A 116,702-nucleotide genomic window follows, 5' to 3' on the forward strand; every position below is an offset into this window, starting at 1 on the left:
TATTTCCCTCTTGTTCATTTTATCACTGTGTAAATAATAAAGTTATATTCTAATTAACAAAGTACATTAACTTAAATAGTCAGAGCAAAACCTCACATACTTTAATAGAAATGTTTCCTTTAGCACTAGTTTACAGACATAAAATGGAAAGTACTACAAGTACTATGTGACAGGAATCCCATCTGATTCTGTTGCTGAAGAGTTTTGCCGCTCATACAAGTCGCTTCAGAAGCAACATGTCTGAGCAACAGAGAATCGCATGCACTTAACTATTATAGCTGTAGTCAATGTCCTTGTTGTAATATTATTGCACTGCAACTGAACCATTGAAATTGATCTTTATTGATAAGAACAACTACAGTGTTAATATATCTAGATACAATTACAGTTCTTATTTTAATTTAGTTTGAATTTTTATAAGTTCTGTTTTCATTTCAATTTTAGTTATTTCAGTACATCAAGGTAAACAAAAACAAAATGAAAAAAGCTGCCTCAGCAACAAGCTGAAATTTTACATAAACTACCATTTATAGTTCATTCTGATTCTATTTAAACTTTTTAGTTAAATAGTTGCTTTCAGCCTGGCTCAAAACAAATAGCAAGGAAAGTGCAGATTTCCAAAGGATGTCCTTTGATTAAAGGTTGAAGCTAATGCCATAACATCAATATAGTGTATAAAAAATTAAAAAAACACAGTCAGAAAACATTTTTAAAGAACATTCTTTCTGCTTGATCAGACACATGGCCATAGCAAATAGCAAGTTTTGTAAGCTGTCCGCATTATCTCTGCAGAGACACTGCCACCAGCACATGAACATAAGGTTTTCTTCTATCTCTCCCTGTCTGCTTTCCCTTCACACTGTTAAAGAGCAATAGTGATTTTGCAAGAGACTTTTTACTCACACTTTAGCTGTAAATCCTTCTAATAATATTTAAGATCAGTTGTGATTTATTTTAAAAGCTGGCCCACTTTTACCTTCGACCCTAAATTACCACATGCAGCATTTCACAGCAACAGGTAGGGGCCACTAGGACATCTAAGGCAATATGATTTGAGTTAATAATGCTGTTCGCTGGTATCAAGCCCGAGGGATAAACTGCAGGTCAATGGGTTTAGAGGGAATGAGCAGGGTTCTGGTTTTGGGCTGTATGGATGGGGCTCCTTCCTCCGTTCTGACTTCATAATGCTGCATCAGCTGTGGGGTAAAAGTGTGAAGGGTTACATGAACGAGAGCGAGAGAAATAACAATAGTGAGGTAACAAGTTTAAACATCAACTTCAAATGAGATATTAAGCGAGAAGTTTGGACACACGTTACTAAATGTATTTCTTTCATTAAATCATTAAAACTTTTTGATTTAAAGGTTTCTTTAAAGTTAAAGAAATCTGGTATTAGAGACAAATCCAAATTTTGCCAACATGAATTTCTTTATCAAATCTAAATTGCCATTTTTAAATATTAAATTTCATTAGTTTAAATGTATTCATCAATACATAACTCCCATACTTTCATTTTGTGATATTTCATATTTTTAATGACTTTTATTCTAAAATGTGTAAAATATTAATAATAAAGAATGAGTAGGAGTGTCCATACTTTTAACTGGTTAAATGCAGACTAGGAAAGAACAAAGAAAGCTAAATCAACAGGCCTGGGTAATTACACAGATCTTACAAATCGATTAGAATCCAATTTACAAGCTTCTAATTAGATTTTGATTCAGATTCTATATAGAATCATTTGTAATTTTATTTATTTTTTCTAAGATAAACAATCTCAACTAATGCTGTAAATTATACAAGGAACCCTGTAAGTTGGTACATTACTATAAAATTAACGGTTCAACAAATTAACAGAGTCCAAATTCAACTGCTGTTTATTTTTAGATATAATAATCAACACTCAAATAAACAGTCAACACTCAAAACCGAGTTGTAATCAAACATTTAAAGTGTACATAAGGAGTTTTTATATGAACCTTTTAGTTATGTGTTTCTACTAATCTTATCTTTTTAAACATTTAAATGGTGGCTGTTATAAAAACTAGTTTTGATGTCAAATGTTTTCAAATATACAATAAATAAGACCATTTTATTTTTTTTCATTGAATGGCTTTCCTGAGATAAATGTCATGTTACATGGCATTGTTTACACTGACGTCTTTCCGCTGTTGAAACACTGATTGAGCAATTATGTGAAACATGACCCAATTTAGTGCGTTGTACTGTATCTTTCAACATACTGTACCTTCTTGTTTTCATTCATGTTTATTTAATACTAAAACTAGTACTAAAGAGGAAGTACTAAACTGACTTTTCTTATATTTCTTATTGTGATTATTGGATAGCAGTTGAACTACAAATAGTTTAGTGAAGTACTGTTCACCCACAGACTGAAAGGTCGATTTTGGAATCTGGGGATCAAAATGACAATTGATTAAAAATGACTAATCAATATTGTCACCCAGGAAACTAATGTGAGATTGATTTTTTTTTTCTTTTGGTTTTGTTCTTGGTCTAAGAGAATATTTAGACTAACGGGTGTGAAACTGAACTTGCAGATAGTGTGGAAGCGTCATACTTACTCTACTTAGGGCAAAGTACATCTCCAGCTCTGCGACCCTCTTCCCCACACAGGCCCGAACACCAACCCCAAACGGGACAGAACTGTAGGGGTGATGCTGAGAGCGAGACGGGCTGTCTCTCAACCAGCGGTCTGGAACGAAACGCTCCGGTTCAGGGAAATTACGCTCATCGTGACTAACAGCATAATGACAGAGATGGAACTGTGTCTGTGAAGAGAGAGTGAAAACTGGAAGTTAGGCTAATAGATGTTTAATTACTTTATTAGATGTTTCAACAGAATATTTTGAGCTGTGTCTTTGTGGTTACCTTCTTAGGGAACCAATAATTATCCACAATTACTTCCGAATCCACAGACAGGCGTCCATTACCAGGAACAACAGGATACATCCTACCATTAAAAAGCAGCATATTGTGAGAAAATGTATTTTAATTTATCGTGAACTTTTAAAGTGCAGTCAAAGGTACCAAAGAAACAGATCTTGAAATATGTAACCGGAGTCTCTAAACACAGTGGATCACTTTTATGAATAATATTTTTAAATATGTGTTTCAAAATAATGATTAAGATGTTAACTGTCACAAATTGTACTGCTCACCAAGCAGAACCAGTTTTTAAATTTTGCTTTTGGGGCAAATGGGAAGACAAATATAACATTTGTTTATTCCATTCACCACATTGACTTCCACTTCTGAGAAAACCGCGGAAATGTGAAACGGGTCTATTATTGACGTTGGCTGTGACTGTCCCATAGACAGCCAAGTAATTAACAGTGTCAAGGTCCAGAAAAGGTATGAAAGTCGTCGTCTGAATACTCCATCTGCCATCAGACATGCAATCTGGGTTATATGAAGCAAAGGGAACACTTTTTGTAAGCGAAGAAAACAAAAATAACGACTTTATTCAACAATTCATTTGAAAGCAATCTCCTCTGTATCTCTCCACATCACTGTATGCTGTGTATGCTCTTCTGTATCATCCGCGCCACAAGGATGCACTGTTTTTACGTGTATTTAGCTTTGATTCGAAAGAAAACAGCGCATCCTTGTGGCGCGGATGACACAGAAGAGCATACACAGCATACTGTACAGTGATATGGAGAGACACAAAGGAGACCGTTGACAAAGGAATTGTTGAATTGAGTCATTATTTTAGTTTTTTTCGCTTACAAAAAGTGTTCCCGTCACTTCATATAACCCAGATTGCATGTCTGATGGCAGATGGAGTATTCTGACAATGACTTTTATACCTTTTATGGACCTTGACACTGTTATTTACTTGGGAGTCTATGGGACGGTCACAAGCTTCCCGGTTTTCATCCAAAATATCTTAAATTGTGTTCCAAAGACAAACAAAGCTTTTACAGGTTTGGAACGACATGGGGGTAAGTGAATAATGACAAAATTTTCATTTTGGGGTGGAGTATCCCTTTAAGACTGTTACAATACTTTATTTGCGATTTCAGGTACAAACCAAAACAGAACAGAATTTCACTTCAAGTTCATTGTTTCTCCAGAAGAAATCTGCAAGTTTAATCACTGTAGAGGATGTCATTGATGTGAGTTGGTGTGTTTAAATAAGCACTGTGCAAAGTTTATTGTGCACAGCCTAAAATGAGTGAGGTTTGGCCACTCCTGCACAATGTGGGAAACCCATTTCAAGATACAATAGCACTGTTTTCCCTTAAAAAAAAATGGTTGTTTGGGGGTTGGACTAGAGCAAAAGTGTTTGGGGGTTGGACTAGAATGGATTTCCCTCACCTGAGAGTTTCTTTGATGACAGCCTTCATGTAGGGCATCATTGCCAGGTGTTCTGTGGTCGGCAGCTCTTTACTGGGACACACAGATGTGATCTCAATATAGAGGCGGTTCTGGACTTCTGCATCTCGTGCAAGGTGGTACAGGGTCCACGATAATGTGTTGGACGTCTTTCAAGGACAAAGAAAATAGAAAGACTGTCAAATATCTTATCACAAAATGCATTTACAGATCTCAGCTGATGTCATCATACAGACACTTGAGTATGATGACATCAGTTAAGTTAACAGTTATGTGTTGCAGAAACAGGTTAAGACATTAGTAAAAAATGCTGTTATGCAGGTCATCGGCCCTGTGTGTTGCTAAATGCGGGACATGATTTTAGCCAAACGCTCTGGAGATCTGATAAACGGCGGCCTTGACAGACTTTTACACAGAGATTAGGAACATAGTACAGCATGTTAAAGGTTACTATAGTATCAGTTAGGGATGGATCAGCACGTTCTGTCTGTGAAACAATATCGGGACATGTTTAAAGTTAATGTGATGAATTACATCAGTGGTTATCCCGCTAGGACACCTGTGTAAATTCTCCTTGACCACAGCTGATTAAAAGTAACTACTAGGAAGGGTCAGAAAGTGAAGGTTGTGTTTGCGGATGCCACTTGTTGCAATAACATTTTCTAATACAATACGATCGCATTTTTAGTTATGACTACAGTTGCCAAAAGTGACCAAATACTTTTTGGGGTCACTGTATATATATGTAGTCTATTTATTAGTGAAATATCTGTTCACATCTGTACACAAGACAACATGCTTTTGGCCATTAAAATTTTAGCAAAGAGAAATTTTGGTCATGATCATTCCATTTTTATAAAGGTGTGTCAAATTAGAAACCGTTAAGTAAGGTTAGGGGTTTAACGGGTTCAATGGTTTCAAATTGTTTGAATGTGTAAACTGGCAATACAAAACAAATGCAAATGATAAACTTTCACTTTATGAGGTTTAAATTTTTCAATGAATCTACAAACCACATGCATTCCAAACCATGGGGCTTGGTCCATATGGATCACGGATCAACTACGATCTGCTGGTAACATTACTAAATAGTTTCAAAAAATAAAGAAATTTTCAAATTTGCGGTTGTGTGTTCCTTCCTTTCACAGGAACTCACAGGAATTTATGCAGGTACATTTAGAAAACACCCACTTGTCAAAACAACTGAACCAGTGGTGCAGGATATGCTTAATGGAACATGTTTAATTTCTTACTAACAGCAAATCATATTGCTTAACCTACTTCCTCTTCGACTGGTTCCAGATGAAAACAAACATGTTCTTACCGTATCCACACCTCCCAGCAGAAGTTCAGTCAGGCTGATGTACACCTCTCCTAAGCTGAGTTTATTGCTGGACAGCAGGTAGGTGAGATACATGCCCTCCACCTGCTCTCCACGCTCAGCCTGATCATGTATCTGCTTCACCTTCCTATCAATCAGATGACGGGCTGGACAATACAGACACAGACAGAAAGGACAATCAGTTATACTGATGATGTTTCACAACTAGATTTATAGCCAGCAACTCTATGACTATGTGTGCCGACATTGAAATTATATATAGACAGATAAATAAGATACTCAGTCAAAAGTTTGGAATAATCAGTATTTTTTTTTTTCTGAAGGAAGTTTCTTATGCTTACCAAGGCTTCATTTATTTGATAAAGAATACAATAAAATCATGAAAAAAAACAGTAATATTATGAATTAAAAAAAAAAAAATCTCTTTGAATATATTTTAAAATGTAATTTATTCCTGATGCAAAGCTGATTTTTCAGCATCATTACTCCAGACTTCAGTGTTACCTTCTCCTTCAGAAAACTTTCTAATATTCTGATTTGCTGCTTTTTTGCATTATTGACACACTGTTTTCCTAATTAATGTTGTTCAGTTGCTTTGACACAATCTGTTTTGTTTAAAGCGCTATATAAATAAAGGTGTCTCAAAAACATTTATTACTATTATCACAACAATAATAAAACTTAAAAATATATATTTTTTTTTAATTGTGGAAAACGTGATGCTCTACCATTTAAAAGTTTGGGATGTTTTATAGAAATGTATATTTTAATTCCACAAAGGATGCATTAAATTGATAAAAGGTGACAGTAAAAACATTTATAATATTTAAAAATATATTTCATATACATGTTGTTCTTTTGAACTTTCCATTCACCAAAGAAATTCTGAAAAAATGTATCATGGTTTCCACAAAAATATCAAGCAGAATTTTTTTCAAAATTTATAATAAGAACAGTTGAGCACCAAATCTGCAAATAAGAATGGTTTCTTATAGGATCATGAGACACTGATAATCAGCTTTGCATCACAAGAATAAATTGCATGTTAAAATATATTAATATAGAAAACAGTTTTTTAAATTGCAATAATATTGCAAAATTGTACTGTTTTACTGTATTTGTTTATCAAATAAATGATGCTTTAGTGAGCATAAGAATCTGTTTTAACAAACATTAAAAAATGTAATTATTCAAAATAAAATCCAATGATAAATAAATAAAAAAATCACTAATAACCAATATGGTAATGATATATTGTGTGTCCCTAATGCAGACACTGAACTTTATCATACCTACGTCATACAAGTCATCCCACGCCTGGACAAAGCGTTTCCAGAACGGGAAGATGTGACGCGTCCAGCGTGGGAAAAAAAGAACAGTCTCTGACAGCGCCAACATGTCATTAACGGCAGATATGAACCGCAGAGTGTCTGTTGGAATTTCCTCCTGTAAACACCCTAAACGTGTTTCGAACAGGATTGATGAGATTCCTGAACAGCGGGAAAGCAAAATCACTGTCAAAATAAATCTACTAGACTACAAAAGAGTATGTATATGTTCAAACATCACTGCAAATAGCTCCAGGATATTTTAACCATTCTGTATCCATACACACCCTCAAAGCCAAATTTGTAGAGCTCAGAGGTGAGGTCATTGACGGTGGCCTGGTCTTGACTGCGCAGACGCAGGAGTTCCACACGCTGTAGGAGATCAGACACAACCTCGTGAATGATGGGTGCATATGCTGCTGCTTCCTTTAGTTTAAGCATCTTAGGGTTCAGAGCACTGCGGATGCGATACCACTCAGGGCCTGTACTGCAAAAAGCAGAAAAAAAATAGACTAAATTGATTTTATCAAAAATTGGCATTAGCATCCAAATGTTTGGTGTCGGTACAATTTTTCAAAGTTTTTAAATGAAGTCTCTTACTCTCACCAAGGTTGTATTTATTTGTTTGGTGCGGAGGAAATTGTATTTTTATCCGAAATATTAATATTATTATTAGTATTTGTTTCACTGTACTAAAGAGTGTTCTTTAGATTGTCTCTAAGTGCTTCTTCAGTATGCTTGAGTTTTCAATGAGCTGAGAGATAACAGAAAATCTACTGGTGTGTGTGTGTGTGTGTGTGTGTGTGTGTGTGTGTGTGTGTGTGTGTGTGTGTGTGTGTGTGTGTGTGTGTGAGACAAGTGTGAGACGGAAATGTTATTTTAGTTTCTCAGACGTCCTTGCTACTTAGCAAATGATTTGCATTAAATTCTTAGAAACTCATCTGGAGGACATAGTTAGGCACCTTAAATGGACATACAGTATATGTTGAATATGCATTATGATTAGGTGAGATCAAGCATCCGCATTTGATGAAGGTATAACTGTTGAGTTGGGGTGTTTCCATTTCATTTCCACATTTCAGTTGTAAAAGTGCATCTAGCATCCGATGACCCCTTTTAATGTTACCATTTCATCATTTCATCAACAATACAATTAAATTGGTAATACTGTGAAATATTATTACAATTTAAAATAACTATTTTCTATTTTAATGTAATAAAAAATAAAAAATCACACCAAAAACACATGACACCTTTTCTTCCATCAAACAACAAAAAAGAACAACAACTTCCCAAAAAATACACCACTAACATATCAGTATGTACATTAAGGAAAGGACTGGGGCTGTCAAACTCCAAAATGACAATCAGTCAATCAAACCAAAATTCTGTTAACCTTGAGATCCACCATTAATAAAGATTATCAGGGGATATTTTCTTACGTTTTGTACTGTTTAGCACAAAGAGCTATTGTATTGCTTGGATAATGTGGTGTAAATAGTTATTAAGGCTGCTTTTATCATACTTGTTTTTTCGCATACTCTTGAAGATTAAAAGCTCTGGTTTCTTTTTGTGTTACATGGAAAAAATGAAGTCTAACAGGTTTGGCACGACAGACTATGTGAAGGAGGGAAGTGCTTACTCTACATGAAGTCCATATGCCTGTCCTCTCATGTCTCTGTATTCTTTCCAGTGAGGCAGATCAGTGCGTACCGGATACCGACCCTCCTGTCGCATCACCTGTGCAATCAGTTCAGCCGTCGCCACATTTACCACATCAAACGGCCCAAAGCGTGACCGCCAGATCGGACCATACAGGCGCTTATGCTCCACCTGCATAGATGTGAGGGGAAAAAAATCATTGTATGTGTACTGTCAATTATTTAGCTAATTTACAATTAAGAAAATAAAGGGACTCTCCTCCCTGGAGTAATCTACAGTTAAATATGAGTTGTGTCAATGTGTAAAATGTTTGAATGCCATCTCCCATTTTTAATTACATGACATTCAATGGAGGGACAGAAACCTCTCAGGTTTCATTAAATCAATCTCAATTTGTGTTTCAAAGATTACCTAAAGTCTTATGTTTGGAACGACATAAGGGTAAGCAAATGACAACAGAATTAAAATTACTGGGTGAACTATCCCTTTAAAGCTGATTTATACATCATTAGCAGCACCAAATGGAAATTGGTTTCACAAGCACTCCCCCATCATCTTCCACTGGGTGGACAAACTGCCCTAAATAACACCATTAGTTAAACCTGCCCTTACCAAAAAGTAGTATACTTCAAGATTATTTTATTAAGTATACTTAAGTAAAGTTGAAGTATATTTAGACTTTTTGTAAGTATAAGTCAAGTATACTTAAATGAGGAGTACATAAAGCCCATTTCTGAGAAGTACATAAAAAGTAAACTAAAAGCATACTTTCCTATTTTTAGTTTAAAAGAAGTATACTAATAGCACACTTGAATAAACTTCTTTTTCGTAAGGGTGAACTTGGCATGTCAAGTCCCTCAAGCAAACAAAAGTGCTATTATGACAGAAGAGCCTCCAAGTTTTCTGACTGGCCAAATTGTGTGGGCCGCATTCAAATTCTTTTGCTGTTTACAGGGTGTGACACAGAGATAAGTGTGATTTGTATCTGGCAGTAGGGTCATTTTATCATTGGTAGCATTCCATAAACAATATTTTACAGCAACTTTAAGTGCCCTGTTTTTTGACACAATGGTAATTCAGATTCTGTCATCCCAGTGCCTACAACCTTTAGAATACAGGCCACTTGACAAAACGTGGCCTATAAAAATACTAAATCTTTAGGACAGCTGTGGCCTAATGGTTAGAGAGTTGGACTTGTAACCTGAAGATCGCAGGTTCAAGTCTCTGTGCTGGCAGGAGTTGTAGGTGGGAGGGAGTGAAAATGCAGAGCACCAATTCCGAGTATGGGTTACCATACTTGGCAAATGTCATGGCTTTCACATGTGCTCAAATATCCGACCTACAAAATTCAATAAATATGGCAAGCCATTTTAACCTTTATTCCCAAAAACTAACTACCAATTTTATGTTACTACTACCTTTTTTCATTCCTACCAAGTAATGCCTTTATACCTGCCAGTAACTATAGTTTTTAATATATATCCCTGCTTTCCTAGAACTAAAGTAATAGACATTAGTATGAATTTATTAGACACTGGTTTGTATAAATTTTACTAACGCTTTATAAATTACTAGTAAGGTTTTTAGCAAAACTGTATAGAAGCCATAGAAATCTATTTTAATATATATATTAAAAACAATTGTAGATAGCAGAGAGACATGCTATAAGTAACAATTTGGATATATGCTAATGTCTCAAAATTAGGTAATTAATATTTAACATCTAATTTCTAGTATGGCATGAATAAATACTAGTAAGTATTGGAATAGTTACAATTAACTAAGAAATAAATACTAGTACCTAATAATTATTTATTAGTACAACTAGGAAAGTTTACAGAAACACCTGGAATGCACTTTCATCTAAATGAATGGGCCTAGCTGATATCCAAACCACAGAAGGCCATAAAATGATAAAGTACTAGGACTGTTGGAATAATTACTTGCATCTGACAGATAGTTACTAGAGAAACTGGAAAAGATACAATACAAGTCATATTTGGATTAGTATTTAGATATTAGTCAGATTTAAGGTATACATAATAAAAGGGCTTTTCATATTGCATTCACATTTCAGAGATATCAGATGCCAGCATCAGACAGGATTTCCTGAGTCTCTACATAGGCCTATATTATGCTTGTTGATTAGAAAAATCATAGCAGTGTTCCTTAAATCATTTGCTCTTGTGCGAGTAGTTTGCAAAGTCTCAGCGGTTCAATCTTCAACTGGCTGGCAGGAGCCGCCACTGACAGGTCATGTGACCTGCCAGTGGCTGGTGGCAGCAGCCAGTCTGATTCTGGCAGGTCGCGTGACCTGCCAGTGGCTGCCTGGCAGCTGGCAGTACACTATCGATAACCATATCAGGACTGAGCGGCCAGTGGAAGCGACAATCAGCTGCCAGTTGGGATCACGGCCATTTTGACACATTATTTGGGTTAAACATCCCTAAAATATTGATCATGTAAAAGAACAGACCCATAAGAATAAATTCATAATCATGAAATAATATATGTCCTTGAGAGTGGTAGAGAACGCATTAAACTCAGAGCGCTCTTGCGGCTGTCTGATTGAACAGCCAGTGGAAGTGACAATAATAGGGTGACCAAACGTGCCATTTTCCCAGGACACGTCCTGGCCAGGATTTCTATATTGCCTAAAACATCCACGTTTTGTCTTTGTTTGCGTTGTGCAGACGAATTGTTGTATGACAAAGTCCTGTGATACTTTGATGTCATACACCAATCGGTTTGCTCAGTGCTTCTTCAAGTCAAACACTAATATGTACACATATTTGCATCGCTTTGACCATTCTCTGTAGATCCCACCTTCTCACGCACCACGATTGGTCGATTACGTACAATATCTGCATGTTATTGGTCAAACGATCATTACCTTCATTAAGTATGAAAACAGGAAACCAAAGCCAAAACCTGGGTATTTTAGGCAATATAGAAATCCTGGCCAGGACGTATCCTGGGAAAATGGCACGTTTGGTCACCCTAGACAATAACCAACCAGTCACAGTCAGTCTAAAACTTCAATCGTGTTAAAATCCTCTAAAACATAAACCATGTGAAAGTAAAGAACTGTACAGGTTCACAATAAGAAATTAAGCACAAAACACAAAATCTGGCAAAAATTTATGGTTGCTAAAACTTGTTAAAGGGGTCCTATTATGCTCTTTTACAAGGTCTTGATTTTGTTTTGAGGGTGTACTACAGGCTCTCATACTAGGTTGTTCGAAAAACTGATTATTTTTCACATATTTTACATTATTACAACACCTCTCCCCCCAGTCTGGCATGAACGGCTGGAATAGTTCCTGTATCAAATGAAGGCCCGCCTTCTGAATGGCAAGCTGTGCCATTATGGGTTAGCTGGGCCAGTCTGTGTTGTGATTGGCAGCACTCAGCACCTGGTAAGGAAATGTCATGCCCCTTACCATAACCGCCTGCTGTGAGCTTCAGTGTAAATATTGCTAGCGTGTCTCCGACATAGTAATAACACTCATTGCCTTCTCTAGTGCAGCCCAACCAGGTCTCGTCCCATTCGTCAATCTTTGTGATATCACAAATCCCAGAAAATATGTGTTGTAGTCCAAACGAGTCGTACGTTGTAGTTTTTGAAAAGTGATTTCTGTTAAATAAAATATCTCCTTTTGAACTGGACTTTGAGCTTTGTAACTTTGCAGATCTTTTTTATGCTCAAACAGCAACATTACAGACTACCTAAAGTTGAAAAAGTGAAGCATAATAGCACCCCTTTAAGGCATACTGCCAGTATGCTTTAAGCCGTTCCATAGTTTAATGTGAAGTAGAGATAAATATTTAAGTCAAATAAAGTCTTCTCCCCGCTGCTGTCATCCTCCATTCAGCATTCAAACTGTATGTCGTGTTTGGTTACTACAGTCAAAACGATGAAACCCATTTCAAGAGTGCACAATAACTGAGGTTTAAAACTGTTAAAAAGGCTCAATATAATATTGCACAGATATAATACACAACGCATGATATCTCTTCACTTTTTTATGCAGAGCGCTGTGACTCTGTGTTGCTTCAAGTGCATCACTCTGCGCACAGGATGTGCATAAGCTCTTTGCGCCACTCTGTATTGGAGCCATACCCTTTTGTATTATACTTTCGCGCAATGAAGGATTGAGTCTTTTTTGTTCTGTTCATTACTGTGCTATGCATTTAAAAGAAATGTCTTTTAATTTTATAGTACAAACCCGATTCCAAAAAAGTTGGGACACTGTACAAATTGTGAATAAAAACAGAATGCAATGATGTGGAAGTTTCAAATTTCAATATTTTATTCAGAATACAACATAGATGACATTTCAAATGTTTAAACTGAGAAAATGCATCATTTTAAGGGAAAAATAAGTTGATTTTAAATTTCATGGCATCAACACATCTCAAAAAAAGTTGGGACAAGGCCATGTTTACCACTGTGTGGCATCCACTCTTCTTTTTATAAACAGTCTGCAAATGTCTGGGGACTGAGGAGACAAGTTGCTCAAGTTTAGGAATAGGAATGTTGTCCCATTCTTGTCTAATACAGGCATCTAGTTGCTCAACTGTCTCAGGTCTTCTTTGTCACATCTTCCTCTTTATGATGCACCAAATGTTTTCTATGGGTGAAAGATCTGGACTGCAGGCTGGTCATTTCAGTACTCGGATCCTTCTTCTACGCAGCCATGATGTTGTAATTGGTGCAGTATGTGGTCTGGCATTGTCATGTTGGAAAATGCAAGGTCTTCCCTGAAAGAGACGACATCTGGATGGGAGCATATGTTATTCTAGAACTTGGATACCTTTCAGCATTGATGGTGCCTTTCCAGATGTGTAAGCTGCCCATGCCACATGCACTCATGCAACCCCATACCATCAAAGATGCGGGCTTCTGAACTGAGCGCTGATAACAACTTGGGTTGTCCTTGTCCTGTTTAGTCCGGTTGGCATGGCGTCCCAGTTTTCCAAAAAGAACTTCAAATTTTGATTCGTCTGACCATAGAACAGTTTTCCACTTTGCCACAGTCCATTTTAAATGAGCCTTGGCCCAGAGAAAACGCCTGCGCTTCTGGATCATGTTTAGATATGGCTTCTTTTTTGACCTATAGAGTTTTAGCCGGCAATGGCAAATGGCACGGTGGACTGTGTTCACCAACAAGGTTTTCTGGAAGTATTCCTGAGCCCATGTTGTGATTTCCATTACAGCAGCATTCCTGTATGTGATGCAGTGCCGTCTAAGGGCCAGAAGATCACGGGCATCCAGTATGGTTTTCCGGCCTGCCCACAGAGATTGTTCCAGATTCTCTGAATCTTTGGATGATATTATGCACTGTAGATGATGATAACTTCAAACTCTATTAAATTTTTCTCTGAGAAACTCCTTTCTAATATTGCTCCACTATTTTTCGCGCAGCATTGGGGGAATTGGTGATCCTCTGCCCATCTTGACTTCTGAGAGACACTGCCACTCTGAGAGGCTCTTTTTATACCCAGTCATGTTGCCAATTGACCTAATAAGTTGCAAATTGGTCCTCCAACTTTTCTGGCCTCTTATTGCTACCTGTCCCAACATTTTTGGAATGTGTAGCTCTCATGAAATCCAAAATGAGCCAATATTTGGCATGACATTTAAAAATGTCTCACTTTCAACATTTGATATGTTATCTATATTCTATTATGAATAAAATATAAGTTTATGAGATTTGTAAATTATTCCATTCCTTTTTTATTCACAATTTGTACAGCGTCCCAACTTTTTTGGAATCAGGTTTGTATATATATATATACACAATATATATATATATATATATATATATATATATATACACAATATTTATTTTCAACGTTTTAAATTATTTCCTTCATTTTTATTGACGTCAAATGCCTTTCCGATACGATATGAGATTTGAAAAGGGAGAAAAAATATTTGGCAAAAGGCAGATGCGAACTCGGGTCAGTTGCGTCAAAAAGCACACGCTTAAACCGCAAATACACTGAAACTTGTGCTGACTTAACGTCATTTTTCAGTCTTGACTGTCCTAATCACATGTTGGTGGGCAGATAGCATAAAAAAGGCGGGCTATTTGCACTTAGTGTAAATAGACACTCCGATTCTTTTAAACATAATATCAAATGTTGCAACAGCTGACATGAGGCTTATACATGTGTTCATTTGTAAATAAAACCTAACAAAATTTAATCCACAGGACATACGTCTCAACATTACAATATAAAACAGGACAAAAATTTAAGTCCTCTCTGTATAGCCTACTACTGTTACACATGCTCCAGCTACATTCCTATTTTCATACTTTTGAATTACTTCTGTATAAAACAGTTTATAATCACCCAAAGACACAGTACCTTTATTATACAACTCTTAGACAAAATTGCTGATGACAACAGTTTCCAAGCTAGGATTGGTTAAATAAAATGTTGAAGGTGGGGCTCAACAAAAAGGTGTATTTGCATTCACATTGTAGATATCTATAAACGTATTTTGACTAGTCAATTTTTTAATTCCAGCAATTACTGGAATTGCAATTACATTGCAATTACGCCTAGTCACAAAGCTAAATGCAGATATCTCCAAATATAGTTCTTCCTAGTCAAAAATCTGATTGGGATATCCATAATTAAATTGCAGATATCTTTAAATGGGTTTTTGACTAGACATAATTCCAATTCAAGAAATCTTTAAATATGATTTGCCTAGACAAAATTCCAGTTCAAGATATCTACAACTGTAATTTGACTAGTCATAAATTAATTGCAGATATCTACAAATGTATTTTGGATATTTTAATTTTTTTTTAATTAAATTGTATTTTGAATAGTCAAATAAAATTTAAAGATATCTTGAATTGGGATTACGACTAGTCAAAACTAATTTGAAGATATCTCTAATTGAATTATCACTAGTTAAATTGTAATTTGAGATATCTCTAATTAGAATTTTGACTAGGCAAATCATATTTAAAGATATCTTGAATTGGAATTACGACTAGTCAAAACTAATTTGAAGATATCTGAAAATATTTGTCAATGGAAGTCAATAGAAGATTATGACTAGTCAAAATGACATTGTAGATATCTTCTAGGGGTGTAAATCGGATGGTTCATCACGATACGATACAATATCGATTCTCATACCCAGCGATACGATATTTGCGATACCTCAAAAAATTCTACGATACGATTACGATTCGATGCAGAAGTATATCGATCTATATATCGATATTTTGATATTATACATCTATTTTAAACAACCATCTACATTTTTATTAACTCACAAATGCAACCCAAATATATAACATGAACATTTATCTGAAATTTTCATATTGTGTACCTCAATTGGGACATTCACAACAAAAATAAATTGGCCTACACATTTTTTTATATATATAATACAGAAAATAAACAATTGGAAAAACAATTCTGGCTGCTACTTATGGGCTCAGTGCTAAAAATCTTTTCTACAGGTAACCAAATTATGAGCAATAGCAGAAAATAAATACATCAAAGACACTAGTTCAATAAACTTTAAAACAGTTAAATAAACTGCTTTTCAGGTTTTCAGCTCAGTCTAAAATAAATTTTAAGGTATGGTACAGTAATGTTGCAATCAATTCACTGTATAAATTAAATATAGATTAATCAATTTTGATTTTACAAAGGTTATTTAGTCAACAGCAGTGAGCACTTGTATTTTTCTTTGACAGCATTAGATTTATTATTAGTTTGCTTTCACTTTAAGAACCAAGCACGGATTTAATATAGCCTACACATGCCTTTTCTTTCTGAACTGTTTACGTTAAGACATATGACTAACCGACTGTGTTTACTAGGAAATTCACCAAAACGTGCATTTTGATGTAATTTTGTCTGTATTTATTCATCCATGCACAAAAAAAGTGGAAGAGTGATCAATTTAGTATTCGCACGGTGTGGCTGTCTGTGTGCGCGCGCTTCAGATGTGTGCGCTGAAAACTTCTCACACAGCGATCGACTGTTCCACAAAAAATCCAGAACATCTTGTGCCTTTGAGCAGTCCTTATACCGAGTCCTGATCCCTGAGTTTGAACGAGAATGCACCCCTTGGCGGTAATGCATAGACGGACATTATGTGAAAATGTGGAAAGTGACAAATAAGGTGCCTATTTATATTACAGATATCGATATATTACGTGTGGCATTGATGCATCGTATCGTCAGACATCGTATCGATGAATCAAGCCATATCGATGAATCATTACACCCCTAATATCTTCAATTCATATTATGACTGGTCATAATCACATTGTAGATATCTTAATTCCAATTACGACGAGTCATAATTGCAATAGATATCTGGAATTACAATTGTGACTATCCGAAATTATATTTATGGATAGTCAAATCCAAGTTTTAAATGGTAAAACGGCTTGCCATAGTGTTTGTGTGTGTGTTTCACTCACTTTCCTGATGAGCGTCACTGACGCGCTGCAAACAGAGAGCTGTATGTCTCATTTCTGTTTGCCTTCAGTGTCTTTTAGAGCATTTGCAGCACATTCGTAAGACAGACGTAAGTGCCCTTGGTCGCCGTGATTTTGCCAAGACATGTTCCTGGATCAACATCTTTTGATGATCTTGGATCAACATTATTGTCCAAAAATATAGACTAAACCCAATCTCTACCCCTAAACCTAACCCTACCCATAATTTATTCCTAAAATCAGTGTGAAATGATAGCTGATTAACAAGGTTGTATAGAAGCACCTAACCCTGATTGTAAGCCTAAAACAGATATTTCCTTAAAAGTTATATCAAAATTCTGATTGGCACCCTAAAACACTCCCAATGAAACATTTATTCATGTTACGCAGCAGTTTGAGCATATAGACTATTTGTAACAGCATTAAAAAAAATTATAATAATAAATAAAGTTTTACCTGCATTGCATGACTTTTATCCGCGTATCCTTTGACGAAGAGCCAGTACACAGTTGTGGTCAAACTGGGTCCCGGTAGATCAACTATGGTTTTGTATTTTCCCGTGATCGATGTAGCGCTGTGAAAATCTACATCGCCTGTTTGAGACTTAAGGGTTCGCGCTATGAATTCATAAAATGGTGCATATTTTTTACCCACATGAACTGCGAGGCGATCAGCTTTCACTAGAGCAGAAGACAGCATGATGCTTGGCGTCCGTCGCATGGAGTATCTGATTCTCTGGAGGATCGCATTCTAGATGATGTTTTGTGTCAAACTCTGGGCGGGATTCATCGTGTCTCAAAACCTAATGAGCTGCCTACATAGACACCATTGCAACCAATCACACACAATTCTGTTGAGCTTAGAAATGCAGTGGCCAATCAGAAGCGTTCAGATGAGTCATCGCTGAAACTCATCAGTTTTGTTGAGAGCGCGCGCGTTCGCTGACTGAATTCTGGACTCTTGAATTCTCTCATCATGAACAACAAAGCGCAGATGTATGTTACGGTGGCAAAGAAGTGCAAAACAGATTACAATTCTGCAAACAAAATAAATTACAAACGCAAATTCAAATCTAAAAAACAAAATAATTCAGAAAACACAACAACAACTCAGAAAACACATTCTTGCCTAAAAAGATGGGTTTATGATGTTTAATACATTTGGCATGCTTTTAGCCTTACCCTGGAGTTGGTTCACCCTCATATGTGAAGGCGTTATTGTTTAATCGACCGTATAAAGGTGTATAGGTTTTTTTATTTTATTTATTTTATTTTTTTTACGGCTAAATACACTATCATCAAAAGTTTGGGGTCAGAAATATTAATAATAATAATTATAATAATAATAATACTTTTATTCTGCAAAAATGCATTAAATTGATCAAAAGTGACAGTAAAGACATTTATAATGTTAAAAGATTCAAAATATCTACATTTCAAACAAATGCTATTCCTTCGAACTTTATTCATCAACGAATCCTGAATAACATGCATCACAGTTCCCACAAAAATATTAAGCAGCACTACTGTTTTCAACATTGATAACCATAAAAAAAAGTTTCTTAATCACTAAATCAGCATATTAGAATGATTTCTGAAAGATCATGTGACACTAAAGGCTGGAGTAATGATGGTTAAAACATTTTAGGAATAAATTACATTTTAAAATGCATTCAAATAAAAAGTTATTTTAAGTTGTAATAATATTTTAAAAATATTACTGTTTTTACTGTATTTTTAATCAAATAAATAAAAACTGGGTATCAGAGACTTCTTTCAAAAACCATTTAAAAAACCCTCACCAACCACAAACTTTTGCATGCTATGGCTACATTATATATAGAGTTATTTCTAACTGTAAAAATACTTAAACATGACACATGACTGTAAGATGTACTACATTTCCAAGACTTTTACTAGCCTTTTCCCTGATAATTTTAAGCTTTTCATGAGAATTAGCCATTGCTGATAAATGTACTGCAGCATAATCTTGAAATCAATCAATCAATCAACATATCATCATGAAATGTGAAATAAATATCTTTTATTATTTATTTTCATCATCATTAGTAACACTTTACAAAGTGCCAGCCGTCATGGACAATCTCATGATGTCATCCTGCAAATAGGCCGATCAGTACTGCCATCAGCGGACCACAGAGCCCCAGTGGGCCTTTATGATACCAATCATGCTTAGAATTTTGAGTAAAAAAAAAAAAAAAAAAGAGTGAAAAATAAAAATATATATATATTTAAAAAAAATATGCGTACCACTGATATACAGATTTGATATAAACAGGCTTATTGGTCACAAACCAAATTGAATTATAAACATGGCTTTTCTCATACAATAGACAAAGAGGACAAACAACAGATATAAGTTCTGTACCAGATACTGTCTAAAAAAACGTACATTTCATTTCAGAGTTCTAAACTTCTTTTGTTTTTGTCTTGTTTTTTACTTTTCTGTCATCAGTTGTACAGGACGCAAGGCATTAAGTGAGCTGGCAATAATCTCACTCAACCAGAAAACAGAAAAGAAGTCTCTTTGAAACAGACAAACACACTCAGACAACAACACACTCACACAAACAAATACAAAGTGCATTCACGACCCTGGAGTGGCAGCAAAGGCGATTCACTGAATCCAGCCTGTTTGAATTAAGAGAGATCTTCCTGTAATTACTTTCATAAATAAACAATGCATTCTGCAGCTATGGAAAAAAATGTATATACAGGCAAATAGTTGAATGATGCCACCTAATGGTAAAAACAAAAAAAAAAAAAAATTCTGACATTACATTCCAGTAGGAAGATTCTCAATTTGCTTTACAACAACCTCCGGCCAGGATACCAGTCATGTTGGTCCAAGTCAGTTTCTTTGGCACCAGTCAGCATTTAGACGTTCAGCTCCTTATTTTCTAACTCTGAACTTCAAAAACCAACCATAATTTGTCTGTGAATTTCGCAAGTGTGTTTGTTTGAGGAACGAGTTGCAGCATAACAGTGGCAATGTTTACCACAGACATAAGAAGACTTTACATCAGTGAGTGACCATGTGACCAACCTAACCAACAAAGCTGGTAACCAGGGAAACCATTTTATCTCATATCCACATGAACAGAAAACAAGCATTCACACGCCACTTACAAACACACACAAAATGACTGACGAACACTGGCAAAAGTATTAAAATCAGTGTAAAAATCATGGTCTCAAAATGTGCAAACATTTCAGCATCAAAAGAAAATTTTAACAGTACATACATTACAAACATACACTGCCTACTTTTTGTGTAGTATGTCTGTACACCATCTGAACAAATAATGCTTAAATGAAAATAAATGTGGCTTTAGTTCTACGAACTGGCACTTTAAACCTCTACAGACCAGAAAAGTTTGCTCGTTATACTGGGTGCTGAGAAATTTCTTCAAATACTGCCACAGAAACCCAGGTTTGGCAACGGCGGGCCAAGATCACATGGCATCATAAAAGACAGACATTAAAAATTTTCCAAAGAGCTCCAAATGCAGTCTCATTGCTAAAGATACCCATACTAACAACAAAAAGCTAGTTCTTCCATGTTAACACAATCTATCGGCCTGGGGTAGTTTACGCTGCTACAGTTACAGTGTTCACACAGGACGTGTTCTTACACTGAAAAGCTAGACAGATCACATTTGAAAAGAATGTTTATAGATGTGTTCATTGTTTTATAATTAACAATGAGAGGCAAGCACATGGGTCAATCATGGCAAATAATATCATTCATGATTCTTAAAAATGCACTTTTTGTATTCATGTTGGTTTCATGAGTTAAAGTTTAATTACTCTAAAAAATGATGTAACCAATAGCATTCCTTGAATACATGTGAGTGTACATTTTAATCATGGTTATATATGTATTAATTATATATATTATTTAATTGTAAAAAATTAAATACATTTTTCAAGTAAAAAAAGATTTTATTAAATTCATTATTTTTTAATTACATTTTTATTTATTCAACATCATGTTTTTTTGGGATACTAACACCACAAGCCACTTTACAACCTAAATTAATTAACCTGTCATAAAAATAGATATCGTCATAAATTTTCTAATATTTTAAGAGAGAGGATCTGAAGGGGCCCTGTATATAATATTTTTTTTTTAAAAATCATTTCCTGATTTAAGGTTTTTTTTCTTGTATCTTTCAGCATGGTTTTTTTTTTTTTAGCACAGCTTTGATTTAACAAACAACCGTGAAGAAGTTTTGTTTAAAAAAAAATGTATAAAATAATAAAAGAATAAACCTTTACTTAAGATATACACACACACACACATACGTGTGTGTGTGTGTGTGTATATATTATATACATATTAATGCAGCTTTTTTCCTCATTATATCAGGACAGTTGTATCACCTTAACATATTTTATTTTATGCTAAACAAATCTAAATTAATTTTAAATTCAGATATTAATACATTTATTTTAATTAAAAAAAAAGGATGTCATTAATGTCAATGTAATGTTATTGACCCACATGTGTAAAATAAACCAACAATTTAGATTGCGCAGACAAAACATAAGAACGTGTCCTGTGTGAACGGACCTTAAGTATGAAGCTTATTTTTATTCTCAGGTCACTACAAGTAAGCAATATGAAATCACTGCTTAAATTTTAATTGTGTTTCCATTCTATCATTATTAAATTAACATATGCGTATGCTAACTCACTAGTACTATACTCTGATATTTATGAGAAGGAAAAATAAATAGCTTTCTAATTAAGAATGGCAGATTGTAACACAAGGAATAAAGAAAAGAAACCTAATGGATTAAGGAAGGAGCAAGGGTAACCCCGAAAGGTACACAAGCACAACATCTGAAGGCAGGCACTGCAGCACAACGTGGAGGAAAGATCTCTGAATGAGTATTGAACAGCAACATGACCACTCACTAAATTACTCAGGAGTGTTCACTAGCAGGGAGTCTGTAACCAAGTGCTGACAGAGTGTGAACGGGTGAAACGTCCTGTCCCAAGGCATCGTGGGATAGCGAGGTTCAGTTATAGGCAAACCATTAAGTACTATCAAGTGCTAAGTATTGTTACGATTTGTGAAATTCTACATATTCTGAAACCTACGGATATACATTAGAGTGAGAACTTCTGAAGTGAACAACTGGAACATCAGACGTCTGGTATGGAAAATATCAGCAGAGAGGTTCCAGGTTGTGTAGTCTTCACTAGAAGTGCACTTACAGTGTCAACTTTCATACTGAGAGCAATCCATTCTATATTCAAAACGCTCTATGTTCTTGAGATTTATACTGGAATTAGAGCAATTCTTACTGTAAAATGTCCAGGCACTAAACCCTGGCTGTGGGGTCTGGGTTTTTTTTTTTCTCGGCTTTGGTGAGTGAGTGTGTATTCAACCTGCCTACCTGATCAGATTGAAGTGTACGGCACTGTGTTAAGAGAATGCACAGGTGAACCTGACCCAAGATCAGTTTGCCAGCAAAGGGACCAAAGGGGGAAAAGGCAGAGGCTGCTTATGCTGACCTAGAAACAGTATGAAGAGCCAAACTGTCCTAAATAATTCCAGTACAGACCAAAGTCAGAACAACTTGTGAGTAGCTGTGCATTAAACTTATAAAATTCTACAAAAATGAATGAACACACAATAAAAAAACAGAATAAAAAAAAAAAAAGGAAGAAGAAGAAGTAAAAAAAAAACAAAACAAAAAAAACAAAAATAAAGCAGAAACAGGTACAAGATCCTGACGAATTCTAGAGCTAGACAGAGCGAATACACTCCAGTGTGTGGTTGCCATCAGAATGTGAGAGAGAGTTCAGCAAACGTAAATGTTTGTACAGCATAGTGAGTAAATATTCTACAGTAAGATTTTTAATCAGAGTTCACATACGTGTGTGTGTGTGTGTGTGTGTATGTTCTAAGAGGACTGTGCAAGAAAATGAGAACTTTTAGAAGCCATGACAGCCTGGCTGGAGAGTCCCTTGCATCCTGTCATCTACTCTGTCTCGTTTCCTTTTTTCCTTTTACCCTTTAGCAGCGTATTGGTGTACCTGCCTTGCTCTGGGGTTGACATTCCAAGATCTTTCTGCATTAACCCAGTGCATCCAGAACCCAATCAGACTCCCCAGATCAAAGCATTAAAAATGAATAAAAGAAAGCCTTTAAAAGACAACATCCTCTAGTTTTTTGGGGGGTACCGATATCCGTTAGTCTTTAGGGGTACTTACCCGAGTGAAATTAAGGTGCAATGTTTTCATACAGAATCAAGCTGCTCCAAATCACCCTCTTGCCTCAGCAGAGGTGTGAGATTAGGCCAGCGCCCTCTTCCCTATACGCTCCAGTCCATAAGGGGCTCATAGGCCTGCTGGGAGGAGTCTCAAAAGGGAGTGGTCCTACAGACACTTATGGAAGTCTCTGAGTGGTCAGAGATGGAAGGGGGAGTGGCTAGTGGACAAAAGTGTGCCGTAATAGGTCCTCAGCAGCGGGACGCTGTTTTGTCTCCACAAAAATCCTTTTAAGGAAATCGCGGCAGTGGTCCGACACGTGAGGCGGCAGAGTGGGGTTGGTGGGCTGTGTGGCGATTTTAAAAATGGCTGCCATTGCTTCGTACTCCGCCCAGGGCGGCCGCTGAGTCAACATCTCCACAACAGTACAGCCTATGCTCCTGGAATCAGGGTGGTATTACCATCATTGTTAATGTGAGACATACAAAAACATATACATATCTTTGCTAATAGTGTTCTTTCAATGTGCTAGAAACAGGACAGAGTCTTTTATGCTGACCCTGGGCCATCAGATTAAGCTTATTTCAGCTTAAAAGGTTTAAATTCGAACTGAAATGGAAGTAGCATTTTTCTGCCATGTCGTGATGTACATTTAAATTAAACAAAGTATCAGAATAACAGAACTTGGTTTTACACATTGTTTATTGTTGACTGAATGGAGACAGATGTAAACATATACATGCAAAGAATTGTAAGAAAGGGATTGGTTTATCTATATTAAATGATTGGAGCAGTTCGGTATATGTCACCAGAGAGAAGTCATTTTGCCATCGAATTAAGACATTTCAATTAAAAATTAGGAGGTAAAAACTTATTTTTTAAAAATGAAACATGCATGGATGAGTAGTTCGCAATCAAATGCACTTACTAAAAAAATGTGGGTGAAATTTTATTTCATGCAGACTTTACAGGCTTACCAGATATCAGCTTTCCTGCCGTACCCCTCTCCGCTGATGACCTCTGGGCTCATCCAGTAAGGTGTACCTGTCACTGACTTGATGCCCGTTCCGGACAAGCAGATGGTCTGGAGCCGCCGACTCGCTCCAAAGTCACCCAGCTTCACATTACCTGCAGAGTCCCGAAGGATATTGGCACCTATATGGATGAAAGAACAGGACATGTACATGCAGAAGCATTCAAAGTTAGAGACATTTAAAGGACAGTTACAAAAGGAGTTTGAGTGCTACATGTATTGCATCTATATATCTATATATATATATATATATATATATATATATATATATATATATATATATATATATATATATATATATATATATATATATATTTATATATAAAAAATTATTCAGTTCATAATAACTGACAACATCACATGCAGTTGGTTCACCTTTGATATCTCTGTGGACGATCATGTTACTGTGAAGGTAGCACACGCCTTCTAGAATCTGCCGTGTATATTTACGTGTGACATTCTCCGTCAGAGCACCATAAGACTTCAGCTGGTCTTTAATGGAGCCCTATAGAACATAAAATGTACATTTCGAATGAAAGACAGTTTCTAGACAAGTCCTGACTGGAACTAGGTTCTCTCAAAAAAAAAACTAAAATATTTAAAGGGATAAATAAATAAGATATTTGTTGCACAATCCTTCAGTAAATGAACTCAGTGCATCCACTAGGGCAGTTTTTAAATTAATGTCTAATTAATGTTATGTTTATTTACTGTTTGTGAGATTAACATCAATGTACTTACCACAACAATGTACTTAAACATACACATTCAGATATTTGTGTAATATATTTTTAATTTTAAAAATACTATTGATTATTTTAGGACACAGGCTTTTTAGTGCTTCAACTAGGGCTGCTTGATTATAGCAAAAATCAGAAAAAATAATTTTGGTCAATATTGTAATCAAGATGATGAGTCGGCCACATGACCAAAACTATATATATATATATATATATATATATATATATATATATATATATATATATATATATATATATATATATATATATATTTAAAAAATAATAATAATAAAAGGCCTCAAAAATGATTGAAATTAAACTGTCACTAAAAACAAAAGCAAAGGACAAATACAATAGAAAAGAAAAGATAAAAATGAAACTAACAGTGTTTGTCTAAGTCTAACGCCTAAAGTCTTTTACAGCCTACTACAGAAATTGAATAATCTAATGTAAAATAAAACAACATAGTCTTCACTGTAAGAATCAAATTTCCTTTGTTTCTTATTAAATCTACAAAAGTCCTTCAGTCAAGAGCAGTGAGTGATTTTCTCTTTGTCTTTTGTTGTTTGATTTTAATTTTAAGCACAAAGTCAGCAGCAGGAAAATAGCCTGCTGTCACTTTAAGAGCTGCACGAATGCAATTTACTGTTACACACGTATTTTTATTCTCAACCGTTTACATTCGCTTATTACATAACCAATGAGGGTTTACAGAAATAATCACCAAGCGGCACAGACCTTAAGCTAAAAGTTGACTTTACATGTCCTTGTCTGTTCTGAGCACATGCACAGAAATCCTCCTGAGGAACAGTGCAAGTTCACTTTCGCGCTTTTAAAAACATTAATAAATCTAATCGACTTTAATAAATCAAGCGCGTCCCATTTTGCAAGTCACGTTACATTATTCTACAGATTTGCACGTGAAACCAGGCTTTTACTGAGGATGCAAGTGCACAACTGGAAAGGGAACGGAATGGGGTGCTATAATCATTTTCCGCCGATTATTATATTTATTATAACTGTTGGAGGCCGAAATCGAAATCAAAACTCTATTTCATTTAATTGCACAGCTCTCCAACACTGCAAAACCTTTAGAAAAAAAAATTAAGCATACAGGAACGTGTTCAAGTGAATTAACACATACTTACCCCAGGCATGTACTCCATAAAGATAGAAAGAGTTCTTTCATGCGTGTCCCGCAAGCAACCGTAGTACTGAACAATGCGCTCATGGAATAGATTTTTCAGCAGTTGAATCTCACATTCCAGAGCACTCACCTCCTGAACACACATACAAACCACAATAAGTGCAAAGGTTCACACAGACACCACATCAACCTTACAAAGTCTGAAAAACGCTGTTCACCTTGCTGGTTTCTGGGCTATCCGGATCAAACTGCACCTGTTTAACAGCCAGTTCTCTTCCAGTGTCTGCGTCGTAGCATAGAAACACTCGCCCGAACGCTCCTTGCCCCAAAAGCTTCCCTAGACGCCAGTTTGTAGGAGCCCGAGGAGCTATACGCAAGCGAAGAGAGGATTTCACAGAGAACAACAGCAGTTTCCCCTCTGCTTTTTGAGCAATTCATTTAAATACATTTTCTAGTCCATCATGTTTTGCTAGATTTATAATCTATTAAAGATTTCTATTTATAACATTTCTATTTTAATGGCTTTTAACAAAGCTGCAATTTTCAGTAGACTTCCAGTCTTCAATGTTACATGATTCTTCAGAAAACTGTCTCATATGCTGATTTGGTGCTCAATTAACATTTCTTATTATCCCAGTTAAAAAAAAAAAAAAAAAAAAAAACGGTATGCTGCTTCATTTTTGATTTGATTAGAAAGCTTAAAAGAACAACAGACTGGAACAACAGATGATATTCTCCTCTAAACCTAAATCCACTCACAGCGGCTTGGAGGGCTGGTGTCCATGACTGTGAGAGTGGGGTTAGAGCTGGGCTCTATGTCGCTGCCACGGCGTCTGCGCCCCGGTTCCTCTAGCTCAGGAGTGAAGATGCTGCTTCCACTGCTAGTGCTGGGGCTCTGCTGCTCAGTTGGACTGAAACTTACCGGAGAACGAAAACCATGAGCTTGTGTCCGCCGCGCCCTCGGAAAGGTCTTTCGCCCTGAGTGGAGAAAGATGATCCAATTTAGGAACAGCGTGATTTTGCTTTTTAGAAAAATTACCAAAGTTTCTGTTTATGGCCACGGTCCAGTATAACCTCACCATCGCTGTAGTCGTGGAGACCAAACGAGATGGGATATCGCCGAGGATATGTTCCTCCCTTCCCTGTTTTTTCAAACACTGGTATATCATACTCTGTGAAACATAGTAGAAACAATCAAGATAGACTTGCAAACTAATGTATTTATGTGACATCAAAGCAGAAAAATCAGCAACAGCTTACCAGGGAACTCTTGATGGTTATCAGGGTAGCTCAGGGCTCGAGGCATACGGGATTTGGGATAGGTATCACTGTAAGAGATCCATGAGAGAAAAAAAAAACACTCAGTATTAGAATTTAACTACAAGCATGAACTGTACATTACTGCTCAAAATTTTGGGGTCAGACAGATTTTAAAGAAGTCTCTCATGCTCACCAAGGCAGCATTCATTTGATCAAAAAAAAAAAAAAAAAAATATATTTTTTTTTTTAAGATTTACCATTTAATACTACTAATATAGTGAAATATTATTACAATTTCAAATAAAGCTTTTTCTATTTTAATACATTTTCAAAAGCAATTTATTCCTGTGATGCAAAGCTCAATTTTCAGCAGCCATTACTGCAGTCTTCACTATTACATGATCCCTAGAAATCATTCTAATATGCTGATTTGTTGCTCAAGAAACATTGTTGATTATTAACAGCTGTGCTGCGTAATACCTTTCCTGAAGTTCAGTCTATGGGAAAGGCACTGTCTTCTATAATAGTTTGATTGTGGCTGCATGTGTGTGTGGGGAAGTTGTTCACCTGTCAAGTGGACTGTCCAGTGAAGGACAGCTGCCCGATGCTGAATTCTCAGGACTGCTCATAGACAAAGGGTCCAGCATCTATAGAGAGAAAGACAGGAACAGATAAATGAGCCATCAGGACACAGGCTGATTATGCTACAGATTAGTACACCCACATCAGCTCAACCAGATATGTTAGACTGCGTACCTGGTCCATGCTCTCTGGTATGAACTCGCCCTCACTGTTGATGCTTGTGAAAGAGCCGTTTCTGGCCACCTGCTGCAGAGCATCAGGAATATAGCCTGGAGGAGGAGAGCTACGATCGGTTGACTGAGAACCTGCAGAAGCAGCAAGAGAGCAATAAACACCTTACGCACTTTTATAATTTGAATAGAATAGAGCCAGGTAGATCAAGATGTGGGATTGAAAAGTAAAATGATGTCACATCGACCCAAATGGAAAATCATTTCAGAAGTTACTATATTTTGCTAAAACACTATGAAGATATTTTTTTCTTTCAAAGAATGTGCATTAAGGAAGCAAATAGGGTTAATTTCGATTTAATTTTGACTTATGTCAAGGACGCAATTCAAAAACACTGAATGCAACCCACCTATGAGTGCCAGCATATTCTTTTTATCTGCAACACTAAAGTCTGTGTTGTCCAAGTTCTCATGAGCTGGCAGCAGGTCCTTACTGGAGACAGAGTTCTGAAAGCACAAGAACATTTGAAACATTTAGCTTTTAGATTAGGTCACTGGTTTCAGACTAGCACTTTTTCTCTGAACGTGGTTTATAATGCCCACTGACTTGAGTACAGGAGGGGAGCACCAGCAGGATTTTTAGGCTCTTCATATGCACCGAGCGATCCAGCAGCTCCACAGCTTTATCCAGATCGTCCTGAGTACTCAACGGAATCACAAGCTACAGGACAGAGAAAAAGAAAATAAGGAAAACAGGCATATATGAAAACATTCAAATAAATATATCATAAATATGAAAAAGCTGTAGCACCCTTTACCTCATTATTGGTGTAATGCAAGTCCATACTCTGCCCAAATGCTACTTTAGCTTTGGTGCTCAGATCTTCCAGACTGACAGGTCGAGGGAACTGCAGGATCTTAAGTAACGCATAATAAATCATAAACCACACCATCATCTGCTACTTTGACAGAATCAAGCAAATGGTTCTTCCAAATGCATTCGCTAATTAAAATAATTAAATAATTCGGTTTGTATTAAAGCTTTCTAAGCTATAGGAAACGCAAGTGTTGGGGAAAGCTACTTTTAAAAGTAATGCATTATGATATTGCACTACTCCATAAAAAAGTAACTAATTGCATTACTTAATTACTTTTTATGGAAAGTAATGCATTACATTACTTTTGTGTTACTTTTTGACACCTGGGGTAATAACAAAAAACCCCAAAGTTATATTTTTGGCAACTGTAAATGCATTTTTAAACCAGTAGTGAAATTAATAAGCTTCAGGCTGAAGTAAGTAGCTCTGCACCTCACTCCCAATTTCTCTTAACCTCTTGACAGGAGAGGTATCAGTGAATAAATGGGAAAATAAAGGAACTTGTATTACTTATTTGAAAAAGTAACTTTGATATTTAATTGTAAATTTAAAAGTAACGTGTCACTTTACTAGTTAATAATGAATAGATAAATAAAAATCATTCATTCATATTCCGACATGGAGTCTATTCTAGCAGTGGTTGGTTCTTAGTCTTTGCATACACACCCAGATGCACACAAATGACTACACCCCAACATCCATTACACAGCGTCTACAGGGCTCTGTCAGACAGGTTTAATTAAGAGAAACCTCTAGAGAGAAGTGCTAAAAATAGGAAGTGATGTGGAGCAGAAGCAGGAATTGTGGTCACTACCTCTTCTCTCCTCTGTACTCAAACTTCACCCTTACATCATTCTGTGGACAAGAAAGCACAGTTTTACCCATCTATCAATGCACGCCATTTCTAATTCACAACAGTATGAAACAGCACTGGGCAACACAGACAATATTCAATATAAATTTATATTCACAACAATATTTGTGTGCACTAGAAAATAAGCAACAATGTGAATATTGCAATGATTTTAGTACACTTTTTAATTTGCCTGTGACTGTGTTGATAGATTATTTTCATCCATCCTTGCCTCAAAGTTCTGTTAATACAGAGTGCCTCTTTTTGAAAATTCTATGGGGGGGGGGGGCATTAAAGGGGTAGTTCACCCAAAAAAAAAAAATATAACAGATATTCACTGTCATTATAAATCTGGGAAGAGCCAGGACATGTTTTAATAAAACTCCAATTGTATTCGTCATATACAATATATATACATATACACCAAGGATGGCTTGAGGGTGAGTAAATCAGGGGGTAATTTTCATTTTTGGGTGGACTACCCATTTAAAGCTGATAATTTCCAAAAATGAGTTTCTAACTTTCTATTTTAAGAAATTTATTCAATGAATGCAGCATCACTGGTGATCATTGAAGTAAAATATATTTAGATAAACTGCTTTTTATTACTATATAGGCTATATATTTATTAATAAGCATACATTTATAAATATATAATGATTAAAACAAAGAAAATGTAGGTTACTTTCACCAGATTGTTTCAGTATTTTACATCTTGCATTTCACATATTGCATCTACTTACGCTGTTCAACACAAGCTCTTTGGTTTAAATGAAAGGTTCCTCAGACTAAAGATTAGTACATAAATATTAAAAAAAAAAGTTGCATATTTTAAAAAAAGCTGAAAAATATCAAGACATTTTTAACTACATAAGCCTCTAGTATGAAGGCCTGTGTACAGCTAAATGATGTCATCCCCCTTATTTAACTGTGGTCACATTTACAGTGTTCACCTTAGTTTTCAACATGGAAGTAAGCCGTTTTCTGTGAATGTGAACTTATTCTACATTGAGATAACAGTTTTGTTCTTAAAAATTAATAGCTGGTGCTGATGTGAATAACAAAAGAGTTAAAGCAGACCTGGTTCTTGGGAGAGGAGGCCTTGGGTTTGCCCAGGTCAGACAGAACAGGTGGTCGACTGGAACGATGCAGCACCACCAGGTCTTGCATGATGGAATTCAGGGCCTCCTGCTCATCTACAAGGTATTTTTATTACAAATTCGCATTATAATTGTGGATTCTCAATAATAACAAAGAATGCATCCTTTGTGCTTCTAACAGATGAAAATTCTTTCAGTATTTTGACAATTTTTTAAAAAACTGAGCACTTACCCATTTCCACAGATCACCGGTTCACCCAGGAGTAAAGGAAAGAGGATTCTCCCATGAAATGGGATCCTTTCTCCTGCACAAGAAAACAATCTTTTATTACACAAATAATAGCATTATTTATTAATAAGATTAACATGAAATATTTGTGCTAAGAGACAATAAACCATTCAAAATCTATAAAGACTACAGTGAAATCAATGCCACTAAATAGTTCTCGGTTACCACAGGACAGCAAAAAGTTAGAAAAATTTCAGCAAATTTTCATTTTTGGGTGAACTGTTCCTTTAAAAGTCCCAACTACTGTACTTCAGCTGGCAAAATCTGTCAAAATCATGAGCTAGACACAGCAGCATCTAGTTTGACTGATAAACACACATAAGTATTTGATTTAAACATCAAAAGCACAAGTAAATGTCAAATTACAGATAAATAGCTTGCTTATCAGGTGTCCTAAGTTCCTTAGACAGTGTTCAACCACATTCATAACCATGTGTGACAGTTAGAGTAAAATATAGTAATAACTTACAAAATTAATCACATAATATGACAAACAGTAAAAGAATATTTCGGTTAATGTATAGATAAACTCTAACGGCAGGCAAAGCTAATAACCAAGCTACGTTAACTGGTTAGCTCGTGAGCACCTGTCAAAACTCTGGCAGGTCAAAGTAACCCAAATGTGATTACATACTAATATTTTACTAATTTCACAATGGCATTCAGTATTCGGTTCAGTCTCGTCTGCACCAAGACACAATGCTAAATATTACTACGGCCCAAAATCATATTTATAAACACACTGTTAGCCGCTTAGCTCTCTAGGCCAAAATTAGCATTGAGGCAAGATGCTAACGAGTTTTAACAGCTAACAGAGTGATTCTGATGGGCTTATGTAACTAAAATCTCTTTACTATGCAATCTCCTTATAAAACGGATAAAACAAAAAGCATTTGATCACCTGGGTGAGCTCGGTCCGTTCACTTCCTCATCCACAGATATGAGGCCTCGAGACGAATCTGACACTCTGACAGACTCAATTAAACGACATCAACTTTAGTCCAAGGCCTGACTACACGGCCAAATCATCTCCCGCTGACTCCAACGCACTTTACAAGTTCGTGAAAGCTGCTGCAGTGATTCCAGGCGAGTTTGTGGATGAAAACCCCTAATCATCAACAGCTAACCGGGGTTTGTTTACATTAGATTCAACGCGCTCGACCTGACGAATATCAACTGCTGTCAATTAAGACAGAGTAGAATATTAAGATTCACGATCTAAAACGATAGCTATGCGCAAGCGTGAGAAGGTCTGGTCAGAAAATGAATTCGAAAGAGCGTACGACAAATTTAGCAAAAGATGTTAGATATTAAGTACACTTAAAAACACACGCAGACACACACCACTTTAGAACAGCACCGCTGTGCTTTGACTCAAACAACTCACGTGACTCTACAGCGCCATCTGTCGACCGTCACCTAACGACTGCCGCGGACCATAGATGTGTATACGTAGATACCTCATTAGCGACTGTTTCTATGAGAAGGGTCTGTCTGCAGACTGCAAGACAGGGGCGTAACTTGAAGTGGGCGTAACTTGAGGTTGTCCAAATCACACAGAACCACGCGAGATGTCAAAACGAGATTTTGTCCGGCTGCGTTCGAAACCGCATACCCTTTAATTAGGCACTTAATTTCAATAAGAACTAATTTAAAGAGCGATAAAAGAGTACATACTCTACAGCCTGAATGCGTATTTGTGTATGAAGCATTAATGCGGATATCATCATCCGCTATGTTGATCATGTGACCTACAAAGTTAAAATGAGCGTAAAAACTTAAAAGATATGAGTGACAGGTTTAATAAATGTATTTGTATCTTGACAATGAAGATTGTAGCATAGCCAATACTGTTAATTTAAGTTTTTATATTTTTAAGAATATTTTTTCAATTATTTTATGTGAATTTTTTTCTTGTATACTATCTCATACTATGATGAACACGTTAAATTTTTATGTACTGTTTTATGCCGTTATGATTGTTATTGTTAGATACAACCCTCTTACCATGATCTTTTATGTAAAAAGTTTGGCAATAATAATAAAAAAGAGCGTCAGGTGCACTACCACCTCACAGCATCACTAACTCAACAGTCCAGTACAGTTTCTCTCAGCGACAATATCTGCACAAACGAAACGTCGAACAGCTGCTCGAAGATCTTGCCTTTGGAGAAGATTGTTGATTTTATATTCTAAAAATGTAAGTATTACTACTCAAAAATTAACATTACCCCATAATGAATTGCATCTTTTGCACACCCCAACACTTACATGCAATAATAATGATAAATGCCAACCAATAGTTATATACCTTTTTTTCCTTAAAATTACATTTTAGTAAAAGAAGCAAAATGTATTTTCTGTCGTGACATAGCTATACATGAATATACACTAATGCAGTTGATGTGAATACATCAGTTTTCAGTCAAGCAATTAATACATTAATAGATCAAATATTTATATTTTATTTACTGACAACAAGAAACATGTCTAAATGATTAAAATAATGTATAACTGTTGGCATCACAATAAATGCATACATGTACAAGTAAACAACACATGAAACAAAGCTTCATTCAAACTTACTGTTCTAACAATCATGTATTTACAGACAGTGAACCCAACATCTTACTATCATCTCAACACAGCTGAGACAGTTCTGCTGCTGCTGCGCTTCACAATCTCACTCTTCTCAACGGGGATGTCGTTGAGCAACAGGTAAGGAAGACCATGATGTCGGCTCTTACCACACAACCTTGAAGCGAGAGCAGAAGAACACATGCAGGACAATCTGACTGCTGCTGTGTCTGCTCCAAACAATCGTGTGCTGCTCTCCATGAGCACCACTACCTGTAAAACATTTACACAGAGTTTACAAGTACATACATTGATTTATTACTTTTGTAGTGTGCTAAACCACTGAACTGGTTCAAAAACTGTGCTTGAGCACGGCTCTTTTCTCCAGCTTGATCAGAGGATTGTAGGCCCCTGTAATAAGAGCACTGTCAATCACTTCAGATAAAAGCTCCATCACATTTTTTGATGATGCTTTTGAAAGTCAGCCTTCATCGTATTAACAGAAACCAGCAGAACAAACTTTACCAAAATCAAATCCTCAGTGTCTTTTGGTCTTTCTCTAGATGCTCTGGCTGCTGGGGTCACTGAGGATGAAGAGACCACAGCAGCATCTGGTCCTGATGAGACAGTAAGAGCTGGAGTGATGGAGCATCTCATCCGTGTCTCTGGACCATTTTCAGATGCTGCAGTGGACTTCTCCATCCTCAGTGCACACACCAGTCTGCAGAGATTTTCATAACCTACAGAAATCCACACACACAATACAAAAAGTCATTACTTTATTCCTTTTGTTTCAGGTTTTTCCTTTTTTTTTCCCCTTTCCTTGCAGGTCCTGCTCCACCACAAAAGATCTGCAGCAAATGCACAGAAATCAACAATAAGAAAAGTGCTGTAATAAATAACTGTTTGAAATTACACTAATTCAAATGTTTTATTTATTTTTGTAGTGTACTTTACACAAATCCTTTGATGGCAGCATTCCTTCTTCAGTCACTTCTACAGCAGACAAATATAATCTGTTCCTGTAACATCCAGACAAGAGTCAAGTAACCTCTGTGATTTATCTGTGATATACTGCATCTGCATGTTGAGTTAGTAACTGATGTAACTCGCTTTTTAATCCAACACAAATGTTCCTAAAATTATCAATATTGCAAATGGACAAATAAAATAGATAACTAGTGTTTAGTTACAGTATGTAGATTTGTTTGTTTACATGACTTACACTCATCTAAAGCAGTGTTGTGACAGTGAATTCTACATAATAGCACACACACATCACTCAGATGTCTGTTTTCATGTCTGTTAGATGTGCTTATCTGCAATACTTATCAAAGATTATGCTGTCAGATGACAAATAGACATTTAGTAATCGTCTTCAAGATGTATATATGGTTTATGTAAATCCACTTTAAAAGAAGTGTACTTAATGGAGCTCCCCTGTTAGTTATTCATTATAAAACGTGTTTTTACAGCACAATCACAAATATGCTATATTTATGTAATTAACAAACAGGGTTTAGATTAAGCCAGGATCAGGCCATAGCTCAATTAGTCTTGTCTGTGAAACCGGAGGATAGCGTCTTTACACCTTTTGCTTATATGTTGCTGACTTTACACCTTAGTTTTAATAGATTATTAACTCCAAAATCAATACCACTGTATGAAAATAACTTGTACTCTTAAATTTAAATAATTATTTAGTGAAAAAATATATTCTCACCATTGTAACTCATTGTAACTTCTTTTCCAGTTTAACGGCGGTTGGCATCCAGCTTATTGGTGCAATACCGCCCTCTTCTGTCCCGGAGTGTGGATCAGATAATAGGTTTTCCCCCTACTAAATGTACACATCACTCACATTCTCCCCTAACATTAATATCTACACACACCTTATGCATCAAATCCTGCCTAAAAACCTCTGCTTCCCTTAAAAAACGTAATCAACAACTTATCGTTTTGACATCTCGCGTGATTCTGTGAGATTTCGACAACTTCAAGTTTCGCCTCCTACTTCAAGTTACGCCTCTTTCAAGTTACGCCCCTGTCTTGCAGTCTGCAGACGTACACGCTTGCGCCGCTATACGTAAGCCGTCCGTTGGAAGGGTCAATTTGACGTCATTCGCCCGCGGTCAATCTTATGGTTCCGACCATCTCTCGTATTCTCGCCTGTGAAAGGTTATCTCGTTTCTTCGGGAATTTAAATCCCGGCGGTTTTACAACCATCGGCTGCCCGTACTCCTAGAATATTCAAATATTGTTATGGTGAATGACGTCAAGTTGGCCGTAGTAGATGTAGGAAACTTCTACGAGCTTGGAGCTGTCGAATGAGGGATCTGCTTCTACATTCTATGCCTCGGATGGCCAGAGAATTCTAGCCATTCAGAGAACGTGGTTCGTTTCCTCTCGACCAATCAGAACATGGGCTTCTTGCTAAATAAAGGAGTTCACGCCGTATCGGAATTCCCGTAATTACGAGATTCCAACTTGTAAAAAGCGTTCACGTCCTCGTAGAACTGGTAATTACAACTTGAGAACAGGGAGTTTTCTGAGAGCTACGACTTGTACTACGTGACCACCGTAGGTTCTGTTTAGGCGTTGATGGTGTTGCCATAGAAAAGCTCACGTCACGTGTTGTCATCTCGAAATTACATTAATAACGATATGGCGTGTGAATGCAGCATATTTGACATATTTCGTTTGGTCCAATAGGGTGACCAAACGTGCCATTTTCCCAGGACACGTCCTGGCCAGGATTTAGGATGCCTAAAATATCCAAGTATTGGCTTTGTTTGCGCTGCGCAAAGTACCGTGAGCGCTCTAGAGCAGGGGTTTTCAACCTGTGGGGCCATCAGTTAATTCAGAGACATTACCTCGAGGATTTATGAATTTGAGTTAGCAAATCTTTAGCCATACACTGGGGGCAATATGACTCCCACTGCTAGTCGACACAGTTAGAGCAGAGTTGGCTCGAGTATCAGTCACGCTACAGTGTAAGATGATTTACGGTTAGCCGTGTCGGCATGTTGTTATCTCAGAAACACGCTCAGCCATCGCACTGAATCAGGTAAACTGGTTATACATTTATGTTTCAGTATAATTACGCACGCTATACCAGGGGCGCTTCTAAATCCTTTTTAGGTGGGTTTCAGCCCCCCATCTGTCACTTTAGCCCCCCAAAACTATCTTAATAATCAGGCCAGTGCTGCTTCCTTAAGAAAGTTTTTCATTCTCATGTGTTTTAAGTCTTGTAAGTTTAAACACTAAAGTAATTTTAAGCTATTTAAGCCTAAGACATCTCAATGCGGTAACTTACTCACGCGCTGTGATAAAGCATTTCTATGCGCACACATGTGACGTGCACAAACAGATAGCCTTCTCAGACAGCATGTGAATACCAATGGTTGTCTTGACAAGTATCTTATAAGCACAGTCGGTTGTTTTAAGTGAACGTAAACAGTAAAGAAAATATCAAATTTACCTCTGTATAACGAATCCGTGCCTTTCTTGTGTAAATAATGTTAATCAAAAAGAGCAAAAGAAAAATTGTTCGCTGCTTTAATGGATGTTTTGCGTTTATGTTAATAAAGTGTGGGGGGGTCATGGTACTTTGATGTCATACACCGATAGGTATGCTCAGTGCTGCTTCAAGTCCAACACTAATACAGGTGCATCTCAATAAATTAGAATGTCGTGGAAAAGTTCATTTCAGTAATTCAACTCAAATTGTGAAACTCGTGTCTTAAATTCAGTGCACAGACTGAAGTAGTTTAAGTCTTTGGTTCTTTTAATTGTGATGATTTTGGCTCACATTTAACAAAAAAAAAAAACACCAATTCACTATCTCAACAAATGTATTTATTACATTTATTGAGATGCACCTGTATGAACACGTATTTGCATCGCTTTGACCATTCTCTGTAGATCCCACCTTCTCACGCACCACGATTGGTCGATTACGTACAATGTCTGCATGTTACTGGTCAAACAATCATTACCTTCATTAAGTATGAAAACAGGAAACCAAAGCCAAAACCTGGATATTTTAGGCAATATAGAAATCCTGGCCAGGATGTGTCCTGGGAAAATGGCACGTTTGGTCACCCTACTTTTGGTTATTTGCAGGGATGACACTGCGGGTGTGCTAAGGGGGCTAAAGCCCCGAATGTTTTCAGTAAAGCCCCGAATGTCTTTACATACTATGCCCTGTAACTTATGCATTATCACTGAGTCTTCATGTGCATTAAAATCATTTCTATTAGAACCGCAGATTTGCTCTCTGCACATCCAATAGAGCAGTGGTTTTCAAACCAGTCCTGCAAGCACCCCTAGCACCTCACATTTTGTATGTCTCCCTATATCTGACACACCCATTTCAGGTCTTGCAGTCTCTACTAATGAGCTGATGAGCTGAATCAGGTGTGATAGATGAGGGAGACACAGAAAATGTGCAGTGCAATAGAGTCTACTTCCGCTGTCATTCACTCCTGACAAGAACCGCCCACTGAGGCTCTACTTCTGACCTACATGTAATCTAGAACCCTGCATTAGGCCGATAAGGCCTATACTTGGTTTAAATAAATAAATAAAGCCACTTAGCCTATGCAAATTTTAAACTCGCACGCGCGCACACACACACACATACACACACACACACACACACACACACACACACACACACACACACACATATATATATATATATATATATAAAACCACCCTATTTGTAATTTAGATAATTCATCTAATGGCAAATGAGACATTTACGATTGAGTCTTTTAGAATATTTGGTAATTATTTGTCCTCCTCTCTCCCGTTCGTCAAACCATTCTGCCATCTGGTGGATAAAGATAGGGATTTCATAGAGATAATAAATGCATTTACTTTTAAAAAATATATAATTATTGTTATTTTTAATATAGTATTATTTTATTATTATTATTTTGCATTTACTTTTATTTTGTCTGAAGAGTCATGTCTCATCAGTCTATCAAAGTTTAATAAATAATTGCATTTTTAAATTACAGTTAGAAGGTCAGTCTTTATTGAGTTACATACAGCATTTTAGTGTGTAAAAGTTCTGAGAGGCAATTTTTTAATTCATTTTCATGTAGTTCAGGTAAGTGTGACAAAGACAATAATTATTTTTTCCTCTTAAATAGTGTTTAAACAGACAACATATTAATAACTCAGCAGGTCTTCAAAGTGTAATTTATTCATACAAAATTCTGTAACTTACACATTTCCACATATCCAACACTTCCAAATACAATACTGAGTAATTTCACAACTCTCAGAAACAACATTCATTTTTACCTAAAAAACAGTTCATTTTCACCATTTCCCATTAACCATCTGTTGCCTAAAAGGCTAGTGCACTAAAAAAAAAAAAGGAGGCACAGTTTTGCTTTTCACATTAAAATGTTTTCCACTAAAGAGTTTTAGTGGAATCACCACAAAATCATTGTTGAATAATTAATGAAATAAGATAATTATAGCCACACTGAAATCAAGATGGACAATGCTGTGTTGTTTTCTTTACACAATATTTATCTTAATATTAGTGTCCACAGGACAGGGTTTTAGCACAATCTTCTAAAGTAGCTTTGTAGTTGTAATAGGATTTTCTCACTCGTGTTTGTTTAAGGAATTTTCTGCTCGTAAGCTAGAAGTCTTTAAGCTTATATATAAGTGTACCATGTAAAATAAATAATGAGCTTAGCACTAAAGCTAATTTAATAGTAAAACATCTACATACAAGGTCTTCTTGACCATATTTCACACTCATTTTTAAGGCTGATGCGAGATAAAATTACACTGCTAGTATGATGTAAATGAATTCTGTAAATGAAAAATATAACACAATTTTTAAAACGCAATTCTCAAAGTAATTCGCGTTGATTCAACTATATAAAATAGTGCCTGTTCAAAATATGTGGTCTTCTGATTGGCTATAAACATTCACACAAGCAAACTATTAAAAAAATCTTAGAGGCACTTCACACATAAACAAAAGTAACATTCTTTGCTGGATAAAAGCTGGAAGAGGCACTATAATACACAACGATGCTAACAGTCTTTGGACTTCAAAAGCACAGTATGGATTATGGTTTAAATTCACACAGAGTATAATGGCAGATTACTTTCGGTCCACAAATTTAAGGTTGATGGGAGCCCCCGGACAGAGCAGGCCATGAGTCTTAGCACGCACATCAGCGGTCTGGGGAGACACCTCAATGTGGAACTTCTGCAGGAGCTGTGACCGAGACGAACATCAATACACCATTAGACAAGGGAATTAGAATCCACATACAAGTTATATGTCTTTATAATAGCTGCTTAATAATAGCACCACTATGGTTTAGATCTTTGCTTGATGCTGAGTTTTGAGACACATATCCAAACACGCACCTGTGTGAGAGCCAGATGCATCTCAAGCTCGGCTATTCTCCTCCCGATGCAGCTGCGGATGCCGTAGCCAAACGGGATGGAGCCGAAGTTATCGACACGGTCAGAGGCATCCTTGCGAATCCAGCGGTCTGGGCGGAACTCTCCGGGACGGGGGAAGTTCTCCTCATCCATAGAGGTGGAGTAATGACACAGAGCAAGTTGAGTCTGTGAACACAGGAAATTGTTTTCATGATATTGGGGGGATTTTTTTAACATAATTAATGCTGTGACAATACAAGTCAACTGTGTTTTTTTCTAGGGACAAAATATATACACTTATATCCAGGTCAAGGTAATTTATAAATCTATAACTGCAGGAAAGACAAGCATTAAACAATGCTTCTAATTAGCAGGGGCAGGTTTTGACATGTGTTTATGAGACAAGTATACCCCTTTAGGGATGAAGTAACCTCCGATGATCAGATCATCTTGTGTAACGCGTCCATTTCCAGGAAGAACAGGGAAAAGCCTATATGCATTACAGAGACAGAGGGATGTGTTATTGCAACAACACTAGGCATTGTGCGGATCTCAATTAATACTGTGCAATTTTAGAATTATCACTGTATTTCTGTGATAAGCTCAATAAATTTTGCAATAAATAATGGGAATTTTCTGAGTGGTGGGGCGGAGCTTACCTGAGTGTCTCTTTGACAAGCCCTCTAATAAGGGGCAAATGAGCAACATCCTCTCCGGTTGGGATACGTCCACCCAGCACTCGGTCTAATTCCTCAAAAATCTCCTGCTGTATTATAGGATGTCTTGCCAGAAGGTATGTGCTCCATGACAGTGTGAAAGAGGTCTGCAGAGAGAAGAAAATGTGAAGACTTATTAGAGATTAGTAACATCTACACCAATTCCTCTGCTTTGTGCAAAATCCAAGCAAAATTAATAAATATCCCCCCAGAATTCATGATATGGGGGAAATTTTACATGATATAGTCATTTCATATTTCTTTATTTTAACATTGTTTATTGCAGAGTAAATGCATTCATACCGCCTCTGAGCTGCATCTAGAGATGTATATACTGTACAATTAAAAGCAGCTTCAAATGCAGCTTCTGTGCCATTTTTGATAGTGCAAAGATGGAATTTTTTTAATACTGATTTCATCTGAGCAATCACAATAATAAGTCACAGTGTCAGTATGTCTAATGTATTGATTAAATGTAAAAAATCTTCATAAATGATGCTGTATACATTTAATGCAGTTACAAAAATTGCACTTATAAAGGTTTTGAAATTAAATATTGCCCCTTAATGGTAAAGATCACTTCTGTCCCTGCTCTACTATACTTTACAGCTATACATAAGAAGTTTCATTACATAACCACTGACTCACTCCCATGGACTGATTCTCCCAAACCTGTCCACCCCCAAATACTGCTTTTTCAGCCTCCTTTCAAAGATTGTCCAGTCAACATCATTCACTTTACCGCTTGTTAGGACCTCTCTCTACACTCCTTCATCCTGTAATGAAAGACCTGCCATGCTTCCCTCCATTCATCATTACTTTGATCTCAGATTAATCTAGGCCTAAAACTGCTGCTGTCATGTGCGTTCAGCTCCAGTGATCACAACGTTCACCTTTTTCTTTTTGGGTGACTAATTCCTTTTTGGAGCAAGAACCCAAAACAGGCCCCCTGCCTCATAGAGGTGAAGGGAAAGCAAGACAGAGAGACAGACAGGCGGAGAGAGAAAGATTACATGACAGGCTTTGGTTCACAATGGCGTGATCCTACGGCTGGAAGAAAAAGAGAGGGAAAGATCATAGAGAAAAGGATGCCAGCAGACACATCAGTGAAATGGAGGAGTCTTGGCAGGTCTTGTTTAATGTGGGTGAGACGTATGGAGAGAGGTCAGCGTTAGGTCAGGTAAACACAGAGGTCGCCATGGAGACCTCGGACACCCGTTACGATCTGACCATTTGAAAAGAGTTCACAGGAAGAGAAAGAGGCGCCTGAGATGCTGTCCCGATGAGAAGATTTGTTTATCATCACCATTAGACGCAACTATTTTTCCAGCTGTCTTAATACACAACGTGTTCTGGCTTCTTAAATCGCCACACATGCATTCACTGCTTGAAAATATATTGCAGCATAACTTCATTCATCCAGGCATGAGCAACCTTGTATCACTCGATTCATTTGGGTTACCGCTGAATTTGTGCCAAATTAGGAGTCATGAACAACAAGTTTAGAAGCAATATCTCCTTCCCAGCAGCCCTTGGACCAGTTCTTACCGTGTCAACCCCAGCCAGAAGCATTTCTGTCATGTTCGCATAGATCTCCTCCAGATTCATCTCTCTGGTGACCAGCATGTGAGTCAGCAACCCTCCTTTAATCTCTTCGCCTTTCTTCATCTTCTTTTTGATCTCTGAAAGCCTCTTGTCCACGTGGATCTGGCCTAAAACACACATTTATACAAACTTTTAACAAGAAACTGCAGTAGTTGTAAAAGACCAATTGTCTCATAGCGACACTGAACCCACACCATAGTTCCCTCTGCTCTTACTGAATTTGAAAAGGCCATCCCATGAGCTGCAGAATTCCTCCCAGGGTTTGGGAATGATGGGGCGCAGCCATTTGGGAATGGCCCCTGCGTACATGGTGGTCTTGAAAGAGCTGAACATGAGGTGCAGTGCAGCAATGTACTCCTGACTCATCTTGGGAATTTCATTTTCCAAGCAGCCCAGGCGGGTTTCATACAAAATGGTTGCAACACCTAGGAAAGAGTTCAACATTGTGTTTTTCATGTCATATTGCTTCACGTTTACCATATTGACTCACTGAACTGAACTGAGCTGATTGTTGACACTATTGTCTTCTATAGGCCTGCTTTATAGTTAAACTTGCAGTTGTTTCATCACTGGTGATCTTTGCAGCATTGACACTGTTATTGAATTCAACCAAATTAATATTGAACTGAATGAACTGAGCTGATTAATGACACTAAACTTAAGTTCTTTAATCACTGATGAACATCAGTCACTTTTATTTTCCTGTTTATTACTGTGAAGCAGCTTTAAAATTATCTGTTTTGTATAAAGTGCTATAGAAGTATGTAAAAAGGTGACAAAACAACACTATATTAAAAAACTCCAAAAACAAATCCACCCAAAAATGTCTGTGGAACATCTGATTCACACCCAGACTCAGACTCCCTAAATAGCTGGGTCAGATTTCATTTATACAAAGCCCTCATATTCCTTTCCAGAAAGACCACTATGCTACCTAATTCTTCTCTTTTAATAAAATAAATAAATAAATCCCCACAGCATTGGTGGAGGAAATTAAACCACTATGAAAGGAAAACTCTGAGTCACATTGGCTGACGGCCAAATCCTGTCCTGTGATCAAAGCATACAACTTAATATATCAGACCACTCCACCTTTAATACCCAACTACAATTAACCACAAAAATGCACACTGTGCCCTCAGGCTCACCTTCCATGGCATATTTGAAGAACAGGTCATTAATGTTAAGGACAGACTGTCTGTCGTCCTGCTGGCTACGCAGTGTCTTCACTCTCTCCACCAGGTCGGCCACCACAGCGTTGACTTCAGAGGAGAAAACAGTCACATCTCTGGGCCGCATAACCAGCTGGCGAAGAACACTGCGCATCTTCAGCCATTCATCACCCTCGCTGATCAAAAATACAGTAAAAACAGCAATTTAAAATAACAGTTTTCTATTTGAACATTTTAAAATATAATTTATTCCTGTGATGTAAATCTGTATTTTCAGAAGCAATTACTCCAGTCACTCCTTCAGAAATCATTCTAATCTGCTTAAGAAACATTGTCACTATTATAAGTGTTGAAAACAGTTGTGCTGCTTTCTATTTCTGTGTAAACTGTGATGTTATTTAGGACTCTTAGATGAAGGAACAGCATTTATTTGAACTGTAATCAATCGTTTATAACCACTTTTGATCAATAAAAGTATCAAAAAATTGTACTTACTCCAAACTATTTAACAACAGCATACCATTTTAATCTGAAGTGACAAACCTACAACAGTTACCTGCGCAGATTTTAACCACTAGACCACAGCACCCCTCAAGAAAGCACATCGGCATGTACTTACGCCGAGATGAGTCCAGTAGATCTTCCCCTCATATCTCTGTACTCCTTCCAGGACTCCATGTTGCCTCTCTGGGGAGTCACACCTTCAGACCTGAGAACATGTGCCACCATGTCTCTGTCAGCGATGGACACCACCAGCTGAGGTCCAAATCGAGATTTGAAGATCTTCCCATACTTCTGAGAATGCTCCAACTACAAAAAGATTTGTAAACCTGATCAGTGTGGATCTCAGAAAGGCACTTGAACCATTTGTTTTGTTCTTGTTTTTGCTAATCTACATTACAGCCATTTGATTAGATCAGCTTACTGATGTAGTGTATGTGCTGTAATGTTGGCTTTCCTTCAAACTGTAAGTGCTCTATTGAAATAAGAATGGAAACAACATATCAGTGATACAACAATCAAATATATGTGCCCATATCACACCACTCATTTCCTGACTGACGATATATATGTCTCCCCAAAGACCACATGACTGTTAGTCAACTGCTCAGTATGCATAGGAAGACATTTCCCAGCATAAATGGCCCATTTGCAAATACTGCCCTCGCTGTGATCTTGCCCAATTTCATCCCCCTTCTCAAGTCGTTTGTACCATTCATGCTATGACACCACAAAGGCACCTCTGCGTCTCCTCAGCCAAAAAAATCCTAGAAGACATTTTCATCTTTAACAGTCCTAAAACGACTTCTTTGCACAACATAACTGAAACCTAATTTACACATGTAATCCAATGCCAGCCATCACTGGCCATTTTAGATTAGTAATGGGCAGTTTTTGGCTCTGTTTCAATGCATTAATTAGAATTTCACTGGCCACCTTCAACAGGATGTTGAATTGGAATGACATGAAGAGGAACTTCAAGAGGAAGCGAAAATCAAGATACACATAATTTCATCTTTAATTACAACTGATTATACATATTTACTCCTTGGAAGAATTGATTAAATAATTGTCTATAGTATAAATGCAATTGTTATCTTAAAGATATATATTTCACCCGATTTAACCCATATAATATTTTGTTTTGATAAAAAAAAACAAATTATATTATTAAAAAAAAATATTTACTACAATAAAAAAACAAGTTGTTATAACTTATAGATGTTAACATTTGAGGTTACAATTTTTCAGTTTGTATTCGGTAGCCCTGTGTAGCCTATATACAATGTAAATCATTTCTGAGTGGCGCAAATCTCTGTCATTCTCGAGGTGTTTGGCAGAGACACTGTATTGCATGCTATATGTTTCGAGTTTGATACTTCATGCTGCGCCTGGGATAAAATAAGTTTTGCGACTGTCCCTCGCGATGGGGTGGAGACTGTACCTTCCGGTTTATGCAACTCCAAAAGTAATTCAACACCTCACGTGTCCGCACTGCACATTACTTAGCCAAATCTTGATTGATCTTTTTTGAAGTTTATTTATCGTTTGTGCAACAGCAATTGCTGACACTGGTAATTTCTGGCACTTTTTTCTGCCAGATCGTAACATAAAAAGTTACAGAGATAAAGTTACTGTGAACTGGTTACAGGGCACATATAAAACTTAAATATGTGACTTTTGTATTCAATGAAACCATATGATTGAGTACCGTCTTTTCCATTGAACGTGTGCGCTTGAAGAAACATTGAAATGCAAACACAAAAGTTAACGCTTAACGGTGGTACCGTTTGTCCGCTGTCAACTCACCTGGATCTCGTGGATGCGGCTGAATCCATCCCGGTAGAAGAATTCAGTGAGGTTCGCGATAGTGCTGGGTCCGGGCATCTCATGGAGAGTCTTCACTCTCGCCACCTTCTGCTCCTCAGCGGCGGGGCGCACCATGTTCTCCTCCTTCAGATCCTCCTGACTGTGCGCCGCGATCTCCAGAGAGCTGCTCGCCTCGGATTTGTGCAGCCCGAGGGTTTGGAAGAAAAACGGCTTGCATGACTCCTGGAGTAGACTCTTGCGGGCCAAGTGCAGAATGCTGCTTTGAAGAGCCATTTCAAAGACTGTATAACTTGCTGCCAAGTTAAAGTCAGGAGTGTGTTGTAGATGTGAAGGTGCTCGCCGACTGGAGCGAATGCGCACTGATGAGTGGTGCGCAGCGGCTTTTTAAAGGTCCACGGGAGAGGTTAGGAATCAGCGAAGGGGATTGGACACTAGAATTTGGCCCTGGCATGAGCAGAGGTCCTCACGCATCCCCCACGAGGCAGTAGACGTGTGAGATGAAAAGCTGAAGTGAAGGATTTTCTTTGGTTGCAAAATAAAGTGGCGATTACATAAATCCATTGTTGCTTGCAGCTCTTGAGTTGACCCGAATTAGCCGCAAGACACTTTAGTCTAGTTGTCAGCAACTGGAAAAAATAAAGTACCGACGGTGTGCCTAATTTCGACCCCCTGCCAAATTATTACCCCCCTCGTTTAAGTCGCTACCTGATTGCCTAATCATAACTCCTCCCTAGATCTACTCCTACCAGTACCAACCGGTCCAGTACTCCCCCTAGGCTTGGGGGAGAGTGTACAAATATTGAATAGTTCTGGGTTGAGTTTCCCAAAAGCTTCGTAAGCCTAAGAAGTTCGTAAAAACGATCGTACGACTGATCTTAATATTACGGTCTGTTTCCTAAAAAGCATCGTAATTTAAGTAGCACTTGAAAATCATCGTTGATGTACGAGTGCTCTGGAGTAATCGTAAAGCCCTAAGTGCATCGTAAGAAGACAGATTTATGCGGTCACCTGCAGGACAATCGGCCGATTACAACTTAACTTTATTCAAGGGCAATATGATTATAATATAAGGATTTGATTGTACTTTATTGTACATTTTATTACTCGTTTTTTTTGTTTGTTGTTGTTTTAAATGAATTTATAAATGAAAAATAATTAAAAAGGGCAGAAAAAATAGAAAAATATAGTTCAAAGACTGGTGGGGGGGGGACCCAGAAATAACAAATAAATAATAAAATAAACATCAAAAACATTATTATTATTATTTGGGGCATAATCTGTCAATGACTTGCACGAAAACCAGCAACTTATTGGACCCAAAAATAACGTCTATATATACAAAGGATAGATTTCTGGAATTTTTTTTAAATAAAAGATCAAAAGGATTAACAATGCAGATGAATTTTCACAGCCTTCTTTGATCATATTTACCAAGGGTGCCAATATTTTTGGCAAAAATATTGGCACCCTTGGTAAATATGATCAAAGAAGGCTGAAATCTATCCTTTCATTGGATAATAAGAATTTAAAATATGGGGAAATATCATTATGAAATAAATGGTTTTGTCAAATACATGTTGGACACAATTATTGGCACCCCTAGAAATTCTTATGAGTAAAATATCTTTGAAGTATATATTCCCATTCATATTGACAATTTTGAGCACTCCAGCATGATTATGAACATGAAATTATACATCCATGGCTTCCTGTTTCACAAAAATATAAAGACGAGGGATAACAAAGCCCAAATGCCCTTAATCATCCATCACAATGAGAAAAACCAAAGAATATATTTCTGATGTGCAGCTAAAGAATATTGAGCATCACAAATTAGTGAACTGGCTTTAAGAAAAGAGCTAGAGCAGTGAAAATTCCCATTTCCACCATCTATGCAATAATTAAGAATTTCCAATCAACAGAAAATGTTATGAAACTGCCTGGAAGAGGACGTGTGTCTATATCGTCCTAATTCACAGTGAGAAGAAAAGTTTGAGTGGCTTAAGACTCTACAAGGACCACAGCTGGAGAATTGCAGAAAATAGTTGAGTCTCGGGGTCAGAAAACCTTAAAAAAAATTGTCAAACAGTCTACATCACCACATGTTGTTTGGGAGGGTTCTCCTAGCTCATCCAAAAACAAACTCCAGCATATTCAGTTATCAGACACAACTGGAACTTTAAATGGGACTGGCTTCTATGGTCAGATGAAACTAAAAAATGAGCTTTTTAGCAGCAAACACTCAAGATGGGTTTGGTGAAAACAGGGATAAAAAAAGTACCCCATGTGTACAATGAAATATACTGCTGTATTTTTGATGTTGTGGGCCTATATTTCTGCTGGAGGTCCTGGACATCTTGTTTAGATACATGTCATCATCGATTCTATCAAATACCAACAGATAAAAAAAATCAATAAGTGACAGACTCTGTTAGAAATCTTATAATGGGCCATGTTTGGATCTTCCAACCCTACAATAACCCAAACACAAACCTCAAAAACAACACAAAAATGGGTCACTGAGCACAAAACAAAGCTTCTGCTATGGCCATCCCAGTCCTCTGACCTGAACCCTATAGAAAATGAGTGTGGTGAACTGAAGAGAAGAAGCACCGACATGGAGCTGGGAATCTAAAGGGTCTGAAGTGATTCTGGATGCAGGAATGGTCTCTGATCACTTGACAGGTGTTCTCTAACCTCACCAGGCATTATAGGAGAACATTTATAGCTGTTAAACTGGCAAATGGAGGTTTCAAAAGTATTGAATAAAAGGGTGCAGTTAATTGTGGCCAATGTGTATTAGAGAAAAACATTTATTTCATAATGATATTTCCCCTAATTTTAAATTCTTATTATCCAATTAAAAGGTTAGATTTTCGTTGTTTTTTAAAATAAAAGATCAAAAGAATTAACAACGCAGATTAATTTTCACAGCGGCCTTTGATCATATATACCAAGGGTGCCGATATTTTTGGCCATGACTGTATATTAAAGTATATTATATATTATTATGTAAAGTATAATATTATACGTATAATAAAATATAATATATTATATTATATTATATTATATTATATTATATTATATTATAGTTATTATATCCGAGTTGTCTGGAACAGAGCATTAGGCTAACATTTTAATAACCGAGCGTGTACTACAATTACGAAGTTACGAACCATTCTAAGGTGACATTTCAGCACTTGACAAACGGATAGCGACTCATAAGAAGGACTGAAAGCACGGCTACGTAAGATTTTGTTAAGTGCATTTTTGGGAAACGCACGTGAAACAATATCGAACGATCGCAAAATGACTCGAAAACGCTCTTAAGCTCTAAGATCAATCGTAATCGGGAAACCCGGCCCAGTTCAGTTTAGTTCATTTAATTTATTTAATTTTGTTTGCAGGGTAGGCAGAAGCAATACATAGCCTACAATAGGTTCAAACAAGTCAGTCTGAGTCCTTACTGATTTAATTTCAAATCATTTTAACTAACCAGATAATATTCATTAGCCTAATATTAATTTTGAGTATAGACAAACCACTGTCATTTTCTAGATTGCCATTTGTTTAGGCCTAATCCGCCGTATATTAAACCATTTCCTTTTTGTTTTCGATCTAAAAACATTTCTTTTAACATTTATATCAAGAAACAGTTGTCAAATATTAGGCTAAATGTTTATCCTACATTTTATCACGTGTACTCTTTCGCAAGTAAAACTTAAGCGATTGAATTCACGCCCGGTTTCGGTGAACAAAGCCCGCTTTCTTTGATTTGACTGGCCATCTCAATAATTTGACTTTGACGAGTGCTGTTAAAATGCAACTTTTATTTTTTTATTTATTTTTTGTCATCCTATAAACAAAGTGGTGCGTAATGCACTGCAGCAGATATTACAAGATTAATACAACATATTGGCCTAAGATATAAAGATATCAGAAAATAATAGTGGGGGGTCAATTTGGCTATGTTTCTTAATATTGAGGGGACTTGTCCCCCTCTGGTGGTTGGCCCTTTAAAAATAAGATTTGGATTTCGTATCCCTGCCTGTGTTTGTTATTTGGACATTGTAGAATGGTAATCTCTTGGCCAAATGTCATGTCGCTGCATTAGTGCAAATGTGTTTTTTTGAGTACACATACTCTCAGAAAACTTTTAAAGCACGAATATGTACCTTTAGGTGCTAATGTTCCATTTAGGGGTAAATAAGGTATAAAATTGTACCTTTTAGCTTTTGTATCTTTCTGCCCCAGTAACAGGATTTTTTCCTGAGTGTGTCACATCAGACACTTTGAATCAAGTGTGTGGTTTTGGGGGGCACCTGAGGTAAGAACCTCTATTTTACACAAATGCAAATCACGTCTGAACATTCCTCAGCTCTGGATAGGATGCTTTTGGTAACTTTCCCACATTATTTCCCTGAATGTTCCTTCTCAAATGCATCTACACACTATCATTCTCCTCTTTTTCTTAAGACCTGTAATTTAAACCCTCTTTTTGTTTCTTTTTGAAAAAGAAACAAACAAACAAGCTTAGAAGATGTGTGTTTTTGCCAGATTCTCATTTTAAGAATTAAATACGAAATCACTGATTCAATTTATGTTTCAGAAAAGAGCTTTTGTGTTCCATTGCCTGCCTTTATTTAAGTCTTTCTTTATCCTTCACACACTGATCACATGCACACACACAGAAGCAAAGCCCACTGATTATCCTTTCTAAAGAATTCACATGCTTTCTTGGTATCAAAACTGATGACTCCGAGCCAAGCGGATATAGCTGCTTAAAAGAGAAAAGCCTCACTTTTGCCAAAAGAGTTGTGAAAGATTGTTTTGCCTTTGGGTTCTTATATCAGTTTTTGTCTAGGTGCATCAGGCTTCTCAAAACTTAACTATAATCATATTAATATTCACAATCCTCTAATCCTTTTATCTCCATTCATTGTCATGTAGCTGATTTTTAGGCACGTGCAAAGAGCAGAAAGGACTCATGTGGACAACAAGCTGGCACAAGAACAGGCAGTGAAGGGTAATGAATGGAGCTGGTAAGGCAAATTAACTAAAAACAAAATGACAAAGGGCTGTACCCAGATATGAGACCAACAGAAGAGCTAATAGGAAACAACAACAAATAAAAGATATGTGTTCACACAAACACAATCATGGCAGCTGAACTGAACTATTATTTGATAAAAAAATAAAACAGTAAAAACAGTTAAACTGAGAAATATTATTGCTATTTAAAATAACAGTTTTTTTTTTTTTTTTTTTATTTAATTTATTCCTTTGATGGCAAAGCTGTATTTTCAGCATCATTACCCCCAGAGTCAGTCACATGTTCCTTCAGAAATCATTCTAATATGCTAATTTGGTGCTCAAATCTTCTTCTTATCATTATTATTAATTATTATTATCATTATAATTATTGGTTTTTGCCTCTTAATATTTTTTGTGGAAACCATGCACTGAAAAAAAAGCCCCGTAAAAAAACGGTAAATGACTGGCAGCTACAGCTGCCAAACAAAAACCATAAAATTAAAGTAAAATATCATAATTGAAACAAGTAAAAAATAAAAAAAAAATCTGTAAAATCTTTAATGAAAATTTCAGTAAAATTATTGTTTTGCACTTTATTTCAATTAAGATATTTTACTTTAATTTTACGGTTTTTGTTTGGCAGCCGTAGCAGCCAGTCATTTACCATTTTTTAACGTTTTTTTTTTTTTACAGTGTGATACATTTTTTCAGGATTCTTTGATAAATACAAAAGTAAAAAAAAATATATATATATTTTTTTTAATTAAAAATTTTAACATTTTAAATGACTTTACTGGCACTTTGGATCAATTTAGTGCATTCTTGATAAATAAAAGTATTCATTTTCTTTCTTATTTAAAATTAATCAAACAGATGTTGTGACCATTTCTTTTATGTTCCATCCACCTTAGGTATGTCAAAAATCTTGAGTTGTGACAGAACAACTAAGAACTTCACATTGAGTCCGAGGGTAATGTGTACACTAGGTTTTTTATTGTTATTGTGAATTGTTAAACCCATACAAAATGGCATATATAGTGCATGTATAAAATGTATATATACATTTTTGTCATAGTTTGTTATCCTGCAGCCAGTGCCAAAATGCTTTTTTCACATCAATACACACTCCATACCCCATAACAAAAAAAAAAAAAAAAAGATGTGGTATTTTTAAAAACTGATTAAAGAGAAAAAACTGAAATGGCACACTGACAAAAGTATTCAGAGTATTAACTTTGTACTTCGTCGAAGCACCTTTGGCAGCAATTACAGCCTCAGGGTTTTTTGGGGTAGGCCTATAATGCAACAAGCTTTGCACACCTGAATAAAAGACAAAAGCCTCCATAACGTGTTAATAGTTAATGACCCCATCTTAATTATTTAATGTACAAATATTTAATGTAGTCTCAGTTAATACATGCCAATACCTGTCATATCAACTACGTGAGTCTGTACAACATTAGTTACTGAATCAATGTGTTGAGGTAGTTGCTGAACAAATAACTAGTTTGTTCTGAGGGGAAACCACAGGAAATGCACCTGAAACATCTACTGGCAGGAGCATGTAATGTGCAAAACTGTATGTGAAGTGATGAATCAAGAGCATCAATTTAAAACGGATCATCTGTATGTTCCTGTACCTCAACTGGTGGTAAAAACACCAAAACAATAGGTTTTAATTCCCAGATAAAAGTTTTTGAATGAGCTGGAAGTCGCTTAAAATCACTTTGGACACAAACTAAAAAACACAACTCTGCCTTTCACTGGTTTGTAGACTGAATAATATGAGGCTTGTTCTTTTAATATCCATCCATAACAAGATTACAAATTTAGGTATTAAGGTGAATGGGGATCCTGGATTTCTCCTAGTGCGAGAGACTAGAGGATTATATGACTGAGCAAATCACATGAAGTGGGTTTCCTTCAGCACCATTGTGAGAAGAGGATTACATTTGGATGCACAAGAGATCATCTAAGTTCACTGTGGAAAAAAACTGCATTCACTAGACGTACAGCAAGACAAACAACAGACAAATGATTTACATTTTCCACCCTATATCTCAAAAAATAAAAATAAAAAAATCTTTTATCAATTACCAACCCTCTTGGCGTTCCAAAACTGTAAGACTTGAGCTTCTTTAAAATAATGCTTCCTCAGTATTTAGACTAACAGAACTAGAAGTATAGATACCCCAAAATAATACTTAAAGGGATAGTTCACACAAAAACGGACATTCTGTCATTTTTACTCATCCTCAAGTTTTTCCAACCTGTATGAGTTTCTGCCTTCTTCAGAGCATTAGATGTTTTCAGTACAGTTTCTTGTCCCATTCCATTGTATGCTTTTCCATAATGTGTATGTCAATGGCTACCAGCAACTGTTTGGTTACCAAGATTCTTAAAAATATCTTCTTTTATGTTCCACAGATTCACACAGGTTTGGGTCAACTTAAGAGTGAGTAAATGGTGGCAGAGTGTTAATTTTTTGGGTGGACTATCCTTTTAAGAATTGTAAAGTGTTATTACGGAAATTCAAGACCATAGCTACGCACAAGAGTGTTTTTACAGACAAAAAAATTAAAAATATAAGTAGAATAATAGATTCCTTACCGATTATACATTAATGTTGATTGATGTATTATGAACTAACAATATCTTAACAAATGAAAATTAGATCAATACATGCTGTAAACACTGTTCACTGAGGTTAAAGGAATCATATGACATTGCTAAAAAAAGAACATTATTTTTTAAATTAAAAAAAAAAAAAAACCTTTTTGTGGTTTAAGGTTCAAAAACACATTATTTTCCACATAGTGTACATTATTGTTGCTCCTCTATGCCCCGCCTTCTGAAACGCATCGATATTTACAAAGCTCATCGTTCTGAAAAGCGAGGTGTGCTCTGATTGGCCAGCTATCCAGTGCGTTCTGTTTGGCCGAATACCTCAAGCGTGTGACAAATGTTACGCCCCTTAACATACTTTGATGCCGTCTCCCGGCGCGACGGGACAAAAACAATAAAACCCATTACAAACGAGGCAATTGTTGCATCCGTTGGTGACATAATTACTGATTATAATGACTTATACTTTCTTTTTACGCATTGCGTTGCTTATCTAAACTACTTAACTACTCTACACTGCTCAAAACTTGTGTTTGAATCATCAGTGGCAAATTCTTTAAATATGAAAAAATGTACTTACAGACTGTGAGTCAGAAGCGGCTGACTGTCCTTGCAAAGTTGTAATTGCTCCACTTTATAGAACAGGGGTGCAAACACATGTATGGTCAAAAAAGAGAGAGGTAATCGAAGCCCCCGCCCAGCGGCAAATATCCAGATACTTACATTGCCACCAATATTATTATATTGCTATATAATACTAAATAAGATATGTATTAATATTAGGGCTGGGAATCGATTAAAAAAAATTAACTAATTAATTGCACAATTTGGTGTAATTAATTGCATTTCCTCCAAGCTTGTAATCATCAATAATTAAACTTAGAATCACCGGAAAAAAAAGAACAGAAAATAGCCCTATATTAAAATAATATTAAACATCAATATATCAATGTATTATTCTTTTTCAATAATCAAATCAACATAATCAATTTAAGATTTTTTTTCAAATTTGTTTTTTTTACTAATTATAAAAATAAACTATAGTCCTAAAAAAAGCTATTATTTCCAGAGCATGTGATCAGAGCAGGTCATTTTAAAGGAATAGTTCACCCAAAAATAAAAATTCTGCCATCATTTACTCTTCCTCAAGTTGTTCCAAACCTTTATGACTTTCTTTCTTCTGCTGAACACAAAAGAAGCTATTTTGAAGAAAGTCGGTAACCAAACGACTGATGGACCCCATTATTGACTTCCATAGTAGGAAAAAAAAATACTATGGAAGTCAATGGGGACCAGCAACTGTTTAATTACCAACCTTCTTTAAAATACCTTTTTTTTGTGTTTAGCAGAAGAAAGGAAATAATACAGGTTTGGAACAACTTGAGGGAGAGAAAATGACAGAATTTTCATTTTTGGGTGAACTATTCCTTTAACATTGTTGCCCAGCATGACTATACCAGCTCAGCAAACAGAAGTCTACAGAGAAATGTCACCTTATTTGAGCAGACTTTGCTTTTCCAGTGCTTGATCGATACATGATTGGAGCGTTTGGGCCGTGAACGACAGAGCAGAACGCGCAGCGCAAACACGGAGTCGGACATTGAGCAGAGAGCGCAGCGCGCCGACACACACACACACACACACACACACACACACGGAACAGAGAGTGCGGCGGCGCACACGGAGCGGAAAAGACCCGCTCATGAAAGCTGCGCGAGAATGAAACCCGATCCACATATTTTCGGCTTTTCAATAGCAACCGCAACAGGAAATCATTAAAACGAGGCAAAAAAAGTGCTGCGTTAAATGCGTTTTTTTTTAACGCGTTAAACATTTCAAATTAATCACAAAGATTAACGCGTTAATTCCCCCAGCCCTAATTAATATTAATAAAACATCCTAACTATCAGCATTGGCGTGTTCTACCTCTTTTACTGACGGCTTACAAAATGAAACAGGTAACAAGCACCACAACCATTATTTGCACTCGCACAAATTAGCAGTAACTTACTCCTGAATATATTTTTAGGTTACCGTATATATCGACGGATTACATTTTTCACGAGCACATGCGACCAAAATGGTTGTAATTTCGAGCCTAACAACTTTTTCTATGTAGCTACAGTCATCCATAATTTGATCTGCTAGCTAGCACTAACGTTAGGTCTTTACATGTGAACTTGATGTAGCTAAATCGTACTGATAGCAGGTTACATACAGACACACAACATATTACCTCGGCCTAGTTAAAATGTTTAATAAATTACATGACTAGTAGATTACATAACATTATAAACCAAAAATATCCTTACCTCCTGTCACTGATGATCTCACCAGTTTCCAGTAAAACGGGAAGGCGCGGCGCCGAACTCGGGTCTCAGGGAGAAATAATGCTGCAGTGGCAGATATACCGCAGCGAGAATAAACATAGTGGTTCAACCCAGCGCGCAGTGTTCTGATTTGCTCATTTACTTTTTTGGTGGAGGCAATCCTGAATTACTGATGGTGAAATTATAATCCGACACTCTCAGATTCTCAGACATCTGCGCAGGTAGACGGGGGAAATTGAATCAAGCGTCACTAAAAATGGCATTAGAAAGCTCAGGTGGTGCCACGGCGAAAAAACTAAATATAGCTGCAAATATAACAACAGCTGGTCGGAGGAATAATTTCTTATCACGAAGCAGCATCGACAATTCCCATGTTTTTTGCAAAGTATGTCGCACTGATTTCAGTATCAGACACGGTGGGAAAAACGACGTAACGCAGAACAATAAATCCCAACGACACAATCGCGCTGTGGAGGCACAAAGGGGCACACCCGCGATTTAAAACTTTATCTAAGTCTGCTACTTATAATTATAATTCTGGATGTAAGAAACACTAGGAAACACCTTCATGTTAAATACATGAACTACAGTACTTCGTGTATTTAACATGAAGGTGTTTCCATGTACTTCAAGTACATACAATTTTTTGTTACATGTTCCACATCCACCGAAGTGTTTCCTATTATGTAATATAAAATTTGTTATAATAAAGATAAATAAAAAAGAAACATCAATAAGTCTCATTATTATCACAATAATTCTTATTAATAATTATGTATTATGTATTATGTGTATTTAACTTGCCTCTGACCGGCCCCAAACCCATCCCCCATCTGTTGAGTCCCGACCCCGCAAACACCCCCCGCCCCGCCCCCCGGAGTCTCCCGGATTTCGGTATCCAAATGTTGACAGGTATGCAAGTCACCCAGACGGCCGAGAAAAAAGCGAGAGCCGCCGAAAAGCGCGCTGTTTGTACCCCTGATAGAACAGCCTTTGTGCACAGACATCATTTTAGGCTCATCTTCCAGTTTCAAGAAATAGTACTATGTAAAATGCGCTGCACACATCTGAATATTTGGGTTGGACTGTTCTGGAACAGTGTTGTAAACACAACTTAACCACTGATTTCTAGTCATGTCCTCTTTTGGAAGACCAAACAAATTAGTTTCGCTATCAAAAACGATACACACAGTATCTCCACAACATGGCGGCGGTGTTATGCAAATCTTCCCACACAGTGACATAGACATGTGGGGGTGTGTTTAAATGAGACATATTAGGAGGGCGTGGACGAGTCTTAACTTTTATAAAGAATATCTCTTTGGATTCGAGACTTTAGTCTTTGCAACTTTAGGGATCTTATCTATGCACAACCAGCTTGTAAGACTCCAAAGAGAAAGAAAAACTTGAAATTGCATCATATGACCCCTTTAAGATACGTAATGCACTAATATAAATCTATAGAGTCTTGTTAGTTACCAAAAAAAAAAAAAGTTTACCAGTACATTTCAAATCAGGTTCTGTTTTGGCTTTTACATACTGTACAAACTTCTTAATTCTTTACAGTTCAGTTTCTCACAACTAATTCAAAAATAATCATCCTTATAATTACAAACATCCTGTTTGTAATACTACACATATAAGATTCTTGAATCTTTCTGAAACGATAGCAGTTTTGTCTTTGAATGGCTCTGTCTGAGACAAGCAGCCATGAATCGTCTTTTATTAAGATGCAGGCCGTCCCGGGAAGTGTGATGTCTGGGCCTGGTCTCTCCAACAGCTGGGCCGTGAGGGAGTTCACTTGCGGAAGCGTTTAAACAGAGGATGGACATTCTTGCTGGCTGAAGACTTGCTACCGCGGGACGCCTGGTATTCCATGTAGACTGTATCATCTGCACCAGACATGGAGCTCATAGTTCCCATACGGCGAGAAAACTATAGAAATGGGTCAATTAAAAAAGAAAAAATACAATCCTTACTTATACATGTTAAGCAGGTTAACATAAATCATTTTGACGCAAATACAGATTTAACCCACTCCTTGGAAAGCTTAAATGCACGTCAACACTATAAACCAGAAGCAGAAAGGTGATAGGCTGAGGGCATGTGGATGAAGAACTAAAATGGTTGGCCGGTTCTCAGTTTACTTGAACATTTATTTTCTCACCAATTTGTTCCAAAACCTCTGACTTTCTTTCCTCCGTAGGATAAAAAAAGAAGATTTATTGAAGAAAGCCATTTTCTATGTTTTTCCAAAACTGACATAAAAGCACCATACCACTCTTTGATTTCTGAAGCCATACAATAGTTTTATGTGAGGAATAGCCTGAAATTTAAAAAGACAATTTCGCTGAAAATTTTGCTCTTCATTGCAGCAGTCAAGTTGCATCTGAATGTTCACATATTCAAATTTATGAGAGACAAGAACCGCCATATCTGAAAACACCAAATAAGAGAGCAGTGTCATTATAATCTATTAAAAACAATTAAAAGCTTAAATAAAATAAATATTAGATGAAAAAAAAACTAAATGAAAATTCAAATTGCTTTGATGGCAAATAATTTAAAGTACTAAAATTACTAACTTAAAAAAAAGAATTTATTATTGTTTTTTTTTTTTAAATATTAAAGAATAGAAATTACAATAGTGCTCAAAATTACTAAAAATATAACCAAAATTAAAAATGACAACTGGAAATATAAAAGTAATTTTAAATCATTCAAAATGTTCATTAAAAACTGTAGAAGTAAATAAATAATACTAAAATAACACTGCAGCTGCAGAGAAGAGGAGATTTTCAGTGAACAGTGAATAACTGGTTAATTTGGTCTGTTCTTCACATATTGCTTCATAAGATATGGAATAAAGCATACACGTCATACTGACTACTTAATTTTTTTCACTCCCTGACTGTGTGTTTTGGGAAGAGTACCTGATAAGAGTAATAACGTAGCTACCCGACCTTTCTGGAGATCAGTGTTTCTCTATGTATGCGTGTTGTGCAGACCATATGGATATCTGCTGGACACAAGCAGTGTACGCTCTTCTGTGTCAGCTGCGACACAAGGATACGTTTTCTACATGTATTTACGCTTTGATTTGAACGAAAACAGCGCATCTGTGCAGCGCGGCTGACATAGAAAAGCGTGAGCTGCTTGCATTCAGCGGATGTTCTCCAAAATGGTGCTACAGTGATGTGGAGAGACACAGAGGAGACAAACTGATTAATAAAGTTATTTTTGTTTCTTTGCTTACAAAAAGATTCTCGTCACTTCATAACGTTACGGTTGAATCACTGATGGCAGACGGACTATTCTGACCATGTCTTTCATACTTTTCTGAATCTTGACAGTGTAATTTACTTGGCAGTCTATGGGACAGTCACAAGCCTCCCGGTTTTCATCTAAAATATCTTAAATTGTGTTCCGAAGACGAACAAAGCTTTTTGGGGTTTGGAACAACATGGGGGTAAGTGATTCATGACAAAATTTTCATTTTGGGGTGGAGTATCCCTTTAATGTTCCGCAGAAGAAAGAAAGTAAATGACTAAGATTTTGTTTTTGGGTGACCACTCTTTTAAATCTGACCGGAGACCAGTGTTTGTAATTTCTGTGGTTAATAATCAAGATCAAAACAGCAACTCACACCTAGCAAACAAATGAGGCAGCAGAGAGGAACAAAAACGAGTAGAGATACCTGCGGCTTCCCTCCCACGTCTCCGATCACAACTTCCTCTTCTGCATCAAGATCAGATGCTGCCAGAACCTTCTGCAAGAGCTGCTGCTGTTCCTCACGAGAGGAAAACATCAAGTCTTCCTCCTCCATCCCAGCCAACTTTGTGATCACCTAAAAAGAAATAAGAATGTGACAGACTGAGACTCAACGTACCTGGTATTACCCTCCAGTTTGGCTACCATTTCCAATCAGCATAAATAAATTCAGGTGTTTGCAGCTCAAGTATGGCCTTGAAACCTTGAAACTGTATCCCTGGTCCACCAGGAAGCGCTGTCTCTTAGTGGAATAAGCCATTTCCTGTGTGTCCTGAGAGACGAGGGAGTAGAAGTAAGCATTGTATTCCTCTGCAACCATACCTGTGCAAAAAAAATAAAAATAATGACAGGTCAGTTTTATATACGGATTTGATTTGAAATTTTGTTGTATAACAATTAAAAACTTCACTAGAAGTTCTAGATGACCTCAGAAAGCATGTATTATATCAATATACAACATCAAATAAAACTAAAATGTTCTATCCAGATATCCCCTAATGATGTTCAACGTGTTGACTCCCATTGGCCGGTTACCTTTCTTGGCTCGCAGCACTCTCCCCAGTCTCTGAGCTTCCTGACGACGAGAACCGCCGTGAGACGAGATCTGGATTAGCACGTTTGCCTCTGGCAGGTCAAATGACGTATCTCCCACCTGACAGAAGAAGAAAACAAGAGAAAGCATAAGAATGGAAGAGGAAGACTGAAGAAGAGGAAGACAGCCATTCTGATGCCACCTCATTTAAACCTGCTAAATAGGACTGTAAAAAAAAAAAAAAAAAAAGCCTAAATCTTTAATGGGAAACCAGCTAAAATGAACACATGAGACAGCCAGAAACACAAGATCGCTTTTTAACATTTCAGAATGTAACACACTGTAAAATATGATTTGAAGCCTTTAAATTAGTTTAGTAAATATACTTATAAATCCTTAATTTCCTGGAATTAAAAAAAGTATTTTAAAATAAATGCTCTTCTGTGATGTCTTGTGAGTGAACTAATTTTGTTGGTGTTGTCTACTGGACGGAAGGCTGCATCTAATGAAGATAAAAAGATGCATATGAACCTTTTTAAAAAGGAATTTTTTTTTTTTTTTTATAAATACATATGGTATTCTTTCCAATTGAAGTAGAACATCCATAAATAATTATTATTAAAAAAAATGTACGCACTGTCTCTTTTACATACCATCTTTTCACGGCACTGCCTGCCGCCTTTTCCTGTGGAGATACTCTTATCTTATCTGAACAGCCTGACTTTTGAGAACAATCATATCAGCACACATGCATCATGTTCCCAACTAAATCATTTCCAAACATTTGCATTAGGGTCGAATGTAAAGTTAATGAAGTCAGAACAGCATCCTGGCATCCTCGATTAATCACATGAACCTTTTGAACCTTTGTTGGATGCAAAATTTCTAAAAATGTTTTTTTTTTAATGCCCACATAGTTAGTTCTCTTGGTACTGCTCAAAAAGTATGGCATACAGGGCTCCAAACAAAAAAATCGAGTAAGGAGCCATTGGCTCCTATAAGAAAAAAACTTAGGAGCCAAATATTTTTTTAGGTGCCACAGAATAAACATGTTTTATTTATTTTACGATTATTATTATTTATTTATTTACATTTTAACATTTCAATCAGACTGTCATGTGTTTATGTCTCATCTTTTCTTGACTTTATCAGCATTTTAATCCATCTTGTAGATGACCTGGGAACTAAGGTTCACTTAAAGTGGGAACAAAATGTCTTTTCCAGCTTGAAATCTACAGTCACAAAGAATTGTTCATTACACAGAATCTGTACCAGTATCATGGAGCATAAGCATCACTTGGCCACTGAGTGTAGCTTGGGCTCCTCCTCAGTGCATCCTAGAAATGTAATCATACGCTCTTAAAAATAAAGGTGCTTCACAATGACATAGAAGAACCTTTTTTGTCTAAATGGTTTCATAAAAGAACCTTTAACATCTGAAGAACCTTTATGTTTCACAAAAGATTATTTGTGGCAAAAGAAGGTTCTCCAGATTATAAAGAAAGAGATGGTTCTTTAAAGAGCCTTTGACTGAATGCTTCTTTGTGGAATCAAAGATGGTTCTGTGAAGAACCTTTTAAGCACCTTTATTTTTCTAGCTGACTGATGAGCTTATTAACACTGAAATAATATCACCAGGCAAACATAAAAAAAACTACAAAGATTACAATCTTTAAACATTTTCCGCAGTTTGAAACACTGAATGAGCTTTTACACAAGATATTTCAGTAAGTTGTACTTTAGGCTCTCTTATAAAATAGCCTATCTTTCGATGTTAATTCATGTTCACTATGTATTATATTAGTAAAGAGAAAGATTAAAGGGGTTCACTTGCCCTTGAACTGAGGCGCTAAAGCGACCGCGCCTGCACCATTAAGGAGCGTCAAAACTGTATTGTTTGAATTTCGTTATGAATTCGGAATAATTTTAAAGCTGGTACTTTTTATTAAAAAGTTACAAAGCACAGAGCTTTTTGCGATTACTGGAAGGCAAATGCACTTCAAATAATGAAGTTCACGCATTAAAAGAACACAGAACAAGATCTTGTTTAGAAGAAGCCATATTAGTAATTATTATAAACGAGAATTGTTAACGATATTGCCAATATCCACACAGCTGACAGCTTTACCTGTTCTAGTTTGTTCAAGTTGTGCACGAAATAGACGCTGTATTTTCTGCACTTTATCTTCTTACGTCTCCGTCATTTCTCTCTCGCTGCACAGCGGAGCTGCGTTTATCAGACTGTGTGCGTCAGCACTGATGTGCGGCAGAGAAGAGGACTGTCTGAAACTCTGTTTTTCCACTAAAACTTTAATGCGCATCGTCTCAGTTTAATACGTGAACATAACAAAATATTTGATCGCAAAACAATTAGGAAAAAAGGCATTACATTCAAATTTTTAAATTATAACATGTAAATATATACCCAGATAGCAAAAACAGTCGGGCTGATTCTGTCTGAAATGCGTCTCTGTCGGTTCAGTCTCGGCATCGGTGAGAAGATAATGGGCCAGAGCCGCGCCGACTCTACAAAACACTTCTGGCTGACAGACGGCTTTTTCTCTATGGGCCGATCTCGCCTGAAAGCTGTTGTACATGCGGCAGGTCCACACTCGGTGTAGTTGTGTGTATGAACCTTCGGCCCGAGTTCGTTTTATCACAGACGGGCCGCTGCTAGAATGAAGCAAATCATCCGCCTGAGAAAACTTTTTTAGCGTTAAATCCTGAGGGGCTTTCGGCGGGTAGTCGCCAGTGGCGACCTCAGCAAAAACGTCACTCGCAAATTAATATTTATGGTCGCAAATGCGACTGTTTTAGTCGCAGTTTGGAGCCCTGGCATATGTAAAATGAGTACTGCATTTGTTTTATATAAATTAAAATTAAGTGTCTAATTTCTGCGTAACATCACCAAAATAATGACAGGTTATTTATTGTTTGATTTACTTTACCATGACTTGTGGACACAAGGGTTTACTCATGACAACATTCAGAAATGTATTGTTTAGTCTGCTAGGATTTTAAAGATATATAGATGTATGATGTTTTAAACAGCAGCAGAGTGATTGTTTTGTTAAAGATTATGGTAAAAGAGGGCTTTTTTCCAGGCATAATACATCTTAGACACATGAATGTTATTAGCGTTTCTAAAGCACCTAAACTGTAAAACTGTGTTTATCTTGAAATATGGCTGAAACGTCAAGTTCTGAAAGGAATTAAAGGGTCACATCGGTGTATCAACATTACTTGCATTTACAGCAACACACTAACTTCTGACTGCGTAAAAATAATTTTATGCTATTTACATTGAATAGCATTATGTATTGTCATAGGTTGCACACTTTTTTATTTGTGAAAAAGAGGCTTAGAATAACACCTAAAAAATTAAAAGTTAAAAATTCAAAATCAAAAAAATTTAAAACACTAATTTACATTTTTACAGGAAAGTGGAGAAAAGAAGGCCATTTACCTTGGAGATGAAGATGGTATTGATTTTGGGATTGTGTTTAAAGTTTTGAAGGATCTGCATACGTTCTCCTTGAGATGTGGGTCCATAAATATATGGTCTGATGAGAGAGAGCAAAAGAGAATGTATGGTAACACTTTATTTTAAGATGTCCTTGTTACACGTTACATGTACTTACTATTATAATAACAATTAATTATGCAGAATTACATGCAAGTAACCCTAAGCCAAACCCAAATCCTAACCATAGAGTAAGTACATGTAGTTAATTAATATTACTCAGTATTTATATGTATAATTACACTGTAACAAGGACACCTTAAAATAAAGTGTAACTGAATGTATTTGTACATATGTACATATATACACCATCTTGTGCACGTTCAAGAACGCTTCAACCCTTCGTACAAGGGAGTTCACACGCCTACAAATTTGGTACAATTTTATTAGTGACCAATATAATCTATAAAATCAAGGTATCAACATAGAAAAAGCATATTTCTAGCAGAATCCTACTGTATATTCACATTATTAAACATACTTATCTATGTAGACCTTTATATAAATATACATACCTATATATACATACATTTTATAAAGAAACCACTTGAAGTTGCGAGCTTCACCTCACAAACCCTCAGAGTCCTTCAGTGGCCCCATACAGTATGAGATTTACAGTACAGCCTTTCAAGCACACTTTGCACACATTAAACCCATTCATTTGGCAAAATTAAAGGTGATTAACGGCAAAGTACAGCGGATTACAGGTTGCACCAGGGCCAGTCGCATACAACTGCCTTCAAGAAAACCCAGACACAAACACAGGTTTGCATCATGGCCTTACAACATACACAGTTCTGGTAAGTACTCAATAAAAAAGACGTTTTTGTGGATCATTTGAGCTCATGTGGTGTGCTGAGCTCGTGTATAAGCTGCTCATTACCAGCTTTTAGAAAGTTTATGACTTATGACTATGTTTCTGAACTCTGAACATGCTTCCAAGAAACATTAAAATGATTAAAAGAAAAAATTACTACAGTCCTCAAAGACCCTAAAGAAAAGCCAAGAAAAAATCCCATTAATTTTCTCTATAAAGAAACTGCATCTAGCAATATTACTTACATTGTTTTAAGATGGACATATCATGATCTCAGAGGTGATTTCAAACTAAGCTTTTAAAAATCATGTTTCATTGCTGAATTCTCTAACCTTGGAACAATTCTCTGAGTACCATCAGTGTGATGGGAAGGGACACAGGGTTTGGGGGGTTCATATATTCCTAGATAGCAACATTATTACCTGAAGCTCCTTGATGGCTAATGTCAAAATCATAAATGCAGAATGTGCAAAATGCAAGATTTAATGTAAAATATTTTCCAAAGGTAAGCAGGTCTGTACAGTATGAAACAATACAGTTAGCCCACAGATCAATACATACCTCGCTTTTTAACCACGGTTTTCAGTTCTTAGCGCTATAAACACAATAAATGTCTGTTTCATTCATGCTGGTAGCCAGAGAACACCCTCATGCAGAAAATCCACGTACAGTATGCACCACAGAAGTAACAAAACTCATGATGTTCCGGGAAATCCCTAATATGGACAAAGACATCCAGCTATCGCTGAAACTGAATTAAAAGATTGAAACGTTTTGAATGATGAAACATTAAGACAATAAACACTTGACTGTGACAATGTATCATTTATCTGTGTTCAGATAAATCAGATCAGAAAAGGAGGTCATTTTAAACCCTCGACTGATGTTGTGGAGTTAAAACATGTTCTGTTTTGTTGGACAGCAGTTTTAGAAACGCTTCACATTATAAGTGATTACAGTGGAAGATGTTTGGTGTGTGTTGCTTTTTCGAATGCACATTATAAGTGGGGAAGCGTTTCCTCATCTCAGCGCGTGAACTCACAAACACACACACACACACAAACAAACAGAGCCAGTTTGGAGAGAAATAAAACATGCTGAAATTATTTAAACCCAAAACCGATAAAAAAAACAAAGTAATGACTACAGTACTGTCCTCGCTTAAGAAATCAGTCAGACGGCGGGAGTGGAAGGGGGATCAAGCAGGATTTAGTGATTTGCAGTCTCTTTTTAATGATAGGCCTTACGCATTTGTCAATTCTCCCCGCGTGCTATTTGGGGAATGAACCCAGTGCTCTGATTGGCCAAACTCTTCTTCTTTTGCTGTTGCTTGATTTGAGTACTGCGTGTGGACAGAAGTGTAACCGTTTTTTTGCGTAGTTTAGAGTGACAAATCGTACCAGCGTACTTTCAGGTCAAAATGCGTACTTGCTATGCAAAATGCGTACATGTTGGCAGGTCTGACTGCACTAAAAGCTGCTTTTACAAAAACATAGCTGCTTGCGTGAACAGCAGATATAGTGTTTTTCTGGAATAATCAATCCCACAGTTTTAAAGTAATTAATCAAATTTTATGTTTGGAAGAGGCTAACGAGTAGTTCATTCATGTATAAAGGAACTATAGTACACTTTTGTCTTTTTTCAGACTTCTCAAATACTTTTTTTTTACATTGAATCAGTTTTTCTGTTGTTTCATGAAGCTGGTTGGTTTGATTCATAATTTAGAACGCTTAACTGAAAAATGTTTAATGCTTATTAAGCAAATTGAAAGGGACAAATACACCTTAAATATAAGAAGCCACTGATAGTGACTGTTGAGCTCTACAACAAACCTTCCAGAAAAAGAATTGGCAAGCATAATGTTGTTGGGGTAATTAAGGCACTGGTGTATGCATAAGTGATTGTGCACAAATAAAATGAGGCATTACTTGTTCAGGCGGATGGCATATTCTTTCAGAGCGAATACGTTGTCGGCAAAGACGATGATCTTGTCGTTTCTCCGCTCATGGAAGCGGATCAGGAACTGACATGCACGGAACTTGTTGGGATTCATGGTGTAGAGCAGCATTCTCTTCTTTGTCTTTATGGCCACATATTCACGATAAAACTCAGGAGACATGGGACACCATACCTAGACACACAGAGAGCAAGAGGGAAATGTACTGTAAGCTTAAAGGAGCTATGTGGAGGTTTTTACTTAAAAAAATCTTTAAGATAGAGTTTTCATTTGTACATGTATGAGCCAACCATGATGTAAAAAAAAGAATGACACCTCGACTGTCCACCACGGTTGCCTCTATCAGCCTGTAGGCTCAATTGTGTGTGGAGGAGTCGGGCCCGAATTGGTGCGAAAATTCACAAAATGTGACGTCATGCGCGTTCTCGTCTACTTGGGCTTACAACCGTACGGCACGCCAGCCATTATAGTAAGCAGCGGCAATAGTGTTTTCAGATGGACTCTGCGGATGGAAAGAAGCGAACAGCCTCCGGCAGCACAATTCAGACACCCACGGACACTCCTTGTAAGTAAAAAAAAAAAAGAAAACCTATCTAGTGTGGCAAAAAGAGAGAGCGTGCGCACTGAGAACGAGCATGAGACTGGCTGCAGTTCCTCTAACGGCCACTGGTGTCAGTAACGGTTAGAAATTTCAGAACCTACGCAATGCTCCTTTAAAGCACACACAGAAAAAAAAAAACAAGAACAATACACACCACTCTTTACATTTTTTCTACACCACCCACTGGATTACTGCACCCCTCCAATTAGCTTAATTAACTACATGGATTAGCTCCTTAAAAGGACAAACTCCAACAAACTCTCATAGTCACTAATCTATGAAGCTGCTATTTAATTAAAAACATATATGGAAGTTATTATATACATGTAAACCTTTTTTATACATCTTTAAATACACGAAAAGGAAATGAACTGAAAAAATAAGTTCCAAAACATTCATTTTTGCCATTAAAGGAATAGTTCACTCCAGAATGACGATTTCCTAATAATTTACTCACCCCCATGGCATCCAAGATATTCATGTCTTTCTTTCTTCAGTCGAAAATGTAAGGTTTTTGAGGAAAACATTCCAAGATTTTTTTCTATATAGTGGGCAATGCAGCTCCAAAAGGCTGTCTGCCAAGGAATAAAGGTCTTATCTAGCAAAACAATTGGTCACTTTCTAAAAAAAAGAATAATAATAAAAAATGTATATACTTTTTAATCATAAATGCTCATCTTGCACTAGCTCTGTGATGCACGTCTGCAAATTCATGCATTACGTAATCAGGAAAGGTCACTTTTTTCCTAGCGGAATAAATCTTTTAGGTTTCAAATGATTAAAGCATCCAGAATATGCACACGGACAGCCCATTTTAAACAATAAACTGATGTAAATAATAAATGTGTGTCATTCAACATACAACAACTTTTGAACAGTCCTTCTCCACACTTGTAAACACTGGGTTGGTACTTCTGCCTACGTCCAACGCTGACTAAGTAATGCAAGATGCTAGTGCAAGATGAGCATTTGTGGTTAAAAGTATACAAATTTTTATTTTATTTATTTGTTTTTAAGAAAATGACCAATCGTTTTTCTAGATAAGACCCTTATTCCTCGGCTAGAATCGTGTAGAAGTCTTTGAAGCTGCACTGGAATTGCAATTTCGACCTTCAACCTGTTGGTCGCCGTTGAGGTCCTGGAATGTTTTCCTCAAAAACTTTAATTTCTTTTCGACTGAAGAAAGAAAGACATGAACATATGGGATGATATGGGGGAGAGTAAATGGGAGTGAATTTTTTTGTTGTCTTTTTTGCAACTCTGGGGGAAATGTTCAATTTTCTTTCCTGTTACATATTTGTTTCAGCAAGATGATTATATTTTTTAAAAACCCTTACCTCAGCACACTGAACTTTGGCAATGTAACCACTGTTCTGTAGTTCCATCCAGTTCGCCTCATAGAGCTTCGGCCCAATCAGGAAGTTAAGATCGACGATCTTATCATCCTCTCTCACTAGTGTGGCAGTGAGACCCAGTTTACAGTGAGCCTGGACTATGGTCAGGACCCGACGGAACATCTTTGCTGCAAGACAAACACAAAACAGTCAGAAATCTGTCTGGTTTTCATTTATATTATTAGTGTTTAAATAATTTCTCTGTTCTCAATGAAAGTCAAATGCTGAGCTAAGCAACAAAATTGCAGCTAATCAGAAAATAATACTCCTTTATTAAATTTAATTTCACTTCTCCACAATTTTCAGAAATTAATTCAGACTAAAAAAGTTTTAAACAGAAGAACAAATATCTGAGCTTGATGTGAAGAACAACCTCATTGGTTCTGCTTCTGTTTACCACAGGGTATCTACAGGAGGTTTAGGCTCAAATTTAAAACTATATGAATACCATATGAGCAAAGTAGGGCAAATGTCTATGGTAAGATATTACACTGTAAAATGATTGTAAAAGCATGATTTACAAGTCAGATACAGATTTACACAAAATTAAAGTTCTATAAAATGAAAACTTAACATTTCATTCTTTAAACCATTTTTAAGAAACTGGATGAGTCAAAAGTATCAATGATTATATGAGTTTAAACAATTATTATGAATCAGTTATTAAATTATTAATCATTCTCTGCCAGCAGGGGGCGCTTTTGGAACAGAAGAAATACAGCGGTTTCCCTGGTAACAGCAGAACAAAGCAGCTCATGTTTACTTAATGAAGTTTAGTCATCACACTATTGAGATTCTTGTCTTTCCGTCCCCAACTTTAAGACCTCTTGAAATCATAATTATGACTTTCTTGTACCATTTAAGACTTTTTTTGGCCTTAAATTTGATACAACTAAATTTTAAGCCTTTTTAAGGACATTTATTTGATGTGCATTATGCATGCGTGTTTGTTCAACTCTGAATGAAAGCCTAAATTTTATCAAATAAAATGATTTCGGTCTCTTCAAAAGATTTAGATTAAATCAAGTATATATTCATTCCATTAAATGTCCATTCATAAAGATTACCTTCATAATGACTGCATGAACTATTTGAAGTTAAAAATGTTGAAAAAGTTATTTTTTGGGTGAACTATCCCATAAGAAAATGCTGCATTGTTCGAATAGTTTCCATTCAAAATCTAAAAACAGCAGTGATGTCTTTGTAATATTTGCAATCTGAATTATGATTGGTTGTCTGTCTTGAAATTACTAAAATTTCACAGTGGGTGAGCCAACTAGTGTGAAATGAGGAAAACAGAATCTAAGAGACCAAAAAAAAACCCAATAAAAATAATTGCACTGATGACATGTATTCTCACTTGATATTTTATCAAGTAGCAGTCATGGTGTGTGACCTTCACACATTAAACCTACCTGGGATTGTGTGCACCTCATCTAGTATAATGAGCCCCCACTCCTGACTTTTCATCCACTCCATGACCCTCTCAGCCTCCCATGAGCGTTTGGTGGTGTGGCCCAGCATAGAATAGGTGCTAATGGCCACTGAGCAACCGATGGGTTTGTCTTTTGCGTCTGAAGTGAAACGGCAGATCTGGGAGTCATCAATGGTGGACCACATCTTAAACTGAGCCTTCCACTGTTCCACTGACACAGAGGAGTTTCCCAACACCAGACAGCGCTTACGCACTGTGCAGGCAGCCGTGACGCCCACCAGTGACTTACCAGCACCTGTGGGACAGAACAATACAACAACAAAAGACCATCATATAGACTCATTTGGTTTTACCCCAGTAATAACATATTATATATATATATATACATACAGTACTCACACAGTATATTTATTATATATTATATTTATGCAAGGAATAAATGTAACAATTATACATTAAAAATTATATATTAATAGGCCCCTACAATCCATGACTAGGCATCAACGGCTTCTGGGAAGAAATGGTTTAAACACTCTACATATGTTTAGAGACTGTTTACCACAAGGCAGGACGATGACTCCAGATCGAGCTCTGCCGTTCCCAAACATCTTCCTCAGACTCTTTTCCTGATATGGTCTCAGCACAGCGGTGGGCTTCAGGTCCATGTTGATGTCTGGGTTCACCGTGTCGTTACGGAAGTCATACTCGGCCAGGAGGGGATACTCCAACTGAATGCAACGTTTCTGAAGCTCCTCTATCATTTCCTAATGAGGGCCAGCACAAATGTGAAGAATGAATATGCATGAAGTCTTCACTGAATGCTCTAACCTAAAGGACAGCCAACACAAACTGTTTTAACTCAACCAAGCCTGTCAGAGGAACAGTCAAGGTAAATTAACCTTTAATTCACAATGAAGTAACATTCTCATCCAAGCACAGAAACACACCTGACGGATCTCGAATGACACTGTTTGTGTCTCTTCCTCCTCCTCCTCCTCTTTATCCATCTGTTCGTAGTAACTGAAGATGTCCTCTGGCACCTGATTTCCTGTGCGCTGCCCGTCTGAAGGCTGGGAGGTGGATGGACCACCATTGTCCTGCTGAGACTTTGAGATCTAGACAGGATGACACAACAGGTTTTGGTAACAGATATGAGCCTTTTACGCCACTGGGAATGTTTTAATGTCATTATGTTAATACCACACAACATGTTTTGTGCTCATACTCACTGCTGGTTTACTAGAGATGGTCTCAGTGATGAGCTCAGTCTCCTCACCCTCAGCAGACCGAAGACGACAGTCCCGAATCACAGGGTCCTGTAAGAGCCTCTGAATGACATCAGGGAACGCACTCTCCACAAAGTACCTGTTCTCAACACACACACACACACACACACAAACTTAACCATCTGCACTATCAATGGCATGTGATTGTTGCACAGTCAAGTTTTTAAGGACACACAGGTGGCAACCAAAAGTTTATTTACAATGTTACAAAAAAAAAAAAAAAAAACCAATTTCAAATGAATACTGTGTTTCTAACTTTCCATTCATTAAATAATCCTGACAATAATATAATAAATATATTGAATATACAACGTGCTCTTACATAACTAATTTTCTAACCTTTCTTTAGTAAGAAGTTAAGAATGAGGAATCTGTGCAAAATGAACCAACCTGTTATGCTTCAGGACTAGTTTGACTTTCCCGTAGCTCACTGTGCACAACTGCAGGAGAAGATAGAGCGTAAATTAGTGGCTATGTTACATAGAAATTGAATATAAAATATAATTTTTATATTACGTGTATGCGTTTATCCTAAGCGACTTACAAAAGAGCAGCAGAGTAATTAGAGCCAACAATAGTCGTAATAATAGTCATGCATTGGTTTAAGAGTGTGGAGTGGTTCCCACCAGGTTCATACACACTTCACTGCCAGCTCACACACACCTTAATAAACTGCACTATGCCGTCTGGCACAGAGGTCTTGCTGAGTTTCTGCAGGTACTCTATGATGTCAGAGGTCTGCAGGCCGACGCTCACAGCGGCGTATAGAGAATAAGCCGTCAGCTTGTACTCGTGCACATGGGTAGGTCTGCACACCGGCTCTGATATGGCCACCAGGAAGTCCTGAGCATATTTATACACGGGAGAGAAAGCCTCTAGGAAGATGTGACCATCTGGGGCCTAGAGAGTCAAACAAACGGATAATGATAGTTAAAAAAAAAAAACATCTATGCAAGTTAAGATTATAACAAATATAGCTTTCTGTACAGCACTAAAGACAGTATATTTGAAGCAAAATATAGCTCCTGAGACATCTCTACACTAAGTAATAAATTATTTAGGTAATAAAACAAAACAAAAAAATCTCTAATTCTCCATTTTCTCTGCCATGTCATAATAATCAAAGCTTGGCGAGGATCAAGGATCTTCAGTCTTACCACCCAGAGGGGCCGGGAAGTGTGATCATTCTTGAGAAGCATCTGTAGTCTGTAGTCTTTGGCTCCGTACTCATCCAGTTTAGTGCTGGATTCATCCACCTGCTTCCCAGCTGCTGCTGGAACAGCCTCCTGAGACTCACCGCCCATCACCTCTTCATCATCCTCTTCCTCATCATAATAACGTTTCTTGGACTTCTTATCTAAAGTGAACAAACAACCATTTCAGCCATTTAGATTAGTGTTGATGATCACTCCTGCTACTGGAGGTCAGGTTTTAGTTTAAACCTTGTCTGTGAGTTCCAAAAAGAACGTGAAGACGTCTTTAGTGACAGTGTGAGTTAACAGCATTTAGAAACATGTCTGAATCTACACTTAACCCTTGTGATTGAAAAATGTACATTTTACCATACTTTTAAAAAGAGTGCATTATTAATGCCTAGAATGCTTAGGTGTGATCTTGAATGCAATGTTTTTTGACATAATTTTCATTTCGGTGCTTTCTTGACCCCTTTCTTGAGTGGGAATTAAGTACATCATCATATGTAATTTCATAATTACATAATGTCACTTCTATTTAAAAATGCATATTTCATCCATCTTACCTCGATCACTCTTATCTTTCTTTCCCATGGTGTCAGCCGCAGAAAACACACCCCTATTGTGAATTCAGTGATGGTTAAACACAATTTAATAACAAAAACGCAGGATTCATTGAGACGTCACCGCTCTCGCGGTCATGTCCAGATCAGAACGCGCTTTCTCTATGGATAAAACGCTTGAGAAATGTAAAGCAGCCCATGACAGTAGCGCCACCTGCCGGTTGGACGTGCACGCGCTCAAACGTCACTGACTGCTATCAAGAATCTGTCCAATAACAAATGACTAAATTATTCGCCGTTTTGATTTAGAATTTATTTCAGTTCAATACAGTCCAAAAATCAGCATTATTTGGAAAAGTGTAATATTGAACGACAGGCATTATGTGTATTAAAACCACAGAATACTAAACAGTTTACCAATTTACCACACAACTAACCAACAAATTTATCATTTAATATTTGTTATATATGGAAAGGCAACAGAGTAAAACCTGACACGTGACTGGTTTCAGAAGCTGTATTGAGCATCACAGGAATAAATGCAAACAAAAACATTGTGCATGTGCCTTACTCATAAAACATGAGCAAAACTTATTAATTTGTGTGTTAATCACTGGTAAACACATTATGTAAGGTGTCACATTTAATTGAATGAGGCTGGATGAGTCAATAAGCCTAATTCTTTGAACAGAAACTCATCAAATTAGTGCAAATGATTCTTTAAACCGTTCTCATCTAAAGCATCCCACTGAATTGAATGTGACAGTGTACATAAGAATAGTTTTACACATGATTTACACAGAAATGTGTTCATGAACTATGTGTTTGTCTCTTGTAAGGCAAATATTTATCTTGTAAGTAAGATTTTTGTGGGTTATAGAGTCAAAGTTGATGTTGCTTATGTTCCCTTGATGATCCTGAAGTAAAAAGACAAGCGGCGACAGAAGAGTGCTCTATGCCCCTGCATCCGAGACGCATGTCGAGTATCTGTACGTGTAGAGTTTGTTATCTGCTCCTCCACTCAAAATCAACTAGAAGAAAAGCAGACAGAGAAAAGAAATTGTGATAAGTCCACAGAAATATACTCCAAGTTTACTCACTATCAAAGACATGAAATGGTTTAAAATACAGCTTTCTTTCTCATGTTGATGCATTTTCTATTTAAACAGGAAGTAAGAAGTACAGCCAGAAAAAACCTTAAACTAATGGTTCTCAAACTTTTTGACCCACATTTTTCCAAGACAATATTTGAAGGCTGTCATATCTAAGCTGATAAGTACCTTTGTAATAAAAACAAATAAACTCAAAATATGATGCCAGTTTAATGTTGTACATCTTTATATTTAGTGTTTTTAATATTTTAATTAAAACTGTTCATATAAGTCAATGTTAACAATTTTCTGACTTGTTGGTGATTTGTTGAGGGCCCCTGGTTGAGAACCAATGCTGTGTATTATGGATAATTAAACACTTTCAAAATGAGCTTTTCACCATTAACAATTGTTAGACGCACAAACCAACAACTCATTTCATCCAAATAACTATAGAAATTGATAGTCAGAAGCAAGCGCTATTCATATTTAAGGGAGAAGAGACATTGCCTTTCTAGACTGACTGACTGACTAACTTCAGGTCAACAATACTGTTTTTATTTCCCAAATTTAGAAAAATCATCTGAGCATGCTAGCACTTTGATAGCCTCAAAGCTAAAAGATGTACACACAAACATTAATTTGTTTCATTTTAGCAATGTGCTAAAACATGTTAGCAGTGTTAAATCATGCTAGAAACACGATAGCAACATAAGTCATGCTACCAGTGTGCTAAATCATGCTATAAAACATGCTACCTATGAGATAAAACATGCTAGCAGTGTGTTAAATCATGCTATCATCCCATCTTTTTTACATTTTTAGAACCATTTTAAACTTTCAGGCTTTCCCAAGCCAAAGTTTACAAACTTTACTATATCTAAATGTTTATCACACAGAGTACTCATCTTTGTGTGAACAACCCATGTGAGTTCTTGGGGTATTTAACAGTGCTGATAAAACAGACAAATATTTGGATGGTTTGTCGTACCCCATTCTCTGTCCAGTCCACGCACAGAACTTTGTCTTCATGGGCAGCAAGGTCATAGAGTGGAGCTTTACAGCTGTAAAGAAGAAACCAGGACTGTTAGGGACAGATATGCGGTGGCTGATGGTTTTGGGTTTTAATGTATCTGTAAGTCACACACCTCCTTGTGTCCCACAGTTTGACCACATTATCTAGAGATCCTGACACAAGCTGATGCTCGTGCGATGGAGACCACCTGACTGCCGTCACCCAACCGTTATGGGACGTCAGAGACAGGAGAACTAGAGAGCCGTCTGGAAAAAAATAGAAATATAAGCAATTAAAATAACTGTTAGGAGGAGAGGGCATCATTATATGGGATCTCTGATAGTCACCTTTAGATCTTGGGTCCCATAGACGCACATGTCTGTCTGTGCTGCCCGAGGCCAAACGGCGACACAGTGGAGAGTATGAGATACAGTTGAAAACCTTATTGCCCGTCTGCAATACAAGAACATCAGTCTGTAAATCCAACAATCCTTAATGGTAATGTGTAAATATTTTTTATTTCTTAAAATACTTTCTCCTGACCCAACGTAACATACAGAGACTAGTAGTAGCAAACTGAAAACATGGTGGTGCTTTTAACATATTGCGTAAGAATGAGCATCCCGATCAGCCCAACAGACCAATGGTGTATGTTTAAAATTAACTTTCTGTTTGTCTGTTTGGGAAACATGTCTGAAAACAGACATTATTTTACGCTTGCTGACACAAGTGGTGCAAAAATTAAACCCTTCACTTGTCCAGAATCCCCCACCTATCATCACCATCATCATAATAATAATATTGTATTTATTATCTATAAATAAGCAAAACCTTATAGGTAAAAATAAGTATAAACTGCTAATTATAATAATTAATAATAATAAAAATTATTTATAAAATAAATAAAACTTCTATTTTTTATACATTGTTATTTAGAAACATTAACATTTATTATTATTAATATTTATTATTATTTATAAATAATTTGTAAACTTTATATACAGGTCCTTCTCAAAAAATTAGCATATTGTGAAAAAGTTCATTATTTTCCATAATGTAATGATAAAAATTAAACTTTCATATATTTTAGATTCATTGCACACCAACTGAAATATTTCAGGTCTTTTATTGTTTTAATACTGATGATTTTGGCATACAGCTCATGAAAACCCAAAAATCCTATCTCAAAAAATTAGCATATTTCATTCGACCAATAAAAGAAAAGTGTTTTTATTACAAAAAAAGTCAACCTTCAAATAATTATGTTCAGTTATGCACTCAATACTTGGTCGGGAATCCTTTTGCAGAAATGACTGCTTCAATGCGGCGTGGCATGGAGGCAATCAGCCTGTGGCACTGCTGAGGTGTTATGGAGGCCCAGGATGCTTCGATAGCGGCCTTAAGCTCATCCAGAGTGTTGGGTCTTGCGTCTCTCAACTTTCTCTTCACAATATCCCACAGATTCTCTATAGGGTTCAGGTCAGGAGAGTTGGCAGGCCAATTGAGCACAGTAATGCCATGGTCAGTAAACCATCTACCAGTGGTTTTTGGCACTGTGAGCAGGTGCCAAGTCGTGCTGAAAAACGAAATCTTCATCTCCATAAAGCTTTTCAGCAGATGGAAGCATGAAGTGCTCCAAAATCTCCTGATAGCTAGCTGCATTGACCCTGCCCTTAATAAAACACAGTGGACCAACACCAGCAAGCTGACATGGCCCCCCAGACCATCACTGACTGTGGGGTACTTGACACTGGACTTCAGGCATTTTGGCATTTCCTTCTCCCCAGTCTTCCTCCAGACTCTGGCACGTTGATTTCCGAATGACATGCAAAATTTGCTTTCATCCGAAAAAAGTACTTTGGACCACTGAGCAACAGTCCAGTACTGCTTCTCTGTAGCCCAGGTCAGGCGCTTCTGCTGCTGTTTCTGGTTCAAAAGCACATGCCTGTGCACGGTGGCTCTGGATGTTTCTACTCCAGACTCAGTCCACTGCTTCCGCAGGTCCCCCAAGGTCTGGAATCGGTCCTTCTCCACAATCTTCCTCAGGGTCCAGTCACCTCTTCTCGTTGTGCAGCGTTTTTTGCCACACTTTTTCCTTCCCACAGACTTCCCACTGAGGTTCCCTTGATACAGCACTCTGGGAACAGCCTATTCGTTCAGAAATTTCTTTCTGTGTCTTACCCTCTCGCTTGAGGGTGTCAATGATGGCCTTCTGGACAGCAGTCAGGTCGGCAGTCTTACCCATGATTGCGGTTTTGAGTAATGAACCAGGCTGGGAGTTTTTAAAAGCCTCAGGAATCTTTTGCAGGTGTTTAGAGTTAATTAGTTGATTCAGATGATAAGGTTAATAGTTTGTTTAGAGAACCTTTTCATGATATGCTCATTTTTTGAGATAGGAATTTTGGGTTTTCATGAGCTGTATGCCAAAATCATCAGTATTAAAACAATAAAAGACCTGAAATATTTCAGTTGGTGTGCAATGAATCTAAAATATATGAAAGTTTAAGTTTTATCATTACATTATGGAAAATAATGAACTTTTTCACAATATGCTAATTTTTTGAGAAGGACCTGTAAATGTAATTAGCATTTCATGCTCTCCTGTCCATATGTGTAAAATACAGTCACTAGACAACTAAGGATGTTTTATAAGAAAAGCAAAAAAATAAACAAATCACTTTCAAATAAAAAAAACAAATGGATCGAGCTGGTGTCACTCACTAGCGTACTCTTCTGCCCACCAGTCTCTGCATCCCATAGACGGATGGTGTGATCCCATGATGCACTGCACAGCTCCTCAGCATCCATCCAGAGCACAGAGGACACTGCCTCATTATGACCAGAGATAGTCATGAGGGGAGTCTAAAGCAGAATAACAAGCATTTATAAAACTGCAAAGCATTAATTAATAACAAGAGTCTTTGTGTCATGAGGATGCACAGACACTAACCCGCGTGAGCCCCATCTGCTCTGTTTTCTGTTTTTTGCGTGGCCTGTTGGGTTCCTCCATCTCATCCTCTTCCACTGTTGGCACTGAGGACAACAACAATACGAGTCAGATTTTTTTTATGTATTATGTAATTATTAAGTAATTATGTATTTTTTATGTAAATCTTTTTGAATTAAACATCTCACAGAATGAAGGATCCAAAGAAAACATACCTGCTGACCATATCTTAAGCATTTTGTCCCATGAGCCACTGCAAAACTGAAGAGAAAACAAAACATGAGACACACATATGTAAAGTAAATCAAATGTATGAGCTTATTTTTGGTGTTATATTATTATTATTACTGATATTATCTTAAAAAAAAGTTTCGTGTTAGTAAGAATTTATATATATATACATATATACATATACACACATATATACACACATACACACATATATACACACATACACACATATATATACACACATACACACATATATATACACACATACACACATATATATATACACACATATATATATACACACATATATATATACACATATATATATACATATATATATATATATATTTATATATATATACATATATATATATACATATATATATATATATATATATATATATATATATATATATATATATATATATATACACACACATATATATAATTTTTTTAAAGAAGTCTATTATGCTCACCAAGGGTATATATATTTGATCAAAAATACAGAAAAACAGTAATATTATAAAATATTATTGCATTTTAAAATAACTGTTTTCATTATTCTAATATGCTGATTTTGTGCTCAAGAAACATTTCTTATTAGTATGAATGTTGAAAACAGTTGCAGCTTAATATTTCCGTGGTAACAGTTATAATTTTTTTTTTCAGGAGTCTTTAATTAATTGAAAGTTAATTGAAGTCTTTTGTAACATTACAAATATATCTTTACTGTCAATTTTGATTAATGCATCCTTGCTGAATATTAAATTCTTAAGAAAAAAAGACTAGCAAACACACACAAACCTTCGTCCTAGAGGGGTCGACGGCAACTGTGTCTACACTTCCTGCGTGTCCACGGCAACAGTGTCGGGCCTTCACTTCATTCCGTTCAGAATTCCACTCCCACAGCATGATTGTTTGATCCAGAGAAGTGGTCAGGAGCAGAGAGCTCAGACCATCTAGGAGGCACAGAAGCATCAAACACAGGTAGAACTGACAGAAACCTCATGCATCATTAACTCTCAGATTCATACATTCAAATACATATTATGCATCTCATACTGGGAACCTATCAAATAAATGCACTCATGATCCAGTCTGAAGATTCTCACCTCTCTTCACCCAGGCTACATCCTTCACAACATCAGTGTGTCCAGCCACAGTCATCACAGCCTTCCCTTCCATAGACCAAATCCGTGCAGTCTTATCATAAGAGCCTGTGAGGATCCTGGGATTCGGGCACAGAGTAAAACGAGTTTAATAGATCAGCCACAATTCTGTCCAAGCAAATTAAATTTTGGCTTCTGTTGAGTTCACCATTCAGAATCTGCCTCCACCGAGCTGATCCAGTCATCATGCATGATACACTCCTCCGGCTGCGGGGCTGTGAACTTCTCCACATATTCTATTTCCACCACTTCTTCCTGTTAACACACACACTCAGAGATGAGCATGTAACCAAACTGCAAATATATTTTTGCAAGTTTTTTATAGCAGTTTGAATGTTAAAAACAGCTTGAAAATGGTTAAACAATTACACCAATTCATATGGATTACTTTTACAGTGTCATTTTTTTCTTTACTTTTTGAAGATTTTGTTTGCATGGATTTTCAATGGATAGATAAAAATTATTCGAGAATATTAAAACAGTAATATTGTAAAATATTACTACAATCTAAACTAACTGTTTTCTGTTGTAATACATTATAAAATGTTATTTATTCAATCACATGATCATACTGAAATCATTCTAATACGCTGATTTGATGCTCAAGAAATATTTCATTTATTATTGAAAACGGTTGTCCTGCTTAATATTTTATATCCTTTTCACATTTTTTTTTTTCAAGATTTTTGATGAAAAGACAGTTCAAAGAAACATTTATTTGGAAATAGAAATCTTTTGTAAAAATGTCGAGACAATAAAAAAAAAAAAAAAATCATCTTAATTTGGGTTCCAAAGATAAGCAGAAGTCTTGAGGGTGAATAAATGATGACAGAATTTTCATTTTTGGTTGAACTATCCATTTAAATTCAGTCTCAAATAGTTTGACTGAAATGATACTTTACTGTCAAACAATCTGATTTGAGCTTGTCATTTTTGCGCCCAAAATATGTATCACAGGGTCAGTGAACAGGCTGTACAGATGTGTGCTTGTGACTAAATGAAATCCACTGCCATACCGTTGAGATGTTCTCTGTCTCCATGTGATTGGCCAGTTTAGTGCGGAGAAACTGACCTCGAACCAGGAAATCAAACTCGACATGTTTGTGTCCATCTGTAAAAAGACACACGAGTGAATCTAATCTAAGAAAAAATACAACCAAGCACTGCCACTCTAACAGTCAGGGGCTGTATTACAGGATCATCCTATCTGTTTTGTAACCATGGCTATTTCACTTTTTAAATTCTTAATAATTATGACAGGAAGTTTCTGTAATACAGTCCATGATTCTTAAATCGGTGAGAGTCTTACTAACAGATTCCACACAATTTGTGGAAAATGTTTTTTAGGACGTCCTGCAGCATAACAAGGTGAAAACAGGTGATTAAAATAAACGAATGGTAAACTAGCTGACCATGGTTGGCTTCCAGCAGCTTGTTGATGACACCACTGAGATCCGCCACCTCCGAGGCAGCAGGGATGGAGAAGGGAACATCATCTACCAGATACCTACAGAGAAGAGAACATCTTCCATCTCGTGCAAACACAGCTTACATCTGTCTCATTTAAAAACCGATAAATACCCAGATCATTCTGAGCACAGCTTCACTATATGAACAACACTATGAATACTAGCAAGCTAAACGTTTCAGCTATTTGTATTATGCACACCAAATATACTCACTTTTTGTTTTCGGTGAAGAACCGGGCCTGTACCTGCGACATTTTATCTTGTTATACTGTAACTATTTAGAAAACACGTCTAATCCGTGGCGAACTTCACCATGTGGCTCCCCAATGCGTGCGAGTGGAAGACGTGAGAGTCGATCACAGAGCAATCGATGTTCGACAAGTGCCTTTGCAACTCTTCATGTCTGATTTGAGCTCCATGCTGAACGAAAATACAAAGCAGCTAAAGTGTCTGTGGATTTTCATTGTAAATGTTGTAAAATATGTTTGATTCAGTGTAAATCCATAACGAGATGCTGCACAATGGAAACATTTTACTGCTCTCCCCTGCTTCTCAGATCTTTTCCTGAAAAAACACCAGAAATCTCCCATGTCTAGAATTACAAAAGAGATCTTAACCATGTCTCACACTGAGTCTTATAAAACTCTAGAGTTTTATACATGGGGTGGCTGACTAATCGTTCCATAGACCATGTTAGAAATTCAGTGTATAACTCAAACCTTGAATTAATTCTACAATTGCTGATTACTTCACATTACCCCACATTAGCTATACATTCCTACAATAACTTTTTGTTATACACATTTTTGTGTATTTCCATGGATGAAACACTGACATTGAGTGATTACATGAGACACTATACATTAAGTATAGTTAAGCCCTCGGATGTTCATTCATGCGGTTAAAACCATTAGCTCAAAGTTAAGACCAAAGCTTATTGCTTAGCCTTTTTTTTTTTTTTCGACCGACGATTGTATATAATATGGTCCTAAAATATTCTTTTCAGCAAGCAAAATATAATTTCTTTTGATTTTTGGGTGAAATGCAATCAGGGCATGCTCTGCCATGGTTTCCCTCATGCTCTGACTATATATTAACAGTTTTTCTTATTCAATTCTATTGTTATTTTCTCTACGGAAGAAAATAATATCACAATATAAATACGTTCATATGTATAAATTTCTATATATATCTTGAGCTATGAAAGAACAACCTCTGATCAATGATGTTTCCTTTTGTGGAGTAGTATTTTAGTATTTTTATATTATAACAGACTAGACAGAACTAACCTTTTAGAACAGACAGAACTGAATCCATAGTTCAATAAATTGTGCAAGTACAGAGGAACTTTGTTCCATTTTCCTGCGTTCTTTTCAAATATGTGATGGCCTGTCAGCCAGTAGCAGTTAAACAGCAGATGTGATATGTATTTCATACTTTGTCTTTTTAAAAAGCCATGTTCTTCTACTTCCTGTTGTTGTGCTCTTGTACACATCACAGTTCTGAACGAACAGCAATATATCATGTTTACGCACAACATCACATCTCTTTATCCAGACATCCTTGACAAACATGTCCCAAGCAGTCTGATCAACACCCATCAAACTGACAGCCGACATAGTAACTTTGCACTGTTTAGGTCACGTCGTCCCAGCAGGCCGAGGGGTCAAGGTAGTGTCTGCTGTGGGTCCGCAGCTGCAAGAGGCCTCTCTGTTTTTCCCAAGACTCTCCGCTGTTGCCGACCTGTCTGGGGACACCATGCAACTCTCCTGAGTCTGCTCCCTTGGCAGTGAGCACCCGTGGGAGGCAGTTTGAGAGATAACGTACCGCTTAAAGATCCCAACATTACCTCACCAGATAAGGCAGAGGGAGGGGATGGAGCCGAGCGGCGTGGACATTGGGCCTTTGGGTGGAGGAGAGGGCCGAACCCCTTCAAGCATTTCGAAGGAAACGCTCAAATGCTGTCATTTACACACTGTTTCGGTGGTCTGGCCGGTGGTTCTCATGGCAGAGCGAGCTCTGGAAGAGGATGTGGCACAGGAGAGGAGAGAGATGGGCAGAAGGAGTGTGCGGACACAGAGATGGACACAACCATGCATGAAACAGGAAACACATCGAGAGCCAAAGAAGTGGGTGAGTGAAGGAAGAAGTGGATGAAGTGGTTTGCGCGCAAAAGGATTTAAAACGTTTGGTTATGAAGAGAAATAAGACATCATGAGTTGGGTTTTATTGTGTATCAACATGCGCATATAGCTTTTTACAAATTAGTTCCAAATTGCTTCAGTACAGAATGTTGAATTTTTTTTATTAATATTTTTTTTATATATATTTTAAATAAATATTAACAAATAAATAATAAATTATAAATGATATTATTAAATAAATATTATTTCTAAAACTATTACAAATATTTAAAAAACGTTATATTATACTAAAAATTTCTGAAATATTTAATTTTAACTTTTCACTTCTTTGCTGATAATATAGTTTATAATGAAAAGTATGTATTACAATGAAAAAGGCTAAATAAAAGCTTTCAATAGATTTCAAACCCACTTTAGATTATATTTAAATACTTTGTACTAAAGTTAAAATGAATAATTAGATACACTAAAAAAGTGTAGAAGCAATTCTATCTTAGAAATAGCTTAATTTCACACAAAAATTACAAAGAAACACCAAGTAACATAAATGAAGTAGAAAAACTAATTATAAACTAAGTAAACTAATTAAAAACAAAACAAAATTATTTACAACTTTGAAAGAACATTTTTTTCAAAGTGTACAATGCAATTATTGTGTAGACAAAGGTATTTACATTGTACTTACAGTTTAAAAATACATTCATATAATTACGGCTGTAATTAATTTAAGTAAATGCATCTGTGATTACACTGTTGACCCTTTAACCACCCTTAAACTTACCCATACTGCTAAACCTGTCCCTAACCTACCCGTATTCCTCATCAGTAGCAGCAAAAGTGTTTTGCAATCCCACATGAACACAATAAATACATCGTACCTAACAATTATTCATTTTTGGATAGCATTTATTTTACATGTTCTTTGTGTACATACTATGTACTTATTATAGCAATTACAATAACTTGATAATAACTAGGTACTAACCCTGAACCTGAACTTAACCCATGTAGCTACCTTAGTACTTTCTTGGGTAATAAAGTACTAGTAGTTTGATACAACTAGTAATTAAAGATACCTTATATAAAGTGGGACCCACCTCTAAAGATTCACAAGACATGGTAAGAAGTTTTCCCTCGTTCCTTTTTGATTGTCTTCTTAGGTAAGGTCTGGACCGACAGCTCCATCCAGTGCATGTAAGACCCAAAACTCTCCTGAGAATGCAGCGAGAGAGAGGAGTCGCGTTCGGAACCTTAGACAAGCCTTCCACAGCCTGCAGGCTGCCTTACCCTCCGTCCCTCCCGACACAAAACTCTCCAAGCTGGACGTCCTGGTACTGGCCACCAACTATATCGCCCACCTGACCGAAACCCTGGACCAGGGTGGGATGTTGGGTGACCATACCATCCTGCAAAGAGCAGAGTACCTGCATCCTGTGAAGGTGAATGCTTGTTAATATTAGGTATGATATGAAATAACATGTTATATAGTGCTATCTATTTAAAGTTTTACATTATTGTAACATCTTTTCTAGGTTTTTTAAGGGATTCAGTAGGCTATCTTGTGTATTTAATATATACATGGAGAAAGATTAAAGTGATGGACTTGTGTCTTCTTTCACAGAAATGGCCCATGCGTTCTCTTCTGTACTGCGGGAACATAGGAGAGCGACTGACAGGAGCACAGATCAGTCAGGAGGCATGTTGTCTGCCTAAGGTGAAAGCAGACTAATGGACTGAGAAGACATTTCAGATACTCAGTCATTGTTGGAAAACACTGATGCATGTTAGAAATTGATTTTTGTAAATATGATTTCTTTTTTAGTTAAATACTAGATATTTCCACATAATTTTCCTTTTATTTTGATTAAACACTAGTATATAATTGTGTTTTTATATTATTCCACATTTATACTGTAGCCGGTTGTGATAGAAAATATTGTCTGTGGTAATAGACATCATGACACAGAGACTGTCAATAGAATATTAAGCTGTATTTTTGAAACATAAAATGTGGGTCAAAAACAGAGCATTCACTTTTTTAAATACATTGTAACATAAAGTGGTCTATTCATTTGCATTCCAGAAATTCTGTAATTAAAGCTGCAGTCCGTAACTTTTTTGTGTTCAAAATTTACGACATTTATAAAATAAGCGTGTACACCATGAATCCATTTTCCAAACCGTGTTTTTGGCTTGTCCTGAATCACTACGGTACACCTATAATAATGCACTATAAGTGACTATTTAGACTGGTTCGGGTAGGTACTATTTAAAAAAGGTTTAGTAAAAAGAAAGGATGCTACTTCAAGTGAACATGCATGTAAAAAAAAAACTTAACTTTTTTGATTTATATATATTAACATATGTTGGATTTTTTACCCTCTTGTATACATTCTAGAGTAGATACTACCTTTTAATCTAGAATGTTCCTTTACGTTTTTACCCATTTAGAGCATAACTAAATTAACAGGTCACTTTATCTCTACCGGCCTTATCTTGAGTATTTGGGTTTAATGTGCCTGTTCTGTACTTGATAGTAATAAAATGAATGTCTTGATTAGTGGGAAGGGAGGATTATTATAAGGAACACTTGGCAACCACACATGAGTGGAGAACCCCCATGTCCTCTCAATCATGGGTAGCTTAGCAGATCCACACTAAAAACACAGCATTTTCTTATTTATTTAACTTCAAAAATCCCAAATCATTACAAATTATAAGAGCTAGTGAAAAACTAAACAGTGGTCTAAGCTACTTCTTAAATTCTTAAAATTCATTTAGGACCACCTTTAATGCTGTTTAACCCACGCATGAATAATTCAGTCTCAAATGAGAAAAAACTTCTTCATGTTTCTTTTTATTATAGTACAAGAATAAAATGATTATTTTATCAAAATAATGTGTTTTGAGAGATTTCATTGCAATTGAAGATAGTAGAAAATATTCCAGAGGTACTTTACCACTTTCATCAGTCATGTTAAATTTGTATTGTTATGAATAAAAATGCATGGGGGTGATGCATAACAATTAACCCAAGATGGATAATCAGATTACTTTTTGCCCCCTAAGTAACTAGTAAAGCATTACTTTTTAATTTACAAGAAAATATGTTACTTTTTCAAATAATGCCAGTTACTTTGTTTATCCCCATTTATTGGCTGACAGCTCTCCTGTCTTCATGTTGAGAGAAATTGGGAGTGAGAGCACTGTGTGTGCTGTGTAAACATGATGCTTACTGTAGTGAGACCAAATGTGAACATGTACTCATCTCACTCGCACAAAAACAGAATCAGTATTCCTCAAAATGAATAAGGGAAACTCAGAATATGATGCAAACCTGCAATAATTAAATATGTTAAATCCCATTTTATCAATCAATGTCTTTGCTGCTGACCTTCGATGTCATACTAATAAGCAAAAATGTTTACACAAAGCATAATGCTAAAGGTCAAAGATCATCACCTTTGTGATCTATATTATTTAACAAAGCCAAAGCCTGACTTCACACTGATGTAAATTACCATGAAATTTATAAGGAACTCATTTTTCAGCACTCTAAATCTAGAGTTTGTATTTTACTTGTATTATACATTGCTACTTGCATCAGTTATTTTACAAAATAAATGCACTTTCAAGACACTGGTTCAAACATGTCAACCACCATAAAAGTGGCTAAATTTGTGTTGTGTTTGTGTGGTGAGCCACATGACCATTCTCAACTATTCATATCCAGAGCTTTGCAAAACAAGGGCTCCCATCCATAAGAAATGGTCAAGGCCAACTCCGTAAATCTGTCCAAGTTCCTGATAAAACCATTTTCTCATGTTAATAGCCAAAACGGACTAGAGAGGACTGCGCTACTAAGGCAAGGGTTATGCAGCCAGAGAACAAGGGCAAATGTTTGCTGCGTTAGAGTCTCTGCCACCACAACTCATCCTCACCATTTAAGGAGTGTTCTCACCAAGTAACATTAAGCTGAAGATGAATGGATCTGGTTTTAATGATAATACTGAATACTGTAATTAATTGAGGAAATTCTGGGATCTATGGGATAAACATGTCAACACTTTTTTTTTAGTCTGACGCAATATTAGTGCCTACTCAAGTTCCATAAAAACATTAATCTAAATGATTTCTAAAAATGTTTTTAAAGTAAATTATCTCGATTTTAGATCTAAAAATAAGACAAAACAAACATTAACTCACTCTAGCATTTTTTATTTTATTTTAAAATCTGACTGCAAGGTGTGGATGTAAATTGATACATATATAACTAATTCATAATAACTCTTGTAATTCCACAGCCATTTTTATAACAAACATCACATTTTCTAGTTACATTTAAAACATTTTGTAGGTCTTTGAGTAAAAAACTGGATAATCCATTGCATTTGCTGATGAACAAGAAACTGAGTGTGGTGTAACATTTTTACATTTTATGCTTGAGCGCAAACTGATAATTAAGTTCTATGCCTTTTTGCCTACAAATATTAAAAACGAGCTGCTTTCTCCTTAAGAGCTGATTTACTGTAGCTTGGCTCAGAGGTACAGTGATATCCAGAATCTGTCACTTCCTCTCATGTTAAAGAGATAATCAAAATTGCTGCTCTATCTTCTGCTCATTAGACCTAGAACATACTGATGGCTGGCTAAATTTATGCAGTATTTTGGCCAAGTTTCTTGACTTGGCCTGATCTTACTGGAACAAGGATAGAGGAGGAACCAGAGAGGAATGTAAAACACACACACACAAATAAAACATGAAATACTCCATCCTAAGATTTGGCTAAATGTCCTCATGCTCCAGAGTTTCATCTCCACTAAATTTGTAAGCAGCATCTTATTTCCTCTTTGGGATTGAGATCATCTGGAACAAAGTTCTTTGGATTTGAATTGAAAAGATTTTAATTAAAACGGGTCAAGTGCAGAACTACAGATTTGGGCGAGCAGCCCTGTGGCTGAAGTTCAACAGCCAATATATTTCTAAACTACAACTCAATGTTACACTTTGTATAATGCACTAACCATGAAAAAGCACAAAACAAAAAAATGAGCTCACATGCTAGAAACATACAGTATTTAATAATCACAAAACATACTCCTCACAGATCATTCTTTTATAATGTGATCCCACTCATTCACTTTAAAATGAAAACATTCACTTAAAAAAGACTAACTAAACTGTATGATCCAGTACAACTCGATACACAGAAGCATCAAATTATATAAATTTATCGACTTTTTTTTCTAGCAATCAAGCAATATGGAGAGAAAATGTCCTATAATTAAAATATATTTTTTAAAGAATGACGACAGTCCACTGGAACTGTTGATTGTGAGCTGGGCCAGACACACAAAAGGGGGATGTGACGTCCAAAAACTATTAAAATGTCATGTTATATACAACAAAGTTCAGGAAAAAAAAAAAAAAAAAAAAAAAAAAAAAAGAGTCCAATTCATCTATTCGTCCTCTTTAACCTTTTTCTTCTTTTTCTTCTTCTTTTCTGTTGTCTGTAAAAGGAAAAAAAAAACATTAGGATTTATAAAACAAAATATGATTGCGTTTGGCATCATGGTCCTCACCTCTTCTGCTGGACTGACTGCCGCTTCTTCCACCTCTTCCTTCGGCTCCTCCTCAGCCGCTCGTTTCTTTTCCTTCTTTTTCTTTTTTGTCATCTATAAAGCATGAGTAGTAACATGTAGAAACTACAAGACGTACTTATCACACATCATATAAGTGCTCAAAGAAGTGTTTCAATGTAAAATCTGGTCCTCAGATAAGCTGGACTTAAAGGGATAGGTCACCCAAAAATTTAAATTACCCATGATTTACTCATCCTCTAGGCATCCTTGGTTTATATGACTTTCTTCTTTCAGATGAATTCCAATCAGAGTTTTATATATATATATATATATAAACATATATATATATATATATATATATATATATATATATATATATATATATATATATATATAAAGTCCTGGCTTTTCCAAGTTTTATAATGGCAGTGAATGGGTGTTATTTATTAATAATCCAAAAGAAGTCCAAAAAGCCCATCCATCTATCAAAAAGAGTGTCCCACACGGCTCCGGGGGGTGAATAAAGGCCTCCTGAAGCAAATCAATGCCTATTGTAAGAAAAATATCCATATTCAAACTTTATAAACAGTAATCTCTAGCTTCCGCTAACTATCGTATGTGCGTTACACAAGAGAGTGGCGTCCAGCGGATGACGCAGGTGTAGAGTAAGGTTCGGTGAGAATAGGATGTGTTCGATGTGTAAAGGAGCAAAGGAAAACCAGTCTCTTCTTAGCTTAGCTCGAAATCCTCTGAGATTTTTTTTTTTTACAAATCCTCGTTTTGTACTTCTAATTCGTGACTGGTGTTTTGTTTTGCTCTCTCCTCCGTGCTTCTCAAGAGAAGAACAATGTTCTATTGTCAATGTGTCTATAACAGTTTGCTGAAGCTACACATAACAGTTTATAAAGTTTTAAATATGTATATTTTTCTTAAAAAAACATCGATTCGCTTCAGGAGGCCTTTATTCACCCCCATACACTTTTTATGATGGATGGATGCACTTTATTGGACTTCTTTTGGACTATTGATAAATAACACCCATTCACTGCCATTATGACGCTTGGAAGAGCCAGGACATTTTTCAATATAACTCCGATTGGATTTGTCTGAAAGAAGAAAGTCATATACACCTAGGGTGAGTAAATCATGGGGTAATTTTCATTTTTTGGGAGAACTATCCCTTTAAAGAAAGAATGATCCCATGTCAGCATATTAATGACTCAGAGAATTAAATGCACCATCAACCAGAGATGAATTAATCTTTCCACCCCTCTCACCTCCTCTGCCGGGCTGATGGCTCTCTCCTCCTCTTCTGGCTTGGATTCCTCCTCCGCTTTCTTCTTCTCCTTTTTCTTCTTCTTCTTTGGTGTCTCTGTTTCTGCTCTTCTGTGATTAATATTCATTTAATGTTCATCTGTATTTAATGTGCGTCTGCAAAACCAGTTAAGCCATAGTGTTATGCTATATAGATGTTTACCTTCTGTGGGGGCTTCCCTCTTTACTTTCTTGGCTTTAGCCTCCACTGGCTTCTCTTCCTCCTCGCCCTCCTCTACCTCTTCAATCTTCCTTTTCTTTGATACAGTGGGGAGTGTGGAGTCCCCAGATGGGTCGTATACCTTTACATCACTGGTAGGAAGTAAAACATGTAAATCTAAGGCTGTCACAAATTAAATTTGGCAAGATATTAAAAGTAATTTTTTTCTGTATCAGTAACAGATCTTACAGACAGAAGGTCAATAAATAGCATACTTTATAAATATAATCTTTAATACTTTAATAATAATAATAAAAATATGAAGTATTTCTGTAACAAATCTCTGTAGCGGCCAAAAGTGAAATCACAGTGTGTTACATTCATAATCCACAATAGGCCAAAGACTTTAAGCGAAGCATATGAGGGCACTAACTGAGATTGTCTTGAAAAAAAAAAAAAAAAAAGATTATGGACCTTTAACATTTACTTAATTCACATTTGAATTATAATCTGATGTGTGACTGGAATTAGTTACTTAATTTTTTTTGTTTTTGAAAAATCTCTTATGCTCACCAAAGCTGCATTTATTTATTCAAAACAGGGTAATAACAGCAATATTCTGAAATATTATTACAATTTAAATCAACTTAACTTATTTCAAGATATTTTTTGATGAAAAGAAAGATCAAAAGAACAAGAAAATCGATTGTAAAATTATAAATCTTTAGTGTGACTTTTGATTAATTTAATGCATCCTTGCTGAATAAAAGTTAATTTCTTTCATTAAAAAAACCATCCTGTCCCAAAACACTTTAATGCCAGTATGTCAAAAGTGTTGTCGTGAAGTAAGATCTAAACAACGTGGATGAAAAAACACTCACCTCTTGTGTTGATATTTATCAGCCCTTGCCAGAGCTTTTCCTGACCCGCTGATGCGTCTGATCTAGGACAGAAAATCGACAAAACTATTTATCAAGGATTTATCATTCTGACTGCAAATGCAATGTGTTGCTTTACTTTAGCATGCTTTCCTATGAAAGAAGTGCTGTATACAACATCTGCATATAAAGAGCAAATAAAAACCAAGCTCAGAAGAGATAGTGACTAAATGACCCACATGGTTTTTTCAGGACTGTGACATGAAGCCATCTTCATCACCGCTTGTGACACATGATCACAGATAAAAAAAAAAAAGTACCCCATATCAACTAACCCCTTTCTCCTCCAGGTAGCGTAATCGTGCCTCCAACTTGGCTCTATTTTCCACTCCCATCTCTGCATTGGTATCTTCTCCCAGCGCATCGTAACGGATGGCAAGGGCTGATTTAGCAGCCAGCATTCTGGAGATTTTACCCTTGTTCTTGGCTGTGGTTTGCCCCACCAGAGAGGCGTGATAGATGAGGCCGTATTTAGGTGTATCCCGGCGGGTTTTCAGAGCACGGAACAGAGCTTTTTCTGCCCCGAGAATCTGTACAGTGGACGCAGGATGCTTGGCCAAGTTCAGCAGAGATCCTGAAGAGCCAAACACAAGAAAATTAATTTTTTTAAAAAAATGCAATATTAGACAGTGGGTAGAGGTTTCATCACAAGTAAATTAACACTTTCAAACACCATGCTCACCTGCATGTGAAATGAGACGGGCTCCCACTAATTCTCCCACCATGACTGTCAGGTTGGGTGCAATTGCCATCATACGATTCTTCAGATAATCATACAGCTGTGAGCGATACTCTGTAATTTCAATCACCTAGAGAATGAGAAAGAGAAAAGAAAATGCATTAATACACCAGAGGTGATAAGTTTCCTTAAAGGGTGGGATTTAAAATTAACAATGGAACTACGGTTAAAACGAATTAATGTAAACCAATTAAAAGCAACAAGGTGCTGAAATATCTAAACTAAACTTAATTTTTATGTTTAACACACCTGGTCACACAGGTGCATGATGTTGGCAATGTCCTCCTCGGACACCTCTGTTCCCATGGAGATCTCTGCAGCTAGCTTAACCTCTGCCTCAATCTCCTCTGGCAGAATGTCAGACAACTCCATCGATGCCACATTTGTGCGATCACCTAGACATATGGAAGAAGAAAAATACAGTTCAACATTGCATTTTAAATATTTTTAAATATTTTTCAAATATTCCTCCCACAAAAAAAAAAAATTAAAATAAAATTAAAACAAATCCTAAATGTATTTCTTATTATTTAATATTATTATTTTAAATATTTCAGCAAAAAAAAAAAAAAAAAGTCAGGTCAAGTCTTGATGATGAGGTTTTTTTTAATAATTATTATTTTTATATAATATGTATTTATATATATATTAATATGTATTATATATATATAAATAAATAAATAAATAGAACATGCAGCTTTTCACTTCACGAGATGTTAATTGATGGACTGGAGGAATAATATGGAATAAGGAATAATAATTGTGGAATAATATGATTTTTTAATCAGCTTTTTGGACTCTCATTCTGACGGCACCCATTCACTGCAGAGCCTCCATTGATGAACAAGTGATATGACGCTAGATTTCCCCAAATCCGTTCTGATGCAGAAACAAACTCATCTACATCTTGGATGGTCTGAGGGCAGGTAAAGTTCAATTTTTGGTTGATCTACCTGATATATTTCTAAATTTGTTCCTACTTAATCTGCAACTTTTAGACCTCACTGTTTGGGAGGAAAACTGAAATGAAAACTTTTTCTTTCCAACAAAAGGTAAAAGCATCTAATAGATCTGATCTAGACATCTTCATAAAATGCTTACAAGCGTGTACTAACCAATCTTGCGGACACTCTTGCAGTACGCCAGGTTATCTGTGATGATCTTGCCAAGCTCTGGGAAGTGCCAGCCGTACCATTCCCTGCAGCGCATGATGTAGTTATTGAGCTCCTTATCCAGATCATCCAGCAGAGCTGCAGATGAGCAGCAGAGTAAGAGACAGAACCAGGTGTATAGCCGTTTAAGCCATTTCCAATCTATAGATGCTCTCAAGTATGCACAAATGAATAAAAATATTTCTTACAAATGGCTTGAACAATCATGGTGTCCACCTTGTCTGGGCTGAACTTCAGCTTGTACCGTGAAAGACTGAGAGGAAATATGACAAGAAAACCAGTCAATCGCTGCACAGAACCATGAATGTTGAGAGTAATGTGAATGTGAAGTCTCAGTGGTAGTGACGAATGCTGATTAGTATCCTCAGAGAAATCAGACAGCAAGAAATAATCATTGACAAGAGCAAAAAAAAAAAAAAAAAAGTGTAAATCTTGAGATTTATTATTTTAACTGTAAACTAACCTGTGGGCCAAACCGAGAGACATGGCACTGATCTCTCTGGCAGGAAGACCTGTGATAAGCCCCTCCATCTGGTTTCTGATGCCTCTCATGAGCTCAGCTACAGCAGGGCTGTGCACACAGCTCAGGTTCAGCTTCTCCTGCAGAGGGCAACAAAGAGTCTCAGCTAACACAACTTACAGAGAGTTATAATGACAGTCCTAGAAGTAAACTACAATCTTTGCATATTACCAGCCCTGATGCATAACCATAAATAAACCGCTACCAAATGATTCTTCAAGGGTTAAACACAAGCTCAGATGAGGTAGTGACAAAAAGGCTTCATGAATTTTCAGCAACATGACGCAAAGGTCGTCATCATCACAGCTCGTAGGGTTTCATAGTGCAAATATCTTTAATATGACTTCATATGGAATGCATATAGCAAACTGCACTGGCCTGTACAGCACATTTCCCCCAATATTTAGAAAATCCACCATTTACCTTAATGACTCCTCCTAGTTTGACATCAGTGATGGCCAGCTGCTCATGAGCCTCTTTGGCCACAACTTTCTTGAGAACTTTTTTCAGACTTTTCCCCAATTTCCCCTCCACCATCGCCGTGGCCGCTGATATTGACACAAGAAAAGAAAAGTTTTTTTTTTAACATACACACACATATATATATATATATATAGATAAATGAAGTGAAATCTGTGGTCTCAGTGGTAGTGACGAATTACTGTTTGGTGACCTCATGCTTGAATCAGATATACAGAAACATCATAGACACACAGCTGAAGGACAGCCAAACAGCTTTGTATTCATAAATAAAGCACAAATAAAGGATAACAGGAGTTGATGTTTCAATTCAGCACCTGCAAGAGCTTCTGTTGTGTCCTGGAACTTCTCAAAGTGCTTCAGTTTTACACTGAAGGAGAAAAAAAAACATACAAAGAGTGTTACTGACAATGCACAATTGAAAATAAAAATAAATGAAATATTCACAGAGTAGGACACAGTGACAGATTACCAAGATTTTTTAAAAATGTTTAGTGTTCCCACACATTTCAGTCAGAGAAACGCTGTGAGCTTCCTAGTTGTTTGTAATCATGTTATCTTAATGCAAGCGAAAAAGAATATAGTCACCACAGAAATGGACTTATTTTATTAATTCCAGTGACTTGTCTAGTCATGGACAACAGCATCATATATTTCCCGGTTTTCCATGAAAGTGTGAATGCTTAAAATTTGTAGTTCTGCCATAAACAAAATTCTTTCTTATTCTTATTTCTGAGAACTAACACAGTAGGAAAATTACATTCACAAAACTACAACTTACACTTTGTTGGCTTTTTCTGGCGTCTCAAACTCCTTCCACAGGCTGTCCACCTGCTGGAGTTTCTGTTCATCCAGGACCTGCACAAAACAAAAAGCTGATCTTTAAAGCTATCTTTCATGACGGAGATGCCTAAAATTCCCATGAAATAATGGCTGCTGAGTACCATGTGGACCCTTGTTCCAGTAGTAACATGTCGCTTTACACTGTAACTTACAGAGCTTCTTTAATAGTAACTCATGTAAAACAGCTTTAAAAAATTCTGACAACTAAATTATATTTTCTACGACTGACTGATTTAAAAATCGTCCTAACGTGAAGAACAGCCAGAGAAGAGCTCATGCGCAGCTGCGAAGACACAACGTGGCTGGGCCACACGACACAATCTGACCCGTAACTTGCTGACCCCCACTTAAAAATCTGGTTATATACATAGTTACAAAAAATTCCGCATGTACATTCACGAAATTAGTACTTAAAAGGTTTAACTTGCGACTTTCCGAATGGTTTAGGACTGAGAGCACTGCTAACTACGCTGGCTAGCTAATAGTAAACCCAAAACCTATTAATAACTACTTCTGCGAAAACATCATGACATCAACTTTAACATCATAACAAATGTGCTTACCTTGAAGATGGCATAGCCAGCGGCAGTTTCAAATAACACTAACATTTTGATTTTTTTTTCTCGCCCTAAATAAAGTTCACTGCCGCGCTCTCCACATTGAGAGTCTTCCGCTACAGCACAGCGAGACGCTCGTCCACGCGGTGCACATGGAGACAGTGTGCGCATGCGCAGTACTACCGACGAAAAGTGCGCATGTACACTCTCGTCTGAACTAGAGGAACCTCGTGTTGTTTTCATTGGCATTACAAGACCACATATACAGACTATGCACTTAAAACACCAACTCCTTACTGTTCATGTTCAGATTTTCAGCTCTGTATGTTTATATTGTATTTTAATTATTATGGGTTAATGTTAAACATCTACAATCCAACATAAAAATGGTTGTTTATGAATTATTTTAATCTTTCGTAACCCTTTTAAAACTCTCGTAAAAATATTGTAAAGTTGGCTTTGGAACAGTACATGCCTCGAAGTACCCGACACTAACCAGCCAATCAGAAAGAGCGTGATGAGAAAAACAACACCATTTAGGTCAACGACTCAGCGTCATAGGAAGTCCCGCCCCTTTCCAATGACGCGAACGGCGCTGTGATGTGAGTTTGCTGGTAGCAAAACCTCACATTACTGCACATTACAGTTCACTATTTAAACCAAGCAATCGTGATCTTAAGAAGGGCTGTATATTGCGGAATATCATGTCAGACACGGTGAGTTTAAACCTGTTTTACAGAATCCAAGTTGTCTGTGAGAGGAAAACAGAAAGACGGTCTTGTAGAAATTGAAACTAAGTGGGCCCATCTTTTAGCCTTGTCTGTGTTTTCATGGCTAGCTGGCTAGCTGTGTGGTTGGGAAAGTCATACTGAATAAACAGCGATAGCGTTTTAAACAGTATATTGTCGTTGGTTCAGGAATTTCGTACATTAGTTCCGTATACTAGGTTTATAAACTTGAAAAAGAGGCGAATTTCTTTCTCAAATCTTTCCTTTAGCCTGTGTGCTAGTTAGCTGCTGTGGGCCCTGAAAGCAAAGTTCACACTGGCTTGAGGTGATGGAAAATGCTGAACATTTGAGCCACTGTTTATGCAATCATTTTATATACTTCAATTATGAAAAGATGTTATATTTAGTCATGTTGATCTATGTTCTGTGTGTCTTGTGGTCGCATTATCAGTCCGCGATGCTTTACTGTAGTAGGTTGTGTGTTTACAGTCAAAGCACAGCTCGTCACTTTCTTTCACTATAGAATAAAGATGTCAATAATACACTGAGCAAACAAACTTTATCAGGCTGAACAAATTAAATCAGATCTATTTAATAATATAATATATCCAAGAATTGTTTTACTGAACCCACACCCACAATAAGTATTACATTCATTACACTGCATAGAATACAAAACAACATGTCATACAGAATCTAATGGCTCTCGTTTTGCTTTACTAGGAGACCAAGCCCTCAAGTGATGGAGGTGAGAAGAAAGATGGAGAATATATTAAACTGAAAGTGATCGGTCAGGTAAAGAGAAGCATATTTTTGCTAGTTCACCATGAAGTTCAGGTTATCAGATCCCAATTTGGTAATCTTGCCAAAATGTATGATTTCATTTCCTTTTTGCAGGACAACAGCGAAATTCACTTCAAAGTGAAGATGACGACACATTTAAAGAAGCTGAAGGAATCCTACAGTCAGAGACAGGTGAGTCAACACTAGCACACATTTTTTCCTGATCAGGGATTTAGTTAGTTAAATCTAGTTAGGTAGTTAGTTATTGAAATTTAACTTATTCCTATAATTTGCTTCAAGCGCTGAATTTTCAGCAGCCATTACACCAGTCTTCAGTGTTGATCAATTTAATGCCCCCATTAATGAATATTAATGTAAGTGTCTATATCAAAGCACTCAGGGTTCCTCCTACACTGTATGGAATTTGATTATTAGTGATAACCAGGTTTGGATAAGTATGGAACAATATATGTGTTTTGTTACCATAAGAGTCTTTTTTTAACTTAATTAATACTTTGTGGCTGAGAACTTGAATAGAATGATAATGCCTTATAATAAATGTTTTTTTTTTTTTTATCAATAAATTCATAGTATAGCCTACATTATTATACTGGATAGCATATCCTGCCATAATTTTGAAAATTATATTTTCTGAATGAATGTAATCAGTGGCAATATTATTTTGTAACTTATGAATTGAAAGTATCTGAAATCTATGCGGTCAGTGAAAGTGTAAAAGTATATAAAACATAACCTTGTAAATTAGCATTGCAGTTTTGGTAGCATGCTGAGCATTGAACGTATCTGTTTTTGGAGTTAATAGATTTGTATGAACTACATAACCTAGCTACAATATTTCTGCACTTATTTGGCAACAGAATAGCATGCATAGTTCAATTCAATTCAAGTTTATTTGTATAGCGCTTTTTACGATACAAATCATTGCAAAGCAACTTTACAGAAAATTAAGTTTCTACGATATTTAGTAGTAGCTTATCAGTGATGACTGTCAGTTTATGTGTATACGGCAGAAATGTTTGGAAAAATCAATTAAAAACATTAACAAACAGACGATTAACACTATTAACAGCAATTATGCAATCAAACTTATAGCAAAATGTGTTAGTTCTGTATGTTGTTTCAGGGTTAGCATCATCTGAGGTCCTCTGAGGGGTTGGCATCATCTCTTCTCAGGTGTTCTGGATCCAGACTGGAGCTTGTGTAAATCCTAATTACAAAACAGAGAAACAAATAAGAGACATAATTAGCGTAGCTGCTGTTCGAGCCAAGTAAAATTAATTAGTTTAACCCAAGCTATAGTATAATAATGCGCATTTGATCAGATATAACTGCAGTCCAAAATTATGAGATGCATTATTTGAATGCTTGACCAAAGAGATGTGTTTTTAATCTAGATTTAAACCGAGGAAGTGTGTCTGAACCCCGAACATTATCAGGAAGGTTATTTCAGAGTTTGGGAGCCAAATGTGAAAATAGTCGCATTTGGCTCGCAATAGTCAGGGTGATACTTTCATATTAACAGTCTGGAAATGTATGGAATTTTGAAATTAAATGTAAAATGTACTGTAGGAATCCTGAGCACCTCTTTTTTTTTTCAGCCTCTTGCAGGTGTAATTTCCGGTTTTGACATTGTTTGTTTTTCTATTTTATGCAGGGAGTACCCATGAACTCTCTAAGGTTTCTTTTCGAGGGACAGAGAATTGCAGACAACCAGACCCCCAAAGAGGTACAGTACATACTTCCTTGAGTAAAATTACAACGGGTAAAGGGAAGAGAGCAAAAATTCCCTATTGTTTTTGATGTCAAAGACCATGCATCCAATCAATACAAAAATAAATATTTATTTTTAAATTTAATGACATTTGTGTTGACACTTACAACAAAACTTTTCAGACTTTTGGTTCACCACATATTATCAGATGTAAAATCTGGGTAAAATCTCATTTATATTACAAAGGTTTTAAAAAAATGGCTGTTTCAACTTAATTTTGATCAAATAATGCTGAAAATGAACACGTTTCCACAAAAATATTTTCAACATTTATAATAATAAGAAATATTGTATTATATAATTATTACTAAGTGTTATATTTATAGTCATTATATAAGATCTGCAGCACCTCTTTCAATTGAATAGAAATTTTATTTGGATTGTGCTCAGACGACTAGTTTTTTCCCATAAACGCTTTTCTGATTGAGCTAATTATTATTAACTGATTATTAAACTCGATGTAAAAGTAGCTAATTTCTGTTCTGTAACCGGATAAAAAATAAACACAAAATGCTGCTTTTTTTTCCCCCAAATTGTTATAGGAGTAGTTCACCCCAAAATGAAAATTTGCTTAAGGCCATCCAAGATGTAGGTGAGTTTGTTTCTTCATTGGAACAGATTAGAAACTTTTGCTCTGCAGTGAATGGGTGCCGTCAGAATGAGAGTCCAAACAGCTGATAAAAACCCTGATAATAATCCACACAACTCCAGCCATCAATTAACGTCTTAAGAACTGAAAAGCCGTGTGATGTTTTTATCAGCTGTTTGGACACTCATGCTGACGGCACCCATTCACTCCTGAGGATCCGTTGGTGAGCAAGTGATGTAAAGCTACATTTCTCCAAATCTGTTCCGTTGAAGAAAAAAAACGCACTCACATCTTTGACAGCCTGAGGGTTAGTAAATTATCAGCAAATTTTCTTTTTTTGGTTGAACTGTTCCCTTAAGGTTGCACTAAAGATGACATCCTTTAGGCTAAAATGTGAAGCTACATTTAGCTGAACAAGAGCATAAACAGTCATATCAAAGCCGCTCCTCCTCACCATGTCTCTCTCTCTCTATCTGTTTCAGCTGGGAATGGAAGATGAGGACGTGATTGAGGTGTATCAGGAACAGACCGGTGGCTGTCGAAATGACTAGACCTTTATTTTCATGCTTTTTATTTTTATCTTAATTTTGTATGTATGACATGTATTTCATCTGTTTCCTTTTGCTGTCACCTCAAAGGGAAGCAGAAAAACCATCTGGATCATAATCTGTCAGGGCTGCTGTGTTTGAAGGAGTCGGGCGGAATTACAATAGAAAATGTTTTTCTAGCCATATCCCACGTTCACTATCCTCTGTCCGTTTCTGTGCTAGCCCATCCCTGCCTTCATACACATCTTTTAAAGGATTCTGGTCACGTTCTGCAATGACACATGTAATGTTGTGTTGTGCCCTGAGCTGAGTGAAAACAGTCTTGTTTAGCTGTAGAGTACTGCTCAAAATCTTTAGATTATGCTATTAAATCCAATCAAAAGGAATATTTGATGACTGTTTTGGTGTTTTCACATTTATAAGTAATTAAGGCATTGTTCATTTACTTGGCCATCATTACATGTTCTGTCAATCCTTAGCTTTCATAAAACACTTGTTCATTTAATTGTTTTTGACTCATTTTATACTAGTGAACACACCTGCCTTAATGTAATAGAAAGATTTTACATTCGGGGATGATTATTTATGTACAATTGTTGTCTGGTGTTAGAAAACTGTAAAATATTTGTTTGCTCTTCTTGCATGTGTCTGCAGCAACTGTGTACAGATGTACTGTAGCCTATATAGGCACAGTATGAATTGCAAGAGGGAGGTCACTGTATTGTGTTGTAAGTGACAAGGTTTTTTTTTTTTTTTTTTTTTGCATGGTTTTGTCTAATGTTTTAGAATTTGTACCCCTGTCTGAATCTGTGTTGTCACCTACTCTTCTGCCAGGTTTTGGATATTTGGCTCCCTTTTAGCCACAATAATTGATTTCAAAACCTGAAAATAATAGTTAAATATGTTGTTTGATTAGTACTCAGGGGCATCATTCTCATACACAGAATAAACACAGCAACAGTGTCACTGTACTCATATTTCTTTTCCTATACTTTTATACTTTTTAATTCTTTGTGAGATGGGAGGGATATTTGGTCCAGATGGTTTTGTGGATATTGGAGAATTATGACTTTGCTTTGTCTTGTTTTTTAAATAAAATGTGTCATAAAACACATTTGTGGTAACTGGTGTTCTTTCAAATCTTGTAGGAAGTGGCCTTGTGAGTGTTCCATTTAAGAACACTAGATGGCAGCAAGTCTTGGATAACAGATTGATAAATGCCTAAGTCCAAAATGTGTCAAAAAATCCATAGAAATCATTGTTTTAATCTTTATTTAAAAAAAAAAAAAATCTAATTTAATAAATTAATAAATATCAGTTAAAGCATATAACAATATACAAATAAGATCTAAAATGCAATGTCATATAAATTCTCTTTCGCCACTTTCTAATTTATATATCAGACCAAGACCAATTTAAGGATAGTAAATGTGCAAAGTTATATATAAAGTAATTTAAGAAATAATAATTAAAACAAAATGAGTAATATATAAATGATTGTTATATAACAAAATTTATTAACACTTCCCCTTAGGAAAAACAACATCTTTTGTTTTGCTTTGCATTTTTTCCAACTCAACATGTTCTTTTTGGTACATTTTGTTAGTACACAAAAATGTGCAATTAAATTAAATTACAATTAAATAAAAATATTTATAATTAAATTATTTACAGTAAAATAAGCCTTACAAAGTAAAACTAAGCGTTGTCTTCCACAACTTTATAAAACTAAAATACAAAATAAATGAACATATAAAACTAAAATAATAAATAAATATTAATTAAACTGTTATATTGCATATTTTTTGTTTAAAATTATTAAGTTTGTGGTGATATTGTGACTATAGGTGGTACTTGAAGATTCTGATTTGATCAAAGGTGGAAGAGAAACATTGAGAAACATTGCTTTAATCTAATGTCATTCTCTAAAGCTATTACTCTGAGGATTTCAGTGTTATTATGAGACTGATCCAATTTGGCTGACGTCGTCATGTATCAGATCCTGACCTGGACACAGATGAAAAACTGTCTGGAACTACTTAACATTGTGTGATCATTTTAATGTTAATTTTACATAACGGTTTAAATGTTCATTAGACTGCAGCTCTAATATATATATTTATTTATTGTAAAAGTAACAATATTACCTGTGATTCGGTGTGTTTTCAGTGTTACATTCAAGGATACAGTGTTTGAGGGTCGTGCTCTGCTGCATGTCAGTGTGGTGGGAGAAAGGGCCTTTACTGTGTTGTACAGAGAGATTGTTTATTTTAAGTGTCTGATTCCAGGAACGGCCAGATATTAAGGCATGAGTAAAAGAGTGTGTTTTGTGTGTGTGCGCGTTAAAATGGAGGCATCTGGGAGTGAAACATGGTGTTGGAAAAACAGCAATGGGTGGATAAAGTGATGAGAAAGAGAATGATACAAAAGCGAGAGGGATGGAATGAGGTTCTTGGAAAGTAAGGGAAAACTTCCTGTGGCTCAGTGGTAGAGCATTGCTTTAGTAGTGCAAAGGTTGTGGGTTTGATTCCCAGAGAACACATGTTAGGTAAAAAATGTTTGCCTGAATGCACTGTAAGTCACTTTGGATAAAAGCATCTGCTAAATGCATAAATGTAATGTAAATGTAAAACTAGGAAATAATGTCCATGTGATGCTACATACAAATGCCAGAGGGCTCTTTTATAAACAAGGTTGTGTTTTCCTCTTTGAGATTGAGATTAAGTAAGATTAATACATTAGGAAGTTTGTATAGTCAAAAAGTGTATAAAGAGTATCATCGCGTCCTAGTCTTCAAACATAATGCAAATAATTTTCATGAATAATGTGTGTGCTGGTTATTAGGCACAAAGTGTTGCCGTGGGGGCCTCCGCTATAGCTGAACCCCAATGGGATGATCCAGTTTCTGTGCCTGGGATAGAGCACCTCCGAAACCCTAAACACTACCAGATGAGGCCTTGAAAAAGATGGAGGAGGGCTGGCATGTGTTTATTCGGGGGGAAGGGTGCAGATCACCTATCAGCTCACATTTTCATTCAAATGTAGCTCGCATTTGAAGGATGCATGTGTCTCTGTTGCATATGTACATTTTAAAAGGATCATATCATGAGGAATCAATATTTTCTTGGCCTTTTTGATTAATAGAGTTGTACTATGAAAGCATAATGTAACTTTAAGAGCTCCTTAAAGATCATACATTCGACTAAACTGCAAAAACGTCTCGTTTTGTATCTTTGAAAGTCAGTCAGATGAGTACATTCATGCATGTTTACATGCAATACCTATCTGGGGTTCAGAAACTTCCTAATGTTCCTAACACCAGAAAAAATACTAATAAGAGCAAATTGCATTAAAGTCTACCAAACACTGTGCTAGAGCCTGCATTAGAAAATGGCTTATGGTTATTTTAACACAGCCATTTTTTTATTTAGCAGACGTTTAAACTATGACAGAAATCATGAAGAGTCACAGGATGAAGAAATCACTAAACTGTTCTGATTGTTTTGGTGCAAAAACCCTGACTAACACTATAATTGGATCTCAGGGGAGAAAATAAAATGATAATTTAGCCCTTCAAGGTTGCAGATTATAGACCTGATACACAGAAAGAATGTGTAACAACTCAATCCAATATTTTTGGCACAAATACTTGCTGATCTGTACTGTGGGAAACTTAACTGAACTGGTGCAAAGATTATGTATCAAGAAGGAATGTTTCCCTGGGCAACCCTGCCGTCAACTTCCTTTTCAAATTTCTATCAAAGAGAGAACACAGAATAGACATCAGATACCTAAACCATCAGCTGAGACAGCTCTTAACACAAGTAAACATGTTAACACCTTGAAAACATAGGTTAAAGCTTTGTTTGTGGGCTGAGTATCGATACAAATCCAGGTAATTATATCTCAAGGGATTGAAAGACTGTTCCTATAAAGGGTGTGCAGTTACCTGTTTCTTTCAGGAGGTGGAAGGCACCTGGGACACATAATAGGTAACAGATTTCCACAAAAATGTGGTCAAATGCTCATCACAGATGTACCTGTTAACCCAACAGGCTTTACTGTATGCAACTAAAAAAATTATCAGTGTGTGGCCATATTCAGAGAACCTGAGGGTTTTTTTGTTAACTGGTGTGGGTATGTAAACAGAGCTTGGTTTAACATATTGTTTGTTTTGTACAATATAAATTCACACTTTAATGAACATTTCTTAAACTTTAATTCTGAGTCCTAAATTATGATTATAGTCTTTTAAAGTGTCAGTGTTGATCATTACTAGCTTTGAGGCCAACCCTCAAGTGCTGCATTATATCAGCCTCATAACTCTGAGTAAGAGTAAATTATGATACTATCGCTCAGTTTTGGTGTGCTTTGTATGAAATCACACATTATAATTTAAATAGCCCCTGACATTAGTCTCTAAAATATGTCAAACCTTGTAAATGTCTTGGGGTTGAATGTTACAGGAATTTTAAGATCAGTGCAAAAAAAATGTCTGTTGACAGTCTTATCTAGCAAATATCAGTGTCAAACACATTATTTACAGTTAGTATTTTTGTGCCAGGAACACTATTTCTTCCCATAAAAGAGCTGAAATATTGAGCTTGACAAGGTAATGTGTACACATAATGAAATATTGATAAAGACTTTATGAGAAATGTACCTCTGTTTGAACTATGCAGTCATTTTTTTAAAATGCTCTCCAAATGAAGTCACAAAAATCAACCCTGTATTTTAAAAGGGGAAATGTCATAGCAGTTCGAGCGTCAGGAAAAAAATAAGTAAAGAAATTTTGGAACACATTTTACAAGAAAATACTATTTCAGCCTTTTCTATTTCTAGTTTCATGTTTAATTCAACGTGTTACTTGTGGTGTCTGCATATTATTTTTGTAAAATTTTCCAATTTCTAACGCCATGTCTACACCGTGTACGTGAAAATTGTTTCTACATCAATTTTTTTTTATTGTAAAACTAAGTTCAGTATCAGTTAATTATATCAGGATAAGAACACATGTAACACACAAATGGTATTTTTTTAATATAAGAATGCCCCATATCTCACCTCAGTAAAACCGCTGCTGGTATGTTATAAACGTGTGTGTGTGTGTGTTTATGGGCTGGGAGCAAATCAGAAAAAAATTCCATAAACCTAACCGTCAATCCAAGTGATGGACGTTTCTTGGCTGCACACGCTGTGAATTTCACACACTACACATCCCCAGAGGCATCGAGTGCCAACACACCCAATCACACACTGGGGTGCATGTACCCACACAAATAATCCTATTACACTGGAAAAACAACTGCATGATCTAATTACTTTTTGAATGTTTAGTGAACATTGTTTAAAATACAAATTAAAAACATGTTTTACAGAGGCCGTTTTGTAGCATTACGGCTCACTGCCAAGTAATCATAATCCTGTACAATTTTGAGATGGATGAAACGTGGTATTCCAGATACCAACAAGAGTTCTGGATCCTTCTGGATCATTAGTGAGGTATCTATTCTCAAAGATACTGTAACCCACCAACCCCCTTCACCCTCCAAATGCCCTTACAGAGAAACATCCCCCAACTCTCTCTAAAAAAAAAACCATAGAAGAAGGGGACGTGGGATGGGGCGTTTCCCTCACCCTAAAGAATGAAGTGGTATCCAGTTTCATCTGGAGAGGAAGGGAAGAGATCTTATGCTTTGGTGCATCTCAGGGCTTCCTGTTGTCCCAGAGGCAGGGTGGCAAACTTCACACCATTCGTGATTATATCCTGTTTTTGTAGGAGAGTTTTATGTTTCTTTCTGTCTTAAGAGAAATGTTTACTTTTTCACCATTATAGTCCCCCTTGATTCGTTTGTTCACCTTTATTCTGTTGTTACCCTAGCTTCTCCCCTCTTAGATGCATGCTACAGACTGAAACCATTAATGGACTCAGGACACATGGAGGGCTACTCACTTGAAGTCTGTTGTTGTAGTAAATTATGCGGCTATCAGTTTCAACTACTTGCTAACAACTGTTTTGGGGGAAATCTCAAAGTGTCGTCAGGGCATCGACACGAGTCACCATTTGTGCAAACGAAATCAAGCCAAAGCAGCTTTAAAAAATCTAATCACTTTATTAAGTGAAACTGAAAAAGGCCTTAAACAAAATTCATCTGCTTAAATACATCATACATCTTTTGACAGAAATGTGATATTTACAAATAATGAAACATGGTAACATTTCCTCTTGTACGGACTTCTCCGATAAACATTTATAATCCTGTCAGTTACCTTACATCGCTAAGGCCTTTAAAATGGCAAAGTATTAAATTACTTCATGAGACCTGGCTTGATATGGCAACATGGATGAATAAACCACTCATGAACATTAAACTGAACTAGTTCTAAAATCTAAATAAATGGCCATGTGCAACCAAATGCTAAAATATGTAATCTATGAGAAAATGACCAAAAATGAAGTAAAAAACAAAAGAGACATTCATTCAACAACTGGAATTGATCAGTACTGCAAGGCACAAGACTAAATTGCAGACATTTTTGGCTGCCATGGTGGCGCATACTCCTGATAACAAAAGTCATCATTAAAGTCCACACATCAGTATGAAAGACAAGAGCTCTGCCATCTTTTCCATTGAAATCATTAGTAGGGTTTCCAAGGCTTAAAGTTTAAAAAGCATTTTGAGATTTAGTCCATTGGAGAAATGCGTGTTCTTTGGAGCTGTGCTTTGAAAAGTGTTGGAAAAGCATCATGCTGGGCTCACACAGCAGTGTCTTCTACCATCAGCATGGTTCAACGTAGTATGTGAGACCTGATTGCAGTTCACATTTCCTTTCAATATTGACCTGTATTTCTCGCATACAGTCCACAAAGTTCAGTTTACACTGTCGTCTCGCCCTGGTTGTTGCCCAGCCGCTTGTAAAACCTGCGCCAAGACTGCAGAGTTTTTCCAGACCAGATCCAGAATCCTGATGTGATTCCTACGATCATGGTCATGAGGTACTTAATCATAAACACAGTGAAATCCGGTGTCATGGGCGCAAAGTTGTTGACCGGGCATGGCACGGCAAAGCGCTTGCACGTCTGCATGTGCCAGGTTCTTTCCCATTGTTCACGGAACGCTTGTTCGTAGAAGTAACACGCGATGACGATGGTAGCTGGAACAGTGTAGAGGACACTGAAAACGCCGATTCGCACCATCAGCTTCTCCAGCTTTTCTGTCTTGGTGCCGTCATGCTTCATAATGGTACGAATGCGGAACAATGAGACAAATCCAGCAAGAAGGAAAGACGTTCCAATGAAGAGGTAAACGAACAGGGGGCCGAGGACGAATCCACGTAGGGCGTCAATGTTGTAGATGCCCACGTAGCATACGCCAGTCAGAAGGTCACCATCCACTTGTCCCAAGGCGAGGATGGTGATGGTCTTCACAGCGGGGACGGCCCATGCTGCCAGGTGGAAATATTGAGAGTTGGCTTCGATAGCTTCATGGCCCCATTTCATTCCAGCAGAAAGGAACCACGTGAGAGACAGGATCACCCACCAGATTGAGCTGGCCATGCCGAAGAAATACAGGATCATAAAGAGAATGGTGCAGCCCTCCTTTTTAGTCCCTTGAGCCACAGTCCTATAAGCATCGTCCCTGAACTTTTCAATGCAGACTACCTTATCCTCCAGCAAAAACCCGGCCGCATAAGCCACTGCCACCATAAAGTAACACCCAGAGAGGAAGATGATGGGGCGTTCCGGGTAACGGAACCGGCGCATATCCACAAGGTAAGTGAGGACCGTGAACAGGGTACTCACACAGCACAGGATAGACCAGATTCCCACCCAGAGCCGACCAAATCGGATCTCTTCCTCTTTAAAGTACATCACACCGTGCGGCTGTTTGTGTTCGCAAGGGGCACCACAGTTCTTCGCCCCCAAAAACTGGTAATTGAGGTAGGAAGGGACTGTGAGTTGAAGAGGGCAAGTGAAAGCCTGACTTTGGTGCGGCGGATGCATGCGTGGAGTGAACGGCTCCGGTATATATGGGGTGGGGTCTGTGGTTGGGATGTCAGGGTCTGATTTGTTCTGTCCCACACAGATCTCTCCAGCTCCGTGTACGGGAAAGTTCTCGCAGCGGAGTCGTTCGGGCCACTGGAAGCCGAACTTGTTCATGAGGGCCTCGCACCCTTGTCTCGCACGCTCACACAAAGAGCGACAGGGAGGTATTGCCTGTTCTAGAACTGTACACACCGGCGCATACATGGAACAGAGGAAAAACTTCAAATCTTGAGAACACTGAACTTTGACCAGGGGGTAGAACTGGTGCACCTCCAATCCTGCGTCCTCCTGGTTGGTGTGTCCCAGAAGGTTTGGCATGATAGTTTGGTTATACTGGATGTCTGTGCACAGGGGGATGGATATGGGTTGGCAGAACCCATGTTCCGGGACGGAGATACCCATCTCTCCGTGATACTGGGCGGAAGACAGTCCAAGCAGAAGTGTTGTGATGAATATAAGGCATGGACTGACTTCCCGTACCGCCATCATTCACTGCCTGGAAAACACAGAAATATAGAAAATTTTACCATTTATTCCTTACAGCCAGTACCTATTAGCAACTATAAGTAATCAAGTGGTGACTACCATCTTTAACAATTTTACTAACAAATCATGAGATACTAAATTATCTATCCAGTTAGTCACTGTCCAAGTAGATGCAAGCAACTCTTCTTTTGTTCCTGGAAATGTATCAACTACTAATATATATATATCAACTGTTCACTTCAGACAAGAATATTTGTTGCTAGTACCTATTCTAGTTTTACTAACACCACTTCATTAGGTACTTGTAACTATTCTAATAATCTAACCGAATAACTAAATTAACAGACACATGAACAGTTCTAGTAACTAATCTTAATAACACAATTTTTTTAAAAAGTAGCCATTTTAACTAGTCTTTACATGTGACGAGTACAAAGCAACTGTAACTAGTGAGAAAAACTAGTTACTAGTTTAATTAAGACAACTCCACAGAATTCGATGCCAAAATTTGCAATTTGTTCCAAGAAACAATTGGAAATTTAAATTGTCAGTATAAGGTTAGTAACTAGCAGGAAATGTTTAATTAGTATGCAATAATTAAGTATTAGTGAATAAATGGATAAACACTAGTCACATTACTTGATGTAGTAATAGTCTCTAATGAACAATTACTAGTGAAATTGAAAAAGATACATACTAGCAAGAAAATAATACAAGACAAAATGTAAAGTAGCTGTGAGTTTACAGAAAAATGCAAAAACGAGATTCGGGAAACTTTTAAACAAAGGAATGTTTCACAGATTGAAGTCGTGAGATTAAATCTATCTAATTTACACACATAAAACTCTATACAGAGAGTTAAACTTCATTCATTATCGCATGCAAACCGAACACAAACGTGTAAACTTACTAGAATTTCCGTGTTCAGCGAAACTTGTGCTACAATGAGATACTCCTCCAACCAGATCTGGAGCTCCAGACGTGTCCGATCACTCGTAGGCTACGAGGCGAATCACAAACTATCCTCCAGTTCAGATTTCTGCGTTCAGGTATTCATGACCCCTTTTCGAGACGACTGCACATATTTCATCATCAGAATTCCCAAATATCTGCCTCCTTTTGAGCTCGGCCCTCCTCTCGCTTACAACACAATGTAACAAACTTTCTCCGCCACTCCTGTTGAATCTGCAGCTCTATCTCTGTAAAGTTGATACGCTGACTCCACATTGCTCCACAGTAATGATAAAACGGTTTCAAGCAGCCCTTCATTCACGGTCCCTGGCGATTCTCGGCGGGGCGCCTTGAAACCTCCTGTCTTCCGACCAATGGGAAGATGTGTTTTTCTTAGCGCAGCTTTCCTTATTGGATCGGAAGGAATGGGATTGTAGTGTCTTCTTCTCCTAAATTAATCTTCTAATTTATTTAAAAACGTGTGAGTATGTATTGGAATGTTGGGGCTCAATCTGAACGAGTGTAATAATTCTCCAGTGCAAAGTGAATACTTGGGGTGATTTAAAATGTGTTCAAAATTTGGTCATATTTGGAGGGACAATCTTTTTTTTATTGATCTGAGATTCGTTTGCAATAGAGAAAGAGATGTTTGTGTAGTAAAACTAATGGATTTATAACAGTGACTCCTCAACTGAATGTGATTTCTGCCACATAGATCATAAAGCCATTTGGTGATGAAGTGGGAGCTGGACTGAATTATTACTCTCAAAAAAAAATATAAGAGGAAATACAACTTGTGAAAAGTTAAGTCTGGTGAATTGTAACCTCAAAATTGGCAGAAAGCCTGTGCGTGTGTATTTATGATAAATGAGAAATCTGTTTATGAGAAATCGCTGGCCAAGTATTGGAACCCATAGGCCAAACAAGTGACAGATTCTTATGTAGTGGCCATATTTATAGGGATTTTTGAGTTCAGAGATGTTGATAAATCTCAATGGTATTTCAGTCTTTTAGATTTGTACAGCCAGAAACACATCTGATGATGAAACCAGGAAAAACGCATATGAAAACACTTTTTTAACCCTCTAAAACTAAGCCAAAAGCAAAGCATATAACAGATGCTGTTAAGAGAGCATTATTATTTAAAAAAAATTTCAGTCATGCTTCAAATTGTTTTTGTTTTTTTTGATGCACCTTGAATAGCACAGTCATGTGCCTGTTCTCAAAAGCAAAATGAATCTAGCAATCTGAGTGTAAATAAACCTAATCAATGATTTTAAAGATATGTTTATCATTATGTTTGATCTTCTGCATCTCTGCCAGAAAGATATCTGGATCCAGTGTCTATTATACAAACATTTGTCTCTCTCTTTCACTCTCTGTCTCTCTTTATCTCTTGCTCTCTCATGAATTAATTACACAGATACACAGTATTTGACCAGGCCTTCAATATCACTTCAGACTGGTTCATGGATCTTGCTAGCAGCAGTTTGAACTCAGGAATGAGCTCACATCTGAAAGAAAGTTGCTCAAAGAAATCAGATTATGTGAGAACAGAACAGAGCAGTATGTACTCTTTGTGTTTAAACAGAGGGGAGCAAATGCTTTTGGCCAGATCTTTTAATAAAATATGACATTTGTAGTCTTTAAGAATACATTGATGTGAAGCTATAGTAACTGTTTATGATATTATCAGGCCATAAGAAGCACTATATCAGAAACCCAGGTCGAAAAGACTCAGATTATTTAACTAAATCTGACACCTGATTACTTCAATGTTTATCTCATTTCTTTCTCAATTCTTTCCTCTCACACACACTCTCTGACAACAATTTGCCATTCCTAACACTGTATTGTGGCTTTCATGGTGCTAGAGAAGCATTTGGTTTTCTTTTGCTGTGTGAGAGAGGTGAGATACAACTGTTTAGCCTAAAATAACAACTAATGAAATTTAATGAACAGTGAAATAATTATCTTTAACAAAAGGCAAATCTAAGCTTTGAAAAATGCTGAGGATCAAAAACAGCTGTGTAGAGTAACCCCTGTTCCACACTAGACACCATACATCCTCTTTTTTCGTGGATATGTCCTGGTTAGGATTGACTAAAATGGCTGGGTTTTGGCTTTCATTTCCTATTGACATGCTCATATGATTCTCATACATTATAGACAAGTGTATGTATGCGTATTTGCATTGCTTTGACTGTTCTCTGTATTTCCCACCTTCTTGCGTGCTATGATTGATCGCTTATGTATAATTCCTGCGCGCTATTGATCAAAGTACTTTTCAGTCATTACCTTCAGTAAGTATGAAAACAATACAAAAACAAAGCCCAAACCTGGTCATTTTAAGCAATTTAGAAATCCCACTCAGGACTTGTCATTACATTTTCTGCTGTTTAGATGTTTATTGCATTATTGTAGTGTCATGTATGTTACCCTGGTGTTTTTCCTTGTCTCTGCAGTGACACAAGAATTAGCCATGTTTTATGGAGAAGTGAACTATGATTCATCATGTGACTTTATATTTTACCACTTGTGTTCACATGTTCGCCTGCCCATTCAGCCCTGCCAAGTAATGGAAAACGAGCTTGGCTTGCTGTCAGTGAAGGAGGCTCGAACCCGAGGCTCAGCTCCGAGTAAGAACCCCCTCTTATAATGGTAAAGGTAAAAGAGGAGGAGAAAGGGGAGGAGGGATGCCGAAAGAATAGTCGCCGGAATGGAGCAATGACTACTGCTTATATACGGTCGTAGCGATGATTTAAGGGGAAGTCGTAGCCTAGTGGTTAGAGAGTTTGACTCCTAACACTAAGGTTGTGGGTTTGAGTCTCGGGCTGGCAATACCACGACTGAGGTGCCCTTGAGCAAGGCACCGAACACCCAACTGCTCCCCAGGCGCTGCAGCATAAATGGCTGGCCACTGCTCCAGGTGTGTGTTCACTGCTGTGTGTGTGCACTTTGGATGGGTTAAATGCAGAGCACGAAATCTGAGTATGGGTTACCATACTTGGCTTTTTTTTTTTTTTTTTTTTTTTTAACAGGACTGGATGATTGGGCTCCTCCTGAACTTGCATTGGGAACTTCAGTTATTCTTATGGTGGAGGATACATTTTAAGGGTTTAGGTTTAGTAGTTCAGGTAGATTGGTATATGTACATGATATCATGTAGTTATAAGCTATAAAGGCTTAAAATTATAAGTTGTACCCAGGCTTCCCAAAATACCAAAAACACTATTGAAGTATTTTACGATGAATATCTGGCAACCACAGCTGCCAGTTTTTTTGCATAAATTTAACAGTATTTTTTTCACTCTCTCAATTGGGTCCAGAAGTCAGATTGCTTAGAAAAGAGGTCATGGAAAAGTCTCAAAGTCATTTAAAGATCAAATTATCACATGATTGCCATAGTAAGAATGTTTTTTTGGATTAAGCCGGTCATTAACTTATTAACTCACCTGATTCTCAATAATCCCAGCTTTCATTGCTGTAAAGTATTATATTTGCACCTCTCTAAAATAACATGGGGAAAAATGTTCAACAGAATAATACTTCAGTGTGTGCCCATGTGACTGTCTCTCTCTCTCTCTCAATCTCTCATTCTCTCTCAGATACTCACTTACTTAACAAAAGAATGTTAATAGGTGTTTCATAATGTGCAGCTGTTTCTTGGGTGCTTTTTTTGTAATTGTTAAGCCCTTTAATTCATTTCCTCGTTTGCGGTGCATGAGTTCGAGTGAGAACAGACCAGGAAAGTCAAACACAGATACCCAGGCAGCTCCATTTTAGGAAAAACACCCCATGCAACATTGTGTCTGTGTACAGCAGTGCTAATGGGCTGGTATACATTTGACTTGGTCTGCTCTCAAATGGTAATCTTCTCTGAAATAGAGGAAAAATTCATTTACACACTCCTACTGCTGATACACTTCACCAACGGCTCTCTGCTGACCAAACGCAGGGAAAGTTCATTCTAAATGGGTGGTTGTGTTAAAATCTGGCTTCGAGCAGAGCAGGGGTGAGCACAAGGAGGAATGCAGGAAAGAGTAGCGCTCCAGTTGGCTCAAATCTGACCACAGATTACTTAGTGCTTAGACACAATCTAATGGATTCAGAGCAGTGTCAGATTTAAAATATATATATATATTATTAAGGGGTAATATTTTCCCTCTGGAGTTAATTTTCAGGGGCATTTTTGACCCTATGCTGGCATATTTATTCTAAGCATGCAAAACACACTGTGTGTTATTCTTTTGTTTCAAATGGTTAAATATAATCAGTTTTTAAAATAAATGTAAAATTCTTTTTTTGTGCTGCTTTTTATATTTATACTTGGGTTACGGCATATTAAATTGCATACCAATACGTGTGTTGGCATCTTGTGTTGCTGAACTTCTTTCAGTCTTTGCCATCCAGTCACTATATCATCTGTTGCAGACACAGAACATATTTCAGATTTATCAGCTCCTCTATGATATATTTCTTTCTTTCTCTAAAATACATATTTTGACATTCCACCTGGGACAAAGTGCAGCTTGCAAAACCCATGCAAAAGTCTCCTCCATGGGCATTTATACTTCATTTTTCACGTTTCTCTCATTTTGTTCAAGAAACTTCTTACCTTAACGGAGACACCAAAACTGATGTTCGGGCCTCTCTTGTGTCGTTCTTCTGAGCCCCTTGTCTGTGTTCTTTATATAGCAGGAAATCCTGGCTAATACCTGCATTTGATGGCAGCAGTGACTGGCCTGGTCCCCCATGAGCTGCCCTACTTCAATGTAATGTAAACGATAGTATATCAAACTACACAGCCAGATGCTTGATGGGTCAGCGTAAAGGAGAACTGGAAGATGGGGCAGCATTGCATTGCTTGGCAAAGCTGATGTAACACACAGAAAGACAGAAAGACATCATATGCTGATTGGAGTGTAACAAAGCGTTACTATACAACTTATATAGCTGTAAATAAAGGCATGCTCTTCAATAAATAATGACATTTGAATGAACAGTCAGTGAGTTTACAGTCATGCACTTTCACTGGAAATCTATAAATGTTACTGTTCAAGATGTTTGTTAGTGTTATGGTATGAACTTTACATTATACATATTACATGAGAAAACTGCTTTCTAACCCTATGCTTGCAAAGTTACTACCATTTGAATGTTTGGGGTCGGTAAGATTTTATTGAAGAAAAAGTCATTACCCCAGCTTTCAGAGTCACAGAAATTTTCAGAAATCATTCTAATATGCTGATTTGGTGCTTAAAACCCATTTCTTAGGCTAGCAATATTTTTTAATAAAAAATGTGTGTGTGTGTTTGTGTGTGTGTGAGTGTGTGTGTAGGCTAGTTTTTACCCTTTTTAAATTTTTTTTTTTTTTTTTTACAATTTTTACTGTCAATTTTATTCAATTTAATACATCCCTGTTTTTCTATGAAATAATTTATATGAGCTATTCGCTTCTACTTTAATGCCTTGACCCACAGATACAGCTAAACTTGTTTTAAACCTTCCTTTTACCCAGCTAACAGGGAACCTTCTCACAACTTTCACAAACGTTTTTTAAAAGTTATATAAATGTTAGGACAAAACATTCTTAAAGTAATTTTTATGGAATTTTTTATTAACTTTAATAATATTTTATTTACGTTCGTATAATGCTGAGAGAAATCAATCTTAGAACAACACTCTCAAAACATCCTTACAATGATATTTGTACTTGTTAAACATTCATAACAACAAATATAATAGCAACAAGAAAACAGAACATTTTAACATTTTAGAATATTAAAAATAAATGTTTAAAAAACAATATATTTTGGTTAAAGTTAGTAGAATGCTGTAAGAACCCTTTATGACATTATCACAATCACAACAAGAAAACTGGACACTGTAATGTTCTTAGATTATAAAAAAAAAATAGCATTAGATTTTGTGTGAAAATAAACTTAGTTGTTAGAAATGTTTTTATAGCCTAAATTTGTTACCTGGGTAAGCTTTCTTCCTAGTTCAGACTGATAAAACATGACAGTGTGCTCTGCTAAACTGTTGTCAGAGGTGGTTTTGCAGTGTGAACAATTGCTAGAAAGTAACATGTGCTCAAAACATTCTGGAGACAAAAGTTGAGGCAGTTTAACAGGTATATCTTATCAACAAAACCAAAAAACTGAAGGGTTTCAATGAGCCGCCAAAAGACAATAAGCCCCTTCCCCCGGTTAAAATCCCATTATGTTAAAGGAAACCCACAGTCCTCCAGCAGACCCCCGCTGGGCCTCACTCTTTCTCTTTCTTTCTCCAAATAACTAGATAATTTGCATGCTAAGTACGGGTGGCTATGTTGTTGATAATGGTCAATGGAAGAGTGATATGCAGATTAAATGAGCAGGCAGGGGGATCTACCTATTGTTTGAAGACTCAATCTCACATGGAGCAGGGAGGAGAGGAAGACAGGAAAGAAAGAGCAGAGAGGGATCGGGAGGAGGGTAAGAGGAAAATATTCTCAATGGGAAAAAAGCCAGTGTTTCATGAGATTCCAGATTGTTGCACAAGGTAATAAAGTAGAGATTGTGTCTCTTAAAGTTTCTCAGACAGAAAAAAAGAGACTTTTGAATTGATTCAAGGCCATGTTAATGAAAGAAGGAAAAATTCAAGACGGAAGATTCCACACATAGTTGACAGTTCACTCTGTGCTCCAAAAACACACTCTTTCACCTTCCACACAGAGATTAACAGCAAAAAGTTTCGTTATGATAGCTCACACCTCCCCAGACCCACAAATCCTCACACTCCAACCCAGATACAGTGACACCTCTCTGGCTTGTGTGTGTAAATCCAGCCCCAGGCTTCTGAGGCCTACATGGAGTTTGGGCGTAACAGCTGTCTCTTGCATGTGTTTGAGAAGCCATGAATAAACAGAGAGAGCCACAAAAGCTGAGAGAGCCCGAGACCACACACACACACAGAACCCAAAACACTTTCTCACACTTCACAGTCGCCTTGCTAAACAACACATCCAAACAAACACTACTGAAACCAAC

At 36.7% G+C, this 116,702-nt stretch overlaps 9 protein-coding genes and 2 non-coding genes across 16 annotated transcripts; 2 read left to right on the plus strand and 9 right to left on the minus strand.

Annotated features, from left to right (window-relative positions):
- Window positions 1-326: 326 nt before the first annotated feature.
- Window positions 327-17,981, minus strand: LOC109069219 (sterol 26-hydroxylase, mitochondrial-like). 2 transcript variants are annotated; one of them, XR_006160214.1, is made up of 9 exons: window positions 17,640-17,981; window positions 8,675-8,865; window positions 7,320-7,519; window positions 6,997-7,194; window positions 5,687-5,850; window positions 4,345-4,511; window positions 2,893-2,974; window positions 2,586-2,812; window positions 327-1,196 (listed from the first exon to the last, which is right to left on the minus strand). XR_006160214.1 is itself a non-coding variant. In XM_042757808.1 (9 exons), exons 1-9 carry the CDS (start codon window positions 17,901-17,903, stop codon window positions 1,080-1,082), a joined length of 1,590 nt encoding a protein of 529 aa, XP_042613742.1. In that variant the 5' UTR covers window positions 17,904-17,978; the 3' UTR covers window positions 327-1,079. The 2 variants fall into 2 exon arrangements, 1 of the variants encoding a protein (XP_042613742.1); XM_042757808.1 differs by having other exon boundaries at window positions 2,586-2,792; window positions 17,640-17,978.
- Window positions 17,982-23,234: 5,253 nt separating this feature from the next.
- map3k2 (mitogen-activated protein kinase kinase kinase 2) lies at window positions 23,235-32,891 on the minus strand. Its single transcript, XM_042757809.1, has 17 exons — window positions 32,383-32,891; window positions 31,425-31,497; window positions 31,173-31,288; window positions 30,054-30,094; window positions 29,180-29,279; window positions 28,969-29,082; window positions 28,772-28,868; window positions 28,366-28,496; window positions 28,177-28,256; window positions 27,610-27,677; window positions 27,429-27,521; window positions 27,109-27,327; window positions 26,568-26,716; window positions 26,351-26,482; window positions 24,838-24,967; window positions 24,407-24,584; window positions 23,235-23,869 (listed from the first exon to the last, which is right to left on the minus strand). Exons 2-17 carry the CDS (start codon window positions 31,426-31,428, stop codon window positions 23,650-23,652), a joined length of 1,872 nt encoding a protein of 623 aa, XP_042613743.1. The 5' UTR covers window positions 31,429-31,497; window positions 32,383-32,891; the 3' UTR covers window positions 23,235-23,649.
- A 6,364-nt stretch (window positions 32,892-39,255) lies between these two features.
- On the minus strand, window positions 39,256-46,997 carry LOC109080434 (cytochrome P450 27C1-like). Of its 2 annotated transcripts, XM_019095501.2 has the most exons (10): window positions 46,291-46,997; window positions 44,906-44,956; window positions 44,600-44,790; window positions 43,957-44,156; window positions 43,024-43,233; window positions 42,752-42,915; window positions 41,147-41,310; window positions 40,899-40,977; window positions 40,470-40,673; window positions 39,256-40,314 (listed from the first exon to the last, which is right to left on the minus strand). In XM_019095501.2, exons 1-10 carry the CDS (start codon window positions 46,582-46,584, stop codon window positions 40,198-40,200), a joined length of 1,674 nt encoding a protein of 557 aa, XP_018951046.1. In that variant the 5' UTR covers window positions 46,585-46,997; the 3' UTR covers window positions 39,256-40,197. The 2 variants fall into 2 exon arrangements, with proteins under 2 accessions (XP_018951046.1, XP_018951047.1); XM_019095502.2 differs by lacking the exon at window positions 44,906-44,956 and having other exon boundaries at window positions 46,291-46,995.
- A 10,769-nt stretch (window positions 46,998-57,766) lies between these two features.
- Window positions 57,767-73,545, minus strand: LOC109080429 (general transcription and DNA repair factor IIH helicase subunit XPB). Its single transcript, XM_042757810.1, has 15 exons — window positions 73,376-73,545; window positions 72,774-72,973; window positions 72,280-72,516; window positions 72,007-72,056; window positions 71,560-71,695; window positions 71,278-71,445; window positions 70,890-71,094; window positions 70,311-70,625; window positions 68,839-69,023; window positions 66,872-67,074; window positions 64,070-64,166; window positions 60,606-60,723; window positions 60,274-60,392; window positions 59,998-60,147; window positions 57,767-58,235 (listed from the first exon to the last, which is right to left on the minus strand). Exons 1-15 carry the CDS (start codon window positions 73,401-73,403, stop codon window positions 58,098-58,100), a joined length of 2,349 nt encoding a protein of 782 aa, XP_042613744.1. The 5' UTR covers window positions 73,404-73,545; the 3' UTR covers window positions 57,767-58,097.
- A 125-nt stretch (window positions 73,546-73,670) lies between these two features.
- On the minus strand, window positions 73,671-81,669 carry LOC109080420 (ribosome biogenesis protein wdr12). The gene is made up of 13 exons (XM_042757811.1): window positions 81,508-81,669; window positions 81,238-81,332; window positions 80,842-80,936; window positions 79,974-80,080; window positions 79,769-79,884; window positions 79,461-79,615; window positions 78,641-78,686; window positions 78,429-78,511; window positions 78,200-78,340; window positions 75,826-75,931; window positions 75,612-75,744; window positions 75,455-75,527; window positions 73,671-74,403 (listed from the first exon to the last, which is right to left on the minus strand). The coding sequence occupies exons 1-13, from the start codon at window positions 81,546-81,548 to the stop codon at window positions 74,326-74,328; spliced, it is 1,269 nt and encodes a 422-aa protein (XP_042613745.1). The 5' UTR covers window positions 81,549-81,669; the 3' UTR covers window positions 73,671-74,325.
- A 1,467-nt stretch (window positions 81,670-83,136) lies between these two features.
- On the plus strand, window positions 83,137-86,507 carry LOC109089023 (transcription factor 24-like). 2 transcript variants are annotated; one of them, XM_042757815.1, is made up of 3 exons: window positions 83,137-83,427; window positions 84,599-84,898; window positions 85,060-85,177. In XM_042757815.1, exons 1-2 carry the CDS (start codon window positions 83,170-83,172, stop codon window positions 84,890-84,892), a joined length of 552 nt encoding a protein of 183 aa, XP_042613749.1. In that variant the 5' UTR covers window positions 83,137-83,169; the 3' UTR covers window positions 84,893-84,898; window positions 85,060-85,177. The 2 variants fall into 2 exon arrangements, with proteins under 2 accessions (XP_042613749.1, XP_042613748.1); XM_042757814.1 differs by having other exon boundaries at window positions 83,142-83,427; window positions 84,599-84,877; window positions 85,060-86,507.
- A 1,991-nt stretch (window positions 86,508-88,498) lies between these two features.
- On the minus strand, window positions 88,499-95,954 carry LOC109088996 (nucleolar protein 58-like). 3 transcript variants are annotated; one of them, XR_006160215.1, is made up of 15 exons: window positions 95,751-95,946; window positions 95,126-95,202; window positions 94,662-94,714; window positions 94,288-94,412; window positions 93,808-93,944; window positions 93,533-93,597; window positions 93,288-93,422; window positions 92,422-92,567; window positions 92,116-92,242; window positions 91,709-92,007; window positions 91,377-91,438; window positions 90,499-90,647; window positions 90,299-90,407; window positions 89,022-89,114; window positions 88,499-88,949 (listed from the first exon to the last, which is right to left on the minus strand). XR_006160215.1 is itself a non-coding variant. In XM_042757813.1 (15 exons), exons 1-15 carry the CDS (start codon window positions 95,913-95,915, stop codon window positions 88,899-88,901), a joined length of 1,797 nt encoding a protein of 598 aa, XP_042613747.1. In that variant the 5' UTR covers window positions 95,916-95,954; the 3' UTR covers window positions 88,499-88,898. The 3 variants fall into 3 exon arrangements, 2 of the variants coding, with proteins under 2 accessions (XP_042613747.1, XP_042613746.1); XM_042757813.1 differs by having other exon boundaries at window positions 90,290-90,402; window positions 95,751-95,954; XM_042757812.1 differs by lacking the exons at window positions 88,499-88,949; window positions 89,022-89,114 and having other exon boundaries at window positions 90,295-90,407; window positions 95,751-95,947.
- LOC122145440 lies at window positions 94,093-94,176 on the minus strand. Its single transcript, XR_006160328.1, has one exon. It is a non-coding gene; the product is annotated as a small nucleolar RNA SNORD11B (small nucleolar RNA).
- Window positions 94,494-94,584, minus strand: LOC122145439. Its single transcript, XR_006160327.1, has one exon. It is a non-coding gene; the product is annotated as a small nucleolar RNA SNORD70 (small nucleolar RNA).
- A 348-nt stretch (window positions 95,955-96,302) lies between the features above and the next one.
- On the plus strand, window positions 96,303-101,296 carry sumo1 (small ubiquitin like modifier 1). Its single transcript, XM_019103159.2, has 5 exons — window positions 96,303-96,460; window positions 97,196-97,267; window positions 97,370-97,447; window positions 98,931-99,002; window positions 100,119-101,296. The coding sequence occupies exons 1-5, from the start codon at window positions 96,449-96,451 to the stop codon at window positions 100,185-100,187; spliced, it is 303 nt and encodes a 100-aa protein (XP_018958704.1). The 5' UTR covers window positions 96,303-96,448; the 3' UTR covers window positions 100,188-101,296.
- A 4,981-nt stretch (window positions 101,297-106,277) lies between these two features.
- Window positions 106,278-110,002, minus strand: fzd7b (frizzled class receptor 7b). Its single transcript, XM_019103136.2, has 2 exons — window positions 109,628-110,002; window positions 106,278-108,727 (listed from the first exon to the last, which is right to left on the minus strand). Exon 2 carries the CDS (start codon window positions 108,718-108,720, stop codon window positions 107,062-107,064), a length of 1,659 nt encoding a protein of 552 aa, XP_018958681.1. The 5' UTR covers window positions 108,721-108,727; window positions 109,628-110,002; the 3' UTR covers window positions 106,278-107,061.
- Window positions 110,003-116,702: the final 6,700 nt, after the last annotated feature.

The sequence above is a fragment of the Cyprinus carpio genome, chromosome A6 (assembly GCF_018340385.1).
Source record: "Cyprinus carpio isolate SPL01 chromosome A6, ASM1834038v1, whole genome shotgun sequence".
In the NCBI taxonomy this organism is placed as follows: domain Eukaryota; kingdom Metazoa; phylum Chordata; class Actinopteri; order Cypriniformes; family Cyprinidae; genus Cyprinus; species Cyprinus carpio.

Excerpts from the sequence above, each read along its gene's own strand:
- LOC109069219 (XM_042757808.1), bottom strand. The coding sequence starts at position 17,903 with ATGCGACGGACGCCAAGCATCATGCTGTCTTCTGCTCTAGTGAAAGCT. Across the intron at positions 5,851-6,996 it reads GGATGACTTGTATGACGTAG|CCCGTCATCTGATTGATAGG; the intron begins GTATGATAAAGT and ends TGTATTGTCCAG. Across the intron at positions 1,197-2,585 it reads TGTACTTTGCCCTAAGTAGA|CTGATGCAGCATTATGAAGT; the intron begins GTAAGTATGACG and ends TTTACCCCACAG.
- map3k2 (XM_042757809.1), bottom strand. Across the intron at positions 27,678-28,176 it reads CTGGACAGTCCACTTGACAG|TGATACCTATCCCAAATCCC; the intron begins GTGAACAACTTC and ends GATCTCTTACAG. Across the intron at positions 27,522-27,609 it reads TAACCATCAAGAGTTCCCTG|AGTATGATATACCAGTGTTT; the intron begins GTAAGCTGTTGC and ends TATGTTTCACAG.
- LOC109080434 (XM_019095501.2), bottom strand. The coding sequence starts at position 46,584 with ATGGCTCTTCAAAGCAGCATTCTGCACTTGGCCCGCAAGAGTCTACTC. Across the intron at positions 41,311-42,751 it reads TTCTGGCTGGGGTTGACACG|ACCTCTTTCACACTGTCATG; the intron begins GTAAGAACTGGT and ends TTCTCTCTGCAG. Across the intron at positions 40,978-41,146 it reads CTTGTCAAAGAGACACTCAG|GCTTTTCCCTGTTCTTCCTG; the intron begins GTAAGCTCCGCC and ends TAATGCATATAG.
- LOC109080429 (XM_042757810.1), bottom strand. The coding sequence starts at position 73,403 with ATGGGAAAGAAAGATAAGAGTGATCGAG. Across the intron at positions 72,517-72,773 it reads CTTCCCGGCCCCTCTGGGTG|GCCCCAGATGGTCACATCTT; the intron begins GTAAGACTGAAG and ends TTGACTCTCTAG. Across the intron at positions 58,236-59,997 it reads ACGTGGGAGGGAAGCCGCAG|TTTTCTCGCCGTATGGGAAC; the intron begins GTATCTCTACTC and ends CCATTTCTATAG.
- LOC109080420 (XM_042757811.1), bottom strand. The coding sequence starts at position 81,548 with ATGTCGCAGGTACAGGCCCGGTTCTTCACCGAAAACAAAAA. Across the intron at positions 78,512-78,640 it reads GCTTAAGATATGGTCAGCAG|TGCCAACAGTGGAAGAGGAT; the intron begins GTATGTTTTCTT and ends TGTTGTCCTCAG. Across the intron at positions 75,745-75,825 it reads ATGGGACCCAAGATCTAAAG|ACGGCTCTCTAGTTCTCCTG; the intron begins GTGACTATCAGA and ends ATTTTTTTCCAG.
- LOC109089023 (XM_042757814.1), top strand. The coding sequence starts at position 83,170 with ATGGAGCCGAGCGGCGTGGACATTGGGCCTTTGGGTGGAGGAGAGGGC. Across the intron at positions 83,428-84,598 it reads ATCGAGAGCCAAAGAAGTGG|GTAAGGTCTGGACCGACAGC; the intron begins GTGAGTGAAGGA and ends TTGTCTTCTTAG. Across the intron at positions 84,878-85,059 it reads AGTACCTGCATCCTGTGAAG|AAATGGCCCATGCGTTCTCT; the intron begins GTGAATGCTTGT and ends CTTCTTTCACAG.
- LOC109088996 (XM_042757813.1), bottom strand. The coding sequence starts at position 95,915 with ATGCGCACACTGTCTCCATGTGCACCGCGTGGACGAGCGTCTCGCTGT. Across the intron at positions 92,243-92,421 it reads TCATGCACCTGTGTGACCAG|GTGATTGAAATTACAGAGTA; the intron begins GTGTGTTAAACA and ends CTCATTCTCTAG. Across the intron at positions 90,403-90,498 it reads GAGGGAAGCCCCCACAGAAG|CAGAAACAGAGACACCAAAG; the intron begins GTAAACATCTAT and ends ATCACAGAAGAG.
- sumo1 (XM_019103159.2), top strand. Across the intron at positions 97,268-97,369 it reads AACTGAAAGTGATCGGTCAG|GACAACAGCGAAATTCACTT; the intron begins GTAAAGAGAAGC and ends TCCTTTTTGCAG. Across the intron at positions 99,003-100,118 it reads ACAACCAGACCCCCAAAGAG|CTGGGAATGGAAGATGAGGA; the intron begins GTACAGTACATA and ends TATCTGTTTCAG.
- fzd7b (XM_019103136.2), bottom strand. The coding sequence starts at position 108,720 with ATGATGGCGGTACGGGAAGTCAGTCCATGCCTTATATTCATCACAACA.